This window comes from Siniperca chuatsi, linkage group LG7 (genome assembly GCF_020085105.1).
Source record: "Siniperca chuatsi isolate FFG_IHB_CAS linkage group LG7, ASM2008510v1, whole genome shotgun sequence".
In the NCBI taxonomy this organism is placed as follows: Eukaryota; Metazoa; Chordata; class Actinopteri; order Centrarchiformes; family Sinipercidae; genus Siniperca; species Siniperca chuatsi.
Window position 1 is genome coordinate 18,778,115 of NC_058048.1, and position 121,224 is coordinate 18,899,338.

Sequence of the window (121,224 nt, forward strand, 5' to 3'; positions counted from 1 at the left end):
CCTAAAAGCTACATCTACAGATTTATTACCACTCAGGGAAAAGAGAAAGAGGCCTTTGTGTGTCAGCTAAAGAGAGCGTGAGGCTGCCTTCACTGTTTACCTGCCCACCTGTCTGGTGCAAAGACAGAGCAAAAGACCTACCTGTAAATGCAGCAATCAATTTTGTGAGAAATGGCATACAAGGGAGTGATGAACTATCTTATTTAAATTATCATGAGTTACCAGACATAAAAGATATCTTGTTAAGGGCTTTGGTGTCTGGTTTTGCCTTCAATCTCTGAGTTTAATCGTATGTTTGGAGCATTTCGTGGCTTCCTCCGCTCTGCCTTTCATCTCCTCTCCTCACTCGGCAGCAGACTGCAAACTTCAGTGTTAGTAGCTACTGTTGCTAATAAATACAGAGGGCCTTCAGCCTTTATCCAGACGAAGACTCTCAGGAGAACTGCACAAAAACAAATGGCATTTTTCAATGATGAAAACTCACATGATGAAAAACTACAGCTTAGACACTGACCTAGTCTACACTGAGTGCAAATAAATTGTGTTAGGAACCAGTTCAACGGGTGCACCGGCTTTATACTTTACTTGAAAGTCAGGCTGCAGAGATATGTATTGGGAACTGCTCTGTGACAGCTTGTGAGTCCCGTCCTGTCCTCCTCGTGTCGGGAGGATGTTGAGAGGTTGAACAGAATCACATCCAATCTGTCCAAGGACGACCTGCTGGGAAGGTCCCCACTTAATTTGTCTTCCCGTTGCTCTGCTATTGGCCCTTTGCCATATTTTAAAGTGAATCCGAACAGTCATAATGTCTCTCTCTCTCTCTGTGTCTCTCCTCCATCTCTCACTGTCGGTACATAGGGGAGAAAGCAAATGGTGCAAAGGACAAAGCTGGTTGCTTTCAAATTTGGCAATGAGGACATTGACAACGACAGAGTCACCAGTCATTGCATTAAAGCAAAAAGAAACTGGGAAAGTATGTTGAAAAAAACATGTGGCTGAGGGCACTTCCAGTGTGATATTTACTAAAATGTAGCATTCAGCAAGGGGGGGGGTCTTCTTCTTCTGTCCATTCTGCTCCATTCATGTGTGCCACTGGCAATTTAAATCCTTGTTTGGTGCAGTAAAAATTTGTTAAAATGTCCTGACAACTGCTGTAGGGACCTTTACAAACACATGTGTTAATACATAGTGTAACACATCAGATAGAAGACATTGTATCTTAAATCGATCAAAGTTTCATATAAAATATCACACTTGAATTAACAATCTGTGTATGTTCTCCAATCAGAAATGTGTGTTTTATGCTTCTTTATGCACTAACCTTTACTGAATAACACCAAACCCTTCTGTCCATTCAATTAAACCATTTAATCAGTGGTTTGACAAAACAACTCAATGTCAACTTACTAGCTTTTTCTGGGGCTTTCAGCCGTATCACATGGTCTTCATCAGCAGATTGCTCAGTTGTCATGGGGATGGACTGATTCAAATGCAAGCTTAGTAGCTGAAAAGCGTGATATGCACTATGGACATGCTAAAAATGTTATGAATGAAACAGCTACTGAGCTCGCACCAAGCTAGAAGACTAAGTAATTCAGGATTATTTTTTCAAACTACTGTATTTCCAAGATGAAGAAAGAACTTTGATGCTTAGTTTTATCAGTGTTTTACCTCTAAAATGAGATATCACCACAGAAGTCACACAAAACAAATACTGGTATAAAAACATGGGCTACCAAGTGTGGGTTACTAGTCATGGTGAGTTGCCTTTGAGACCTTGAAACGTGAATAATTCCCATTTATCTCTGTCTCTTTCTGAGTGCGCTGTAATGAAACACTTCATACTGAGTTGTACACAGAGGTAGAAGATGAGTCATCCCCCCCCAAGCAGTTAGTTAGTAAGCACATCAGGCACTCGGGAGACACAGTCCAGCACCTAATCATAAACGAAAGGATCATGACACCACTAAGTGTGGTTTTATAAGTGCTCCATCACTGAGAGTAAGTCATTTGAATAAGACAAACTGCAACAGGCTATGGGGTTAAATCTGAAGTCTGTGATGCCACCTGCTGTTCATGTTTTTCAGCACAATTAAATTATGAGATGAAAAACAATAATTGGAAAAGATGACATGTTTTATAGCAAAGTACTTAATTGCCATTGTTTAAAATAATATATGTTTTATAAGCAGCATGCCCAAATACATGTGTTTCTCAAGGGTTGTGGTGAAAAGTAACTAAGTACATTTAATCAAGTACTGTGCTTAAGTACAAATTTGAGGTACTTGTACTTTACTTATTTCCATTTCATGTTACTTTATACTTCTACTCCACTACATTTATCTGACAGCTTTAACTACAAATTACTGTAGGATTGTAAGATTTTACATAAAACATTATTTGTCATCATTTTTGTTTATAAACTATAATGCATTTTTGTAGATTAAACCCCAAAATGGTATAAAAAGTAGTTAAAATGAGCTCCACTTCAACCAACAATTGTAAAATGCATCAGTAATAATAATCCATTAATATACTGTAATAGTATAACACTCACAGGAGCCATTTTATTTTGCATTATGAGCACTTTTACTTGTTACTTTATGTACATTTTGCCAATAATACTTACTTTAGTGACATTTTCAATGCAGGACTTTTACTTGTAATGGAGTATTTTTATACTGCAGTATTGCTGATTTTACTTAAGTAAAGAATCTGATTACTTCCTCCATCACTGCTCAAAGGAGTGTTAGAGAGCATAAACAAATATTTTATTAAGGTGTTTACACAGTGAGGGCGGTAGAGTTCAGGAGTAAATATTAAAGTACAGTACACTTTTCTCCAGAGGTAGACACCATTAGTAAAGAAGATATGCTCACTGTAAGCTACGTCAAATAGACATGTGACCCACACTGTGCATGCAAAATACTTTCAGACCAGAAAATGACTTTTTACTAATATAGTCACTATGTTATATTTTAGATTTGAATTACTGTGCTCATGTTAGTCCAATAGTTTTCTTTTCTTCACACATATATTATACTTCAGTAAACAATTAGAAAATATTCATTAAGTATCAAACGTAAAAGTGCTCAGCACAGAGCCCCTCTAGTTTTATATTAAAATTTCATATTTTATCATTTGATTAGTATTACTGATTATTACTAATGCAGTAACATGTAAACAACATTTTAATGTGGTAGCTGGTTGAGAGTGAGCTACTACTTTACATTCTGTTTACACAGCTTTTGCTTGTAAAATCTTAATCTGCAAAGTAACTACTTACTATAGCTGTCAAATAAATGTAGAAGTATGTAAATGTAAAAAATACAATATTTGCCTCTGACATGTAGCGGAGTGGAAGTAGCATAAAATGGAAATACTCAAGTACCTCAAAACTGTAATTAAGTGGAATACTTGATGTTCTCAGTTACATATCACCACTACCTATTATACATACAAATTTTTGCTCAAATTGTAAAAAAAATGTATCCCACATCAGTTACAATTTTGTAACTGATGTGGGATACATACTGATGTATAATCTGTCCTTGATTGATTGGGAGGTTGCACTGTCAAAATCTCATTCTCTCTTCGCTTTGCCTTCACTCAGTCTGCACTTGCCGTGTCACTCAGTACAATGTATGTGAGAGATATTAAACAGTCTATAACGTTGTCAAACGTAGGTGATCAGGGTAACGCCATGCAGCAGAGGAGCCAGGTGTCAGCAATCAACAAATGACTGACTCATATAAAAGCTGTAATCTGTGTTTCAGTGTGAAGCTGCTGAAGGAAGTGCAGAATACTGGTGAGTGGCCATTCATTTTTGCTGTGGTTCTACCTCAAGAGGAATGAGTTCATTTGTTAAATTGTCCGTTATAAGATGGTGTTGGTGCTCATGTTTAAACATATTCCACGAGGCTGCTCTTAAAACCATTTAACCTTATGTCCCCAGAGTCTGTAGTGTACTGTAATCTGGACTAATTTTTTCACCTATTTCTTTTAAATCAGACTAAAGATATCTGGCTGTGGGAAGAAAAGTGTGCCCAAACCCCAATCTTCAATGTCCTGGTCTTCCAGAGCAGGGGTCACTTTCCCAGTGGGCCACATCCACAGGCTGCTAAAAGGCAACTACGCTGCAGTGTACCTCCATCTTAGAGTACCTCACAGCTGAGCACCTGGAGCTGGCAGGAAACGCCAGCCATGACAACAAGAAGCAACGCATCTCTGCTCGCCACATCTTATTGGCAGTGAAAAATGAAGAGCTCAACAAACTGCTGGCAGGGGTCACGATCTCAGAGGGTGGTGTCATCCCAAACTTCCAGGCAAGCCTTCTCCCCAAGAAGACCGTTATGCTAAAGACGTTCAGTCTCAAGAGTTTTAATTATGAATGTACAAGTTTTGCAAAATGTCATATTATTAAAGTTGTGTTTGGGTTTTTTTGGGGGGGGTGCTTGTCTTATTACTTGAAACCTGAGCAAGGCACTGGAAGCAATCAGGGGAAACTGCTTTACTTCTAGGGACCCACATGTGTTTTGGTGGCAGCTAGAAAGAGCTGGGCACATTTCTCTGAATGCTGAGGAAATGTGCTTAATTTCCTACTTCCTGTGACCAAGGAAACTCCATGTTTTTTTTTTTGTCAGTTCAGTTTTCTTTGCATGTTCCTCAAAACTCAAGTCTTTTACTGTAAGACACTGGTCTTCTGACGGAGTCGGCTCTCCAAAAGAGGTACAAGTCTTCAGAAAATAAGCCAAAGAAGGTAACACTGATGCTATTTACTTAGTGGTTGTCCCTAAAAAATTTTTGCTCAAATCTTGAATGTAGCCCAAAATGTTACCCAGGGTAAAGTGATTTCATAGCAACACATTTTGTTGGCATTAAGGAATGATGGGGATCTTACATGGCTGGAGGGTTGTGTTCAAACCAACACTCTCCATGGTGTTGAAAGACAACACAGCAAAAGACCTTAATTGCAGCGCATTGGTAAGGCTCATGATTTTGTTGGGAGGAAGTCTGCCAAACATTACTTCTCACAAAGAAGAAAACAGCCCAAAATGACAGTGCAGCCAGAAGTGCTAGATAATGGTAAGGTATCCGTGTCCCTTTAATGCAGCAGATGTCTTTGTAGCTTAATTTACATTTTGAATTGTATGGTAGTAATTGAATTATGACTGGTCCATAGATGGTTATCTAACTTCTTGCTGACAGCACATGAATCGCAATTATAATGACGGCATGTTTCCAATTATCTTTAGAAATCTGTAGGAAAGGTCAGCAAAAAGTTTACCCGAATCCCCAAACTGAAGGGTTGCCCATGTTTGAATTAAGATATTGGTTTTAATGAAACTGTCTCAAAGAAAGATCTTCTTACAGTAGATGTGTTTGCATATAATACTCACCATATAGTAATTCCAAAAGTATTCGACCTCTCCTGTGATATTTCTCATGTGCTACAAATGCTCCATTCAGTAGATATTTAAGTCAAATATGTAATATTTGAGTCTTTAACATCCTGATTTCAAAACAAATTGTATACAGCATGCCAACAGGTGCAACCACTGTATTGTACAAATCTGTAGGTCAAGCTTATTTTTCACTACAGCTTTGCAGATAAGCAAGAGCATCGGAGGTTCTAACTTGACAATCATGCAATTTAAAAACTGGTAGGTCTAACTGGCCAGTGAAAGAGACACTCACTGAAAGTGTCCAGTAGTGCACAAATTCATGGCTGAGGGGACTGCAGCACACCCTAAAATCAGTCATAATCGCTGGTTGAATGCGCAGCAGTAGATCCACATATCCTCGTCTCCTGTATGAAATGCGCATCCAGGTGCTGTCTCACTCCCTCTTCCTTTCTTTGCAGTTTTCATGCATTAGTTCAGTGTTCCTGTAGTTGCTTCGACATACAGTCGGTGATCTTCATGTTTGCTGTTGTGAAACACTCTAAAATTGTTATATACAGACCCCTCAGATCAGAAAATCAAATGCTGTTAAAAGTTCCACAGTCCAGGCTCAAAACCACAGGGGATCATGCTTTTACTGTTTTAGCTCCAACGCTGTGGAACAAACTTCCCCTCAACATCAGATCAGCTGAGTCAGTACAGACCTGCACAGACTGGCATTTGTATAATATTTTTACACCTATTCAAATGTTTTAATTTTGTTATATATTGTTTTGCCATTCTATGTTTAACTATTTGCACATTTTAATGCTGTTTTTAGTATTTTGTTTTATCTGTATGGTATTGTATTTTGTGAAGCACCTTGAAACTCTGGTTTGAAAGTCGGTATAGAAATAAAGTTTATTATTATTAGATATAAATTATCCTGGCCATTCAAATGAATGCAAAAACCATGAACGTTGCACAGCATTTTGTATGATGTCATTAAATAGACTGAGTTTCTCTCAGCACCCCAAATTATTTCAAAATTTAGAACAGCTGCCTCCCAACTAAAGGGTCCAGGGTTCAAACCCCACTCCAACCCCGCTACTTGGAGATGGTTGACTGGTGACTGAGGCTATCTGATGCACATTTGAAGCAGTGTCTTTCCACTAAAGTAAGCACTCTCAAATTTCCTTGAAGAAAAATTGTCTTAACTAAACAAATGTACAATGATCAGACATCATAACTGGAATAAAAGGCAGAAATAATAATAATAATAATAATAGACGGTGTAGTCCCTCATTCGTCCAGGAGTGTTCTATCTTAGAAAAGGCTCCCATCCGGAAGTCATTCTCAATTGAGAAACGTCTTGATTCTGAATACAGTGTCCAGATGACTACGACTGAAACCTTTTCTACAATAATAATAATAGATATGAAATGAAATAAAAATAAAATGCTTTATGTAACGTTTGGCAGTAAGATTCCCGAGTGTTCAGACATTACTGACCTCTCTTTCTTTTTTTTTAAATGGTTACTGTTTTCAAGGAATCTTTGTAATTAGATAACCCAAACAGGAGGAAAAAAACATTTGTTTGTCAGCCCATTAAAATCTGGGTTTAAACAACTTTTGATTTATGTGTGTGTAGAATTTGTACAACAATATCATCAAATCGATTTTATATTTTGGAGTGGAAGGATTACAATCAAAGTATGCAACACTGGCTTTAATTAACTTCATGCTGTAACCTAAATATTCCTCTACACCTTTAAAATATGGCCCCCTCTTTTTTCTGCAACCTACTGTAACACTGCGTCTGTTGAACGCACGACTGTGGGTAACGACGTGATGACGTAAGACGTGTGAACAACAAACAGTTGCTGGACTTCAACAAGCTAGTGAATGGTAACGCTTGACAAAAACAGGTCTAACGTACTTCTCCCGGATAGGGAGATACCTACGAGACCTGTACGGTCGGAATATCTTTATAATTAAGACTATTAGTAGCGGCAGGTAGCTTCGGCACGGCTCCTTAGCGCTAACGTTAGCCACCGAAACATGCTCATTTCTCGGAGTGTGACGCCTGTATTTTTTCTGGCTGCCGCTGGTCGAGGGTTGTGATGCGAGCCGAGTCGCAGCACGACAGAGGGTGAGACAAGCGCTACAGCCGGAAAATATTTTTCTTGACACAAAAGAATGGACTTTGTCGGGGAGAAACACACGGGCTCACATAAAGAAGCAGACATGCGACCGTACACGGGCCTGGACGTCATTGTTGGGCAACGACTTTAGCAAACTAGCTAACATTAGCTCGCTTAAATTCATGCAAATGAATCGGTTTGGTGTCGGGCAGTAAGCTGACTTTGCTAGCGTAATGGAGGCACCCTGAGTGACTTGTTCATTTCAATTGACTGTCCTGGTGCTCTTAAATACTGTTGGCAATGTGCTGACGACCAGTGAGTCTTTCGTCGGTTCCCATTTGGAGCAATAGGACACGGTTGGCAGAAATTATTAAGTGGTGGTTGCCTGCCTGTGTGATAGTTGAGCAAAGTTGCCTAGTTTGGCATATAAACAATTACTGAAACAGTATCTATTTCACACAGGCATCACATATTTCTTGTATTGATATTTGTATGAAATTGCACTTTAATTAGCTCATTTTTAAGGATGCGCCAAAGTCACCTGTGATTTGAGGTTTGTGAAAACTATAATTAACTCACCCCTAGTACAACAAACAAGTCAGAATACATTTTCTGATTGCACTTGAATATAATTTGGTAAAATAAAGGTCCAGGATAGGTGCACATCTACGTATATCGTTGTGAGACAAAGGCCAGAGACAGGCTTATCCATGTCATTTGGTTCCTAGTTACTGTTTAACTCTAGGCTGTCTGGCACAGTTAAAGACTGAGTTTCACTGGAAATGAAAACATGAATATCGAAGAGCAGTGTCTAGATTTGTGCAATGTCAAAACAAAAAGCAATGTAGACGATGATCGCAACACTACCAACAACACAGAAGGGGTCACCCCCAGGATCTCTGAACTGATGACGGACAGTAACACAGAAAAACAAAACATTGTTCCCACTGAAGCCTCCGAAACATACCTGATGCCTCAGCTAACTGAAAATCTTCAGGCAGCCGAGGAGGATAACCACCAGGCACAAGACACACTGGAAATTGATGAGGTCAATGGAAATAGAAAGTGCAGTGTCCAAGACACCCCTGCAGTAGTGACTCCCACTGACTTGATCTTCTCTAATGATGAGCAGCACAAGGACAATATTGGGGTGGAGGAAATGAAGGAACTTAAGCATGTAAAGTGTGTTGTGGAAGAAGAGGATGATGGTGGGGACATGGACATAGGTGTGGATCTGAGTCTCGATGAGAGTGGGGTGTTGGAGGCTGAATCGATAAACATCAGACCATTCTCAGACAATACTTTAGCCTCAGAGTCCACATCTCAGGATGTCCCAGCTGGCAACACGGCAGATAGCCCGTCAGATGTAAGCCAGATAAGCAGCACAGAAGCTTCTGCCACAGACCAGGCTGGACTGTACCCCTCGGTGGAGGAGGGGGACGAGAAACACAAACCAAGTGGCAAAAAGGTGACGTTTCCCTCAGATGAGGATATTGTCTCTGGAGCAGTGGAGCCCAAGGACCCCTGGAGACATGGTAATACTCTGTGTTTGGTTCTGCATGTCTGTATGTGTGAATGAATTTCTATTTATTCTACTTGTCTATTGTGCCTGTATGAACATGTCAGTTCAACATGGTTTGCCAGGATTTATTCTCATAGGATTTTTTACTGCATTTTTCTCAAGCTCCATATCCTAAAAAGCTGTTCATTCTGTTCAGATTGGGTTTTTGACCTGCCATATAGGCTATATAATGTGTAGTCGGTAAAAATGTGATTGGAGTGGATGGATATTGTCACTGATACATGAGTGGTGGGGCTTTGAGGGGTGTCTTTGAGAAGAATGTTCTTTTGTGTCTTTCTTCAAAGCTCGTCATCTCTTGTGCCCCCTGGCCCTATTACAAACAGAACTTCTTTTCGTAGCTTAAATGGTTAAATAACTAACGTAATAGCTTAGTCTGACATTTTTTCCAACAGCCAAAGTACACCTATGTATCTAAATATAGGCCTAGGCCTGTGCTGTATGCCATATTGTGAGTGGATCCCAGCACTCCTTGAGGTGTGCCATTTTACCACAGTAAGTTCCTGTTTGTTCAGTGAAAACACATCCAAAGGAAGCTCACGCAGGATATGGCACTGCCTTTTCTGTGTTGATACAAGGAACCCAATCTTTAAAGTTGCAACAAAATGAGAAGTTTCACTTTTAAATTCAATCTTCCATGTAATAATATGCATATGTTTTACAATAAATGCTATATATTTAAGATTAGATCAAACGTTTTCATTTTAAATTTAGCACTACAGCAGCACAGACAATAGCCCAGAGGGATAGATAGGAACAGGATTCAGATAAAGTAGAGAAATTATATACATATGTATACAACTAAATCCAAGTTAGAAATCAATGTACATTATGTCACTCTAAACCAGTGGGCATGAATGTAATGTATGTGCAAAACCAATAGTGTTTTCTGCCAATCCAAATCAAATGACATAGTAGATCAAGTATGTTTGGAATTTGTTTTTATATAGTATGCATGCAAAATTAATGTAATCAAGCATAATGTGAAAAATAACAAATATAATATCGACAATTTATTTAGTACGCATTTTTCTTTTTTCTAATATTTTTGGATTAAATTCATCTTAATTGGACCAATACATTGAAATGCAGTTTTAATTTTAAAAATGCCATGACTAATAGCTTTTCAATAATATTTCATTTTTATTTATTGGTCATTGTGCACCAAATAAAAAAATTGTAGGAATGTCCCAATTACTTTTTTTTTGTACCCAGTCCTGATGTGAGTCTAATAATATTGATTATTTGCCGTTACCAGGTCATTTGTTTTTTATTATATATCGTTTGTGTTTTTGCAGTCTAGTTCCTCTTGAGCGGAGTTATACTCCTTAGTTTCATGTTTAATTCTTTTTTTGGAATAACTGGCAAGTCATGTGTGATATGACCATGACTCACACGCTCCTTCATCTGGTGTGGACAATGGACATCATCTAATAAACAGACCTACAGTCATGGTGGGACAACTGGTGTTTGCTCACAGTACTGTGACGGCAGTCGACATAGTTACATAGTTGACTGCAGTTGAGAAGATGCCAAATTTGTGTTTATATGGACTATATACCACCAGCCTTACAGTCTCAGTGTCTTTGTGACCTGTGTGGTTTTAAGGGTAAGCCGGTGAGAGTCCTGTTTTTTTCCTGGTGTATAAAACCAAAAATGTAGGCCAGGCCAAGGCAAGGGTCAGTGATGCGAGATGTCCAGATGGGGGAGGGGGAGTAGAAAGAAGCACAAAAGCATCAAGGTTAATATGCATGAACAATACTGCCTCATGTTCAGCCGAATATAAATTGTTCTATTAACACACCTGCAATTGGTCAGACAGCCACTCAGAAAGACATCCCATTTATCCTCTTACATTTAGGTACATGAAACTGTAAATTATACCCACTTAAAATAATTTACATGTTTCTAGCATCCATGCCCCTTGCAGCTTGCCACATAACACTGTTGCTTTTCTAAATGTTACTCTATCTGTGTACAGCGCACATGCCAAGCAGCCAGTCTGATAGTAATTTGGACATGAAATATCTTTAGCCAAACTCCACGGGGGCAAAGTCCAACCCAAGATTTCTGGGACCTCATGAAACACATGGCACTGGGAACAGTCAAGTATCTAGATGACTGTAGTGAGGGCTCGGATTATTTATCACAGCACATTTATCATGTAGTTTATTTAAGTTCCAAAGGTCCAACTGATTGTGCCGTTGAGATAGAGGTAAACAGACAGTTGATGGCGGTGAAGTTAATCACATGATACAGAATGTTTTGTTTTTAATGTAGGCCAAGATTGAACACTGTGGTACATTTGCCAGAACATTTTTCAGTCCAATGGATTGGACAAATACAATCATTTTAATTCCAAAAACTCAGTCTCTCAAAATTTTATAGAAGTAGTTTATTTCAGTCCAAATATGGTCGTAATGAGATCAGATTGAAGTAATTTTGTTTATCATTTTTATGTTTTGAAACATTTTAGTACATGCCTACGTTCTTCATTCTCATTGTTTGGTGAATTGTTTTAGCTTGCTTCCAGACCATTGAATTTTCAGCAGTTCAAGTAGTTCTGGGTTTCCTGGGTTTTAAAAACAACCGAGCCAGCTTTCTAGGTGAAAGGGGACGTCATAATCCTGTACCAGAGCCAGGACAAATGGCCTCTAAAATGGCGACAAGCGTGGATGAGATTGACAAGCTACACAGGTTGTTGTAAGTCGACTTAAAAAATAGCTTTTAAATCAGCATATTTCTTTGATCGACATGGCAAACATGAACTACTCCTAGCAACCAGTACTGCAGCGTCTGTATCGACTGAAAATGACGTAGATGAGACACATCCATCAGGATCCCCTTTTATAGGGCATTCAGACCGTAAACAGCCCTGTGTTAAATGCAGAGGGCTGCGTTGGTGGGGGCATGTTGTTTAGGTACTGGTGAAATATGAAATCTGATCCAGAAGGAAAGTAACAGATTCATGCGTTTAAAAGTCTATCAGGTGCCAAAACGCTGGACGACGGTTTGTAATTCTGACAAACAGGATTTTACAACTCTGGAAACATTATGGCAGCAACTATTTTTCATCACGACAATTGCGAGGTAAACAGTAGAAATACTCTATTCACGTCACTGGGAATTTTCTGCTGTATGTTATGGAAAAAGCTAAACATCCCTGGTGATCTGGAAGTGTTACTGTTTTGAAGACTCAGTCTGCTACCTGATTACTTTAAATATATCTACTTTTTATCAGGCTAATTCAGGTAATTAGCAGCTTGTATGTGACTGCACATGCAAGTTAAATGTTAATAAGTTGGAAGAACATGTAGTCACCTACTTTAAATAATTTAATAACATCTTTCCTTTTTGCAACTAGGAAAACCTGATAATTACGCTATGCTTGAGGTGTAATAAATAATTGCTCCTTTGCATCTGAGTTACGCGTCATATATGTGTGTTAAATTTCAAAATTACTTCTGCATGCGTGCGTCTGAGGCAAAGTCCAGGAAATGAAATGTATCTGAATCTCCACTCCAAGGCTCTTCATGTTTCATTATGAGCACTGTTCCACAATAGATCCATGATCCATCCAGACCCTTTATCTGTCGATCTAGTGTCAGGTTCTCTGGGTCTCTGTCTTATGTCATCTGCCAGAAGCATAACAGTCTGAGCTCACAGAGCCTGCAGCTTCATCCATGCACAGTATGAGTTACTGCTGTAAGAGCAGAGGGAAGAATTTGTTAGATCGATACTGAATGTTCGCAAAGCAACATATATCTGGTTTAATTGCTGTCACCAAATGAGCTTCTGAACAGGAGTTAACTTAATTGAGTCTAGAAAGCTGCCATTCACAATAGACCCCTGGGGTTCAGGAGGGAACAGAGTTGGGGGAACAATAGCAGCCAGCTTGGGTATCATATTTCCATTTCTTCCATGGCACTCTCATTCTTCCAGAATTGACGTCGTCCAGTTTCCCGGTATCAGCTAGCATACAATGTGTGAGGCTATAATTTACACATAAAAGACAAAGTAGTGCTTCTGGGAACTACCTTTTGTAATAGTGTACTACGAGTTTAATTTTGTCGAAATACCCTTAAACAGCATAAGGTAAGTAGTAACATATGTCAGTGTTATTTTGTTCAGAGTTAGATGATAATGCGCCCAACCCCCCCCCCCCTTCCTTCTCCCTGTCGAGACTTGAGGGACGCTTTTTCTTTCCCTCCAGGCCTGGGCAAATACTACATCATATCCTGAGATTCCTGAACTTCCCAACATGCTGTGTTGCTTCCCCTGCTCCCTTTGCTTCTCCTCCCCTATTTCTCCTCCTCCCTGGCTGGCCAATTCAGTCTGAGTGCAGCTCAGGCTTATATCAGCAAAGCATGTCATTACAAAAGCACCAGATCATACTGGAAGCATGTGCTAAGTCATTTATTTTAGCAGACTTATCAGTCAGTCACTGCAAACACTCTTAAAAGCAGAGAGATTGTTTTTTGTTAAGTCATGATGCAAGATAGTTTTTTTTATAGCAACCATAGAAAATAACAGCAGTACTACAACGTTATTGTAATACAACTTTGTGTACGAATAAGTTACAGCATACTACTTGCAGTGCAGACACTTCCTTCACATTAATGACTGTTTATCCTGCAAGCGACCAAACTCTTTGGCCTATTTGCAGCTCCGTCTCATGTCATCAGACCCAAGGCCCACTTGGCACCAGGTTGTTAGAGGCTCTGTGACCCATGAAATGTTATGTGTGGTGGCTGTGGACCAAGTTACATACTGATAAGCAAAGCTTTCGGCATACAGAATGGACAAAGGCTTTGAAAACCTAGACGTTGGTTCAGTTTGCGCTACAGGCAGAGCAGTACTGGATTTTCTGAGCCAATAGAGAAAGAAACAAATAACTTTTTTGAAGTCATCTGACCAAAAAATAGCATGTAAGTGTTGGCAGTGTTTTTATATCCTCCGACGCACCTGTCTTTTACATTTAGGTGTGCAAAGATACTTTTTCATCCTATTGGGAACAACATGGCTGCAAATATTTGAGTGTTAATTCAACTGAGTTAACGTTGTCAAATGTCAGCTGATGATGCTAGCTCTCATATAGGTGTCATTAACACCCCATTTTCCATGAAAACATGAGAAGAAATAAAGCGAGTTCACACTATCACTGAGGCAAAGAACGTAGGGAAATAGAAAACACTGAAGGATAACAAGAGACATAAACAAGGCAAAAGTCTGTAATGAAAGTAAAACATTTATTTATCATTCTCCATGTTATTCCTATGAGTATTCTTTATCTCTGGTCAGTGTTATTTTTGTAATATTTATGATAGTTTTAGAGCTGATAATTTAAAATGAAATGAAAACCATTGTGAAATCAAGGCTTAGCTGCAGAGCTATTAAATTATCAAGAACATCATACAGCATCAACGCTCCGGACTGCGACCATTTAGTGGCATTTTGTGGCCGTTTTTGGAGACAGTGCTACTTAATGTCATTACTAGGAGCTGGGAACTTGTTTTTGTTTTGCATTGTTTTTTAAAATCATGTAAAACACCAGGAGGGAAGCAGAATTGGTGTGTGTGTTCATTGGGTACCTATGTCCGGCCCGTAAGTGCTCTTGCTTGGGCCTTTGGTGACAATGAGAAGAACTATCGATTTATTTTTCAAAAGAAAAGATCATTCAGACCCTCCCACAGTTGCTCTGTGGGCCGCTTGAGCAGCTCATCATACAAAAGCGAGAGTGAAAGCATCACGTCGTGGTTAGCTGGCTATTTAGCTATATCGGGTGCCTTTTGTTGAAACATGTTCAACTTTTTTATAAAAGCGCTCGTCAATGTCACTTTTCGTGAACCGACTAATCACAGCCTGGATGGGGCGGGACATTATAAAAACGTTGACGTGCTACAGTAAACTTTCAAAATGTTCAACTCGTTAAGCAAGAATGGTTTATAATAATTAGAGACTAACCACCAATGTGAACCAATTTTCTTGCACAAGGATTTAATGAAGGAACAAAACCTACAAAAATAATAAATGTTGGTTGTGTATTTTTTAAACTGCTGTTGTCCAACACGAATCAATACTAGTGGTACGCTTTATAGTATACTTTTATATGAAATTATAATGAATATACTAACATTATACTATTTATTTAATGTAATAACATTATACTAATACACAAATTTATACTAGTTACGTATCCAGTTTATGGATAGTGCATCTGCAGTGGACAGTAGATTTAGCCAGAGCCAGAATGCCAGTGCCATTGTGCAGATATGTGCTTCTAACCAGCCACCTTCCCCTTGTTATATTTTACATCTATTTGACTTAGTTATTGTTATATTATTATTGTTGAGTAATCTTGTGTGGCGTGGGTTGTGTGGGTGGTGGTGTATTGCCAGGTTATATTTATTACCAAAGCATTTATCAGTAATACAGTTAGATGGAAAAAATATGAATTGTGTTGTGTTGCATGTCGATTTAAGTGGTGCTCCTAAAATTTTCAATACTAGATGAAACTAGATGAAAAAGTTAGTCTGGAGCCCTGAGCATACCTAAATTCAGTTTGATTTACTAACTTTAATATCCTTAAAGTGTGTACGTAAGTGTGCAGTCTTATCTATGACAGTATAAATACTTGATCAGAACTTGGTATTCAAACCAAGTAAAACTTGATTGGTACATCCCTAATTATCAATAGACTGGGCACCAGCATATCTGCTCAGCTGTCAAAGAGCTACTCAGGTGTTGCAAAGTATTGTAAACATTGGCGTATGCAAGATGAACTATATAATGATGACACTGCTTCCACATTGCAGTTTCTCTGTGTTGGGATATTTATTTTCCATTCAACAATAGATGCTGATGCCAAGATGTCTGAGATACCTGCTGATAATATCAGCCCTCTGGGCTAGCTCTAGTTTGAACATTCATCTGTTATGCATTTCTGCCTGTCTATGCTACACATGCGCCTTTGTTTGTCTCACAAATATGAGAAACAATTGTCTGTCGGTGTTTGTTTTGTGATAAACCCTGTACTTTAACCTTGTGTCTGTCTGCACTGTAGCCCTAAAACATGGTCATTTTTTAGCAAAAAAAGTGGGGATTGATAGTAAATGGCAGAATAGACATAGAACATACCAGTCTCAGCCAGTCTCAGCATGTCTGTCCTCCTCAAACAGGAATTCGTTGCTCTCTTATCACTCTTGAGGAGGCTGGAAGTGACACATCGCACAAAGTGCCCCCTCATTTAAATATAGAGACAGCTTTCTCTCTCTAAGACGCAGGACTGGTTTAAAATGGCTGCTCTGTTTTTTTGTTTTTTGTTTTTTTTAACCATCATATTTCATCATACCAAGAGAGAGGCTACTGTTGATGCACAGTTATGTCTTACACCGCAAAAGGCATGAAGTCAACATGGACATGTTGTGATAATATATACTGTCCACCTGTAGTTGCTGTGTCTGCAGTAATATGCAAACAGACCTAAAATGCTGGATGTCCTATGTTGTGTGAGTGCAATGACGTGAAGGCCAGTTGAGGACTGGTGTGTGGGATGTGTGTGTTTTGTAGGAAGCCTGGGGGTTGCATGTGTAATTTTGTCAGATTCTGCCTCAGTCCCCCGAGTGCTCTCTGTTAATTATTGATCTGCACACAGCTACTTAAGCCACATCATTAGAAGCCATCAAATTTACTTTGTTTACTTTTGACCCACTGCCCTTGTGCAGATCTGTGCTGGTACAGTATGATTTAGGTTATGTAAATAGGTTTAGGTTGTAGTTTAAACCTTTGGGCTCATCTGTTTTTAAGCAGAAGACAGCTCCCTTTTAAAACTTTTCTCCCAGTGTTTACTAACTGCTGCCGTCCTGTCATCCTGACTGGTAGAAGCACACAGCAGCAGCGGCACAGTCCCTGCCTTTCTGCCCCACCTCTGACCAGCAAGGCAGCCAGCTGTCATGTGTGAATGACGCTGCTGTCACCATCCACAGCACAGCAGTGTGAAATGGCAGGGAACGGGACTGGAGACTGGGAGAGGGGGGCTATTTTGAACACTGGCACTTTCGTGTTAAGTAGGAGCTGGCAACACTTATGTGTTCCACCTCCAACACGCTCACATCTATCTCTGGACATTTGCCCGAAGGCTTGACATGTTATTTCATACATTGCTTTTGTCATGTGAAAACTCTGTCACTTCAAAATATTAGTGATTTTCATGCTTTTGCTTTAGACTATGTCCACACTAAGCCAGCTAAATTTCAAATTGCTGTTTATGTGTGAAAATGACATGCGTCCATGCCAGTGTTTTCAGGTAGATGCCCATCCACAGTGAAATACATCCCCTCTGCTTCCTCCTGCTCTCTGTGATCACCTGTACTGAGTTTAAATACTGCTCAACTGCTGTCTTTGGTGCTGTGTTAAATTGTATTGGGTTATACCGACGTGTTTCTATTTTTTTGTCCTTCTCAGTTATATCAGTGAGGGTAGGCTAAATAACAAGAGACATCTGTATAATACAGTTAAACAGCACCACAAACCTCCAAAATGATTAGAAAGTTGATTCAACAAAAACTGAACATCATAGCCTTCATGAAGGGAGGATTTATTGCAGGACTGTTGTATTAGACTGCATTAGTTTTAGCTAGGTGTACCTAATAAACTGGTAACTGATGTCATTGTTCTCCTAAATTCAGTTTTCCCCTTCCAAGCTAAAACACCCAGCCTGTGTTTTCAGATTTATCCACTCAGGAGACCATGTTCAAAAATCACCATTTTTGGGTGTGTAAAACACACTTATAGTGTGGACTTGGGGCCAAAACAGAGAGGAAAATTTAGCTGATGGAGTATGAATGCACTCTTAGTTAAGCTCTTTATTAAGTTAAGTTCAGTTTTTGTCACATGCACAATGAAGCAGTCATTTAAAATAAAATTCTTGTTCTAAGGCTCATACAAAAATATACAAAAGAAAATCACACAAGTAAATGAGAAAAATCTAAGACAAGACAAATAGTGCAAAAGTTAAAATATAGGGGGGGGAAATATAATATATATAAAACAGAATATTTTAATTGGTGTGGTGAGTCCAGGTCAGGTCCTTGCTGATGTGAACACAGAGGAACCTGAAGCTGCTGACTCTGTAGTCCCACTGATGGAGAAGGGGCCGTGTTCTTCCCTCTGTCGCTTCCTGTAGGCCGCAAACTGCTCCTTTGTTTTGTTGACGTTAAGATGGAGGTTGTTGTCCTGGCACCAAGCTGTCAGGGCTCTGACCTCCTCTCTGTAGATGGGCAGGGGTCCTGGGCCTTTTGTACCTCCTCAGCCAGGGAGTTGCTCTCAAAGCGTGCATAGAAGATGTTCAGCTCATCAGCCCATGTTCAGCCCATAGTTGAAGGGCTACATGGTTTGAATTTTCTCAATTCTTGGCCTTATGAAACCTTTTTGAAACCCTGTAGAAGATGAATTGAGCTGATAATGAATGTCAAACTAATAAATAAGCATAACTTGACATTTTATATATGCAAGATTTTCATCTGACAGCAACAATATGCAAGTGGTACAATACCTAAACTCCAAACCACCCTTCATATCAGTCAATATGTTGCCCAATCACTGGAAGACTGCTGAAGTTGTTGGCCATCAGCTGAAACACAGTTGGTCACCTGGCCTCCACATCTTGCGGAGTGCTCTGTGTCCAATCTTCTCTATTGGAGCACCTTTTTTCAGCTGCTGGCTGGGAATAATTTCCTCTTGAAGTATGTAACCTGTCAACACTGGTTTCTCTGTCTTTGCCTTTCATTAAAGACATTCTAACCTGATAAATTATGTTTGAATGAGCAATTCAAGGTGGCTTCCTATCATTTAAGTATTTCCCTCCTGTCAGTGTGCTAATCCTTCCAGAGGATTGGTTGTCAGTTGTTGTAGGGTAGTATTAGCTGCTACATAACAATTTGTCCAAGTATAAACTAGGTCAGTCAACAGGCTGACTACCTTTTCCAACCACAGTCCTCTCTCTTAGTTTGTTGTTATGTAACTTAACATTATTCTGTGCTGAAGCCCCTGCTGTCCCTGCAGCTCCAGATGTGTGCAAACAGCAGGTCAGGTGTTTATCTGCAGTAGCTTGACTGAAGCTGATACAGTGTTCATCACATTCCCAGTCACTGCCAAAGTTTTTCTTAAGCTCTCCACATACAGAGTATGCTGTCTCGTTTTTTTCTAGTGAAACCAGAGTGTGCAAACCAGTCAAACAAATTTAAGACATTATGCACGTCGTACATTTTCAATGGAATCTTCTCTTTGTGCCAAGTCTCTGTCGTCTGTCTGTCTGTCCCTGCAAATAGTGTTGCGTCTTCCTCTGCACACATGCAAACACGTGTCTTTGCTTGTTTCTTCCTCATTATTGGAGTGAGGGGAGAAAGCACACCTGTAGACTGTGCACTTTGTTTTCATGTCAGCTAAGAATAAGAGTGAGTGATGAAGGTACAAAGATGGCAAGGCCGGGGAGGATAAACAGACTTTGACATACAGAAATTGGGTCAGACTTCACTTGAAAGTCTTCTTGACAATGCAGTTAACCTTACTCTCTACTTATCCTTGATTCTGTGCAGTAAACAGCATCTCTGAAATGATCATTTGTTCTACAAATGTATAGCAAGAGCTGGCATTGGATGATTTTGTGCTAAGATGATGGTTGTCTACATTTATTCAGCATCTCCATATGACAGCAGCTTCTGAGTAGGTGAGGCGCTAGCTCTTTTTCAGCACCTTGGAAGCTAAGAATCACATGTTTTTACAGGACCTAAAGGTTTGGCTTCAGCATCAAGTGCTTTCAAAGACTTCATAAGAAAATAGTTAGAGCCGTTACATGTTTCTTTTTAGATGTTTCTCATCTGTAATCCGATAGTCATGCTGCTTTTTGCAGAAACTGGCCAGGTTATACACACACTAGGAAATGCCACAACTTGTGTGCTACCTATACATGCAATATTTTATTTTTGGTAGCCTGTTTATGCTGCTTTATTATGCAATGAATGGCTTCTTACCCTACCTCCAAATGTAGCCTTTCTGAAAAAGTGATCCACATCTCATTCAGCCTTTTTATGGTGATGGCAACAGTTTAGCGAGCATTCATACGCGAGTCCACTCCTCTGTCCCAGTAAGACTAGCACAAACTGGGTCTGGTACTAAAGCCCACGCTCACACTGTGGGCACTCTGTGGGTCGATCTGTTCTGACCTTTTGTGGGCGGTGGTAGAGGCTTTGACTGCAACAGTGTTATGATGTTGTGCAGCTACAAAGGAGAAGTCTTGTACTTATATGGCAAGAGGCTTGTTAGGTAACGTTAAATGATCAATCAAAAATAATAATATAATAATAATAATAATAATAGCATTTAAGTAGGTAGTGTTATTGAAAGTAGTTGAAAATAAACAGCTTAATGAAATCAGTTCACAGTTGTTTTAATTGTCTTTTACATTCGTCAAGTATATGTGAATTTGTTTCATGAAAACAAATCATTTGGTAAACAAAAGAATCACAGAAATGGGATAGGACTTGTGTCTATTAGTAGTTCAGGCAAATGTCGTTTGTAGTTACTGCTCTGATGCCTGCCTGCAATTGTTAAAGTAAAATGACGTGTTAACCTTGACCTCACCTTGTACTTTATTGCTCCAGTCCAATTAAAGTGTGGAGTAGCAGGTTTAGCTGACTGAACATCTGCTCACATTCAATGCCTTACTGTAAAAACAAAACAAAAAAGACATTCTTTAGAAATCTTTGACATAGTCTACTGTAAATACAGCTCTCTCTTCTCAAGTCATTACTAGTCATTGTATGTGCCTGTACTTGCCGGTTGCTCAGATTAAGTAATTGATTCATAATTTATGGCAGGTATACCTCCCATGTTGCCTGCTGTTTTTCCTCGCCCCAAGATACCAATCCAACTGGCTGTGTACTGTAGCACAGATGCAACAGAGCCATTATTTGTTAGGATAGACTGGAAACAGACAGAGTTTATTGAAGAACTTAGTAAAGGTAAATCTGTTTTCCTTATATATTTGTTATATTCATGATGCATACCCCAACAAACTAGATTATACCTCATTTCCAGATCTCCTGTCGTGACAGGACCACCTACAGTAGATTTTATTGCATTGATTTCCTTTTGACTACCTTCAACTCCATTTAAATCATGAGGGGAAGTGTGTGAGGGTTAGAAATTATGAAAACACTTTAGAGAGCAAGAGTTTTCGTATGATATTGATCAGTTTAATTCACTTGTTTGCACATAAACAGCATTTTTGAATCATTTCAGGACAGTATTATTTTGACATGTTAGTTAGGTGACTATAATGCAGCCCGCTGTTGATAACATTGTTCAAAATGTTTGCTCCACTAAAGGCTAAATCTGCACCAGCAAGATAGTGGTCAAAAGCGTAGCTCATCATCATTCTTAACCATAAAGTCCACAGTGCTCAATTTACCTCTGTTGATCTGAGTCAGCAAGCTAGATGCTGTTGTAGCAGCGGCCTGCTTTTTTTTTTTTTTTTCGCTTACAAGCTCAGCGATGGCAGCAGCAAGTGATTTAGTGTTGTTGCACAGTGGATGGTGGCCAACAACAATAACAAGGAGAAACGGGGTGTGCTGCCTGTTTGTGTCATTTAGCAGATTCACTGAGTCAACGCAGAGATGGACTCTCTTTGGTCTCTTTCTCCTCTCCTGTCACTTACACGCCTCAAATCTTAATCAAAGGTGTTTTTAAAAGCAGCTGCCCTTCCCTTTATGCTTCCTTTCTTCAGTACAACATGAAAAGCAGGTTTTGTCTATCAAAGGGATGGTATGGGTAAATTTAGGATGGTGCAGTGCAACAAAGGAAATTGTGTGCCTGACTGCTTAACTTGGATTTATGAAATAATATTTGAAAAGTTGTTGAGCTTGGAAAGTGTGAGGAATTGAACTCTGAACCACCCTGGGCTGCCTGACTTCTCTTGGCATGGGTGTGCGTTTTAGTGTGTGACACTGTATTCAGACCCTCCTAAACTGGTTGGCAGCGATGTATTCAGTGAGCAGTGGTTCATCTTGGTAGCTAAATGTCTTTTCAGAGGAAGATGTGGATTAATGATTTTTGTTTTTGCACAGTGTGATTTTGCCCTTTTTTTGACTGTGCATATCATCACCTCTCTTTTTTCCTCTTAACATGGTTTTCAAAGATGTGGTTTGGTGTAGTCGTTTCCCCTCCCTCTCTCCCCCTTCTGCGTACCTCCTCAGCGCCACTCCCTCCGTACATGTACCAGCAGCACTGAAGGGAGTGCAATAAAACAAAGACACAGCAAGCAGAAATACAGTCAGCAGCTGTAACTCAGCTCTTAATGATCCTGCAGGGCTGAAGCTCACATATCTGACCTCTATTTAACACCAAGCATTTTAGTCCTGAGTAGCTCTCTTACTGGTTACCTTTTTTTCTTTGTGTCTATATCACCATTTCCTACTTTACATTTCCTACACATATTAATAATTTATTTTTTGTTGAGGTGTTCAAGCTAAGCTTCCTTACACTGCTCTCTTTGCATTTGAGTACAGTAATGATATATTATTTTTCATTAAAACAAATAGAACGATGTTCCTTTTTTTAATGCAGTTCCAGTCTCACTCACCTCCCCTTCTCTTTCTCTAATTAATTAGCTATGTGTGAAAATACTGTGTAGTAAGCATGGGACCCTCCCTACTTCCACCCCCAAACCCCACCTTTCCCTCAGGAAGTGTTTACACACACGCTTGCTCCATAGCGACTCTACACAATAACACTTTTCCAAGGACACCGTGTTCACTGGAACTCACACTGTACAAATTTACAAGACTCTCACACACTGGTAGCAGAGGCATTTAGGTTAAAACCACAGTTATGTGTTCAGAATATTTTTTGTAGATAAAGCACAAATGTAAATTCAAATTAATTGAGTGGCACTAAATTACAACAGATTTTCAGGATATAATAACTGCATTAGCTACCGACAAAACCCTGGAAGCTGAAGCTGGCATGAATGTTGGAGAGCCTCACCTTGAAACCACCACAGCAAGTTATTAACATGCATTTTTGATTAAAGGACCTTACAACATGGATGCCGTATAAAAAGAAATGCAGAACTTTAAGAAAAAGTTATATATCCTCTCCAAAAGAAACCCATCACAATTTTGGCAAAACAGGGAAACTTATTTAAAAATGTTAAAAATGCCACCGCTTTGCTTGACCAAAGTATCTGTACAGGCCTCGACCCTAATGTGCCTACTTTTCAACACAAAGCTAAAATGTCTCTGTCTTCATTTCTTTTTTAGTCTAATTAATTAATTAATTCTAATTAAAAGTAAGAACATGTAATGTAATTGATGTAAAGAACCAATCTTACACAGACCTAGCAGGAGTATGTGGGTTTGCATGGACTGTTGGTGTGACTGATGTGAAGACTTGAAGGTAATGAAAGACTGTCCTCGTACAAACATGGACTCTGTTCTGTTTTTAACAGCAGTGCTATGCTGCAAGTGGTTGCTGGCTACATTGCAGCAGTAATTAGTGTTTAGAAATTTGTTAAGGGCACATGGGTTGGATAGGAGTGATCCACAAAGATCCAGGGTTCGATTCCCGGTAGCAAAACCACTGGCTTGGTGATGTGGTCAACAAATAAAATTGGCCGTGTTCTAGGGTCCGAAATTAACACCCGCCAAATGCGGGTAGATTTTCCGTTTGGCGAGTAAATCTCGGAAGATTAACTGCCACACTGGTGGGTTAATATTTGTACCAAAATAGTCATGTAATAACAAACTATGCATTACATAGGGAACTGAGCATTTTTATTTGAGGGGGGGGGGGTCCCCAAAAAGAATAGAAACAATTTTAAACAAATTGTTAAATATTTCAGTTTAAAAATGAATAACTTGCCATTGTTATACTATCATAGCCAGCAGCAAATTGTCTCTACCTCACCAACAAGCATTTTTAATCTCTCATAAAGTGAAATTTTGCTTCTTCTTTTCTGTTCTTTAACATGTCTAAGCATATCCTCATCTAACCTTTTAGTAGTGTGAGTTTATATGTATGTGCACATTCAGTATGTACCAGGACCTGCTGCAAAATCGACTGGTTTCCGTTTGAGTGGCTGTTTGGGTCTCAAAACAAGTGAAAGATGTGTTTTGGCCGTTCTCATTGTATTCATGTGGCACTCACTCACTTTTTCATTTAGTCTCTCACACACACACCATTACCTCAGGCTCCCCGCAGTCTCTTGTAGTATTTTCAGCCATGGTTTGACGTTTGTACATTTCATTGAGACAGTGAATAACACAGTTGGTCAGACATGCATGGCTGCTCATGCAGGTTTTGAACAGACTCTTTTGTCCCACCGGCAGGTTATTCATTGTGACCTGTGCTTGTACAAACATATAGACATACAAATTCAACCATCCAAATCTACATGCTGCTGGAGCGGCTACACTCCAGACCAGTAACGTCCTATACCTCGTCACTATTAGCAGGTAAACACATGAATCAGAATCAGAAATACTTTACCATCTCAAAATCTGTGTAGTACATGTTGTTCACTTCCAGGGCAATACTGAAACTATTTGTATAAAAAGACAAAGGATTTATTATTATTTTTACATTTTAGTAATGCTGGTTAGTCCAGTCTGTTCTGTCACTACCTTTTATAGCTGGGTGGGCGATGAACTTGAGAATGGGAGTTAAACTGATGGGGGGACACTGTGGGAGACAAAGGGGAGAAGAGATGGAGGCGACTGAAAAGTGAAGCGGACAAATTCTCACCTTGGCTAGAGAAAACAAAATGCTGACTGCAGCACAAAGTTAGATTCACACACACGCACACATACCAGCCCCATGTGTTAGTACAGTACTGTTTGTACAGTAGGAGCATAGGTACAGTTTCTGTCTGTCTCAGCATGCACTGCTTACTCTGAATGTATTTATCTGTCTGTATACACTACCTGTACACAAAGTCTAAAATAAGTCAAATGCAAATCTGGCTGGTCGAATGCAAATCATCATGTCTGCACACATGCACTATTTATCTTTTTTCTTAGTTTCTCTCATTATTTCTCTTTCTTTGCCCGAGTGCCTCTCTTCATCTCTCAGCAGTCTCTCAGCCAGAACAGTGGGTTTGAATGTTGTCCAGTCATCTGACTGGAGTTAGCCCCCGGCCACAGTCTGGGATGGCAGCGGCGGCTGACCAGCACACACCACAAAGAACAATACCTCCTTTTTTCTGACTTAAGTAGGGGAGCCCTTAAAGGGGTTACAATTTCTGATCCTCTCTGTCAAGAAAGTGCTCCTCAAGGCAGACACACAAACGGGTCATATACAAAGAGATAAGTGTGGACATCAATATGTTGATCATTTGCAAGAATCATGTAGGGATATCCTTGGCTGATATGCAGGATCATCAGGGCAGATCTGGCTAAAGGGCAGATCTGGCTAAAGATTCAGATGCTTTGTTTTCTTTGCAAATTGTGGCTGTTAGTAAATTGCCAGGTGAGCTGCAGAGCACGCAAAATAAATAAGCATCAGTTAACCTAATGATATGACAAGTACGCCAGCAAGCGATGTGAGCAGAGCCACTTTAGATTAAAAACATTTAGCATGTATTTCAGGGTCATATTGCAACTGTGGTGTATTTGAACTTCAGTGTTGCTGGGGATGAAGAAAGGCTGTGTAAGTCCTGTCCCAACCTTCCTTGGAAACTATCAAAAGAAAGCTGTCATACATAGTTAATAATTGAATTACTAGCTTTGATGCATGTAAGTGTGCGCTGTGCAGCTGTATTATGTAGAAAGAAAAATAAATACAAATATAATAAATAAAAATCATCAACAGATATCAGACCGTATTAAAGGATGTGGGGGCATGATCGGGTCATAGTTGGTGTAATTTTTTCACCCAGTCTGATTATTTTGTGTGTGTGTGTGTGTGTGTGTAGGCTTGTGTGTTTACTTCCTAGAGAGTGACAGATGTGCTCAAAGAAACGAAGCAATAAAAGCATTTCTGATCCTTTTTAATTTTCTGTGTTTTTCAGCTCAGAATGTGACGGTGGAGGAGATCATCTCTTCCTACAAACAGGCCTGTCAGAAACTCAACTGTAAACCCATACCCAAAGTGCTCAAACAGATACAGGTGAGGTTCAACTTAAGACAAACACAGATGAACAGACATATCACACAGACACTCACACACAGTGTTGCAGCTGGCCTAATACTGACGACATACACTCAGTTGCCAGTTTATCAGGTACACCTAGCTAAACCTAATGCAGTCTAATACAACAGTCCTGCAATAAATCCTACCTTTTTGTTGAAACTGTTTTAGAGAGGTGTTGACTGACCTTCATGGTCATTTGGAGGCTGCTGTTGAATTGTATTGCATTATGCTGACAGGTGTTTCTATTATTTTGCTCACCCCATTTTTTCCCCCAATGATGCTAAATAACAGAAACACCTGTCAGTATAATGCAATACAGTTTAACAGCAGCACAAACTGCAGTCTCCAAAATTATCAATGGCATCATAACCTTCATGAAGGGAGGATTTATTGCAGGATTATTGTATTAGATTGCATTAATTTTAGCTAGGTGTACCTAATAAACTGGCAACTGCATGTCATTGTTCTCCTAAAATTCAGTTTTCCCCTTCCAAGTTAAAACATCCAGCCTGTGTTTTCAGATTTATCCGCTCTGGAGACCATGTTCAAAAAGCAAAATGTTTGGGTGTGTAAAACACAGACTTATAGTGTGGACTTGGGGCCAAAACAGAGAGGAAAAGATACATTATCAAATTTAGCTGATGGAGCATGAATGCACTCTTAGTTAAGTTCTTTATTTGCGTGTAGTCTCTCTAGATTTTTGTCTTTTTTTCTCTCTTGCATAGTTTTGGCTCTAGAATTTTCATTGAAGTGATAAAAACAATGTCAGAGAAAAGGTGATGAATGAGAAGTGCCATTTCTACTTGAAATTATGTTATTTGCCACCTCTAGTGGAACGTCATAATCCCCTCTTAAATCTCTTGGCAGAGTGGAAAGCCATCACAACCCCAGCCTACTTAGCTCTTGCTTTTTACCCCTTTTTCACCGGAATTTGATGTGGTGAATTCCCCTGTACCGCAGTCCTTGTCACGGCAAACACTGCTGTCATGAAGCTGCCAGCGGCTGCTTTTTGATGGCAAAAGCTTTATCAGGAGAGCATAATGTGCTCAAACGTTTGTGCTAACCCTGCAGGTCCCCCTGCAGATACCCCAACAAACCGCAAGTGCAGTCACAAGGACATGATCCCTCACCAGTTTCCAACCCAAAAGACAAGCAAATGGTGTTTTTTGGAACATGCGATAAAGCTGAAGGTTGAACCCGGGTTTTTGTAATGATGTGCGACCTCCTGTAAAACAATGCACATTAGCGTCAATAAATTCCTCTGTTAATCCTACATTCACAATGGATATGTTGAATCTGTACAATTTTGTTAATAGATTAATTGATTTAAGTCAGTTTTTTTTTTTGCAAAAATTCACTGGTTCTAGCTCGTCAAATGTCTTATATCATATGTTATATGGGTTTTGGACTGGTGGTCAGAAAGACAAGCAATTTGAAGCCATCAACTTGGGCTTTAGAAAATTGATGGACATTTTCTGACGTTGTAAAGACAAACCATCTGCAAATGAATCGATAATCTAAATTTCATTGATTGATCTGATTGTTAGTTGTAGCCTTGGCATATAACAATCTTTATTTGGTCTTATCACATTACAATATTGATAAAATAATTCTCTAAAGGGGCGATCACACAGAGACGCACCGCTACAAGCGCAGCCGCTTCAAAACGCCAAAACAGCTGATATGCCTGTGGAGCGGGGCTGCGTGCGCCCCTGCTCCACTGTCCAACAGTTAGCCATTTACTGGCATTATACTCATCAGAGAGATTCACCTGGCTGCTCAAGCAATAGGAAGAAAGTTGTGTAGTATAAAGTATGTGTGTAACTGTGTGTAAAGTTGAGTATATTTTAACTTTTATGCGTGTCTAAAAACCGCTTGAAAAACACTGCGCAAGAGAGGTGCGCACGTAGGAAAACAATGTTTTTTCTAGCGGCGCATCTCTGTGTGATCGCCCCTTAAATAGTCAGTGGAAGAATGTGTTTTATCGTCACCAAAAGATGGAGTTTGGAATCTACTGCCAAACATGCCTATGAGACACAGGGGAGTGAACCTTGTTGACCCTTCAATGATAAATGCACATGAGAGCCGGAGATGTTACAACCCAGCTCTCTCAGGGAAAGGGAAGCAACATAAAATACCAAATATTTTGGTAAAGTAGTAAAAGTGGTAAAAGTTATTTATTGCATGGATGAGTCTTAAGCAATTTAGGTTTACCAATAACAAAAAATGAGGCGAACTACAAAGGGAAGGGGTTGATTGGAGAGCTTGACTGGGCAACCAGGAAGTACGATGGGCATCGTCTCAGCATTGGGACCAATCTCACACGGGGGACCACACATTCTACTTTACATACGTGCAAAACACTGATTAGGGTTAGTCACGTGGGGTGGGCGCCAGCCAAGGCCATAACAAGAGCGTGGGAGTGTAGATGCTATGCAAGTTCAAAACCGCTGGGGTATGAATAACTACATATATCACAAGGCTATACAACATATATAATAGCCAGGAGCTGGACAAGCTGGCTGGGAACAGTTAGGAAGTCCTGGTAGCTCCACCTAAAAGTTCTTTGTAATTGTGGAGGTTCCTTTTCGTGAGGTTGAACAAAATTTAGTTCCAAGAATTACATCCTAAACCTGTTCTTTTGGTGGTGAAAACACTTCAAACGCCTGTTTATGTGGTTTGAGGGCACGGCACGGTGCACCATGGCATGCCTCTGGACAAGTGCTATGATGGTATCCAGCAGAGGTGGGCCTTTTTCCTTATTCAACAAGAGTGCCTGTTACTCCCAACAGGCAGACGAGTGTTTCGTGTCTTTTTTTTTTCTTTTCTGCCTTCTCTTGTGGGTTAGCCAGCACAGTCATGTGTCCCATAATCTCTCTGCATAAGCAGTTCTTCAAATCCAGTGGGGGAAGCCTCAGGGCTGTTTTTATATTTCTGCCGACCTTGTGAATTGGTTCACGCTGTGCTTGATCTGTGCTTGCGATTGTTAACATGTTCAAATTTTTCCTTAGGTGGGAGTTGTTACTACTAAATGTGAGACGCGGTTTTGTTACAGAGAACAGAAAAAGTAGATGATGTATGAATGAATGGGCCGAGACAACAAAGAGGCTTTTTGACCCCTTGCTCAAGCAGATGTAAATTACTGTCCACTTATCACCCAGTCTTAATGATGCTGGAAACCTGATACTAGAGGATGGTACATGTATAGCAGATATAGCAGAGGCCTTTTTGCAGCATTTTCATGAAGCAGCTGGAGCAGGTTTCTGGTTTCTTGTTTCTTTGTGGCCTGAGGGAGACGGTGGTGTTTGTCCTGTCTCTAAACAATAAAACTGACCATGTAATTGTCAGTTTTTAGCATAGACTGAAACTCGACTGAACTCCTTGGTATACTGTCCTAGAGTTAAAATGACTGATGGTAATATGGTAATGCATAATAAAGCAATATGTTTCATGTGAATGTGTCAAATGAAATAGCCTGTTAAAATGAGAGCCTCTGTCTAATAGACATAGAATCTCTTTTGTTTCGGTAAATAAAGGTACTGATTCTTACTAAACTGTGTGTGTTCAAACATATGACAGCCTGTTTCTTGTCCCATCACCAAACCAATTCCCCTCTAGTCAAACTGACAGGACGGAGGAGTTGGCAGTGCTAGCCTTTGCAGCAGGGACACATTAGCACTTTCTCCTGTTTGTTCTGTCACACAGTCACTGCAGCACACACTCATAAACCTTTAACTGGGCCTCTCCACTGGAGCTTTGCACATTCGTACCTGCAGGTGTGTGTCTCCATGTGTGAGTTATGAAGAGCCCCAGATGGAAACACATTTATGATTCGAGAGAATCTGTAAAGAAATCCCCACACGCCTGGTCAGCTGAGAGAAAGGAGTTTGGTTAACTCCACTACTTGTGGAAATGCACATCTCTGTGCTAAGCTGCTGCTGTGAGCTTTATTTATTCCTACAGTCTGGGTACATTTCCACTGGGAGTTGTCTGACCTTGGATTTCTGGTCATCACAGAGGTGTCCCACCATCTCCCCTCCTTTCCTCCCTTATATACTGCTTTTTTTGTGATTGCTCATGTTTGCAATGTCTGGCCTCTTTCCATCCCTCCCTAGCTCTGTAGTCTTTTGGTCCACTACCGCCCCCTCTCATTTCTGCTTAGTCATCCTTGCAGTAACCAGCCACATGAACAAGCCAGTCAGACCAAATGGCTGACCAGTGAGAGGGGCGTTTGCAAGAGGCGCTCAGTCTTTTACTGTTTTTTCCTCTTTCACTCTAAATGCTTTCTTTATTAAGTCCAACTGCACTGTACACGTGGCGGTTTGCCAGGGGCCCTACAGGTTATGTACATTTCTGGCCAGTTGTTTTGTGTGTCTTTGTGTTTATAAGGGTCACTATGTAGCAGCTGCATGTTGAATGCCTGCTCTGCAATAAATCCTACAAGAGTCTTGAGCCCTGGACACTTGGTAGTCTTGTGTCACATTTCTGCTGCCGCAATTCCCTCAGGGACAAGTAGTTTCCCTAGTATGCAATGTCTCGCACGCCACCAGGGTGCACACTTAAATTCTCAGAATATGCAGAAAGTGTAAAAGACAAAAGTCCAAAAGGAATAGTCACAAGAGAGCTGCTGCAACAGGCTGTCTACCGCTCAGCACCTGGAAGTAATAAAGACTTGGAAACATCTATGTGCTGCACAGACACCTACTTCTATTATGCCATTTAAGCACAGACATGTTATCAGTCTCATTAGGGATGCCATTCAAAGGTCATGTAGAATCGATAGAAACGTTTGGTCTCAACTTGAACCGAAGCATCTGCAGATTAATTCCATACCTGATATGTTATGATCCAGTACAGACACCATATGAGATGAATAAATCCCCATTTTTGTTATTTTTGCCACCATCATGACTGAAAGGAAGCCTGCTGTATGTCGCTTCTATGCATCTGCGCAGTCGCCATATTGGAGAGGTCAAGATCCGCTTTTGGCCAGACCATCTCATTTAGGCAGGAGTTGAAGTTTTAACTTGGTCTTTCAGGTCCCCTGAAGGACCCATTTTTATGGACCATGCATGTTGGAAGATCCAGTTGATGAATTTGGACTTACCTATAAGGTCCATTAACAGCAGGTCACAAGAAGGTTTTGTGGAGGTTTTCTCCACCTGTCCTTTTCTGTATGACACCCAGATGTCATATTTCTTTATTGACTTCAGGCAGAAAGTCTAGTAAAACACACGAATGACAACAGTGAAATGGACTGTACTTGTATAGTAAATGAACTGTACTTGTATAGTAAATGCACTGTACACTGTACTACATATCACATTCACCCATATTCATACATTGATGGTAGATGCTAACTGCTCATCAGTCCAAAGAAACTAACTAATCATTCACACACTCACACACCGAAGGCACAGCCCTCAGGAGCAAATTGGGGTTCAGTGTCTTGCCCACACTTTGATATGGGCTGCCCCTGTGCAGTGCAAATATATAACGTAGAGGCACAGTATGGCAAGAGTCACCACAGAATTTAATGAACAAGATCAGAAAGAATCAGTAGTTCGATGTAGTCCACCCACAACACACACACCCATACCACCACACTGTGCGTCATGCACTATTTTGGGTCTTCGCAGCTCTGTCAGAGAGGTATTTACACTGATAGTCATTCTCACTGACAGGTGTCCAAGTTAATTGTAGGTGAAGATTGTCTTGCTGTTAAATTGCCCAAAATGTGTGTCTGTTTGTGATTACATATTCAACACCCTCTGGATGCTGAAGAACATGAAGAACAAGAGTTTTTGAATTAAACCATATTTCACAAAACACTGAGAAAATAGTGTAGAAATGTTTTATTTGTGATTTTTCATATTATGCTAAAGTGAATGGTTCAGTTGGTTTCGCAGTTGAATTATCTTTATAACTACTGCAGTTAGTTATTTAGTGTCACAGTGTTTCCTGCTGTTTGTATTATGACAATACAGCTTTTAAGATGTGGCATTTGTCAAATAACTTCATCATGTTTTTGGAGTCATGCAGTAGGCCATAACCCTCAGTACAACTAAACCATCATTGGCATGTTCAGACACACAAATGATGGCAGTGTGGCGCGAGGGCAGAGGTTATGGAGTTCATGCTGAATGGGCCAGGCCGTCAACTAGAGAGAGGGATTTGCTGGTACATAGTTTCGAGGGCAGCACTCTATGTTTTTGTGTTTCTGTGGGTGGTTGGGTGTTTTACCAGGGCAAGAGGTTAAATATTTTTCCATCTTTTGATCCGTGATGCTGTGGTGTTCGACTACATCGCAGGATAGATGGCATGGTTAAGTGGTCAACACACACAGACAGCTGTACATGCTCAGGTTTAAAGAATCAAGTGGCACGTAAAATGAGCTCACTGTTTGAATGGTCAAGGCACATTAAGCTGCATGTCCATGGGCCTTGGTAAGCCCGCTTTAATGATTCTGAGCTACACCAAGTCCTGAACACATGTCCTGGGACAGCCACACATCTAAAAAAGCTAAACTGATGGCTCAACACGTGTGTTCTCCCTATTTTTCAATTTACCGAATGCTTTAAGCCGTATGGGAGCTGTGTTATTGGTGATGCAAACCAAATATTTCCTGCTGCTGCTTCAGTTTTTCCACTAGCGAACCAAGGGGATGCTCTTATTTTGAAGCAGTTATAGGAAATGCAATGCATTTGGTGCAAAGTTAGCAGAGCTTCATTGGCGGTGCACTTAACAGATATGGACATAGGAGAGGAATAGTACAAGTAGAAACAGCCACAGTGAGCTGTTAGATGAAAAGCTGCAGACAACAGGCTCTACAATGGTCGCCAAGGAAAACCTATGTCTTATACCTTGCTGTGCTGTCCTGTGGAAAACCATTTGCACAGCAAGAATGCCAGCAAGGCTTGAATGGTCACAGTTACTCATGGCTTGCCACAAGTTTCTGCCCTCGAACAACAAACTTGGAAAACGGCATCAGGAATGGCAGAGCTCTTCATTATCTAATACTGTGTTCAATATCAAAGTTGCCATCATTGGGACCCACTCAGTATTCACATTCAGTACTTCCCAAAACTTACCAATGGTACCAGAACTCAAAGGCACAGGTTTACCTAAATTTACACAAGATCTGTGTTTTATATCCAGTACTAATGTATTGAATTGCCTCCTATGTGATTTGAAAGTTTCAACATGTGAAAAGCAAAGTTTGCCTCTGTTGGGGAATGCACAAACTCAACTCTTACACTGCTTCTTTTTGTTTCTGTAGGAACTGAAAGACCTGACACAGCGAAATGAATGCTTAGATCTAAAAGGTAAGCACCGAAACAACAGCCTGACAGTCATAGTCAACACTAAATATAACTTGTGGGAATGCTTTTTTAGAAATTTTATCAACTTTAATTCATGCAACCACATATAATGCGCTGCTGCAGAATGGTTAATTGACCAGACATGGGTGTATGTCTTTAGGTGAGAAGCTGGACTACAAAGCATGCGAGTCTCTGGAAGAGATTTTGAAGAGGGTCCAGTTTAAAGTGATAGACCTGGAGCAGACCAACCTGGATGAAGATGTAAGAAGATCCTGCCTTTAAAATCTGTCTCTCATTCCCATCCTTCATTTCTCGGTTACTTCCATCTTTCATCCATAATTCATGCCTGTCTCTCTTTCTCACATCGTTCACCCTCTTTCACTGTCGCTTTCTGACTGGAGTAATACTCTCATCCTCTTTTTCACTCTTACTGCACTGCCAGGATGTGGAGTGTTTGTCATCGGTTTTCTGATTACTCCAGATGTCCACTTGTGTAAACACCATTAGGGACGTTTGGGGCTGCAGACACGCACAGATAGAGACAGTACTGCAGTCTGGAGCAGAGGGACACAGACCCTGACCACTTCCTGTCACACAGGGCTCTAAATATACTGTACAGTACGTTGTCACACGCAGACACAAGCTCTACTTTTAGCCAGAGTCACACAAGATACTTTTCTTTAGGGTAGGAAGGGTCACTTTAATTACTGCTCATTATTTTATTCCTGTCTGGCAAAGCTGTGTCAGTGCTTTCACCCTTTAACTGCAGAATTAATTTAGGCCCAAATCTCCTGTTTTCAGCACACTTGTAGATGGTGTGATAATTTTAGTCCTGTCTTCAGAGACACATGGACTTGGGGATATTTGGCCTTCTGCCATGCTACTTCCAGACTGTCAGTTAAGTGTGTAGTTTTTATTTTATTCTTCCATGAAAGTGAATATGAATTAAAGGTAACTTGTGGAGTTTTTGACCACTAGTAGCACAGCGGAGCAATATCTTTAAGAGTCTGTGCCTGCAAACTGATGACAGGATACACACTGCAGATGGTTTTATACTGTTCCACTGATCGACAAATGGTGGCGTTAACGTTTCAAAAAAATGTGTAGCAATTCATCAACAAAGGCAAGGAAGAAGACTGCCAGCAAGTAAACATGTAAGCAATATAGGTTTTGCAAATGTTTTATTTAGAAGGAAATGCCTTCAGCATATTTATTAGGCCTCCAAGACATACACAGGGTATTTTGGTGAAAAACAGTGAAGTTAAACATAGCCTAAAAACTCCACAGGGTACCTTTAACATTGAAACATATGAGACCAAACCCACATAAACTCCATCTTGAGAGCTAATAAAACTGAAGTTTAACAAAAACCTGAGCCATAATTACCAACAACCAAATTTGATCATATGATTTAGCAGGCAACAACAGTGTCTCAGTGGAAAGCACTATTATAAAGCACAAGGAATTCAATAACTGGCCCCAGACCTTTTTGTGTAGAAGCTGTGTCTTCTTGTGTTTTGTGAGGTTTTCTTTTGTTTACTCTGAGTTTTTCCCACTTTCTAAATTGCTAAAAATCCACCCAACAAGTTGAAAGGTCACATAACTCCGTCTCTTCCTGCTAGCTTAAACAAGCCCAGCAAAAGTTACAAGTAGTAACGGTAGCTAGCAAGTCTTCCCTCGCAAAAAGTGATTTAGAAATGAATGATGTCTGTTCATCGCATTGCTTCCCTTGACCTGGGACGTGCCCATTGACAAATCTGCCAGACCCGCCTAACAAATTTGCATATTTAGAGAACCAATTACAATGCGGGCACAATCGAGATAACGAGAACGCGATTTAATAAAAGGTATAAATGCAAAGACCCATGAATCAGATGTCATTTTCCAGATAACGTATCCTGACGTATCCTAACGTATGACAGATCACAGGTGTAAATGGGGCCAGAAGGTGTGTTAGCCCTGAGATGGACTGGCGTTCTGTTTAGGGTCCAGCCCCATAAGATGGCAGATACAAATACGTCACCACGTCTAGCTGAACTCGTAAATTTCACTCTTGAGTGGAACAAATTTTACCCAGTTGCATCCAGGAACATTTTATTGTGTAAATTTACTTCACCTGCAAACCAATCAGACATAATACACAACATGAATAGGAGTGTCACCTGACAATAGCAACTCTGATTTGGTTTCATAGTGTAACAATGGATTATGTTTCAGGAGGCATTACAAAAATAAGCAGTAGCAAGTAAAGATTACAATGTTTCATAACCATTAATATGAGGGAATTCACAGGCCTCCTTAATCCCACATGAATTATCCACTGAAATCACACACAGTGCTGGAAAACACAAACACTCCCCTAAAAGGGATAAAGTCATTGTATATAAACATTAAATATTGTTATACATGAAGAGAGGCCATGCAGGTTTTCTTATTTATACACAAAGCAAAATGCAAGCAGTTACATTCATGAACAATATTGGACATATACTTTTTATAACAAATCTTTGTTTTAGAAAACACACACACACCAGAGCTTCACATAATCCAAACAAATGCAGTGTGACTTATGCACATTTCTCACCCAACATGTAGCACTGTCCCGGAAATGTTATTGAGGTAGCTGAATGAGTCAGTGAGTCACTGAGTCACCAGAGAATAGCATTTTGGTCTGAGACAAGCCTTGGGCTTAGAAGAAATGAGATGCTGAAAGCAGAAAATATTGAGGAAGTATTAGGAGAGAATGGAGGAAGGTGGGATAAAAAGGGAAGTGACAAAATGGGTTCGTCTTTGAAGTAGGAGTGAGAGACATACAGTAGATGGTTTGATTTGCCAGAGTCTCATATCTGCAGTAGTGGTGTCTTGTTGGGAGTGATTTGGTAAGATGAAAGGAGAAAAAATAGTTTTTGGAGAGATGTTTTAAGAAGCGTGGGGAGGAACAGGCATGTGGAGCATTAACACAGGCTGGCTTTTATTGGACTGAATGTGACTCATCTTCCCCCACCCTGTAGATAAACACACTTGTGTATACTCAGTAATGTCTCCCAGTATGCACATACACACAAAAGGGAAAAAGGTTATGAGACGCTATGCAACAGCCCGTCTGATTTTGTTACGTCTCATCAGCCTCAGTAGAGGATAAACTCATACACTCATACTCCCATTTTAATCTGCTAGTCACATCCTGCAATTGGCTGCACATAAGGAAATTCATCACTGGATCGTTGATTTTGGTGGTTTTAAGTTTGCTTTTAATTGCTGCTGAGTGAAAGACATGAGGAACGCAGAATCCACACATGAGAGCTAAAGACCCAGTAGCTAATTTTCCTGTTAAAACATGCTAATAACTTGTTATGTAATGAAAACAAATGGGGTGGAATGCAGAAAAGCTAAATAACCAGCCAAATTTCATCAACACCTTTACATAGTATGTGAGTGATAGATGAACGAGATGCACCCCCACAGCACCACCACAACCAAAATGAGATGAAAACACTCTGATCACATGAATGCACTTTGGCCTTGTACTGCATCCCTGACATTTCACTTCAGTCCTGCATCTGCTCCTCACCAAACAGGGTTTCATGCCCTACGACTGAATATAGCTGTATTGACTAGTCAATTAACTGATTACTTGTTCAACATAAAAGTAATCAGCTACTGTTACTATACTCGATTAACCTTTGATTTTTCAAGCAAAAATGCCAAACCCCTGATGGTTTCAGATTCTTAAATGGGTCTATATTATATCATTGTAAACTGAATATTTTGGGGTTTCGACTGTTGATCAGACATAATTAAATTTTAGGACGTCTACTTGGGCTCTGGGAAATCGTGAAGGGCATTTTTTGCGATTTTCTTATTTTATAGAATAAACTATGACTTGGTTAATTGTGAAAATAATCTGCAGATTAATTTATAATGGCAATAATCTAGAGCTGCAACGACTAGTCAATCAACTGAAACTTTGTCGACAACTACTTTGATAATTAAATAAACGTTTTAGTCATGTTTTAAGCAAAAATGCCAAACATTTGCTTGTTCCAGCTTCGCAAATGTGAGGATTTGAAGCTTTTCTGTCATACAAGAAAGCAAACTGAATATCTTTGGATTTTGGACTGTTGATCTGACAAAACAAGGCATTCAAAGACCTCACCATGGGCTCTAAGAAATTATAACCGTATTTTCAACTATTTTCTAACCATCGATTCGATAATTGAGTAATCGAGTCAAATGCAGCTCTACAATAATCTTTAGTTGCAACCCTTCTCAAAAATAAACTTCATTCAGTATTATATCTAGAAGATAGGAGCGGTTACACTCACACGGTTCATTTTCACATGTTTATTTTAATGTTCACTTATGTTTTTATTTGCAACTGTAGACAGTAGCCCAGACGTGTCTCTTCACCCACAGCTGAGGCCCTCATGGAAACACCTCTGCAGGTCTCACCTATCCTGAGGGACTGTTACCATGGCACCTACAGCTGCTCCAGACTGTATCTTATAACATCTCTTTCTCCTGTTCGCTCGCTCTCTCTCTCTCTCTCTCTCTCTCTCTCTCTCTCTCTCTCTCTCTCTCTCTCTCTCTCTCTCTCTCTCTCTGTGTGCTTCTCAGGGTGCATCAGCTCTGTTTGACATGATTGAGTACTATGAGTCGGCCACACATCTCAACATCTCCTTCAACAAGCACATCGGCACGCGGGGATGGCAGGCCGCAGCTCACATGTTGAAAAAGGTGAGAGATCGTTCTCCCCTACAGTGGATAACATTGTCTGCAGAGGAAAAAATAGGAAAGGATTTGATTTGTTTATTGATCAACAAAACACACCAATCCAAGGAACAACATGTTAAAGTGAGAAACACTTTTTTCCCCCCAAAATGGTTCCAAGATATTAAAAGACACACACAAAACATTTAACATAAAATGAAACAATCTTAAATCTTAAGTCTTAAATACAAAACCACATCACTGCAAACTAAACCATAAAAAACAGATGTATAGCTCAATACCAAATGCATAACATAAATAAGACCTGACCTCTACATTCAAGGTTCAAGGTCAAGTCACTCCATGTGCAATGCTCAGTATACAGGGGGTGCTACGGTATACACAATAAGAACAGATACAATAAAAAACAAAACTTTACAAAGACAGTAAAGTGCAATGAATGAAAGTGCCGTCACACATTTAAGGATGTTTCATTAAAAACAGTAAAATATTCTAATGGATAAAAATGTTCATAAAAAAATAATAAAAATAAATGCAACAATAAAAAGAGCTTACATAGAAATGGCAACAGGAATAGTGCCATTAACAGCATACAATTCTAAAAGTCTCTTTTGTTTTCATCAACTTGATGTTTGATAGATGGCTGTTCCTTAGTGCAGCACCAGTATAAATAATAATATTAAAGAGACTACAGGTTGAATTCTGGCAGAATAAACAGGTTGATGGCAGTGACAAGAGAAAGATGTTCTTTCCTCAGAGAGGGCAGGGAAGATGAACAATAAAAGCAACCATTTCTAAAATAAAAACATTGTGTGATGGACGACACTGGTCTGAGTGTGTTTGTTGCCTTCAGTGAGAAAGCTCTTGAGACTGACCAAACTGTGTGCAATGTTTCATGCATTTTGTTTGGCCAGAAAAGAGGGTGTTTGTTCTCAGATATTACTGGCTTAAAGTCTTCTCTTCTACTTCTGTAATTGTAGCTTCGTGCCCAGGGGAGAAGATCGATCTTTCCACTGTTCTTTATCTCTGGCTGAACTTGTGTCGTGCAGCACTGCTGATTTCTGTCAACACTCGGATATAAGCCTTTGCCCTTTGACATCAGTCATCACTTATTACTGTTAAGAATGCAAATGGGTTGCCGGGCAAACATATTAATATATCACCTTTCAAGCAATATATGTGAGAAAATACATGGATACGAACAGCTGCTGGTTAGTTTTAACAGGGTTTTGGGGGGGTTTTTTTGTCAAACAAAACGTGCAGGAACTGTTGATTGTGTGTCAGGAATAGGGAGGGTAAAACCACTCGACAAAAAATTTCATACAGGTCTTTTTTGTATCATTCTATACTGTATAATAGTTTAAGGTGTAAGAGGACGTGTGAGATAATACAGGCAAAAAACATATCCTAAACCAAATGTTGTAAATTAACAATTAATGAAAAGACGGTGTAGTCCCTCATTCGTCCAGGAGTGTTCTATTGTAGAAAAGGTTTCAGTCGTAGTCATCTGGACACTGTTTTCAGAATCAAGACGTTTCGGCTCCCATCCGGAAGTCATTCTCAATTGTGAAAAAATTGGACGGGAACTGGAAATTTAAGCTACTCTGAGTTACATAAGCCCTGCCCTCAGGAAGGAATCTGCCAGAGTATCTGTTAATAGCTATTTTCACCTGAAACTGACCTAATAGTTTCAAGATGGCCCAGTAATCAGTAATCAGGCCTATTGTTTTCTGGCTGCATCTACTTCATCACTGTTAAGTGCCTGATTAGCATGTGATAGGCGTGACCAAGGTGATAATACACTCTGATAGACTTTGGGCAGATTAAATCTCAGACCACCATTTCTGTTCAAAGAGGGGTTCTCTTTCTTCACAAAAATGGCTTCCTTGACACCCCGTTCAAACCAACTCTTCTCTCTACTAAGAATCTTCACCTCGCTGTCTTCAAATGTGTGGTTTGTAGCTTTTAGATGCAAATGCACGGCGACAATAGGCCTGATTACTGATTAAACTATTAGGTCAGTTTCAGGTGAAACTAGCTATTAACAGATACTCAGGCAGATTCCTTCCTGAGGGCAGGGCTTATGTAACACAGAGTAGCTTAAATTTCCAGTTCCCGTCCAATTTTTTCACAATTGAGAATGACTTCCGGATGGGAGCCGAAACGTCTTGATTCTGAAAACCGTGTCCAGATGACTACGACTGAAACCTTTTCTACGATAATGAAAAATCAATCAATTTCATTTGTATATTAGGTTATTAGATTGTGGAGTTTGTGGATATTTTGGCTTGGCTGAAGTACACTGCCTGTCCTGTATATCACAGTGAACAACACTAATCTGTTTGCCAAGCCACAAATTACTTTGCAGTCTTTATTATTAATATTGTGGTCTCTTTATTTGTTTTCTAAGATCTGGTTCGTTACTTACTCTCCTAGATGGAAAAATATAAAATTCTTAATCACAGTTACTAATCATACATTAACTGTGTTTACAAATTTTATGAGCACCACAGTCGTACTGTAATCACAACTATGACTGTGTGAGAAGCTCATTTGTCATCTGATCAGTGTTTGTAATAAAAGGCAATCCTCTGTCTACAAGCATCAAGTGTCTGATGATTAATGAAGAACTGCCTGCAGTCACCATGCATTATATTCCAGTTTGTAGATTGTTTGTGTCATAGCTTGTCAATAAAACATTGTGGTGGCTTACTTCAGCAAAGCTCAATAGATCTCTCCTTGAATCCCTGAGGTGAGGCTTTGGATTAAGCAGATGAAAACCAATATTGAAGTGACTCTATGTGAGCGACAATGTGCGTACACGTCATCTTTGTCATTCACATTTGCCCATTTGAGGATAATGTTATATGTATGGAGTCTGATGAAGCTCTCAACTATAATCACAGGTACCGAGAGGTTACTGGATTAGGAATAAAGATCAGATAAAGGTATCTAACAAGAGGATAGAGGATACAGAGGGTGAAACTTGTGTGTTAGTCATTTACTTGCGTACTTACTCACAGAAAGTCCACAAGACAAAGTCATCTCGTACTCCCCAGCCATAATTGTGTTATTTTATTGCCCTTAAGAACCACACAAAGATTGTTTTCATGCCAATAGCGAGGACATTATTTCACACACTGATCTGATTTCTGATTTTGGTATGTGCACTTTTATCCAAGCATACCTAATTAATTGTATCTCTGTTTTCGTTTCCGCCTCAGACGAGCTCTTTGCAGTACCTCGATGCACGTAACACTCCCCTGCTGGACCATTCGGCTCCCTTTGTAGCACGAGCGCTCAGGATCAGTGGCAGCCTGGCAATCCTCCACCTGGAGAACGCTGGCCTGTCTGGCAGACCGCTCATGTTATTGGGTAAGATGGGCAGAGCACCAGGGGGTGACAGGAGAGGATGTACAAGGGGAAGAGGAGGGGTTTCTCTTTACAACTGCGCCTTCAGTGTCAGAGAATCCTAATCCCTGAATTTAGTCCTCTATTCGTGACATTTTGTTTTTCATCTTTCACCCATATCTCCCTCTTCTTCCCTTTTATCATTTATTTTTCTGGACAGCTACGGCTCTGAAGATGAATATGAACCTGCGGGAGTTGTACCTGGCAGATAACAAACTCAATGGCCTGCAGGACTCGGCCCAACTTGGCAACTTGCTCAAGTTCAACTACAACATTCAGATCCTGGACCTGCGCAACAACCACATCCTAGACTCTGGTACACAGCAGTGAGCACTAACACATGAAGTAGTATAACTGTTTTATAGTCTTTTGTGTTTTCTGAAGGTGGAACTGCTTTGTTAAAAAGATTTATTTATTGTGCATAAACCTCAACACCTTTTCACAATCTCAGATAAAATGAGATTTTATTGATCCTTGTGGAAAAATTAGGTCATCACAGCAAAAGTAATACAAAATAAAGCAATAAAAGTAATAGAATAAAATATAAGCAATGCACATATTGTGCAAAGGTACATTAAATACTCGTTTAATTGTCTGCATATGGGCATGGGTACATACAAAAAGTATTGTGGCATGCTGGCTAGTACAAACCAGTAAAGCAACTGGGACCTAATCTCATGACAGGCTTGTCAATCCCAGCATTAGTATGTTGGATAATTTGGTTTAATTAAAATTCAGATTACTGTTCAGGCTGGGAAGCAAACAAAAGTTAGTAAAAGTATCACATTTTGCCCTATTTGTTTAGTTTTATGACAGATTATTTTGTTGATATCATTCAGCTCTCACACTCTAAATATCCCTGCCTGAGAACCAAACAGATCGTTTTAAACTGAATTTTATGTCTCCATTCATCCAAATATATAAAATAACACTTTCCACCATTTACAGTAAATAAGGTTCTCTTGCTGCTAGGACAGCTTAGAAAATGCTTTCTGTAATACAAAGTGAAGATAAGATAATAGACAATCTAAACAGAGCCCCTCAAATTAGACATTTTATTTTAATTCACATGATGTTTTGTTAAAAGTGTTTACAGTTTTAAGTTAAATACAGATGTACTAACTCTGTCTGTGTTGGTGTCTGTCTCTGTTTGTCGTCACAGGTCTGGCCTACGTGTGTGAAGGACTAAAAGAGCAGAGGAAAGGCCTTGTCACTCTGGTGCTATGGAACAACCAGCTCACACACAATGGCATGGGCTACCTCGCTGCTGCACTGGTACACACACTCACACACACACATACACCAGTCTGCACACACACTTATCAGAGGTTTTATGAGGAAAACACTGGCTGCTTCTGTGTGTGTGTGTGTGTGTGTGTGTGTGTGTGTGTGTGTGTGTGTGTGTGTGTGTGTGTGTGTGTGTGTGTGTGTGTGTAACAGGAGAATTAAATTTTCTCCTCATTACTCTATCGGAGAAGTGATCAAAATAGAGCTCTGCTGTTTGTTTTACCTTAATTTCTCCACATATCTGTTCATGTTCGGCAGCTGAACCTCAGCTTACTTCCACATGTACGCATTTTACTGTAGATCAGTTTCTCCTACATCTAGTAAATCGTTGTTGTTGTTTTTGTTTGTTTTTTTAAGGACGTAGTTTACTGATGAAAAAAGTCACCTTTGCTGAAATAATGACAGGTAGTAATCCAACCATTCTGCAATCTGCCCAGTCACCACCAGCAGCATGCATTCACACCTGTAGCTACTGGTTTGTTTCACACTTAACAGTCCAGAGCTGCTGAGGATTATCTCCTCAAGAAAAGATGTGCCTGAACATAAACATTACACAGGCAGCATTTTAACCTCATTACTGTCTGAGGGATCTTGTTTAAAACAAATAAGATTAAGAACTTTGCATTTATTGTATTGTTGTTAGATGAATAATGATTCATATTTGCATTTTACTAGAGAACCGCTACCTGATTTCCTTGTGTAAACTTGAGAATGACAGGTGTGTAGGTGAGAGATTAATGTGCTGTGTAGATAGGTGTTATGACGTCTGATATGAGTGGTATTTCTACGTAAGCTCCTCATTAATACACCTGACATTTTGTGCAGTCATATCTCCCTCAGTGAACAGATGTCAGCTCGAGACTCGAACCATTTCTCTCAGTTCATCTTGGTTTAATTTCGCAGCAGTCTGCTATAGATAATTCATTACTAAAGTCATTGGGCTCATGTCTGTTGTCGAGTGATAGCGCTGTTATCTTCACACTCATTGTTCCCTTGTTGTTTTAGTACACTGCTGAGTCATTAATGCCTCAGCCTTGTCAGAGAAAGAGAAACTTTTTTCAAATGTTCAAATGTTTTGTTGCGGTATTGTCGTATTAATAGAATCTCAGATTATTTTACAGTCATGGCCTAAATAACATTAATGACTTATTAATGACTATAATGCTGCAACTGCAGCGTGTCTTTTGTTCACATTATTCCCAGTTTATCGAGGCTGTTTTAAGATAAGATTAATTTTGCTGACTCAATGTAATGACTACAAAAACAAACTTAAAACTTGTTAACCCAGAATTTAGCTGCATATTTCATTTTAATCATATTATATTTCACAAACAAGGGTTGCCTTTAAATATAGAAACTGTAGTGTGTTACGATTTAACAACAAAATTTGCCTTTTTGTTATATATCACTAACATACAGCTGTTAATAAATTGTTCACTGATGCTTATGTTTGTGTATAAACAGTTACTGGTACTTTTTACTGCTTCAGTCCATCCATATGTGTCTGTATAGTTCATCTAATGTGTCATTTACGCTCGAAGCAGTAGCCAAATCTGTACAAACCCTTATTACAGTGACAGCTTATACAGATGAAAATAAATCCTTTTATATAGAGGGTAGGAGGTATTTCAAGCCGCAAGGTAATCTAATTTAATTTGTGTATCTTAGCAGTAAAATGGATGTAAAAAATTATCATCAAGACTTTGAGTGAAGTGATCAGGGAAAGCTTTGAAGATTTTACTAAACCAAAAGTATTAAATCTGAGATCTATCGACAGATGAATCCCTTTAACCTCTCATGTGTTGTGAATTATGGAGAATTTTATGGAATATAAAACACTGCATTTTTAAACTCTTTCAAGAAATCTGTCTGATTGTGTTTTTACTGAGGCTTGTGAGATGTTGCAAAAATGGCCTAAAACCCATATTCATACTGATAAAGAAAATCCCATGACTGTCCTGGCTGCTGATTCATAACCCTGGAGATAACCACAGTGTACTTGATTGCCACAATGCAATGAGATGGTAAACATTGGGCATTTAACAGTAACCAGTATAAAGAGAAAACTGTGCACTGACTATAATATATATTTAATAGAGGAGAGAGGAGATTTCTTAGTGAAATAGTGAAAAAGATGTATTTTAGTACTCAAACCATCAGCAGCACAGCTCTGCCACTCACTGGGGGGTTAAAATAGGCTGTCAAGATGTTAGCAGTAGCTAACAGGAAGGTCTTATTAATCAGCTCATTAAGTAGTAAACTGCGGCCTGCAAGGAAATACAGTCTATTCCAGAGTGGCTCTCAGTAATGTCAAAACTCTCTACAGTTAAGAATCAGATGCACCAAAAATCCCAAATACATAATAATAATAATAATAATAATAATAAGCTACTACACTAAACACATTCTGTAGTTGTCAGAAAGATAAAATATACATGGAATATTTTACAATCTATTGAAATGACTGGAGCATCTGATAATACGCAGGTTTCATGAACACCATGGAACACATTGTGGACATTTTATACTTAACTTTAGTATAATCTTAGATAATCTACTAAAGCATATTCAAGTTTCCCTTGACAAACACCAGCTGTTAAAACTTAAGCTTCTTCTAAACAATGTGGTTTTATAACTGCACACTCCCATCGCTAAAAAAACACTCAATTGTTTTATATCACTGTTCACATTCTCAAAGCATTCTCCTCTGTTGTTCCTCTCCCTCCCTCAGCCATGCACCCAGAGTCTGGAGACTCTGAACCTCGGCCATAACTCGGTGGGTAACGAAGGGGTCCACAAGCTGAAAGACGGACTGATTGGCAACCGCTCTGTGCTCAGACTGGGCCTCGCTTCTACCAAACTGTCCTGCGAAGGTGGGAACTAGTGCCCATGTGCCTCTGCTTCAGTTTTTATGGAGAATTTTTTTGCTGTCTTGCATGTTTTGACTTCTGTTTCTTTGTGTCATCTGTGCTATAGGAGCTGTGGCTGTAGCTGAATTCATCGCTGAGAGCCCCAGACTGCTGCGTCTCGACCTTCGAGAGAATGAGATCAAGACCGGTGGACTGATGGCTCTGTCGCTTGCCCTGAAAGTCAACACCTCTCTGCTGCGTCTCGACCTTGACCGGGAGCCCAAGAAAGAAACTGTGAGCATGGGGACAAGGCATGAGGAAGGGGATAGAGGAGATGAGAGCAGAATATAGTCGAGAACTGACGTGGACATTTATCCTACACTGGGTGTCTGCATAACGTTGGCATGTATTTTCTTATTGTCATCAAACCCCATAAAAAGACTAAAACCTACAATGAATTGATCCTACTAACTATTGTCTGTGTAGCCAAAGCCTGAAATATCTTATTCCTCTGTGCCATAGAGCTCCATTATTGACCATAAATTGTTAAAAACACAGTGCACCACACTGTTGCACTCGAGGAAATGTTCCTTAAAGAGTAACTAAACCCCCGAACCAATGTATTCAGCTGAAAACCAGTGTATATGGGTATTTAGTAGTATTGTTGATGGATTCAGGTCCAAATCTTGACATTTTAGTGCAACGTATTTGAATTCTACATATTGTGTTATACATATGTTTAGCGACTGCCCTCTACAGGTTGAAACCTGGCTTTTGCAATTGAATTTTGCTATTGGCTGATCTGGAAGCAGGTGACATATATGGAGGCAGCTTTCGTCACCAAGCACTACGTAACGTCTCACGTTTCCTTGTAGGTCTATCCAATTGTGCCCCTCCCAGCGCTGCCCTTGTTGATACTTTTTTTTATGTTCTAGAGGCATTTTTTGAATTTCTAGGGTAGATTTACTTCAGCCAAAACTGTGGGGTTTACTTGCTCTTTAATTTCACTGAACATGGACCCTATAGTTTAGTTTGAGTCAGTCCCAAATACACCATCCTGCTGCTGTAAATACTCAGTTTTACTTTTTTAAGATTTATGACTTCAGTAGGAACACATGGTCTACAGACAGGGTAGAGAAGTCAGAAAGTATTGAGAGCTGGACTAATGTAACTTTGGTTTTGGTCTTTTCATTGGATTTGTTGACAATAACTACAATACAGAATAACACCAGCCTCTTTTTTTATAATTTTTCCGGGGAATTTTATGCCTTTTAGTACATAGCTGACAGTGGAGACATGACAGGAAATTAGGGGAGAGAGAGATAGCACCATGGCGCCCCATCCTTAGATTTTTAAAGAAAAAAAGCTTTTTTGAAAGAAAGACAATATTACTGACTAAAAGCTCAAAAGAGATTGAAAGAATTGCTTTGATTTAGTTTTGTTTTATTCTGGTATTCTTGTGGTGTTTGTTGCGTGTTTGAAACAATTTTTTTGCCTCTCAGGTGAAGAGCTTCATTGAGACCCAGCGTGCCCTGCTGGCTGAAATCCAGAATGGCTGCAAGAGGAACTTCATCCTTGCTAAGGAAAAGGAGGAAACAGATGAGAAGATGAGGCAGTCGGCATCCATGGCTGAAATCGCCACAGAGGACGGGACCAGAGAAGAAGAAGAGGAGGAACCAGCAACAGAGGAGAAAGGGAACAAAGGCAGCAAAGAGGAAGTGGAAGAAGGTGAAACAAAAGGAAATGAAGGACAGACAAGCAGCCAGTCAGGAGCGAGCTCTGAGACGAGCGTTCCTCAAATGATCCTGGAGTCGGACTCAGACACTGAGGATGAAGAAGAGGAGGTGGTAACGAAGTCCTCTTCCACGTCAAACTCCTCCACTCGCTTAAACCAGACTGCTCCTCAAACCCAGACAGGGGTTGCAGAGCCCCTCCTCAGTGCCTCACGTACGTCGTCCTCCCCGTCTGCCTCACCTGCTGGCTGTCCGAGTGTCATTTCCGGCATCACCGTCACAGAAGCCACAGCTCCTCCCGGCACCCCTCCATCTCCTGGTCGCTGTATATCTGTTTCTAGTCCAGGGAGGGGTCATAAGATCTTCATGGTAACTCGGGTGGAGAGCCCTCCTGAGCAGCAGCAGCTACATCTCCAGATAAACGCACCCGCAGCTCCCAGCCAGGCTAAAGAGGCTTCAAAGAAGCATGTAGACATGAACACACCCACAACACAGCAGACGCAGCCGCCACCCTCATCACCAACACCTACACAAACACTGCAGGAGGACATGAAGGAGAGCTCACCTGCTGCATCAACAGACTGTAAACTGACAGAGCAGAGTCCTGTAGCACACGTCAAGTCCGCACCAAATATTACTCAGACCCACGCAGTAGAGCCACAGTCTACAAGTCACTCCACAGAAGATGTGACAGCTAGCACTTTAGACCCAGAAGTGACAGATCCAAGTCAACAAGCATCAAGCCTGCCTTCAGATTCCTCATCAGTGCAGGCTGTAGCATTTCAGCTCACTGGGGAGGTAAAGGATAGCACTGAAAGCCCACAACATGAGCCAACTTGTGTAGAAGGAGAGGAGGAGGACGGTCTTATAGAAGATGAGGGACAGGTGATGTCCCTTGATAGCACAGAAGGAGAGTGTACACAGTTAGACAAACTGAGTCAAACCAATACTAGTATCCCTGCAGCAGAAACGCAGCAGAAGCCGTTAACATCTGATCTTAAACTGGTGCAGAATGACCTAGCATCTGCGTCTGGGGAGACCCAGTCACTGAACCAAACAGAGGAAGAAGAGGAGGAGTCACTTCCACCACAGGAGAAGCAGGACGCACCGGCCGACTTGTCAGAAAATGAAAAGCCCAGTTTAACAGAGAAATATTACAGCCAGCAAAGCCAAGAGGAACCACGTCCAAAGCAGCAAACAGAGGTGGATGAACAGGAAGTAGAGGTAGGGTCTGACTCCCCAGTCGAAGTGGAGGATTCACCAGATGACAGCTCTGCAGACGAGGACGAGTGTTTTGCAGAGACTCCGCAGGAGGCGGTAGTCGGTTCAGCTCTGCCCAACGGCCTGAAGCCCGAGTTCTCCCTCCATCTTCTCGACGCTGAAAGTCCCAAGCCTGGCAGCTGTGTGATGGAGCATGGTGAGTCACTGTAATCACTGATCTATGAATAATGTGCAGATGGTTTTGGGTGTGAAAATCCTGTTTGGTGATGTGTGTCATGTGTCACTTGTGTAGTGAGTGTCAGCTGTGGACAAGACCTGGAGGAGCTGCTGCTAGAAGCCAGTTTGGAGACGGGGAGAGAAGCACCATGAGGCTGTGAGGGAAAACATTTATCTATATATGTGTACAATAGAAAATCACAAGTAGTCATAGATTCATCATCATACTGTTGACGTACTGTAAAGTTTCCATGAAACGGGGACTTCAACTTTCAGAATTTACTTCTTCAAAAGCACTTTAGTAGGTCTGAATATAAAACTCCAGCAAATAAAACCTCATTTCAACAATGAAAATCTCTTTTTCCCTCCTGTAATTAAACTGTCTTTCCTTCCTTGAACAATGTCCCATGGGTTTTGGAGTTCACAAGAATCACTCACTGTGTTTGGTCCTGACGTCCTTACCAGGAAAAACTTCTCATTAAGGAAGTAGAAATATAATTTTATGTATCATTTAAAGGAAAACTACTTTTGAAGCTCTGGCCATCTGTTCTATCTGTTATGATAACATTGTACTCACCAGTGTAAATGCTGGGAACTTGAAACACAACGACAATGCTAAAAATGGGTCCAACAGGGAGAGAAAACAAAGGTAGAAACTAACTATTACCCAACCTGTCCATAAACTGCGGCCCGTTGACCTGCCCTAATTGCTGTAGTTTTTCTGTGCAATGAGTGATTATTAGCAACATTGCAGCTGCGCTCACTTTTGGTTTTACTTCCAATTAAAGTGGTAGCCAATCTGAGTCGTTTAGAGCCTGTCTGATCAGCATTTTTTACCTTTAGTGACTGTTTTCTGCTAACTTGAATGCACAACTGCATGAACACATCTAATATAGACACTGACAGAGGACTGCAAGTGCTGCTGCTCTACTGACATGCTGCTGCAGTGTAGACAAGGTGTAAGGCTGGCAGTATCCCCAGAATGAAATAGTTTTGCAGGTATTTGCGCAGCCACAATGGCATTTTAATGTGCTCAGTTTGAGCAAAAGGGTTTTACCTTCAAGATTTTATAAATCTAAAGAGGTGTGTTAAAGTGTCAGTTAAAACATCAACCAGTCACCCAAAGTGGCTTTTATCTCAAAAATGGTGGTCAAGCATGAGTTATAACATACAGTATGTGGCTTATCTCTGCTACATTCAGGAATAATTTATTTCCTCTCTTCTACTTCCACAGAGACTGTGAGGACGGGAGAAAACAGCACTCAGATAGTTTGTCTGACTCTACTACATGACTGGTTATCCTACAAGGTTTTTGTCATTTCTTTGAATTTACCACCAACACGACCTTTTCCATAATGGACAGAAGACCCGGTGTTACAGTTGAAGCTCTATACAAGAAAATACAAGAAAATTATGGAAAGCCACAAAAAGGACAAAATCTACTTCTCAAGCTTGACTGTGATAAATAAGAAATGCTCTACATCCACACTACATCAACCACTGAATCACACATACATATGCACATTGAGTATGAGGAAGAAGGGGGGAAATGAGAAATAAAATCACCCTGTTATCACTATATTTTGTCAATCTGAAATCTATAAACAAGCAGCCGCCTGCGAGTGAGAAAGAAGAGAGACAAGGGTCGAAGGAGGGAGGATAAAACACTAACCAAAGAAAGAACACAGACCTTTCTCACAGCCCTACTTTCTCCCTTGTGTAGATTTCCACTGTAGTTTGGGAAATAACTAATAATTCATGTTTTTTGTCACAACACACACACACAGACATAACGGTGATAACGAGAAAAGTGCGGTTGATGGCACAGTTGGAAGACAAAATAACGGTGACGGACCGTGCTGAGAGGACCTACTGGCTTTAAACACTTGTTCTAGAGTTGGAAGTAGGTCACTGTCAAAGGCTTTTATATCCAAGGAAGCTGAAGATGATTACGCATCTGTTTAAATGTCATCGTTTTATGTCCTTGTCCTTACTCCCCACCATTCTCCCCCTTTGGAAACAAAAAACTCTAAGGGACCTCTGCCAAAGTGACCTCCCCTTGTCTGTTTTCTCATCCTCTGCTCACTTTGGCTCCTCAGGAATCAGCGTCCCCCCTCCAGTCGGTCTCCTCAGATCTGATGTGGAGTAGCTGCAACTGTCTCTCCCGCCTGCCTCCGATACAACAAAAAAAAAAAAAAAAAAACGCTTTTTGAAAGTCACAAAGTCGGAAATTTGCTCCCACCTGAAAAACCCAGAACTTACACAACATGTTGGAAAGCAAGATGTCTACTTTTGGTTGAGTTATTTACAGTAAAAAAAAATCTTTTTTCCATGACACTGTTATTGCTTTGTTCGACCGTTCATTGTTGTGTTAAACTCTTTCAAGAAAAGCAGCTCGGTCTCTGTTGTCATCTCCCCTCTCCTTCCTCCCGTCCCTCAGTCTTCCTCTGGTACTTTGTGTCATGTCACCTCTCCAGCTCATCATTCATGTTGCCTTCAAACTCACCACTTCAGATTCAGTCTTTGTGTTTTTTTGTTTGACTGCTTTGAGAAATCAGTTATTTTGTATTTATTTTATAGCTATATGAGCCTTTTCTGATTTATTTTCCCCCCTTTTTCTTCTTCACCCGCCTTCTCATTTTATCTTTTCTTTTCCATTAGGGGGTTGCTTTTAAAGATTAACCCCATTTTTTGATGTATATTTCATATTCAAACTAGAGCAAATATTTAGTTTTGTTTTTTGGGGGGAAAGGGTAATCTGTGTTGGAAGGAAAGGTAAATATGACTATGGTAGCAGTCAGGGTGCAGTAATGAAAGCAAACACAAGGAAGCAGCAAACAATAGTTCTCATATAATGTCCTTGTTGTTGTTTTAACACTACTCTACTGGGTAAAGGGTGAAGCTGTGGCCACAAGGGGGGGCAGGTGGTTATGTTTTCCTACTGTGGAGACAGAGCCAAAGGATATCTCACAACAGCATCATATACGACACGCTGCAGGCACTGATGTCTCAGTTCAAATCCAACCCCTGTCCTGAATTTTCCAGAGCAAGGCAGTAAAACTTGACATGAAATGTCAACTTCATGTATGTTCGTGAAGAGAGCTGGTTTACCCTGCTTTGAAATTTCCCCTGAAGCAGACGCAGGCAGGTATGTTGTTAGTTTTTTTTCTTTTCTTCTTAAAGGAGCAACATTCAACCCTCCTGCTCCTCCCCACCCAACAGATAGTTTGCCCCCACTGTTTGTTATGCTTTAATTTTTAGAAATTTTTAATAATTTGTTAACTTAATTGAAATGTGCTGGTAATCACAAAGATATGTATGGCGAAATTTGTTCCTCTCAAATAAATGCATGTAATGACTAATATGACTGAATGTTTCAATGAAATTGTGCAGTTTGGGACTTGAAACTCTGCAGATGAATGCATAAATAACAGGAAGAATTGTGTTCAGATCAAGTTTGGTTGGGATTTTTGGATACAGCTGGTGACTGTTTTTCAAATGTGTGATCTTTGAAACCTCTGAAATGTTTGAATTGATCACAGACCAGTTTTGCAGAGAATAGAATCAATATCACTTCTAAAAAAACAGTACTGATTAATGAGTACAATATTAAAAAGTACAGTCCCTATAAAAGTATGTTTTTTATTTTCAATTTCTGTTGTACCAAAAAACTATTACATGTGCTGCGATTCAAGTCCAATGAGATTTGAATACTTTTTACAGCCACTGTCTTTGTGTGATAGAGGGGCTATGAGTCGAAAGTGTTTAATGTTTTGTTCTAGTTAGACATCAGGCAGGTAGTTTGTGTTTGGCACTAACCAACGGCCCCTCACAGGGACCTAAAACCGACGCCTGACACTGGTTTCCACATGGGAATAAAAAGGCAGACAAATTATGTTTCTGAAGCCCAAAATGTAATTTTTCGAACATTCCTCTGTTTGTTTTGGTTTCTTGTGATTATTTTAGGTGTTTCAGGCCTTTTGGACATCATACAAATATAACTAAGACCAAGAGTCTACAGCCATGCTAGCAGCTCGGTGAGGCTGTACTTATACCGAGTTCGTTTCATATGGGATGGATGGTAGAGATGGGAAAGATGCCCATGTTGACGACTTGCGAGCTTTCACGTCATCAACACGGTTGTATGATTACAGAGTTGGTTGTATGACGATTAAAATATTGTGCATTGACAATGTAACATCATATCCATTAAATTTGACTTTAATTACATTGAACATCTTTTGCTGATGTGAGGCGTCCATATTTGTTTGGTTTTCAGGAACTTCCGTTTTATTAAGTGTCAAGATGGATATATCAGAGCTTTCTGAACAATTACTATAACTGATATGACATGATCATGGCATTTGGCACAGCAAGGTTTAAAGACTGTGAAGTGAAAAATACATTTTCCAAGATCTAATGTGTCTATGTGTTAATTGTTAATTTATCTCATAATTCCACATACATTTATCCAATCAAATGTGATTTGGCAGGATTAGATAAGCCCGCCCCTCGTATAAAACTGCATTTGACCGTTAGCTGGTGTGGGTAGCTAGCAGAGCAGTATTATAGAAAGAGATGTCAGATGGCAAAACCTTTTTTCACATTTCCAAAGAATGTCGTTGAGGTCTAATTTGGTAATTTAACCCTTGCGGAGAAAACCCACTGGAAGCAAACAAATCGCGCAACATCGCCTCGGCCACTTCCCGCTCGTCATGGTGGTTGTATCAATGCTAGTAGCTTCCTCATTAGCAAACATTGTGTAAATAAGCAACCTGCACTTTATCCTACAATTTACGTGATGTTGTACCAAGCAGCACATCGTTTTTGTTTGTATCTGTAATCTTGGAGGCCAGGGACGTAGAAAAGAGGACAATCATCGTTCCCATTACAGACATTTATAAACAGCAGGTAAAGACTGAACTTCTTGACCCACCACTGCATTGTTTTTTTGTTGTCAGTTTTTGGGGTTTTTTGGCAAAAAACTAAGTAGCCTCGTTTGCATGAAGATTAAAATGTTCAACTTTCGACCCCTCCCATTTGTCGTGTTGCTGGTTTGTTCTGCGTTGCCGGGAATCCCACATGCTAACATCACAATGATAATGTTAACATGTTGATGTTTAGCAGGTAAATTGTTTAACATGTTCGTCTTAGTTTAGTTTAGAGCGGGACATGAGTGACTGAACCACATTTCATGGCAATCCATCCAATAGTTGAGATATTTCAGTCTGGACCAAACGGCATTGCCACAGAGCCACATCGCTAGCATGGCTAAAAAACTCCATGTAAAACATTTTAAAAGCAACACCACCTCTCCAAAAAGTGTCCCCGTTTCTCTAGACCAGTGTTTCCTAGCCTGTGTTACATCTGAGGGGTCGCGAGAAGATTAACAGTATAAGAAAAACAGAAAATACATGTTTCTGCTATCCAAATTTATGTTGAAGTTCCTCTAATCTTTGTTTTGTTTCTTGTGGATAATGTGGGATAATTGTATCTGTTTCATGCCCTTAAAGTATTCCAGTAAAACAGAAAACCCCTCACACCCTTTCACGTTGCTCACGTCTCCTGTAGTGAGGGTGCGTAGAGGTGGCAGGGAGTCGAGTACAAGCCAGGGTGGGAGCTCTGCTCTGTATGTGTTGCTGAAATTCTCCTCTGAAGGAATTCCAGACTGCACTAATCCACTCCCGCCCAATAATGCTCCGACAGTACAGGGAGGGGAGTTGTGAGGCAGTCAGAAGTTATTAAAATGTGTTTTTCATTACCCTTCAACACTTACAGATGACCCCAATGAGTCAAATGTCTCTAACATATAACACAGTGTCCTTTGGCAACTGCTGCTTTAGTTTAAACAATCTTTAACCTAAATCACTGGTTCCTAACCTTTTTGTGTTATGACCCCTCAAAATGGAGCAATGTCTACCCAGGCAACCCCGTCTCCTAGCGACTACATTTATATACTACTAATTAGTTTTGTCAATTACTTTTTGAAGAGAAATTAAATTGCTGCCTGGATTACGTTCCCTGGCAACGTTTCTTCTACTATTGGAAGGCAACTTTGGTTAGGGTTAGGGAAAGATTGTTGTTTCGGTTAAATGTTGACAAAGAAGAAGAAAAAGTTGTGTCTCGTGCTTCACTGTTAACTTTTCAATAATTAACCAAAACCCTGATCTTTTCCTACCTTTGTTTTATAATTGACTTGGGACACCTTACCTTTGGTTTTAATACATTTCACTCATCATTCATTTTGTGTTCAAGATGTTTAAAAATAAATAATATAAAAGAGATCTTTGCCCTGACTATCCCCAACCCTCCCTTTCTATGCAAGTGTTTCATTTTTTATCCCAAACCCAAACCTACGCATAACATACAGTATCACCATCACAGAAAATAAAGTGACCTTTTCTTTTTTACTCTCTCTTTATAGTTAGAGTTTTGAGCAAAGGTTATTGTGAGCCGTTAAAATCATTGGTTAACCTGCAGTCAGTATTAAGCTCACACAAAACATCCATACTGCTAAAGTGTCTGTCTCATATAACAGTGAGTTTAATCATTCCTCTTACTGAATCAGGGCCTGTATTCACATACACACACAAACCTGCCATTCAGTGATTGCAGTTTGCTGCTGTTCAGTGTAGTTTTCGTAGACTTTTTGTTGAGTCTGCATTCTCTCAGTTTGGGCACAGAAACATTGTGACACTGTTGAGCGATAAAGGTCTGGGTTCTTGAAACTCCATAGTAATCATTATAGGGTTTTATTCTATTATTATATTCTTTTTTCCCATCTATGGGGTTCCTGTAAAATTGTGGTTGAAATAAAACATTTCCTGATGTTCTGTTGACTTCCTGTTTTCTGTTTTTCGTGACGCCTCAGAGAAACTCCTGAGCCGCTGTCTCTATCCACATCGGTATGAAACATGTGATTGTGCACCTCAGGGTGAAGAGTCCATCGATGTGACATTTTCTGTCTGTGAAGTTGTTTTGTTAGATCCACAGACGTCAGACAGCGAGTCACTTTAATTTCCTCAGTCTAAGGTAAGAAGAAGCTGAACTATTTGATACTGATTGATGCCTGTTCTCAGCAGGGAGTCAAACTGGACCAGTATGTTGTTTCATAAACATTAACAGGTTATAGAGTACATTGTGTTCTGGTTGATGTTTCAAAGGTTCAAAGGAATTTATTTTATTTATTTTTCACTAGATGAAAGAAGGCGACACGCTTACACCAGCAACTACTCACAATAAACACAACTGTAAGGAAGGAATTATACAAAAATATATAAAACAAAATATATAAAATACAAAATAATATTATGAAATGTTGAAAGAAACAGAAATTGCAGTTGACTAAAGCTAAAAACTAAAAAAAATAAATCAATAGAAAATGAATCTACCACAATTTTGATAATCAATTATTCGTTTCAGTCATTTTGAGGAAAAATACCATAAATTTGTTTTAACTTTGGAAATTGAAATATGACAAAAATTCTTATCACATGGATCACTTACTTGATTTTTTTCTGAAGTTTTCAGCTACATATTGTGGCCTTCATCAGCAGATAGAGTTTGTTCAGTTTTCACAGAGATGTTTTTGTATTTAATATATTTACCAGCAGTGGAGCTCAAGTTCTGTACTTATACACAATTTTTAGGTATTTACATTTGATGCTATTTTATAGTTCCAATCCACCACTATTCAGAGGAAATATAAATTTTTTTTTTTACTCCACTACATTTATTTGACATTTATAGTTACTAGTTACTGGGTAAAGGGGGGGAAATCTGTTTTTTAGGAAGCTTCAGTATTTTAATCAAAGACCCTTGCTTCATTACATCAACTTCTGTTTTAATCAACATAATGAAGCCAATTTAATGATGTTTTAAATACATCTACATGCAATAAAATGTCATATTTTGACATATTTGTAACATAACTACATGTTGGAGCAGAGGTCACCTAGTTACTGTTGCTATGCCTGGCAAGCTTTCTGTTCTTGCAGCACATAAACAGTTTACAATGATAACGGCACCAGATTAACTGCTCAAATTGAAACAATGAATCTCTGATTTCATAGCGAAGTAAAAAATAAAAAATAAACTTTAAAAAAAGCAGGCTTCTCATTTCTAGCAGAAACATCGACCATCGGCTAAAATGACAACTGTTGCTAACAGATATTATCAGCTGTAGATAGCTAACGTGAGCTAATGCTAAAACTCATTTAGACTTTTCATTGTTTCCAGCTGATTTGTTTTAAAATGAGAATCTTGTAAAAAGGGGTCTTAAGTATGTACTTGATGGTTACATATATGATGTAGCCAACAAGGCTAACTGAGGCTAACGCTACATATAGCAGGCAAAAAGTCTGCATCCTAAGACATGGAATAAAGTAGCAGCATTGTTTGTGTAATGCAGGTTACAGCTAGATAGCCCTTGCATTATAAACACAACTGTCATTAAAATGCTCTTACATAAACCTTGGATTGTTTGGAAAAGGCCAGTATACAGCAGTTCCTGATGTCTCGCTGGAGATTGAGCCAAGCCTTCAGCTATACTACCCACTGTGCTGCACCAAACAACAGATAGACAAAGTTTGCAACTAGCTGGTGAACATAGTGGAGCATTTAGCAACTAAATAGCCACATATTTCCCTCAGGAGTTTACGGAGACCAGACCAGAGCTAAAACGGAGAGCGAATATTGGACTTCTTTGCCAAAACACAGCTTCAAATAGATGCTATGTTGCTCCATGTCTGTTGGATGTGTAAATAGGCAAGTGTTTGCTAAAATGTTTGACATAGCAACTTTATAAGGTGATGATGTGCCAATGCTGTGTTTTCAGTTTGTTCCACTGCCTCCAAGTTGCCAAAATCATGGCCGCTTTAAAGCAATTCTCCAAAGACAAAGGTTTAGCCAAGCTGCCAGGTCTGTGGCCCGTCTTTCTGTTAAGGGACAGTGGCAAGTGATCAAATGCTTCCTCGCTGGGTCTTTCCTTGGGCTTAGCCGTGCCTCAGGAATGTGCCGGCATGCTGGTGGAACAGTAGGGATTTATCCGTGGTGTCAGTCCCTATCTGGCCTGTTGATTCGCAGTCCAGTGGAATGAAACAAACCCCTGCACCCCTGGCACACAAGAGCATGGGGCTGATGGGACTGCAGCATCATCTGTGGGATCATGAGCACTGAGAGGGGGGCAGAGAGGCGGCACCACCTCGACAGAGCTCGAAAGAGTTTATAAATACAGAAATAGACAAAATCGAGTTGCTTTTAAAGGAACAGTTTGATATTTGGGGAAATACGCTTCTCTTTTGCTTTCTTGCTGAGAGTTAGATGAGAAGATTGACACTTGAATGAAAGTGCTTTTTCACAAATGTCTAACTATTCCTTAAATTCCCCCTTTAAGCAGCTTCAAAGCGAGACTTTGTGACTTTTGAAAGAAGGAATAACACATTCTCCCTCCTACAAAGAGATGAATTCATAAGCAATAAAATGCACCCTTGCTCACTTCAGGGTTTAGTTGCTACACCCTTACTTGGTCTGGTATGAGCAGTAGCTTATGGTGGCTAATGTTATTAAATGTATGCATTTTAAGATTTACTATTGTCCTGTAATTGCCATTTGTGACCACAGTGGCCACTGATTGGGAAAAGTTACAAATCGCATTAAGGTTGGACAGTTCATGTTGTTTCACACTGACTTCCACATTTATGTTCTTTATCCGTTTGTTCCAGCTCTTGATTTGATTGAAGCTGTATGATGTTTACACTGGGTCTCCCCCGTGTGTGTGTAAAGATCATATAGCTCCATGTTTTTTATGGCCGCACCTTTCTGTCAAATGGAAATATTCTTGATGTCTCGTGCTTCATTTCCCCAAATGTCATGATATATTTGGTATGTTTGGAAACTTTGGTATCTCCTCTAGAATTTCAAATTAAGTCCATTTGAACAAAGTTTGACTTCACAGCATGACTTTGTATTGACAAAGAGGTGAAGGAATTCAGGGTAGCCTCAGCAACGTCACATTGTGACCTTTGGAGATGTTAACATTTGAAACTGTATTTTTTCTTCTAGCATCAGACAGATTCTGTAAATGATATAATATAAGCATTTGTCATACAGTAAGTCAACAGGGCAAATGTTCTGATGAATTTGGTCCGGAACAAGACACACTGCTTCGTTAAAGCACCAAAGTTAAAAAGCCTTTATTATACTATTATTGATCAGTATAACTGTGACTTGTGTCACTCTGATTATTCTATTGATTCTACATTAAAAGCCTGATGTTTCCAGTATATTAAGGCAAAGTGTTCTGGTTGATCTGGTTATGTAACACCAGATCTGGTATCTGTAATCCTGACAACACAATGGAGATTTAATTAGTGCAAATTAGCTTCACTTGATCTGCCCAGAGAGAGCATGAAGGGTGGGTGGGCTGTGTGTGATCGTCCGCTGAAGGTATTTTCTCCCACCAACTAGCTGAGGAGGGAATGCAAACAGGGATAACTGAGGAGAGGAGCGGACGATACCACCCACCCCCTCCCCAGCTCACATGACTGCGATTAGAGCAGAGGAGGAGTGTGGTGGGACAGAGAGAGAGGGGGAGAGATGGTGAGCACGATGAATGACATTTTTCTGATTTCGCCGCACAGATCACATCTAAGAACCCAACTTGCCTGTGGTTGCTTGCCGAGGGTCATCCGCTTTTCTGGGGTAATTAAACTTTAGACTGGAAAAAAAAAACGTAGATTGTCTACATTTGTTGCATTTGTCTTGAATTTTGATTTCCATGTGCTGCTTGTGCAAATAGTTTGTTGTGTGTTACATGTACACGCTGGTTTAATAATGACTTACAGCCAGTGGTGGAAGAAGCACTCAGATCTTTTGCTTAAGTAAAAGTAGCAATACCACAGTGTAGAAATACTCTGTTACAAGTAAACGTCATGCATTCAAAAGTACAAAAGTATTAGCATCAGAATACACTTAAAGTACCAAAAGATTATGTTTATTGAACCATTAATGTGTACATGATTTTAATGTTGCAGCTGGTGAAGATGGGGCTTATTTTTTTTCTATATATACTGCTGGGTAGCTTGTGAATTTCCCTCAGCAGATCAATAAAGTGTTATCTTGACCTATAATAATACATCATAATTTATTTGTTGATTGTATTTTGTATTATCAATCTGAATATGAAAAGTAACTAGTAACTAAACTTATCAAATAAATGTAGAGGAGTTAAAAACAACAATTTTTGCCTCTGAATTGATGCGGACTAGAAGTATAAAGTAGCTGAAAATGGAAAATATTAAATATTAAGTACCTCAAAATCGTACTGGAGTGAATGGCAATCCAGTCAGGCTCAGTCATGCTGTGGCACGCTGGTGTATTTTAAATGAATATTAAAATCAGTGGTGGAACTTAACTTAGTACATTTACTAGAGCACTGTACTTAAGTACTATTTTGAGGTACTTGTACTTAAGTGTTGTCACTTTATGCAGCATTATACTTCTACTCCACTAAATTTCAGAGGGAAAGATTATACTTTTTTCTTGACTACATTTATCTGACAGCTGTAGTTTGCAGATGAACATTTTACACATTAAGCATATGATCAATGTAAAAAGTATCATTTTTATAGATTAAACTACCAGCAGCATGAATGCACCATAACTAGGTATCTAATCAGCTGGCAGCACAATGGTATGTGTGAACTGTGTGAACTGTGTGGGCTGATGCCGATAACATCCTGACCTTGAGTGTAACAGATGCAGCTGCAACATCCAGTGTTGCTCTGGTGTCTACGCAAAGTGTCTGTATCTTCTGTAACTTTGGAAACGTTAGGATCAGAAGTAGTAACCAGTTCATTTTAGTTGGGGGGGGGGGATAACACACACAACAGTTTACAGTAGACACAGAATTAAATGTTAGAAGCATATCACAATTCTTTGCAACCTTTAATAAATATTTTTAAACAACTTTCAAACTGTGCAGGGGCCGATCTACCGGGGTGGCATGGGGTGGCAGGTGCCACCCCTAAAACTTCCTTGACACCCCAACTGCCACCCCAGTTTTGGACAATCTAATTCAAAAATACATATATGGATAGTTGTGGCTGAAATTTACAAGAGTGAAACTCTGATGTCCAAGTGCAAGTGAATGCAGAAAGAGATGAGGCTCCTAGGTTCTTACGTCTCCTCCCAACAGGAGCTGTTCACACCTGCAGCTACCAACATCTCTGAAGCTGCTCATTCTGCAGACAAACGTCCAAATTTCAGATCAGTCAAGTGCAACATACAAAAGCACCCAGTTTAAAAAGTACCAAACAAAAAGCCACAATTCAGTCAGCAATGCAGTGACAGTTCATTCAAAGCTTAGTACCTGAGAGTTTACACTACATTTTAAAATTGAAGCTCAGAGAAAAAGAGTTTTGCCGTTTAATCCAAATTACTGGATAAACACTGGACATCTTGCATCGTTGGCAACACTAAATGTGTGGCTTCACAGAGTGTAAGCGACACAGTCGGTGGACATCGTCTTTATATGTAGGTCTCTACCTAGGAGCCACTTTGAACCCTTAAAGAAAGCTTGCATTGACATAATTACTTATCACTTTGAATCTTATTTCAGAAATCGGTTGGGAAACTTTTAAGGGCATAACCCTAACCCCAATTTAACGATCTGTTATGGCCACATTTTAGGCTAAGTGACGAGCTTATGTTAAATAAAACATGTATTTGGAAAAATGTCTGAAGATTTGGAAATAAAACAGTTTATTGATTTCTAATGCCACCTTTAGATATTTCTATTAAAAGCTTTATTCTTGTGCCACAATAATCTAATGTTTTGAGTTAAAATATCCTCATTTTCCAAGAAAATATTGATATATGTGATTGTTTGAGATTAAATCGGCATATATATATTTGGCCACCCCTTAAAGTCTCCATGGCACCCTCTTGCCACCCTTGCCCTCTTGACAAATTGGACTTTTGTGGCCAATACCAATATTGATGTTTAAGTGTTTAAATATTTTTAATACAAACACATAACATAAACAAAATTTTAAGAAGAATAAATGTTTTTGATAAGGATCCCTTAAATTATGAACTGTAACCAAAATATGTTCTGAGAGTGACATTTTCCAGTTGAAAAATAAACTTGTCAGTGCTCTCTGGTGGGAAAACTGTGTAGTGGAGACACAGTTTTTGAATTACCTCAAACAAACTTTGGAGTTCCTCTACTACACTCTTGTGATTTATCATCAGTCATGTAGTCTGATACCGATTTCTCAGTCAAGTTCTAATTAACTATAATAACTATTCTAGCGGGCCCCTTATACTCTCAGTTGCAGGTATGAGGGTGCTTCACTGGTGCATGCTGGGAGTGACCATCCTGCTGGTGGTGTGCGAGGTCACCATCAGTCAGCTGTGCAAGTCACTCATCACCCTGGTGGATGGTTTCCACACGCTCTTCATCCTCATGCGCATGGCTCTTCCTCCTCCAACTGCAAGCATAATAAAACCTCCGCTCTCCTCTTTGGACTCTGCGTCTCCTCCACATGCTTCCTCCTCATCAGCAGCACTTCCTTCCACCTTGCCTACAGAGTCATCCATCGAACCTCTACCTGGCACCCAGACCGCCACTGATGGGCCAACCATCCCAGATCAGCCTCCCACTCCTCAACCTCACCTTGAAGCAGTCTCACTGGTTAACTCTCATCAACTCTTCTCCCCAAAAACCTCTCCCGCAGCTCTCGACTGCGGTCTGTCCTACACCACCAGCAGGATTCAGGCTGTGGGGACTTTCATTTCCGCTCTCGTCCTGGCCTGTCTGTGTCTCTCGCACATAATGGAAATCATCAGCTTTTCCCTGGAGCCACACCCAGTACAGCGCCCCCTGCTCCTTGTGGTGGTCGGAGCGGTCAGTCTGCTCCATAAGATGCTGGTGCTCTGGCTGAACTGGGATCAGCTGCAGGATGAGAGGGCCGGCAGGCGGCCTGAGACCAAAACACACCTTGAAGTGAACCACAAAGGTAACATTACCTGCAGATTAAATGTTCACTTTGAGAGCTGATGCACAAATATACAGTATAACAATATGTGGTATCATTTATAATATGGCATCTTTATTCTTTAAGTTGTAACTAATAGCTTTATTAATGGCTAATAAATCACTTATAACTTTAGATCAGTTATGAGCGACCGTTTTTATCTACAGTTGGAGGAAATGAACAGGGCAGGTTATCTGACAGCAAAAGTCTTTATAGCTGTACTGAATGGCCTCAAATAAATTGTACATTTGGGGATAGTGGTGCTCACTTTCAGTCTTTCCTGAAAGCATTCGTGGTGTTGCACTTGCTTGTTAACACGAAAACTGATGGAAGTAGTTGTGCAAAAAATTGTTTTAAAAGAGAGCTTGAGAGAGCAAATCTGCTCATTTCCTTACCTCCGCACAGCTGCTTGTTGGATTGATGCAGCCCTACCAACTGCAACATCGGAAAAGTGTGGGAGGAGAGCATACTGAGTCACTTATGCACCCCAATCATTAAAGTCAGTGAGGTCACATGAAACCTGCACATTCACAGCTTTGAAGCTACACAACAAACTGCAAACTGAGCTGTTTGACCTTTTGGAAAACACTTTTTCTGCAGAGAGTTGGATGAGAAGATTGATACCTTGTCCATATTGAGCACCCGGTTAGCTTAGCTTAGCATAAAAACTGGAGATGGGGAAACAGCTAGCAGGGCTCTGTCCAAAGATAACAAAATCTGCTTACCAGAACCTGTAAAGATCAGTAAATAACATATTATATCTTGTTTGTCCATTCAAAAACCAAGTGTAAAAACAACAATTTGTCAGCTGTTTCCCCTTGTTTCCGGTCTTGATGCTAAGCTAAGCTAACAGGATGCTAGCTGTAGCTTCATATTTACCATACAGACATGTATTGATCCTAACACGTGATTTTCACAACTGGAATCTGGACAAGTGACATCCAGTTTCAGCTGGTTGACAATAGAAATCTGATCAGTCTAACCTGAGATACAATAGTTGGTTATTTAATGTGTGAGCTCCAGACTTTTCACTGTATGTAAGGATTTTAAAGTCTAATGTGGAATTTGTAGCAGCTTACAATGATGCTGTACTTTAAAGAGAGTTTAAATTAGTCAGTGTGAAAGCACCTACTCATAATGGCATTATGTAATAATAATCTTTTACTACAGAAGAATCACTGTGCATGTCCAGGTGATGATATTGCTCTGACAGATTTCACTTTAAAGTAGCTGCCAAGTGTATATCCAGCTGTAAGGAACATCAAACAGTGTCCGTGTTTGTTTTTCATTCCTCTGTTCGCCTCCCACAGTGTTGGCTGAAGAGGAAACCAAAGGCCAGGCCGAGTCGGGGCGAGTCCTGGATGACGTTAGCCGAGTCCAGTCTGCTGTGGACAACTCGCTCCACAATGGGGCGCTTGTCCTCTGTAACCCGGGAACCTCCAGCGTCCCTGACACTGACCCTCAAACCCCACAACAACAGCCAGAGGTCCACCTGCACGCAGCAGCTCCACAGGACAGCAGGAACTGTGAAGTAGCGAGCGGTGTTGCAGATTTGAGTCATTCAGAAGACATTACAGAGCTTTCTAAAGACAAAACTTGCATGGGACATCTTGGTAAGAGAGTTTAGCTCCTTAGACTTAGTCACCTGTCTCAAAAAATAACATCAAAAATAATGTTTGAATTCCGTGCATATGTGTTTCTTTCTTATATATATTTGGTTTTCATACGTGACCAAATGAAATTGCCTGTTTGTTATGGGTTAGGTGTGTTTTTGTAGGTGAAATTACATTTTTACATGCAACAAATATTGTTTGCATAAAAGATGTTGATGTTGAAAAAAGAAGAACGATGAACTTCACTGTCCGGATTTGAAATAAGTGAAGTCACAGGAAGGATGATGTTATTTTAATACTATGGTTTATCAACGCTCAGTGATTGTTGTTAAAAAGTTTTTTTTAAATAACTAAGGTTTTGTTTAACATATTTGAAGAGTTTCTGTCAGTTATAACGCATACAGTAACTGTGGAACACATTTGCCATATTGCAATATGTAAATATCAGTTTGAAAAATATATTCTCTAGTATATCAAAGCACAGTGTGAAAAAGTTTGACTCAACTCAGCCTGTTTCCAGAAAACAGCCACAAGTTATTAAGGAAAATGTGATGTTTTTTCCTGTCTTTTTGTTTCATTTCCTATCTGTTTTTCTCTTTATGGGCCAAAAGTACATGTACTGTAGCTCTGATCACAAAAAAAGGTCTTGAAACAATCACATTTTACTATTTTCTCCTCCTTCAGACAGTCAAAATGCGTCTAATACCTCCCCAGTCTGCAAATCATCACATCACATTGAGAGTCCTGTACCAAGCAGCCAGGGGCCAGTCCGTCCCCTGTTGTTAGTCCCTGTCATTCAGGGCCTTTGTACCTCTCTTCTGGCTCTGACCAACAACCTGGTGATGCTGCTGATCGGCCCACAGTGCCTGCACAGCTCTGGGGCCTGTGGCTTCCTGGTTTACCTGGATCCTGGTCTCTCCCTGCTGGCTGTGATTACACTGATTGCCACAGCTACGCCACAGGTCAGACTATGTGTTCATGTCATGCCATTCAGTTGCTTTCAAGCATTTAGCCCTTATCAAGACCAAATTAAGAGTTCAACCCACTAATTACAAACAACTTATAAAGGATCAGTTCAAGAAGATTTGAGAAATGATTTATTTATGTTGCTCATATTTGCTGCAGCTGTATCCAAACCTGTACTGACTGTTGCCGTTGTTTCACTGGTACATGTCTCCAGGTGCACAGGTTTGGACTGCTGCTGCTACAGGCCACACCTCCACACATTTGTGTGTCTGATCTTGGACGGAGGATTGCGAGTGTCCCTGGGGTGCAGGCTGTGCACGACCTCCACGTCTGGCAGTTAACTGAATCTTTCATAGTGGCCTCTGTCCATGTACACTGCCACGCTGGGTTTCCAGCACACAGGTGAAGTGGAGAAGTTGGACTTTTGTAGTGGTGGTTCCAACTGTTTATACTATTTCTGTCGTGCCCACCTTCAGAAGCTGAAAAAAGTAAATGCGCCCCCACCACACGTGAACAGATTGAATCAATCAATAACAATATTGGGGGAGCAACCAATAAAAAAGGAGCCAAGTTGAATTCGATTGACAGAAATGATTCAGGTCAGCACGATAGCATCAGCAAATTCTTGTTTTTTTTTATTTCCCTACATAAATCATATTCATTCAACTTAGTTCCACTCCATATTTTTCTCCTGGTCATCCACGCCCGCCCTCGCAGTGGCTCTGTGAGAACCACTGGCTTATACCATAGCCACTGAGAACTCTCAGTTCTGATTGGCTGGAAGGTGTTGATTAACTTTTAGTAACCTGACAGTATAACCAGACACCTATGACGTACGTGTTAGTTTGCAGTTCTGAATTAATGTGCCAGTATTAAACTGTAGACAGCAACAGTGAGGCTCAACGTTAAAACTCATGGAGTTCGGCTAATTTGTGGTAAGTATTGGTTTATATAGTTTGATTGAGTTCATGCTTGGGATGAGATACAGCAAAAGTATCATCCAATCATCCGTTACGTATCTGTATCCTCTTGGTGTCTATATCCTCTTTGCGGGGTTGGAGTCAGTCCCAGCCCACACTGGGCGACAGGTGTGCTCCTCCCTGGACAGGTCACCAGTCTATCACACAGCTGACACAAACAGACAGATCATCACTAACATTCAGTTTTTAGATTATAGGTGGCCTTGTTATCACGAATATGTTTTTGCCCACATAAAAACTGTATTAATGCAGAATCATTTCACATATGTCCAGGTGTGCTGATCTGATGTCAGGGGTCACTAAGGTGCTGCAGAGCGTGGGAGTGAGCTGCTGCACCGTTCAGCCAGAGTTTGCTTCCTGCTCTGGGTGCTCTGCAGGCAGTGGGGGTGGTGACGCCTCCCCTGTCGTCCACAGAGAGGACCCCTCCCTGCCTCCTCTCCTGGCCTGCAGCCTCGCCTGTGGAAAGGCCTGCGCTGGGAATATGTGCTGCACTCCCCTAGGAGAGGAGCTCAGGAGCCTGCTGGCACCACCAGCTGGGGAAACAAAGGAAGAGCCTCAGACACTGGTCATCGAGAACACCTTCCTCTGACTGTCAGTTTTAACCAAAGAATTACGCTGGGGGGGAAAATTAATTATCTGTTATCCATGTACCGATGTAAAGGTAAAGATAGTGGGGGAAAATTAACAGATTTGAAAGTGTAATCTCTCTCAAAACACCGCCTGTGCATTATATATGTAAATGTTCTGTTAGTTTTACGACATTAACACAGTGCTGCACGATACAAGATTTTTACGCAATATCGAGTGAAATTCAGTGAAAATGGAGGCATTTTTTTCTTGCGTGGCTTAATTTGTGCCTGGAACCTCTGTATTCTCTGTCATGTATGTATTGAAATAAAACAAATAATATAAAAAGATAAAATAAGTGTCTCTTTTCATTTTAAGATAAAATCACATGTATTGATCCCAGGCAGCGAAACTGAAGCAGCAAAAGGAAGTAGAAGAACAAATGCATAGAGATGAGTGACATTGTGAGCATCTACTATACACAAAATGAAACATCCAGTAATAATATAACATTGGCGGTGGCCATTCTGCACAATGAGTACTTTTACTTTCAATACTTTTATTTACTTGATACATTTAAGACATGTATTTGACAGTTATAGTTACTAGTTCCTGTGCATACTAAGATTTTTCATACAAAACATTTATATTATCTTATAAAATATGATGTATTGTTATAGATTTAACTACCCAATAGTATATAAAGTAGTTACAATTTGCTCCACTTCGAACAGCCACATTAACATACTGCTAACATGTTAATGCATCTATAATAATCCAATAATAGTAAATATTTGATAATACAACACTGAAAGGGACCGTTTTGCATGAGAAGTACTTTTAAGCACATTTTGTTGCTAATACTTCTATACTTTTACTTAAATAAATCATTTGAATACTACTTCCCCCACTGTATCTAGCAAGTACAACATATATTGAGACAAAATAGTCACAAATAAAATGAGGAAATAAGGAAGTTGAAATAAATTAAATAACAAATTTGCAGTTTCACAAACATTGCACCTGAAGGACTGTAAAGTGTCTTGTGTCTGCAGATAGCAGCATAAAATACAGTTGTTGCACTTGTAGCAGCAAAATTGTGACGCTGTGCGAGTGAAGCAGATTACACAGATGGCTTTTTCATGGCGGACATTTGGATATGTCACTGCAGGAAAAGCACAGGTGTAACTAAAGATAGTAGTGACGTCTCAGCATGCACAATGACTGGCACACCTAAATGGAATGCATCCAATATTAATCCAATATTAATATCATCAGTTACACATGTGCCTTTCCTGCTATGAAATGCCAAAACGGATTTCTATATGTGTTTAATTGTAATCCTGAACTTATCGCTTACCTGTGATGACGCCGTGTGTCTCCACCTTTTTATTTTCAGACAGCCAATCACAATGCGTCAGCTTTTCATAACGCAGCACAGATCAGAATACGTTTCTCTTTTATTGTGTTTATTTGACATAAATATGCTTTAGGGCATCCAGCATGTGACTGTACTTTGTGTACACGAGCTCTGTGTCATAAAAGCAAAGTAACGGCGGGCTTTGTGGTGACACCATGACTGAGACAGATCTCGCTGTTATGAGGTATATATCTGTGTGACTGACTCGACTTAAGTGCCCGGATGAGCCTCGGTGGTCCGGGGTGCAGGCTTCAAACTTGTAGCTGCTTAACGGCAGAGTGGTTCAATTCCACCTTTCGGGCGACGCAGTGCTAAATGATGTACTAGCTAGCCGTTGATTAGCTCAGTAAGTGATCCGTGTGTGGTTTTATCGATATCTACAGTGACGATACAATCAGAACTTGTTGATTAATTTTAGTCATAGCTGTAATGGATCAACATAACGTAACGTAGCACATTTTAACACCAAACAGTCGTGTTTGATTTTCACTTTTTGCAACCGTTAAGCTTTTCTGATTACGTCACGAGCCCACTTCCTGTCAAGCTTTGTCCTCGCATTTCACAATAAAAGTCCAAATTATTAAAAGGAAAAGTGTCACATTTTTTCTTCACAGTTGTTCTTCATCAACGTACATTTACTCAAGTACTGTACTTTAGTAAAATTTATTAGGTCTTCATAAACACACTGACATGAGAAATATATGTTGTCATTGTTGTATGAATGAAGACGTTTGTCCCTTTGGCCTTTATATCTTTATTTTAAATAGGCTATTGTTGTTTTTTATATTTCTATGCATATCCTAGTTGAAAATCAATTAAATAAAAGTGGAGCTTATTTTGATTTATTTTAATCAAGCCAAGCATGACATAGAATGTAATTTTGAACAACTTTTAACACATAACTTACTGTGAACATGAAAATAAATCTAGTTAAAATGAATGTAATAATATGGTTATATTTTTGTGAGAGAATTGAAAACGTTTTATTCTGCTAGTCACAGCAGTGATGAAAATTGAAAATACATGAAAGGAATGATAAAAAAATGTTGTAAAAATTAAAACGACAAAAATGTATTCATGATATACTGTAAACACATGTTCAATCTACAACAAGTGTGATTACTTTGCATGTTACTGAATTGACTGACAGTCTGCGAAAGCCAATAATCTGCGAGAATTTCCTGTCCTGCCATCCAATCATCTTCCTCGTCGGTGAAGGCGGCCCGGTCAATGCGGAAACCAGCCTGTGTAACTGGGGATGCGTGATGTCCTTGCCTGCATGATTTTGGGATAACGTGGGTTAAAATCTCACCCTGTATTTGGTGGAGGTCACTGTTTTCTTATTACCCGGTAAGACAGACTTCTGAACTTATCCACGACGGTATATTAGACTCGTAGAGGCCTCGTTTCGTCAAGTAAACCGATGTGTAGCTAACTGTTGTTGGCCTGCGCCCGTCAGCGTCCTGCTAACGTTACGAAAGTGTTTGCATCTCTTTAAATTGATAAATAAATGTATTAGTTAAAATATATAGTCATTACCACGCAACCAGCGGTCAGAAACTCATAACCTTCAGCTAATTGATTTAGTTTAAAAGTAATCCCACAATTTAGCAGCCACTAAATTATTTCAGAGAATTTGTTTAGAAGGTTTTAATTAATCTAATTTTAACTAGAAAATGCAGCAATTAACTAACGGTATCGATTAATTCATCAATTGTTTATTAGTTTTTTTAAGATACATTGACAGATACCCAAACACAAGTTACCAGAGTCCAGTGTCATAATATTTATAATGTGCTGAAACAGTTAAAAAAAAGTAATCACAACGCTGAAATACCAACTTTCTTAGTATTTATGTAAACATTTCCTGCATGTGGAATAAAAATGGAAGAGCTCTTTCACTTGCAGAAAATGTTTAAATGAAAACAAAGATGTTTTAAGTTGGTTAAGAGCTGAGTTTTGTTGTTGTTTGTTTCATCCTGACATTTTCCTTCTTCTGTCTTCCAGATTTGACTTTAAAAGACGGTCCGTTATGCCTCTTCATAAATACCCCCCCAAAATCTGGGATGCCCTGAAACTGAAGCATGGCATCTACGCTCGTCTCCCTAAACACTACCTCAAGTCCCTCGAGCAGAAAGAACCCACCCCTGTCCATTGGAGGCCCCTGGGAGTCCAGTACCGAGCCAACCCAACAACAGGGCAGAAGGAGCGGGTGCAGGATGTCCCGATCCCCATCTACTACCCTCCACAGTCCCAGAACGGCCTGTGGGCAGGAGAGGGCTGGATATCAGGCTTCAGATACGCCAACAATGACAAAGTGAGTCTCCAGGAAGATGATTTTCTTTCTTTATTTCTACTACAGTGTGTTGACATGACTTGATTATACCATAATGCACACAGTTTAAGCTTCCAGCTGCTGTAGATTTATAACTCTCTCCTCGTCACGGTAAAAAGCCTTCAGTAAAGCAGAACTGTCATGAAAATCTAGTTTGGTCTTAGTGGGAATTCAAATCAAAGTTATGTTTGCAGTCAAATAAGCAACTGTTGCTAATGCTGGCTTTTTTGTAAGTGTGAATCGCAGGTCCTACAATATCAAATTATTACAATACTTTAGCTAAAATATGATATTGTGATATTATGATATGTTGCAATTTAAATTTTTGAGTGCAAACTCTGTCTCTAAACCTTCTCAGAATATTTTTATCCATTAAGAATTTATCCACAAAAATGTATTACAAGGTTTAACTCTGTTCATCACACTTTATTGGAGTAAAATAGATTGTACAGCATTAAAAGCGTTGTGCAGCTTCACTGAATTCAAATATGAAGACCAAAGTGTGTTTTTGAGAAAGCTCATTGCATATTTAAAATATTTATTGTTGATACAATATTGCCAAGCAAAATATAACATCATGTTGTTATTGGTCTCTTTCCCTGAACTCCACTTTGAGGTATTTACAGATGGTAACATGGCACCAAAGCCCAGACAAAGACATCTAAAGACATGTAGATCCTTCTGACATGTTCTGTGTTCTTAAAATAGTCCATAAAAGTACTTTTTGTTGACACATGTAGCTCTAGACATCATACTTCAGTTTATCTGTCTCCTGTTTTTATTGATTTCTGAATTGTCTCTTTCCGTAGATGTCGACTCGTCTGAGGAAGACCTGGAAACCACAGGTGTTCAAGCGAGAGTTGTACAGCGAGATCCTCGACCACAAGTTCACCGTCACAGTCACAGCGCGCACCCTGGACCTCATCGACGCTGCTTACGGATTCGACTTTTATATTCTGAACGTAAGAGAATGCTACCTCTGTGTGACAAAATTACATTTCCCATAGGGCTTTTTATATGACTGTAATCATCCAACTCCTATCAGACATCAAAGGAAGACCTGAACTCCAAGCTGGGGATGGACCTGAAGAGGGCCATGTTGCTTCGCCTGGCACGCAAAAACACAGAGCTTTACCCCAACGACCCTGTCAAGAGAGAGAAGGTCTACAGCAAATACAAGGTAGGTGGGATGTGTTTACTGAGCGATCCTGAATGTGTTGGGAATGAGTGATTTCTGGCATAATGTTTTCCAGCTACTGTACAAAAGAAGGAGTTGTGCTAAAAACCAAATTACATGTTTCTCTTTTCTGCTTCCTTCTGTCTGAGCAGCAGTTTGAGATCCCAGAGGAGGAGGCAGAATGGTTGGGTCTGAGCCTGGACGAGGCCGTGGAAAAACAGAGGCAGCTGGAGCACAAGGTAACAAAGTCCTCAAACACGGCTGCCTGACGCGCACCTCATTCAGCACTTTATACAGAAATTATAAATAGGAAACCTAATGAATAGGAAACACAGAGTGCAGATATCTTTTTGATGGGAAAGACATTCATTACAAATCAGATAGATTTCACCAATAGCCAAATCACAGACCCCTGAGAGATGTTTTGCATTGTAATGCAACAACATGTACAGTCTGTGGATAGTTTGTCCCGTGGGTTCGGACTCTGTTTTGTTCTTGTCTCCCAGGAGCCCGAGCCTCTGTTTAAGGCCTGCGTGGACAAGCTGGTGGAGGAGCTGCACGTCCAAAAACTCTCCGAACCACACCTCATAGAGAAGAAGTGACGGCCTGAACCGTCTGTGCGGGACCAGAAGCAGCTTTTCAGACTGAGAAATTAAGTAGGTTGAACTGTCAAGCTTCTCCAGATGGTGGTGGGAGTCGTCTAGTTTCTGTTTCTGAAACATTTTTAGCGCTGATTGTCACACTCGGGAGAACTTGCTGCAGTTTCAACTTGTTTTTCCATCTGGGAGCGACACAAAAGTGGAAGTGACACAAATGACGAGGTCATGTTGGAGTGATGCTTATTTATTTCCCCTTGCATTTAAGAGCCATGCATAAGACATTTTAGGAATTAAGGGAAAAGCCTTCATCATTGTAAATACTCCCCGACCAGCTGTGATATAAGGCCCTTGTATAGGACATCTAAAAAATAAAAGATTTCCTTTTTTTCCCTTAAACCTCGTTTCTGCTCATCTGTTCTCCAATAATTATTAAATCAACTCTTATTATATAATTCACTGATTCACTGCATGATTTTAGGTGAGATGACACCTGTCTTGTAAGCAAAAGCAAGTCAAAAGAATAGTTCCACATTTTGGGTAATACTTTTATTTGCTTTCTTGCTGAGAGCTAGTTGAGAAGATCAATACCACTCTCTGTCTGTATGGTAAATATAAAGCTGGAGCTAGCAGATGGTTAGCTTAGCTTAGCACAAAGACTGGAAACAGGAGGGAAACAGCTAGCCTGGCTCTGTCCAACGGGAACAAAATCTACCTACCAACACCTCTAAAGCTCGCTAATGAACACGTTATATCTTGTTTGTTTAAACCGTACAGAAACAGTGTAAAAATGACAATTAGACGTTTTATGCTGGACTATTTCTTAGTAACTTCCTGGAGTCTTGTTTCCAGTCTTAATGCTAAGCTTACCATCCCATGGCTGTAGCTACATTTAACAGACAAAACATTTAATTTTCATTTCCTTTTATTTAAGGAAAACACGCATTAATTGACATATCTGTAAAAGTACCAGTGTTAGCCAGCTAATTTTAAACTGCAGTCCTTTTTAGCAAGATGTTCTAAAACCAATAAAGTGACATGTTAAAGATACGAACATAAGACAAAAAGACCCTGAAAAGACAAAAAAAATCAGCATGTTTAAGGAAGTAGCAGAACATAGATGCAATAATATATCGTTAACGTCCACTGTTCTGTATATGTAGCTGTGCAAAGCAATATGAGGCTGCGGAGCGTAAATGAGCAAACTATTGATAACCACATTTTGCACTGCAGCAATAAGCAATAACACAGATACAATTTTAAGAACCAATAGTATTAAATTTTATTAAAATGTTAATAGAAATACTTTGAAAGTTAATATCATACAAAAGTGTTAGCTATGCAGCACAAAGACACATAAGACACAGTTGTAAAAGTATTAATACTACATTGTTAATAAAATACTAGTAAATATGCCCATACATATCCATGCCTTGCAAAGCAGACCACCAGGCCATATACACATTGACAAGTTAGCAAAATAATAATGTGTGAAGGTGTTTCTTATTTCAGTTGGTAGGGATTCTCATTTACAGTGGTGGGAAGTAACTAAGTACATTAACTCAAGTACTGTACTTAATTTCTCCATTTTATGCTACTTTATAGTTCTACTTCAGAGGAAAATATTGTACTTGTTACTTCCCTACATTTATCTAACAACTGTAGTTATTACTTTACAATTTAAAAGTTAACACGCATACAGTCTTTGCTATGAACACTTGATGGTTACACTGACCAGCTACATCAACATTAAAATGCTGTTTATATGTTAACACATCATCAATAGTAATCACACACATTATATGTAGTAACATAACTCAGACAGGAGTCTTTCAACTGCATCACTGGTGGAACAAAACGCAACAAGTGCCCTCTTGGATGCCCCTGTGGCAGAGAAAGAAAACACGATAAAGAAGATTAATCCGTCACTGTGCTGCATAATGAATACTTTTTACTTTTGATACTTATAGTTAATTTTGCTAACAATATTTATGTACTTTTAATTAAGATTTTGAATGCAATATTTTGACTTGTAATGAAGTACTTTTACATTGTGCTATTGGTACTGTTCATCAGCTATGTCGAACCGTTTCTTAATGCCTCTAAAGTACAAGCTGAATATGTGTTTTACTACCTTTGAGAGGATGTACTGTAAACCCGGGACATGTTATGTATGTGTTTCCCCAATAGATGGCACCACAATGCTTTTAAATGAGTCGCCATTTAATAGTGTGAGAGATTATGACTTGTTTGAATTATGGAGCCTAATTTTTTTTTATTAAAATCACGTTACAACTGAAGACCTCCAGACACTAATCAAGCCCATCCATTAAACCATATAATGCCACAGTTAAATGCGTTATAGCTCCCAGAACTGTGAAAATACAGTGTTTTCTCAGCATTTCCTTGTTAGAGATGATGTTACAGTACTGCCATCAAAACAAACAGTGTCATAATAAACCACACATCTGCCCACGAAGACAGCTCTAATGCAGCTAAGGTCCTTATATGGTGCTCGAGTTGACCAATGGAAAAAAAGACGAAGGAGCTTATGAAAACATAAAAACCGCCGTTTCTCGCCTGGTTTCGCTTTCAACACTTCTATCTGTGTCAGTTTTATTTGGTGTTGTGTAGCTTTGTGGTTGCAGCATGCTATTATGGTAGTATGGGGAGTCCCACCTGGTGTGGGGACTCCCGTGGGTGTTGCAACCTCGGAACAGAGGGAAAAAAAAGATACCTGGCACCTGTAAACAGAAAGATTCACTCCTTATATAGATACAACCGCAGTCTGGAAATTACCCTTTAGAATAGTGTATATGGTTAGCAAATCATCCATATTAACAACAACAAACTCTGAAACTGACACACACCAAGTGCCAAATTTGGTGATTTTTCTCTGCTGGCAGAACATCTGGCTGGTTCATCTTCATTCCCATGAGCGAAACTAAAAGTTAGTGATGTTTGACTTTCATTTAAAATCAGGCCACGTAGAGTAATCGGTGACCATGCATGAGCTGCCTGTATCATATTTTTCCAACTAATCATTTGTCAACAACTTCCATCTGTGGAGAGGTGACATCGATCACTGCTGCAGCTAGTTTTGACCAGCCTGTGATTCACAGATCATTTCTCTGTCATCCCTGTTTGTCTCTACTTGTGTAAATATTTATTATGGTAGGTGCCTCCTCCCTTTCCAGTCCACCTTTGGCCAAATATGGATTTGGTTTAGGACCAAATACCTGCAAAACTAGTGACATTCCCATCAGCCTCAGTTGTATTTTGTGTTTAGTACTGACCAGCAAATGTTAGTTATGCTAATATGGTGTGTGTGTATGTATGTATATGTATATGTATGTGTGTATATATATATATATATATATATATACACACACATACTTCAAAATTCATGCCCATTGTGTCTCATGCGGAGATGGAAATGATCATTCACATTTTTATCTCATCCCGTCTTGACTATTATAACTCCCTCTTCACCTGCCTCATCAAAGCATGCCTGGATCTGTTATAAGGCGTCCGAAATGTTGCTGTTGAGCTTTTGACCAGGTCCTCCAAAAGGTCTCATGTGAAGACCAATTTAGATTTCTCTTCAAGGTTCAGTGTCCAAAGTTGTTGTGATCACTTATAGATTACTTATTAGATTAGATGGTCAGGCACCTGCTTACATTAGAGATCTACTGCAGCCCAAAATTACCAGCAGGGTTTGTTGGTTGTTCCTCGATCCAGGCTTAAAACTAAAGGAGTCTGTGTTTTTGAAGTTGTGGCTGCTAAACTTTCCTCTTTGGATTTAAGATCTGTGGACACCTTTAAAAAGCTCACCTGTTTAGACTTTCCTTTGTGTAATTTTCTATTTTAATTTATTTCTATTATATGGTGTTTTTATTCTTCCTAAGTCTGTTTTTGTGTCAGTTGCCTTGTTTCTTTTTGTGAATCACTTAATTATGTTCTGCTCTTGAAAGGCGCTATATAAATAAAGTTACTTACTTGTCATTTTGAGCATGTTAGCATTTAGCTAATTACAGTACAGCTTCACAGAGTCTCTCAGCGTTCAGACTCTGTTTCTAAAAACTCCCAAATCCAACTCATTGGTGGCACTTGTTAACCCTCCTGCAGCAACTAACTAATCTGTCTTCAGTTTCTTGATTTGGTTTTAGAAAGGTCCTCAGAAAGTATTAAAGTTATTAATTTGAGTTTTTTATCTGCAGGCACCTTGTTAACTGTGGTCGTGTTTGCCTATTGTGTAGATCTGGAGAGATTTATTGTATTTGTGAGGATAATTCACAAACAGGGACAACAGAATATTTCCTGTAATTGTTGTCTTCCTTTAATAATAAAGGACAGTAGGGCTGCGCAATATATACATTTGTTAACCGTCGGAGATTCTGCAGTACCCTTCAAACCATAGTACCTCTACTTTTAGTATGTCTGCTTTATGCCAATATTGGATTTTTACATGATTTTTGCACAAAGGTGATGAAGTACTTTGATTTGTCAGCTATTAAATTTGCTTGTCTTATTTTCTCCCAAAAAAGTCAATTGATTTCCAGGAAACCAAATATATATCAATATCACAGTATAAAATGACACATACCATGATGAAAATGTTATCCATGTCATCACCTTCTCCTACAGGACAGCATGGTGCCAGTTACTTTCCGCCACTGTAAATAATAGGCTAAGTACATTTACTCAAGTAGTATTTTGAGGTACTTTATTATTTTCATTTTATGCTACTTTGTACTTCTACTCCACTACAATTCACAGGCAAATATTGTACTTTTTACTCCTCTACATATACTTGACTACTTTAGTTACTTGTCACTTTGCAGATTCAGATTAATAATACAAAACATAATAAACAAATAAATTATTATGTATTCTTATAGGTTAAGATAAGACTATTGATCCCCGAGAGTAAATTCATTGCCACCCAGCAGGATATAAAGTAATTAAAATTAGCCTCATCTTTACCAGCTGCAACAAAGTGATGAACACATGACTGCATCAATAATTATTAACCAATAACATACATTATTCTGAAATTGGCCATTCTGCATAATGAGTACTTTTACGTTTGATACTTTAAGTCCATTTTGAAAACTTGTTTTTGTAAAATTTTGAATGTAAGACTTTTACACTGCATTTCTACACTGTGGTCTTGCTACTTTTACTTTAGTGAAAGATCTAAAAGAGTACTTCTTCCACCACTGATTGTTTAGCAAAATGTGTGTGATAAACAGTCGTGATGACCTGACAGAGTGGGTGTGCCTCCAGTCAAAGCACAGTGTGACTTCATCCGAGTGATGTAAATGAAAGTTAAACCTCCCCTTCCTGAGGGCAAACCGTACAAGCCCCCTGATTAAATCTCTCTGTATCATCATTTCTGGATTTGATTGTTTCCACCACACATGACTCATCCTGTGTGCTCAGTATTCCCCAGAGTCTCCACAAACCAACAGACACCTCTGCAAATCACAAACCGTAAAGTTGAGGTTCATGCCTACAGTCTGAAACTGATATCTTATTACACTGAGAAACATTTCATAGCCTGATATAATAACAGGAATACTGGAAGGAAGTCTGTTTTACCTCATAAGATTAATTTTAATGAGATTAATTAACGCATATATGCAGTAACCACTCACCAAAGTGAAAGTCTCAGGTGCATATGTATCTTCTCTGAATTTGGGCTTTGAGAAGAGAATTACTCCCTCACCTGTTTTGTCTTCCTGCCTAATCCTATACTATACTTTATTATACTACTACTACTACTAATAATAATAATAATAATAATAATATTATATCTCATTGTGAGCTATATTGCTGTACTGTACATTGTCATACTATATCTACATTTCATTTTATCTTCTTATACTATACTTTATATCCCATACTATAATAATACAGAAAATTATTTTATTATATTATTAATATTCTGGTGTACACTCTTATAGTATAGACGGTATCATGTTACTCTTATGTATACTACAATCTGCCGACTTTGCTGCTACTAATCACACCACTACATCACTTTGCTTGAGACGGTATTGCACTCATCAGTTCGTGTACAACACTAGTTGTGGGTACTGTATGCGTACTGCTGTTGCCTGTAAGTTTGAGTTTAATTGCTCTTGCATAGTTTTTATTTTATATACTTAGATTTTATATATTTTATTTTAAGTTTCTCTATTCATCTGTACTTATATCTGTCTTTGTGCTGCTGTAACACCTGAATTTCCCCTCTGGTGTTATCTAATTCAGGGTCATGATGTTGCTGCAGCCTTTGGACAGTTGTCCAGTCTAATATAGGGTGAGCACAGATCATGTCTGGGCTTTTCAAGAACACATATACAGTGCCTGAATTATTTAAGTGACTTGTGCTAGGACAGACAACCTCCATGTGACCATTTTGTGCCTGTAATTTTTACAGTACAGAGTCTTCTCATGAGCAGTCTCAAGGAAATAATCCTTTTTAATAATGAAGACATGGGTCAAGTTCACAGTTGCCTTTGATCACAATTATCAATCTCATGGCAAACTCATGTGATTTCCAAGGAGTTGTTACGCTCTTAAACACTGTTTTACTGCAGATTATAAATTTTGCTTTACCGCAGGGGTTTCAAAGTCTGAGACTGCGGGCCTTGCCTCAGACAAAGTTTGGAAAAAGGTGTCCCCTCACCCCCTTAGTTTACTTGCTTAGTTTCAATCAATTCCTAGCTGCCTATGGGATCATGATTATGTTATGTTTTGATCCCATAGACACTCAACAACTGAGCCAAGATAAGCCTAATAATGCTGTTTGACTTAACTTCAGACAAAAAGGTCTGTTCTACGGCATTTATTAGTTTCTGAATCCAAAAAAATTCCCCACAACTATTGTATCTCTTTAACCAAATCACACACATTTAGGCTATTCTATGTGATCTCCTTTTGATAACTAATGTAATAACTAATGGAATATTTTTTTTACTTCCATTCACTGAGCCTGAAACAGTTTGCAGCCTCTCACTTTGAAATTTGAACTTTAAAGGAATAGTTTGACATTTTGTGAAATACGCTTATTGATACCACCCTCATGTTTGACTGGAAACAAGGGGAAACAGCTACCCTGGCTCTGTCCGAAGGTAACAAAATCCACCTGCCTGCACCTCTAAATCTCACTGATTAACACATTGTGTCGTTTGATCCATACAAGTGAAAAAACGATACGGTCATGTGCCAAATAATTTCTTGGCCGCCCGCAGTAAGTGGTAGGTAGATCTTGTTACCTTTGGAAAGAGCCAAGCTAGCTGTTCCCCCCTGTGTCTTTATGCTAAGCTAAGCATTGGCTGACTGCATCTTCATATTTACTGAACAGACAGGAGTGTTATCAATCTTCTCATCTAGCTCTCAGCAAGAAAGCACATTTCCCAAAATGTCGAACTCTTCCTTTAAAATTTTGTGGGTACCACTGTCCCTGCTAAAATCTCTGAGCAAAACTAATCTTTTATACAAATAAACCTGAAAGAAAATCCTGAAGTATGCTAATATTTCCTGTAATGCTAGCCGTTAATGCTGCAGCTGAATTCAATAAAAATACACACTTGATATGTCTTTATTAAACCTAGACTTTACTGCCATTAGCAGAAAGGATGACCATTCGTTAAAACTGATAGTGTGGACATGTCTGGACGAGTCCTAGCTTGAGAATATGGTGGTACCATTTCACAGGAAATAAATTGCATCTCCTTGTGTACACTAGATAAAAGGCCTTGGAAACCAGCCCAGTGTGGAGTTTCCCAGTGGCTGTAAGCCATGTGTTCACTTCAAGTCAACAGTGATGGGCAGAGCCAGAAAAGGTAACACCTGCTCAAACCAACACACTCTTAACAGCAGCAAATGAGGTAACCAGGTGAACAGATGGATGACTGAGAATGTTGAAACTACATAGCTGTCACCATTGTTTACTGCTCAATAAAAACAGGTTTGTGGATGTGAGAGTGAACAAAATGAAGTGAGGATTGCTAGAGCTGAAACAATTAGTCCACTAATTGACAGAAAATGAATTTGCAGCAATTGTGCTTATTGTTAAATGTGACGATTTGCTACTTTTTTCTGTTTTATATCATTTTAAGTTGTGTATCTTTGGTTTTTGGACAAAATCACTTTGAAGACATTACCTTGGACTGTTTTTTCACAGTTTTCTGATACTGTATAGATGAAACAATTAAACAGACACCGAAAAAAAATAACGTTAATCTTTGCCAAATAAATCTATCTAGTAGACACTCTTTGATCAGCTACTTTGACAGAAGTCCAGCAGAAAAGCAACCGGTGTATCTGTGAAGGCAAATGGCGGACTCCGCCACTAACAAAGAAAACCACTATAGAAAGGAAATTCTAGAATATAAAGACATTGAATAGCCATTGCCAAAGAAATACAGACCATAAATAGTATCAAAACTGGGTTTGATTTAAGGATTATAACTTTAAGAAAACATGCTCAAAATTTGCACACAAACTTTAATTTGGTTGTTGACAAAAGAAACATTTGACATTTCGAAATGAAGGTTAGATAATAGTGTTAATTTCCCAATCTGTCTCAATCTATGAAAATTTACAAGGCGTTACAAGTTTCCCAATAAGCATGTGGCCTTACAAAATACTCAGCAGAGACCACACAAAGTGAAAGGAGAAATAGAGAATTTTTCAGCCTGGATTACTGTAAAAGATGACAGCCAAGTTTTGGGAATAAAAAGGCTTTGTTGCTTGTGTAAGGTTAAGACACTGTGACTAAACGGACCAGTTGCCTGATAACTTGCGAATAACTTAAGAAACTTTTCATGTCAACTTTCCTTTCTAATTACCTGGACAAACAAGTCATTCAAGATTGTCTTGTGACATTGCTGACATTTAAAGCTCCGATGTGAAAAGCATAAAAACAACTACTTGTTGCCAAGATTAATTGTTTTTATAAGTGAGTGAGCAAGTTAGGAATGTGTGTAGGCAGGCAGCTAAAGAAAGGTCGCATTCAAAAGTGTCTTCCCTTTTTGTCACTGCTCCTTTTGACACATATATGAACAAATCATCACAAAAGCAGTAGTCAGTTTCAGAGGAAGTAACAACACGACAAAAATAACACAGACTGACATTTTATTTTGTCTTTTCTGAAATATTGACACTACAGTGAGGGGGTGGAGTTGGACTCGTGACAAGCAGCGAGTGGAAATTTGAATGCTTAACACGAGAGTGAAACTACAGAACAAAGGGAACTGACACAGACAGCAATGAATACGAGGACTGTTTCTATTGCATTTAAGTCGATTAAATATTAAACAAGCCAGCCGGTCGCATCAAACAGAGCAATGACAGACAATAACAATGTAAATAACAGATCTAAAACTATTCTACTTGAGACTTTTTGTGTTTTAAAACTAAAATCCTTTCACAACGCTGACAACTTCTAGTAGGAAATCAGGTCGTTAACCACAAAATTACACTGAAGCAAACAAAAACAGACCTTACACAAACATTACATGACAGGTATTCAGTCTTACCTCATCAACAATTTACTTTCTATGCAATTTATGGACGGGTTTCTACTGTTCAAGTTAAATATATTCAACAGTTCTCTTTTTAAGCTCCACGCTGAATCACCTTCCTCTGACCTTAAGCCTGAAGACTGATGCTAGCAGCATGTATGGGAAAATATGTAGGAATGTTAACCTGCTCCTGGTTGCTAAAGCCTTGACCAGCAAGGCATTCAGACAAAGATATGGAGTTAGTGAGGGGGCAACAGTGCTGCTGAGTTGTGAAACCAAATGAGTCTACAAACACCTTACACAGTGTAAGCAGGTGGAGCAAAGGAGGCGTTTTGCTTCATCTTGGATATTTGGGACAGCATAATCTTGTTTGGGTCTAAATACAGAAGGGTTACGAGAAACGTTCAACATTTTGGGACATACACTTATTTGCTTTCTTGCCAAATATGAAGCTGAAGCTACCAGCTAGTTAGCTTAGCACAAATACCGGAAACAGCTAGCCTGGCTCTGTCCAAAGGTAACAAAATCTGGCTACCAGCACCTCTAAAGCTCACTAATTAACACATTATATCGTGTTTGTTTCATTGTACAAAAACCAAAATGTAAAAATTGCCAAGTTATGGTTTTCTGGGGGGTTATGTGCTGGCTATTTCTTGACTTCCTGGAGTCTCAAAATGACATCAGGACTCCAGGATGTCACTGCACCGGGACAAGAAATCACCTGGTAGGAGGATTTTGTCACCACTGAACAGAGCCAGGCTATCTGCTTCCAGTCTTTGTGCTAAGCTAAGCAGCTGCTGGCTCCAGCTTCATATTTACCATGCAGACATATGAGAGGTATCAGTCTTCTCATCTAACTGTATAAGCGAATTTCCCAAAATGTCTAAGTGCTTTTAAAGTGGACAGAGAGGGTGTGTAAGAGTGCTACATGATCATAACTATCCCGTCCTCATAGCTCCTCTTCTGTCTTCACCTGAACCATGTCAGAGGGGCCTTCCTGAACCTCTGACTGCGGAGTCTGGCTCTCATTGACGAGCATGTTGAACTGCAAGTCGCTGTAATGGGAAAAGTCTTGAGCGTACGAGCCAAAGTTCTGGTTAAAGTTCATATCCGTGTTGGCAAACGTAGAATTGGCGTTGGGCCCCTGCTCAAAGCCAGAGAGCATGGACGGCTCAATCATTTCCCATAATGCAGGCATTTCTAGCAATTGATTAAGGATGGCCGTCGCATCGTTGCCATTGCTGGAGTCCTGGGGCTCGTAACACATTTCCTCTAAAGCAGAAACCACAGGCTGGGCAGGACAAAGCCTCTCATCTGGAGACATCATGTTTAGAGGCTGCGGGAAGTGGAGGGGCTGCTCTGCTGCAGGTGCACTTTCTGCTGCAGGAGAGAAAAGGATTGTGTTACAAAGAAAATAAAAACCTGTTAGAAATATGATGAAAGGTTATTAGGTAGAGAACGTTCTACTTGGATCAGGACACATGATTCTTGCTGTTTGAACCTTGCTATTATTTAAATCTCACAAAAAACCTAGCTAAAACTAAAACAGTCTGATAGAACAACCCTACAAGGAATCCAATCCTGTCCACCCTTTTTATCAATGATGGTAGGCTAAATAACACCTCTCTGTACAATGCAATACAGTTTAGCACCACAAACTTCATCCTCCAAAATGACCATAAAATTGACTCAACACCAACAAAAACTGAACATCATACCCTTCAAGAAGGGAGGATTTATTGCGGGCTGTTGTATTAGACTGCATTAGTTTTAGCTTGGTGTACTTAATAAACTGGCAACTGAGTGTAGATGTACCTCACTGTACAGTTAAAATAGCTTGTGACCGGGGACATTGTAACAGGTACCCACACTTTCATTAATGCATTGCACCTTTTTTGTATTTTTATTCTACTTCAGTATGTGTGTACAAATATTTGATTTTACTTTGTAATGTGTATGACGTGTATACTACATGCCGAGTGTCACATTAACTGTGACAGTCTATGACTACGTTATTCATATTTCTATGTATTCCAGCAGCCTGTTTTGGCAAATGTCATGTTATCATCTAGTTACGGTCTACTCATCATCATGTGACATTTTATCATATGATGATGAGTAGACAGTGAATTGTAATATTCCTGAAAATAACCCTGTCTCTCTATTCATCCTTGAACAGAGACAGGGGTTATAGTCTACCCTTGTCTTTCTAAATCTACCCTCACTTCTCATTTACTTCAAAACCCAAATTTGTTGCAGGGCATTATGGATCATTCTTAAAACCCTGTTGTAATAAAGTGTGTTGAAAAGCAATCCGTTTTTCTCTACTCAACTCAGTACATGTGGGTTTATAACAGCAAAACTGTCCACACTTACATTATTTACCAGAGGAAAGAAAATTACTCCTAATAGGCCGTTTTCACAGCAGACATTTTGACTCGCTACTGTAGGAAAAGCACAAGTGTTACTAGTAACATTAACAATGGTTCTGTTCCATTTAGGTTTCCCAGTAAGTCATGCCAGTGAGTGAGCATGCACAATAGGCCTTTTTCACAAAAAACAACAGGTGTAAATAATAAAATCACTGATGGCTGAATTTAGCTGCTTCAGTTTCAGGGTCCTGGTATTGTGCACGCTGGCTCACACTCACGACTTACTGGCAGACACTGTATGGATAAAGCCCGATTTTAGCCCCAACTCATTTTAAAATCAGATGAATTTCTGCAAGATTGGCTGTCTTTTGATGTGCAGTTTGTGATCTCAGATACTGATTGCATGATGAATCCTGTGAAATAATGCCTGACTAATTGCCTGAATGATCAATGATCTGGCTCACAGACAACTGGATGGAAATCTGGCAGGTCAGAAATTTTGGTCGGCTGTCTTGCAGTTTGAGCAGTTCCACAGTCCGATTTTCCACCTGGCCCACCTTACTTTCCATTTGGTTTGAATCAACTTTACTGGAATTGTCAATGGATAAAACCGACCTGGGGTTCTGTGCTTACGTTCAATTTGAGCATAAAAGTCGTAGGTTGTGGCCTTGCAGAAAGATTAAGATTAAAATGTGTAGTGTGACTAAACACAACGTATAAGATTAATAAAAACGCACAGTGTCTGCCCAGCTTTAATAAAACAGAGCCATCATTAATGTTATTAACACCTGTGCCTTTCCTGCCATGACAAGTCAAAATGTCTTCTGTGAAAAAGGCAAATACAGACAAGCAGTCTGACAGACGAAGGCTACTTGTGTCTGAATCAGTTTACCTCCTAACTGCCTCTGTATAACCAAATCAAAAGAAAGACATGAAAGGACGACGTTCAAGCCTCACCTGTCACACAAGGTTTCTCTCTGAAGCTGATGTCTGACTTTATCTTTATCTTCCGCTTCACCTCATATGGATCTGAGGACAGAAAAACTTTAATTAACTTGCCGTTGCTGTGTCTGGTTTAAAATGTAAGTAGATTTCATCCATTTAAGCTGGTAACTGCCATCAATAACCCTACAGACCAGACAGCTCAGTGCTGTACAGTCCTGACTGACCTGGGTTGTGTGGCAGGTACGTGAAGGTAACAGGCTCGCTCTCCATCTGGTCTGAGAGGCGACGCAGAGCGACGCTGACTTCAACCTCCTCTGTGATGTTCTGGTCCTGGTAGGGTGGAGTCTTAAAAACAATGGCGATCTGCCGGTGCACGTCTGTCTGGGCAAACTCCCCCCTCGCCTTCCACGACCCTCGCCTGAAGATGATCTCTATGTCATCTGTGGATCAGTGACAACACACAGAGCCATGTTAATCAAGAGAAATGAGAAAACTACCTGAGAATTATTGCCAAAACTGAGAATATAGGATTATTTTTTTATTTTTGAATGACAAGTCCAAGTGCTGTCCTGTGTGCCTGCTATTTATATCTTCTATTATCATGATCATACTAAGTGTTATGTGTCTACCTTAGCTCTCAAAAGACGACCCTGTTCAACAATGACTTACTATAACTGGATATGTGCAGTAAAACTACTCTGAGATTAATCAAAAGTCAACAAAAACTGAACATCAACAATAAGCTAAGCCTAAAAAAACAGCCCACACATTACATCACAGAACTATGCCTTGTTTTGTATCAACAGTACCTTGCTTTAATAGTTAACTAAAGTTTGGGAGCTTAGAGAGGATGAGTCACATCATCATCATACTCTAAATGTCTGCCGTTTGGTGTGGTATGTATCTGACCCAGCAGAGGATGTTTTATACACTTAACTCCTGTAGTGAAAACTGAGCTTGTCCCATGTACTCGACTGCGTGAGGCCTAATCTTGTACAAAATACAGATACAGAGGGTGGACATGTGCAACAGAATGGACACAAATAAAACTCAGATGACTGAAAGTGTTCCTCTTACCTTTCTGCACTTTGTCACACAACATGTAGATCTCAGTCTTGCCGGTGCAGGAACCTCTGTCCAGGTTCAAACAGCTGATCTTCAGCTGTGATGTAGTCGTGGCCTCTGAGAAAAAACAAAAACAAACAATGCGTGAGAATCCGAAAATACAGATTTTTGGTGCAGTTGGTTATGCTGTGGTCAAGAGTCACAAGTGTGTGTTTGGAGATGTCTTACTCTTGTCATAGATGGGGTTGGACACCACTGGGCTGAGACAGTCTTTTCTGCCGTCCTCCCATTCGAGCTCACACTGAAAACACAGACGCACAGCGTTCATGTCCATGTCTTCAATGCCCTTTGAGTGACCAGCTGAGGGATGAAAAGATACAAAAAAAAAAAAAATCAATCATGAAGTCTGTTTCGAGGAGTCACAATGAATTTTAACAGTGAGGAAAGAAAAACTGCATCATCCTTTATATTTAAATATATGGATGTGTAGAAAGATGACAATACTAACTAAGTTCTGATGAGGTGTGTGTGTGTGTGTGTTAGGATCCATCTTACTTTGAAAGGGGTCGATATTTTGGCTTCTCCTCTTCTGAAGTGAAACGTCCAGCTCTTTCCTCCTCACACACTGGATACCAAGGTTAGCAAAGCTGCAAGAGTCCAGAAGGGAAGAAGAAAAAACAGTTTGTATTGTACATTTTGTAAGGACGTTTTATATTTTCAGTGGGGGAATGAAGAAAAGGATAACTGGTGAAAAGCATGAAAGATGTTATGATGTTGTATGAGTCTTAGGAAAAGAAAAAATGCATTTAATAAAAAGTTATGTGTTGGGGGAAGAGATGAATGAGATGGAGTGGCACCTGTGACGTCGGCTGCTGTGAGGATTGAGCGTGACCACGCAGATTCCTGAACCATTTGGACAGTCTTTACCCACGAGGCAGTGGGGGTGAGGCCGGTGTGGGAGGTCTTTGGTCACCAAGGACGCGGTGACTGTGACCCTCTTTAAGTTATCAATGGGACCTTGAATCTGAAAGGGAGAACAGGACAGGAAGATGAAATAGGAAGATGACAGAAAAATACAAGGCAGCAGTAAACACATCGTCCCCCGCAGCTGATGTAGGTAGAACAAATATCTTGTTTCCATCTGAAATGATGGCACCCTCATTGGCAAATCTTGAAAAAATGACTATGCAATATTGCGATAAAAATCTAAAATCTAATCTAGGACACGTTGAAAAACAAAAAGCAATTACACACAGAGAACATGACATGCTAAGTGATTTACTGTTATTCAGGAAGTGTTGCCACATGGTGATATAATAATTTCTAATGCACAGAACAAAAGGAGGGGAGCCATCAAATTCAGAAAAGTGAGAACATTTTAACTAAATATAAATGTATGCCGCAGATGCTGCCTGAGGAACAGAGCAAAGCTGTTGCAATTCAGCTGCTAATCCAAGCCTTTTTCTCTCTCTCTCTTTTTTTTTTTTTTTTTTTTTTTTTAAAATTGTTCATGCTGCATTTGTGCATATATTTAGCATATTAAATGTTCCCCTCCTTTTTTCTGTGTTATCACTGACCCTTTTAGGAAACTTTCCCCCCCCACTGTTTCCAATTGATAATCATTTCCCCAAGATTATTAAAAAATATGATCACCAGTGCCTGAATTACTTAAATAACTTTAACTTAAATAACAAAATTTCTTTTCCACAAATTGCAGAGATCCACTTAGTTCTCACTCTTGAAATCCCCACGCGCCTCAAGTGTCGTCCTCATTGTGTGATGGGTTTTGTATAGGTTGAAGATGAATGTGTAGGAGTGTTTATTAGTATGCAGGCAGGGGATGAACCGCCCGTCTTTGACCACACTTGAGCTGGGATTTGTGGGGACTTTCTAATTCACTCTAACAACCCACATCCTTCTAGCTACACCCGTCTTCACAGGGTACACAACAAACGAAATCAACAGTGGTTAAAACCTCTCCAACTGTCTCAGAGAGCTAGTAAACTCCCTTTAAGGTCCAAAACAAAAAACTAATTTAACAGTAATGTGTTAACCTCTATCGCAGGCTGAGTCTTGCTGGTTTCAGTGCTGGACGTTCCCAAGATGCTGCCAGCCGAGCGTCCCTCACACTCATAGCGAAATCTCATGCCTCTCTCTTTGGGCTCCTCCACCACCACCAGTTTGGGCTTCTCCAGAATCCGCTCCAGCATCTCGGTGTCACCTCCCCGGTTCTGAGAGGAAATGCCGCCGCAGCTCCTTGAGGCCAGCAAACACGAGGAGCTTCGACCTCGCCGAGAGGAACCAGCTCCCCGGGAAGGATGAGCCATCTCTCTGGAAGTGAACGGCTGCTGCAGGGGCTGAAGGAAGTTGCAGGTTGGCTGTGGTGAGGGGGAAAAAAACAACACAACCTTATTAACAAGATTATTTTACCTTTATTTACCTTTACCAGGTAAGCCCCAGGTAAGGTTGGAAGCCTCTTTTGCAACCGAGACCCGGCCAAGATGGCAGCATAAAAAGACGCAGACAAAACAATACAAAAGATGAAGGCCAAGAACAGGAACAATTAAGAATGGAGTCAGCAGATATATGTCATGTGATCTCAGATAATGATTGCATGATGAATCCTGTGAAATACATTTGCAGAGATAAGATGGTAAATTGTCAGGAATGGCTTTAAAATTGTGACTTTAAAGCTTCTAAAGAGAAACTTGTGTCTGAAATAAAAACCAAACTTCAGTTTCTGTTTCTTAACAAGGTTTTCAACATGTTGCTTAAGAGAAAGACATTCATGTAGCAACTTCTATTGTCTTCTCCTGAGCTGTAACAATATCCACAATGTCTAAAGACACTGGTGGAAAATTTAATTATCTGCAACTTTATATTTATACTCCACTCCATTTGTCTTACATTTACAGATTAAAAAAAGCTTATTTAACTACTGGTTCCCAACCTTTTTGGATGGTGACCCCAGCATCTAGATGGGGTACCATGTCATGTTTCAGATGTCTATGGGTTGTTAGCAGAGAGACATTTCCCCTCTAAACATCTCTTTGAGGCCCAAAGAGGTACATTGATCTGATATTTCACAAAAAAAGAAAAAAAAGAGAGAAAAGTTAAAATTAATCATCTCATGACCCCTCAGATTTATCTTGTGACCCATTGGAGGGGCCCGATCCTCATGTTGGGAACCACTGGACTAAACTACCAAACTGTATATCAAGTAGTTAAAACTAGCTCCACCTCGACCAGCTACAACAGTAAAGCGGTACTTCTTACACATTGATGTATCAGTATTAACAATCTAATAATGTAACATATAATCATAGATCAGTCACAAGGGCCATTGTTCTAAAGAACTAGTATGTTTACTTTTGATACTTTAAGTACATTTCCCTGATAATACCTACATACTTTTACTTAAGTAGAATTTTAAATGCATGACTTAACTTGTGATTGAGTTTTTTTACATTCTTGTATTAGTACTTTTACGTAAGATCTGAGTACTGCTAATGTCTACAGGCTTCCCCGTAGCATTAAAACAACATTAACGTACAATCAGAGAAAAACAAAAGTCACAGGCATGTTTTTAAAAGTATAAAAGAGAGAACCAGATGTCTGTCATCCATTATAGCAGATGACACTATAGGTGAAGCATTCTGCAGTAAAACCAAACAGCAGAAATGAGTCACTGCATGTTTTCCCTTTATGCAAGTGCTATCAGTGCATCGAGTTAACCATGTGCTCATTCGACTCCTCCTCTTGCAGTTTAATGTCTTATTTCTGTGTTTCACCACAGACCACCACCACCAAGCTCTTTCCGTTCCCACTCAGACTTCTTGTTGAACATATCTCTCTCTCAGTGCTCCTTTTACTTTTTCTATCTGCTCACGCTCACCTATCTTCACTCAATCAATCAATCTTCAATCAATTTCTTCCCAGTTAGGCCTCTAAATGGCTTCAATGTGATGCAAAAGAAAGAAAAAGTATCACAAACAAAAATGTAAACTTCACAAAACACACTTAAGTTTTAGTCCATCTGAAGGATAAGTTTAACGACAGATGAATAATCAAACCTGCAGAGAACAAAGAAGTAAAGAAGTTGACCCCTTTGTCCCTTGTGTAGCGGTTAATCAGGCTGAGAGCTCATTAAACCGTTGCTGCTGGGTGATGCCTCTGCATGAGATCATGTTTCACAATATCCTGTTGAGCCACAGATGTCTGTCTGTGTGTGTGTGCGTCTGCGAGCGTGTTAGCCTGGGCATACCCGTTAGCCTTCAAACACTAGAGCAAAAACAAAAGGCTGGCAGAACAGGAAGTAGGAAGTCAGCTCAACCTGACGTAGATTAACCAATTGGAGAAGCGGCGCGAGGCGAAGAATGTGACCTTTCACCCTCGGTGGGTTTGGCTAGTAAACAGAAAAGGACGGGCAAACTGAAAGTAGGAGTCAGATTACAGTTCTTCCAACCACTCCTCCTCCTCCCCCTTCCTTTCTCTCAGCCTCCTCCCACAGAAGAGCATGCTGAGGAGGTGTGTCAGCCTCTATCGCAGAGTTTTTAAGAAACTGTAATTTCACACAGAAACTCCCAAATTTAGCAATCTGACATGCAGGTCATTTTCTAATAAAGAGTTTCAGCATTTTTCGTTTGCCCTACATTATCACCTGCCTGTGCAGGCTACAGCGTCACTACAGTCTTATCAGATTACAGCACTTCAGATCTCTGTACTGTCTGTAAACCATGTGCTTTACAGTAAGAGCCTCACCGACCTGCCTGGCTGCCTAACTACTGCTCTGTACAACAACAACAAAAGACCCAACCATCTGCAGGCTACACATGTACTCCACTGCAGTTTCTCCCACCAACATTTAATCCCTAAAAACACCTCTTCACTAAAGCTGTTGTCGCCTCTTTTTACTTCCTAACAGAGAAGAAACCTGACTGAAGCTTCCTCTTGTTTAGTTTAATATTAACAAGCCTTCAATAGCAACATGAAGGCAATAAGGACAAAATAAGTGCCTCACTGAGTCACACTGATATGTAAAGATGTAAAGTTTGTGTCTGCATGGATCATCCATCCATCCATCCATTTTCTACCGCTTGGTCCCCGTTAGGGGGTCGCGGGTGACTGGAGCCTATCCCAGTGACTTCGGGCCTTAGGCAGGGCACACCCTGGACAGTGGCCAACTCGTCGCAGGGCGAACACAGACACAGACAAGGACAGACAACCATTCACTCACACATTCATTCAATACGGGCAATTTAGAGTTATCAATTAACCTACACATGCATGTCTTTGGACGGTGGGAGGAAGCCGGAGAACCCGGAGAGAACCCACGGTAACACGGGGAGGACATGCAGACTCCACCCAGAGAGATTGTGTGATGTTGGTCCGGTCCGGGAATCGAACCCACGAACCCACGATCTCCTTATTGGGAGGCAGGACTGCATGGATCAATATTTTTGTAATGAGTGTATGTAGTCCAAGGCTGCAACAAATTATTATTTTCATCATTAGTCATTAATTTTCTGACGATCGACTAATGGATCTGTTTTGGCATTGATGTAGTCTAACTGATAAAGACAATTAGGTCAGGTGGCACAGAGTAAAATGCTACAGTTTCCTTAAATCTTTAAAACGACCTTTGTATTCAGTCTTGAGATTAAAGCTAAAATATGCAGCTTTTCTAACACTATATATACACAATAATAATTTAGAAAAGGACCTATCTATCTATCCATCCCACACCTGAAGGACACACCTTCATGCTTGCCCTCATTCTGGGAAATGTAGGAAACCGTTAACTGAGATCACACCAGATAGACCAAAACAACATAAATGACTACACTGGAACAAATACATCACACTGTAAGAGCACACCCAGTGATGTTTTTGACCCCACTCACCTGATTTGCAGTGCCTCTCGCCACCAGCACGGGCTGAGATGGCGGCGAGGAGCTCTGTCGGAGGCTCCTGTGGTTCTGGCAGCGGAGGTTAGCAGGAGGAGAAGGAGGTCCAGGGAGGGAGGCACCCGACTGCTCACCGTCCTCTCGGATGATTTCTTGAATGAGATCTGTAAAAAATAAATAAAAATACTGATGATACAGATAGTGTTGGATGTAAGTTTTTGCTCCTTTCAGTCTGCAACTAAGATGAAATCATCTTAAAAAGGATATAAAATGTGAAAACCTCCAGAATAAATAAAGAGCTGTGCCGACAATATAAAGCAGACAAGGTGTGGAATATATATGATCTCTACAGGTTATATTTATTTCCCACACTGTTTTATAGCGGTTACACTAACATCATAAAAACTTTATACATTTTTATGAAGGATAACATTAATCCTCCAGGTAAAGAGGCACCATCTTACACAGAAAATCCTATATATTTTATTAATGTGACTTATATTGAAGCTGCCATATAATAACTACACTGATCATGAAACAAGATGCATCAGGATCTGGGTGGGTTACCGCCTCAGCTAAACCCTTTCCCTGTGTTTTTGCATTTTATGCATTCTGTTTTTATGTTTATGTAACTATATTAGATGTGTGTTATGCTCAGTGTTACAGCTTTGCATAACAAGACTTTGTCTTTCTGTTTGTGAAAGGAGTATTGTTGCTATGGTTACCAGCAGTTAAATATACAGTGCACTGATTTATACCTGTGGTTGAGGTCGACTGTGTCTGACACTTTCCAACAAAACAGAAACTAGAGTTTCCTGTAGCCAGGTGTACAAAATATTAACAAAGTAAACACAGCAAAAGGATTAGTCTAACCTATTAGACAGAAAATTAATGAGCAATTTTAAGACAAAATGTGAAACAAAAATAATCACTGGTTCCAGCTTCATGAATTTTCGCATGTTTTCTTTGTCTTCTGTGAACTCGATATCTCTAGGTTTTGAACTGCAACCGCAATAAAGTCCAGCAATTTCAAAACATGTTTTTGGGAATTGTAATGTTTCACTAATTTCTAACATTTAATAGAAAATTAAGTGAGAAAATAATAGGCAGATTAATGAACAATAATAATAATAAATAAATTGCAGTCTTAAATAAACTACATATATTTAATATGAATACATGGTATGCTTAATAACGCTGTTTTTTTTTTTTAAATGTTGTTATTTTTAGACTTTAGTTTCGTTTATTTGTTGTCTGAAATGTCTGGTTAGGTGGCCCTGGGGTTCAAAACTAGAGGCTTCGTGAGAAACATCAAAATACAAGATGAGGAAGCAGAAATAACAACAGTATGCTACTACTTCTTCTGCATGAGGTCGCCTCAGGTCACACTGTGCAATAACGACTTACATCCCACACACACAAGCATGACTTCGTGCCTGTTGGCGCAAAAAAAAAAAAAAAAAAAAGTAAAGCCCGTACTCACCGATGTCTAACACCCCTCGCTCTGCATGACAAACAGAGAGCAAAGTGTCAGTGTACACAGAATAAATATAAAAACACAGCTGTGTGATTGTAAATGTTAAACCTATACAAAGCAGAGAGCAGAGAGCCGGGTAGGAGTGCTCAGATCCCGGGGATGGGTGTTGGCTCCTCTGCTCGGACAAATCACATGTCTAGTGATGATGTCAGCTCTCTCTCTCTCTCTCTCTCACACACACACACACACACACACACACACACATTAAGGTTAACACTTAAAACCTACCAGAGGTACCGTTTAAGATGTCCATGTCTTTCATCGCATGTGAGGAGTCCTCAAAAGACTCAACACTCCGCCGCGGTGCCCTTGAACTCTTTCCAAACCGGATATTTTCAGGTATCAGTCTTCTCTTCTGGGTCAAAACGTGTCTCTCTCTCTTTAAAACAGCTCAAATAAAGACTCGTCAGACTAGAAACCAGCTCACCTGTGAAAAGGTGTTAAACCGACGGGAAGCCATGTGTCGAATAATGTCAGAAGAGCTCTTCGCCTCAGTTTTGTGTTTCCGCAGCAGCCTGGCTCTGATTGGCTGGTTAAGGCTGTGGAAATCCCCTCAACGTAACGTCACGGGAAATCCCCCCTGGACAGCAGGTACCTCACTGCAGCCTTGTTAAGCTGAACGTAATAGTTCACTAATTTGAATATTAAGCATCTTGAGCCCAACTTTCCATTAAGTAATCGTTCTGTGTTTTTACCCTGCGTCATTTCATGCACACACAAAAAAATAATAATTTGCAAATATTTAAATAAGCCTCCATCCCATCAAACACCACTTATTTATGAACAAACCCAAGCTAGTCAAAGCCGTTTTTTCCCCACAGCTAGAGATTTTGTTTTAGATTTGTATCATGGTTGCATCATGCCGCTATCCTGCTGCAGCTCCTACTTCCGACAAACTGAGGGAGAAGCGGGAATCCCTAATTCTATCACGAATAATTACAGCTGTCAAACTGCATCAATAATCTCTCTGCACGTTTAGTAACTACCCTTACAAACAGTGCATGTTCCAGTATCTTTCTACCATCAACTTTTTACTCTTTGCTCAAGTTATGAGGCGCAACAGTGACACCTGCTGGTTAGACAGAGGACAGCCGATTTAAAGGAAACTATAAGCGAAAGCTGAGGTGTTTAGAGGAAACAGTGACTCAAAATAAATAAATAAATAAATAAATAAATAAATGCTGCAGTGGTGTTACAGATAAAGCAACAACTGTGAGAAAAATATGGAGTCACAGTGTAGTTGGACAGCTTAGAAGATCCTGAAGATAATTAGTGTTTCCCAACCAGGGAGGTGGTTCACAAGACAGGAAAACAAGAAGAAAAACATTTCAGCTAAACATTTTTAAAAATCCTCTTTAGGACTCTAAAAGCTATTACAAGTCGACACTGCTTTGCTATTGAGGTTCGGGAACCAGTGTGTTAGATGCTGCATCAGGCTTGGGTCAGGATTAGGGGATCAGAGTGTTTCTGCAGAAGCATCTGTCACATCTCCTGCACATCAGCTGTCACATGCATGCCGACAGTGACAAACACCGCAGTCTGGCCATTCAGGAGGTATGAAACCAAGCTACTCAGCCCAGTCTGAGAATTAAAAGGACTGTTACAACAAAGTATCTAACTACCAAGTCTGATTTCCAAAAAAGGGTTAGCAGAAGGTAAAAAAAATGATTTCTTACATTACATACATGTACTGTAGCTAGTATTTTGTGCCAGCATTACACCAACTTGCTTGTCTTTCCACACATACACTTGAAAGAGGTGTTGGCCTGTCGAATTAACAAAGTTTGAATTTACCTTAACTATTTTCATAATTAATGAATCGTTTAAATCACTTGTCTAAGCAAAAATACCAAACATTTTCTGGTTTTAGTGTGTTAAAATTAAGAGAAGCAAAAAATACTCTAATTCATTTCTTTATAAATTGAATCTCTTGAGTTTTGACCTTTTTGGGGGACAAAAAAAAAGCAATTTTAAGTCACTACCTTTGGCTCAGGAAAAATGGTGATGGCCATTATTCAGTTTCCTGTCAAAACAAAAATGATTCATCAGGGAAAATAATTGGTAGAACCATCAAAGAAATTTGTCATTAGTTTCAATCTATAACTCAAGCCTTGAGGGTGAAAGAGTACAAAGCAAACCACATAATAATGTGCATGCTGTATTACTACACAACTGAACTGCATTTCCTGTAACATCAATAGAAATGACTAATGTTAAAAGAGTTCACATGAATTTCACGTGAAAAGTGAGTGAAGAGTTTCATACAAAAATATTGTTCTTGAACCCAGAGCGGTAACTAAAAACTAAGAGTAACATCAAAAAAGCTTTGCATAGACATTTTAAATCACACTTAAGTTTTACTATAAACATGAATGCATCAAAATTTAATATGTACCAACATGGGATCCTCTTTGTTTCAGGGTTTACAGCACTCAAAATTAAAACAAGAGACACTGTAATTCTTCCAGCACACACCTGACTGTCTCCACTGTGTCTGTCAAGGTGATCTGGTTTGGAGCGTGAACATGAAACTATCTGAAAACCAGACGTCTGGCTGAGGGGGAAAAAATTAGACTTGCAAATTAGCTTTCTGCTAGACAGTTTTGACATTGGTATTATTAACATGACAAGCTGAGATTCTGTACAGTTGGAGAACATACAAAAGAACGCTTCAGTGACTGAAAAACAAAAATTAAGTCATTGACAATATTAATATATCTATATTAATACCAACAAGGCTGTTATTTTTTTATGTTCAATTTTAGAACATTAACCATTTGTTTAAAACTGAGGGTAGTAGTCACTGTCTTGTGGGTAGTATCCTGTAGGGTCATCCATCTTGTCTCCAGTCACCACCTCTCTTTTTTTAAACCTCTGTCGTGACTCAGGATCTTTCCACTACTCACCAGTTTCCAGGCAATCCGAAACACAGTGCTCACATGGAATGAAAAGAAAAATTCACAAGGAATCTACACAAAGAACAAAAGCTGCACTTGGCCTCTTTCTTCCCTGTATATATATTATATATATTTTTAAAAAAAGTAGTATAACTGCAACTCGTTCCCCTCCCAACCTCCTACTCCAAGATATTGTTACCCTCTGAGAAATCATACAGAATACAGTACATCACGTTTTGTTTTACTTCACTTGAACTGCAAAACGAGAGGGCGGGGAACAGAAATAAGAATTTACCAAGTCTACACTGAATATGATTCTCTGTGGATCCACACAGAAATCAGAGGGAACAGTTGAACTGCATTTTTTTTTGTAGTGGCGTCCATGACAGCTAAACGACAAACTCCCCTCCCTGCCTAATTTCCACAAGTCCTCTTCGTCCCAGCAGTGAGGGCCAGGGAGGCAGATAAAGGCGTGGTCTTGCTTAATCGTTCTTCTTCTCCCCCTCTGGTTTGTCTGTGATGGCGATGGGAGCGTCTGACGCAGTGTCTGCCGCTGCTGTGTTGTTCTGGGACGGGTCTACTCCGCTGGTGCCAAACTCGTTGACCCGGTTGGGATCGACCCGATAGATCCAGCGCTGGTAAAGGTAGATGAAGAACACCACATCTACAGGAGAAAACAAACACGTTTTCAAATGCAATATTCCCTTAATAACAATTTGCCATCAAGTACAAACCTAGTTATAGTGGTTAAATGTAGTCTTTATATCCAAATCAAACTTTTAGCTTGGTAATTGTGTTAAAATGTGTGTAATGCTAATGACGAAGCTGCACTAATGCTGCGTTCACATCATATGGGATGGATGGTAGAGCATTCACATCATTGGACAACTCCAGACGGTTGTGTGATTGTGAGGGTTAAAATTACCATGTATTGACAATTTAGCACTATATCCATTTAATTTGGGTTTAAATGCCTTGAATGACTTTCGCTGAGGTAAGGCATCCATGTTTGTTTGGTTTTCAAGCAATTCTGTTTTATTATGTGCCAAGTTGGATATATCAGAGCTTTCAGAAAGATTAAGAGCTTCCCAGTCGTGATTACAAGAAGGAAACTAGTAATCAGTAACTCTGATATGGCATGAATGCAGCATGAAGCTAGTTAAGATAACTAGCAGCAGCCATTCAATGAAACCTTCTTCTAAACTCTTAACTGTGGAAGCAGTGTTGTTGTGCATCTAGTACATGACAAGTCAAGACCCAACGACATTGCAATTCAATGGCAGACTCTCGCATTCAATGTACTGATGAGTTGAGAAAAGTGAAACCCAGAAACCCAACATGTCATTTACTCTTTGTAAGACTGGCCTTTCATTAAAGTGTCACTTTCCACCAGCGCATCATCAAGAATGAGTAAAAGAAACATTTACAACTGCTTGTAAGGGGGTCACATAATTGCCTGTGAGCCTATGTGAGCTGAAAATTCAAAACCTAGTGTAACTGATTTCAAGCCATAGAAATAAAAAAATCATATGGGTCAAATCCTTTAGATCTTCTGGTTCAAGCAAATTACTCCACACAGTTGTATTTAGTGCCAACATCTATGAATCTAGGTTGGTTAAATATAATGTGATCAGCACTGTAACTCTAAAATAGTCCTTCATAAACTATCTGGTAGGGCATTATGGAAATAAGTGAGCTCTTGTGAGTCGACACTAGGTGGAGTTGGAGGATTAATTATAACAGATGCGGTGACAGACGTCTAAAGGCTGATCGTGATTTTGACAGTTGCTCTGTGGTTACAGGGAATCAAAACACAATGCCATGAGTGACAATGGTTCTACATTTCCTCTGGTGTCGGTGTGCCAAAGTCAAAACAGAAGGGCCAGAAAGGAAGACAGCCTCTCCTTCCAACAAACAACAATGCTGTCTGGATTAACTGCCCGCCTACTTTAGCTGCCACCATGCTGAGCAATGATTCAAACCTGAAACCACCTCCAGAAAAAACACTGCTCATCTGAGCTCACCTTCACCAAGCTACAAACTGAAAATGGCTCCTCTTAAATATTGGCAGAGGAAGTTAAACTTGAACCCTGATCCTGGTAAATAGCAACATCTAGATCAGGGAAGACATACCATCTCTGAGGCATCCTATCCTGTACATCATGGGCATCTTGATGACGAAGGCAAACAGGTCATCAATGAAGGTATTGAGAGCCTTGTAGGTGAGCATCCTCCATGGGAGGTGGGCCACAGACTTCATTTTGTAGTTGATGAATAGCTGTGGCGTCATTGTAATGAAACCTACAAACCAGAAACAAAGAGAGAAAAGGACGGCACCTGTTAGGTAATATAAACAATTTTACACCAGAGGCAGTAAGGTCTATTAATATACAGCACATTAGCAGAGGCTACTGGGAATTGGATATGCAACCATGATGCAAGTATAAAAACATTAGCTGCATGTACATCCACTTAAAGACAGGATAATTAAGAGAGACAATACTAATCAGCCTCATCTCTGGTCTTTAAAAATAGATTTACAGAAACAGGAACAAAACCTGTTGGGCTCAATGTGTCAGCAGAGAGTAAAAAATAAATAAATCAATAAGAGTTCCAGGGAGAGTTAAGATTATACAATAAAAATAATTTTAACTAAAACTGTATATTAAGTTATAATCATAACAAAGCAATCATAACAAAAGACACAAATAAGTGTCTGTGTATGCTGCTTCAGCTAAAATGATTGTCCATGTTAATAAAATCTGTTCGGACACAACTTATTTGTGTATTAAACAACAATTTTCTTAAGTCACATGTTTTACTTTTACTCCTGTACAATCTCAATGACATCGATAGCCATCTGCAGTCATTTCTTGTAAACTTCAATATTTTGTGGATTTACTGTGCTTTTACGATGCTAAAATTTTCTGGATCTGTTGAAAGTTTCCATTACAGTCATGATTTGGATTCCTGGCCAATAGGTGCGTCTTTTTGTGGCTTAAACAAAAGATCAAATATTATAAATTTATAGGTATTTACATAGTGGATACAAGCGATGAGCACTGTGTAGATTCAGCATGCACATGTGTGTTCCCTGCATCAATTCTTGTACATTAGCTAATTCATGAGCAGTTACATTGCACAAATATAAATATAAAAAGATTATTTCTAAAAAGATAAATGCCTCTCCTCTTCCAAGATTTTCTCCTTTTTCATATAGTTACCCTATAATTATTTAGTTTTACTCTTAGAAGATGTTACAGTACATGAAGTCCTATTTATGTGCCATCAGCCTATGTATACAGTTTCAACACCTGACATTCAATATAAACATTCTTCTAAAACAAAAACGGACACACAAGATTAAATGATAAGTAGTTGAGTACATAAATGATTCAGACAAACTTACCAAAGGTTAACAAGAAGCCATAGAGCATGCTGAGTACCCATGAGTACCAGCCTTTGTGCTCTACGTACAATAAACTGTAGACCGCATAGCAGCCAAACAGAGGGTAGAGCAGCCACGACAAGTACTTGAAGGCCATCTGTTCAGCGTAGAGAGAGAAAAGGAATTTTCAGATACAGTAATAATAAAGTGACATATAAAATATTACTTATTGGTTTATATTAATATTACTTATTGTCTGTCATCGGTTACAAAATATAAACGTTCTCTAAATGTTTGTTGTTTTTTTTAACCCTATGTGGTTGGTGTTAAACATGGCTGCAGTTGAAGGTTGAGGTTATTGGTTTAACTTACATCGTCGTAGATTTTGGTTGAAGACTGCACATATGTTGACTTGTCTGTGAATACCAATCTTGGGAGTACCCCTGCGATTTTGTTCTCTCTGTCAAACTAGAGAAAGACAAAAATAGGTGGTAGAAATGCAAAATGTAATGTACAGATACAAGAGGTTAGTATTTGGATTAACAAAAAGGGAAGGAAAGAAAAGTTGGAAAAACATGTTATCATAAATGTTATTGTTAGGCTTCAAGGTCTCTTCTAAAGCCAGTAATGTGTCCACAGGAGTTTAACATTGTGCACAAACAAACAAGTGTTGTTCTGACTTACTTTGACGTCCATGACCTTGGTGATTTTCCACAGGTCAATGAGAAGACCGATGAAGACGCTGACCTGCACCACAAAGTTTGTTTCGTTGTCCAGTATGTACAGCAGCACCACCAGAGACTGAAAAACTCCAAATATGATGGAGCGCACAGACAGGCCCTCTAGAGACTGTCTGCTATTCCAGAACTGGATATCTGAGGAGGAGATCGTGGTGAGTTGAAGCTGAGGGGTAGACAGATGTGTGCAAACTATTCTTTAGTTGTTAAAAACAGACCGGCTGTTGTGACCTTACCGTTCTTAAAGGCAAGAAACTCAAAGATGCTGTGCACAATGGAGACGACAATGGTGAGTCCCAGCAGGTACGGGTTGGTTTCCAAGAGGGCCACCTGTACAAAGACAGTGTTTGTTTGTTTGTTTTAAAATCTAAAGTTAAGGAGGTAACACAATTTAAATTTTTATGTTCAATCAGAAAGCCCACACAGTAGTTTTTATATATAATTAAAAGTACAACTGTCCAGGTATTTGGTGGTAGCTACAATACTATTCCACTAATACCATGCCAACCGAAAACATGGTGTCCCAATACTGCAAGGTTTTATTATTTTATTGTAAGACAATCAAATATCACACCACATACCATGAACTGAAGAGCAGTACTTTAACTACTTTTTTCACTGCTTTCAGTGTCAGTGACACTTTTATGGACAGCTGAGATGTAAGTAAAGATGTAGTGCACAGTATTTCATACAGTTCATGGCATTTCAGACAAAGATAATCTGCTAGAAAGCAGAACTGCTCAAGAGTTAACATGTCTGTTGTAAAGATACACCTCCCTAATAGTAACTTCAGTTTTTTTATCTGTGTGAATAAAGACCAACAGAAATCAAGTTGCTAAGTAAACCCAATGATCCATAAATGTGATAAATGGTGATACAGCATGCTGATCATGTTTTATTATATATTAGCCAATCAGTTATTTCTCCAGTGTATCATGATATAAAGAGTACAGTCTAGACCTGCTCTATAGGAAAAGTGCAATGAGATAACTTCTGTTATGAATTGGCACTATATAAATAAAATTTAATTATGCAGATGAGAGCCATTATTACTGGAACTCATCTTGAAGGAACCCAAAAGCAAATCTGCATCAAAGAACCAAGGATACTTCCATCTCATCACATCTAATACAATTATCTTTTCTTTTAGTTTTCTGTCTCTGTGACCCTTGACCTCTTACCTTGACAGAGTCTTGGTCTTCATCAGATTGCTCGTAAGTGTCTTCAGGTAGGAAGTTCCATGGTGAACGTGCATTTTGGGCAGCATACAGCTGCCAACGCCACAAGGACAGCGGGCAGTAGGAGAGGCGCAGCGGGAGTGCTGTCAGTGTCTCGTTGATGGGATAGTAGTCCTTCTGAAGGTTCCAGTAGTCATTGAAGTACACAATGGGATAGTAGTCGCCACTTACTGCATCAAACTTAACATCTAGGGGTAGACAGGGTAGAAGAGTGGAAATATCAAAGATGGTCTGCCACACAAAAAATGTCTAAGAAAACATGATTCATTATCTGGGATATTAAACAACTGTTGTAGTTGGGACCTTTTAAAATGTACATCATTAAGCAGTAAATGACGAAGAGGAGAGTGGGAGGAACATACGTTGGTCTAGAGGAGGGGGAACAGAGCCTTTGACCCAAGCAGTGTGGTCATCTACCATGTTGATGGTGAGGTTGGGGTGCCAATGAGAGATAATCTCTACTGGGCCGTGGCTCTCTGCCCGCTGTGAGGAAATACATTTGATTAGACATGTCAGTGATGAGCTTTTTAAATTTGTAAAATTAATTTAGGTTGTTTGCGCATAGCATTTTCCACAATTAGCTACAATAGGTGTTTCTGTAAGATTGATTTAGAACTCAATGCCATAAGATGTGGGTAACAGACCGTTTTGTAATCAAAAAAGTCATTACTTAAAATCTTTCTTGTGGGGTATGTTTCCCAGCAGTGAGTAGTCACTTTAATTAAATGTGTGAAGACAAAACTGGTAGCCTAGGTGAAAAATCCTGCACCAGAAAATCAATTTAAATCAAGGAAACGTTAGTGCTCGATCAAAAGTCTACATCAGAAATCCAAACTGTAATATAAAAATAAAATTGGCAAATTGCAAACAAGTTCTACAGCTTTCAAGGCACAACTTGAAATACTACCATGATGTTATACACAGTTGGCGCAGTCCAGAGGCCATGAAGCACATCTCCATTCATAATACAGAGTGTACTATAGCCTGACCAATACTGGATTTCTGAGGCCGATACAGATATTGATATTTTAAAATAGTTTTAAAATCTGATTGCCTCCTTCTCCTCTCTTGCACTCAGGCTTCTCTGTGCTGGACCATCGGCCATCCTGGGACCTCTCTCTCTCTCTCCTGGCTGTTGGTGCCTCATCCAGTCGTTGATCTGGATCTTCATCCCCAGGAGATTCAGCTTCTCCCCTTCTTTCCCTCACTCCCTCGTTTGCATGTTATCATGACTCTCTCTCCCTCTGTATGAATGGTGTTGTCCTCTTCTGTGTTTGTGTGGCCTGTCCTCTTTCCAGGTCTCCATGGTGGACAGGAGGTGGGATGGCTAAGATCCTACTTAGTGGGCGACACCTGAAGCTGCTCAATTGTCCTCCTGGATCCATACTCTTCACTGCTGTTTTACAATCTATATTTTGTCATCATAATTCTATATAATATGATTTTTCTGTTGTGAATTCATTCTGTAAACATGAGATCTAGCACATGTCTGTCTGTCCTGGGAGAGGGATTCCTCCTCTGTTGCTCTTCCTGAGGTTTCTTCCATTTTTTTCCCTGTTAAAAAGGTATTTTTAGGGGAGTTTTTCCTCATTCGAATTGAGGGTCTATTTCTAAATAACCTCAAACCTAGTTTGGCATTTCTGTACTCCAATTTTCTTGTTACTTATCAGTCAACATATACACCAAAACAGAGATATCTGCTATAAGCTAATATGGGTCTGGCCAATTTATCAGTCTAGCTCTACATTGTACAAAATAATAAAAGTAAAACAAAAAAATATCAACCTTGATCATTTCGGGATCTGCTTCTGTCTCTCCTGTTAGGAGATTCTTGGTCTTCAGAAACTTTCTTCGCTTGAATTTATTCAGCACTGAAAGAGTAAACAATAAAAGGTTAATACATAGAAATTATCACATATATTATGCTATTATTAGAACTTTTGTTTAAAGTTTACAATCTGTGTGTTTTCCACATGTGCTTACTTCGTGTTGAATGAACTGTTGCCAGTCTCCGATACTGCCCCTTGCGTTTGGGGTCTGGGTGGAATCCACTTTTGGTGAAGTAGACATGCATGTAAAGGGAACCATTCTGCTGCACTGTCTGCAAGTATACACCAAGCAGGGGGAAGTATTAGAGTTTCAGACAAATACACATCTTCATTACAAATTTGTCAAGTTCATTAATAACTTGTCTTTCCAGCCCTTCACCAACATGTACCTCATTTCCTAGACTAATACCCGTTTCTTCTCACCATCAATCTACTGTCTGTCACATCTCTCTCCCTGCTCCCCTGCCACGTCTCTCTCCTCTCACATTGCACCTCCCCTCCATCCTCAGACATCCCCACCTCTGGTATGTCCATCTCCTTATAGTGCTCGTAACAGCCATCCCCGTTTTCCCCCGTGGCCCAGTCGCCGTAGACCAGGTCCCTGTGGAACCAGAACAGGGCGTCTGTGTTGTTGAAGTCGGTGAACACCTCCTCCTGGGACACGTACACATACAGGTCCTACAGGCATAATGGGAAAATAAAGGTGTTTATGATATTAGAGTCAGAGAGCGCGCAAGTTAGTCTGAAAGGGAGAGATAACACTGGTTGAAATACTTGAGAGGCTCAGAGGGGTGTTTCAGAATAAACCGCTTCAATTCAATTAAAAAATGCTGAATACATTTTTTTTTTTTTTTAAACAGCTGAACATGCAGATAAGGCAATGGACAGAGGGGACAGGTGTAATACCATGAGGGTGTCCTTGGGGAAGAGGTTCCTGCTGGGTACTCTGGGTGCCCCGGCCGGCGTGCTGGGGTCAGGAGTGGACGGCCCTCGACGAAACCAGCTACTGATCGCCCAGATTATGAAGATTCTGAAAGAATCGAAGGAAAAGAAGATTTAGTAAATAAGGAATTAAAGTCACAGATGAGAGGAAAAAACAGATAAAGAAAAGGAACAAAAATATAAAAAAGGAGATTAGTTGGGGTGAAGAATTGGATTAATACTTAAATTGTTTGAAAATGGACAAATACTGGATACATTAGCATAAAAAACAGTGACAAAGTATTTCCTTTTGACCTTGTATCTTGAGATCGGAAGAGCTGCTACAGGAGAGTGAAAACACAAGGAGGCTAATCTGATTTAACTGTATCCAGTCAAACTACATTACATTCAGACTTTAAGAGAGATGCATCATAAATCGGTGATGGGTCTAAAGATATAAACCTAGAAGTGAAAGAAGAACACAGTACTCAGTGGCAAACAAAGAAAATATTGTGAAATATTCAAAAATATCAAGAACTGACATAACTTCCAACCCTTCCTTTGTGTGCTTGTGGTTTAGTTCAATGTATACTTCCCTCTTTGGTTGGTATGGGTTAAACTGACATACAAATAATGCATTTCCTGTCTGATATAGTTAAATTTATAATGAACGATTCTTTGTTACACATGTTTTTGTTAAGTTATAGGCCAGTGGCTTGGTGTAGTGTAGAACATGCATCATGGTCACAAAAACTTTGCACATCCACTTTGGACTGAGGAATGCCAAACCAAGATCTTGTCTAAAGAGTTCAAAATGATCTAAATCAAGTGAATTTTCATCTGTTTTTAATCAAAAACTGTGTCCTGCACAGCCAAAGCGACTACCTTCTCTACCGTATGGAAGACATTAAAAACAATTCAATCACAGCCAAGCAAACCGACCACAACAAAATTGTGCAACTCACAGATTCATTTATTCACACTTGGACTGCAATCAAATTAGGGCTGAAACCTCGAGTAACGCAATCACTAAAAATCATTAATGCTAATTATTTGCTTCGTTTAATCCATATAATTACATACAGTGTACTGTGTTTCACATGGATGATTGTTACTGTTGCACAAAGCGCTGACGCTGTGTGTGATCAGAGAAGGTTCAGAGCGTCTTTGGTGTGATTTGACAGCGCAGATTATAGACAGGCCAGAGGAAGTGACAGAAAGCGTCCACGAAAACTCTGTACAGTGTCTATTGTAAAACTGAGCTAGCCTAACACAATAGCACGATGTCTATGCTTCAGCATCTCAGCAGAAAGCATAATATTACAGTCTCTGCATCCAGTCCACAGAGCGGACCCGACACGAGGTATATGAAGGCTAGTAAAGACTGTAGGTTATGTTAATTATGGCTATGTGTAATGCCTAATTAACAACGTAAATTAATACGGTGGCTAGTTATGATGTCCCTAAGTTAGCTAGGTTTTGTTCAAGATATTAACCACAGAAAATAAAATGCTGCGGCCAATTTGTGAAAGCCTGAGCTTCATTCATGTTATTATTTGTATCGCTCCTTTAAGCTGCAATTTGCACAGAAAAAGATTAAGGAACAGATTTTAAAAAGGCCAGATTTGGGTACAATGACAGATGGAGAGGCAACACAGACTAAACTCTGCAATTTGGAGCAGAGTGAACTTTGTAAGAGTGAGGTGAACTTCAGCTGAGCTGCGACTCTGCACTCTATTTCCCTTTAATTTGCCACTTTGATATGTATTTGTGACACCACCGTAATATATTACATCATGTAGTCTGTTACTTTGATACTTTGGGTGTAATAATTAAGCTTTTATCTGTGGGCTGGCTCTCCGCTTGTACAGAGAGCACGAGCCTGCCAGATTAAAAGACAAAAAGAAAAACTCACCTGAAGAGGACTCCTTTAATGACCTGCCATGCATTAGGTGCTTGTTGCTGCTGTTGTTGCTGCTGAGGATCCTGTGCATTTTCAGCTGTCTGCACAGTCTGGTCATCTGTTGTTGCAGCAGTTCCATTGCTGCTCACCTATAACCAGACAGACACACAGTCAGTGTAGCCACAGGAAGTCACAATGATGGTGCGTCAATGTCCTCATGTAATGAAGTACGTCTTCAAAACAGCTTCACTGGCAGTAAAAAAGGAACCACTCATGTACTCCGAGTAAGTTGTAGCCACTGTACTTTACTGAAAACCCAAAGTGGTGCTATAATGATACAGTATAATCTATACAGGACTGATTCACCCTCAATTTCCAGTCGAAACAGAGAGTCTATAATACATCTTTAAGGATTGAAGGTGCAGATAAGGTGACAAAAATACAATTCATCCCAGACATAATTGATTAACTACCCAATGACCTTTGCATTTTAAGCAGTTTATTAAAATAAATTTCACACTTGTCACTCCATGATGTGCTAAAGGGAGGTAAATACTTTTGTTTCCACAAAATAATGACAGGAAATTTGCAATGAAATGTATGCTTGGCAAATAATTGCCAGATTAGAAAATTAATTGGCAGCAATTTTAATATTTGTTTAAGTCACATATCAAGCAAAAAAGAAAAAAACACTCTCACATCAGCTTCTCAAATATATGCACTTGCTTGTTTTTCTCTGTTTATACAATTGTAAATTGAATACATTTTGGTTTAGGCTGTTCTGGTCAGACAAAACAAGTTATTTGAAGACATAATATAAGGCTCTAGAAAACGGAGAAAGGCCTTTTTTCTATTTTCTGACATTTTATAGTAAATGTTTAAACGAAAAAATGTTCAATGGATTCACTGATGAAACGAAAACTGCTGTTGCAGCCCTACAATTAATTATAAGACATCTAAAGATGACATAAATGTCGTGCAAAGTAGGGGCACCCAAGATGAGACTAATCTAAACCTAGATTAATCAATCTGTCGAAACCGATATTGACAGGCTACCATTTAATTTAACTATCATGATCTAAACAGAGCCTTAGCATAGTTTAAATGACTCTTCTGAGGTCAAAATCATGTGAGTATCAGCATGCAAATTTGCATATTAAAGATCAGTAAAATCTGTCATTAGTTTGCTTCAGCGTGGCGATGTAGCCCCCCACCCCTCCAGCAAGGCCACATTCTATTCAAGTGACAATACACAAGCCAAGTCATGAGACTCATTCACTATCTAAACATCTAATCTCCCCCATTGTCATTGTCACCAACACAAGGGAGACAAGGGAGGTTGGCCTCTAGAAACAAACAACACTTGAGGGTAAAAAATGTTCTCCGCCTAGCAGGTTCTTATAATTTATTAGGGTGTCAAGAAGGCCTAGAAATGAGTGAATAGTGAAAATGTTGAGGTTTGGGATAAGCCACTGGTTTAGCACGATCATAAACAGAACATTTCAAGGCCATGAAGTGGCTCAAAATAGAGCTTTTTTATCCTCGCTGCCATGTCCTGTTGTGTTAAAATAGATGCAATTCTATTATCAGAGACATGGATCTCTGTCTCCTGGAGGAATCAAGGTACCGGTAATAACCGTTACACAAACGGATCACCAATATGCTCACCAACAGAAACAGGTTATCCGTTCCAGCTCAAGATAATAATTTACAATTTACACACTCTGAACAAGGATTAACATGTAACCACCTATTCAGGGTGCAGAGTAAATGCGCCACACTGGAATGCCACTGCATGTGTGCAAAAGTTCAGATAACTCAGTCGTTGACAGAAGTGGAGAGTGCTCTGGTAATGTTTACTACACAGGGTGACAGTGTCTCCTACAGGAGGAAGCAAGGTAATATGCAATATCAAGCATATAAATAAGGATAGAAAAGGCATATCTGTCAAATGTGTGTCAATTACTAATGGCTAAAAATGCTTTCCATCTGTGCTACAATGCTTAATTGTTGGCATTAAAGATGGTCTTTAGTAGTAGTACAAGGAAAATTCAAATGGCTGTTATTTTAGACATCAAAACGCTGACTTCATCATATGTGTTGTGCTGGGTCCAGTAGTTACACCTGTACTCAGCAGAAAACTAAATCAAAATGAGAAAATGAAAAGCACCTCTGGTTATATCTGGCTACTAGCCACTTAGTGTTTCCCCTAGATTAATACCAGAGAAATGTCTCAACTGATTCACCAGCAGTCGGCTTTGAGAGCAACATAACTGCCTTATCTAAAAACTAATAGCTTGACAGAGCAATTTTATTACAAAAGAGACACGAAGTACACATTGCACCCTTGCCTTAGTTTCTACCACTTGTGTATTACAATTAGATTTGACACACAGAGCTAGATATCTGGTATTCTGGAAGATACGTAAAAAGAAAATTTGTTTAACAACATTTAAACCACTGTTTTGGGGATATTTCCAGAATCCTAGAAAGATACTTCTAACTGTATGGCTAAAGAAATACTCTGTTCCCTGAACAACACAGATTTGTCACCTGTTTCTCAACTTACAACATTTTGTTTGATTTTTTTAACCCAGATGGTTGTCAGAGACTTTGAGGAATCTGGAAATCTGAAAATTCAAAACAGTGGTGAATGCTGTTTAACGACCTTCTGGGTTTTTCTGTCAAGGATTTAGTTGCTTTATCTATGCTTAGCTCTATGGCTTCAATGTGATAATACATGAAAAGATGTAAAGTGGGGCTAATACCACCCTAGATTTAAAACTTAAACCATAAAAAGGAACCAAAAGAAAGCAAAACTAAAGTTGTGAAACAATCCACTGATCAAACATTAGTCGAATGACAAAAACTAACATTACTGGTTAACTGTATTGGTCTATAATGGAGTAAAGATACCAGATATTTGCAGCTTTACAGTCTGCTTGTTTTATCATATCTATGTTTTATATCATTAGAAATGTTTTGGATTGAGCACAAGAGAGACCAATGGTTTGCCTTTAGAGAGTGATGATTCACTTTGACCTCTGGTAACTTGTGATATGCATTTGTCACTCAGGAAATAATTAGTAATTGGCTAGATACCACCCTAATTACCTCCGAAAGAGGCTTTTATAACAATTTAAGAGAGCATTTTCCAGGGTTAAGCTAAATTTGACGATGGCTACACCTGACTCATCTAACCTGTCAGTGTTAACAAGATGCTAAACCTTTGTCGTGAGGCTTACAAAATGTACGTCGAGCTTAAAGTTGACTGTAAATAAAAATGCAGGCGAAACGACTTAACAGTAGGCAAGGACTGTGTGTGAGCTGCTTGAGACTGGCCTGGCTGGTCGAGCCAAGCTGCGTTGTTCAGGTTCAGGCCTTGTGATAGCTAACTGACACACTGCCGCAGTCAGCTGCCTCACACTAACTCACTTAGAGTCAACTAATAATCTTGTCACTTTTATGTAAATGTAGGTCTTCGGATGAGATTTGACCGTTAACACCGCTCTCACTCCGTACATCTGCTCGCTAACGGTCAGGATTTCTCAACACATCGTTAACGGCAGGAGGGGGTTGTTTTAAACCCAACCGGCACTAACAACGTCACTGGGGCTCGTGTACGTTAACGGCCCCACACTCAGCGCTCAAAACAAACAAAACGGTCCCCTTCCCCTGGACGTGAAAGTAAACAGGGTAAAAAAAGTGTCATTCATTTTACCTCGCCGTTGCTCACGATAGCTTTAGTTGCTTCGCTCTCCTGCGTCGCCATCTTTCCTTGTCTCTATCACGCACACACGACACCACACCACACTGAGCTGGCTGGGAAACTGCGCTCCGCCTCGCGAGAGGTCAGTTGTAGCGTCATTGTAGTGACGTGTATCTACAGGGGTGTGATGGATGAAACGTGAGGCTGATAAATATTGTAAGCTGCTTTTTGCGACAAGGCTGATGAAATGGCATGAAACACTATGCCTAGTCATGCATCTTCGGACTCGTGACTTAATAAAATGAAAGCTTTATAAAAACTAAAAATGGAACCTGTGCTAATTAAATAGCTATAACAATCTTTTAACTGATCTGTCAACTTTTGTATTCACTAAACCAAATGAGCAATCCATAAGACTTTCTAGTATGAAGTCGTCAATATCATATTTGCAGTAAAGAAAAATAACATTTACTCACGTACTAATTTTGAAGTAATTGTACATTACTTGTGTATTTTCCATTTTATGCTGCTAGGAAATGCAAGTATGCTGCATTTCAGAGGCAATACTGCATGCGTACTTTTACTTTTGATATTTGAAGTACACTTTGCTGATACTTCTGTCATGAATATTCTGCATACTGTATAAGTACATTCACTATAGTGCCCTGTCATGTTGTTTTTATGCAATGAGTCCAGGTAGTGTGGGGGCTTTTTTCCCCTAAGGCACTCAAACTTGTTAAATATTCAGTGTAAAGAAGTTAGTTTCAGACAGAGAGTAAGTGGTCCATGTTATGTTACATGTACAGACAAATCATCTAACAAGCTCCTGTACTGGCAAATCATTTTTATTATTATGCATTATTACCCTTTGGCACACCAGCACCTTAGAGATGAACAGAGTTTTTTAAAAAAGGAAAAGAGAACAACATTACATTTCTGCAGGTGTAGTAATGACATTTCATTAAAAATAAACCACAAAAATAATTAATTTACATTCTTTTGTAAACTTTAGAGGATGAAAAAAAGACATCTTAACAGTTTTGGACCGGTAACATAAAACAAAGCATAAATAAGGCATATCATTCATTTGAAATGCACATTTTCAAAAGCTAAGTGTTGTGGTGATTATAATGGAGAGAGAGGCAGTTAACTGGAGAGTGACCAGTGTAGCTGTTCACTGTTATGCTGATTCAGAGACTAAACACAAGATGATGTACTATACCATGTAGATACAAACACATAAATCAAAGTTTTACAGTTTCTGCTGTTCCTACTTTAATGGCCAACCTGGTATCAATGGTATCTAATCAAAAATATACATCTAATGGTACATTGTAAATCTCATAGATACATTTTATACTTCCGCTGCAGATAGGAAACATGAAAAGGTATGTTTCAGAATTTAACATCTCCATTAAATAACTTATTACTTAAGCCAACCACCTGAACAAAAACAGTCTCTACTATAGGGTGAATGTACATGTACAGAAAGGGGTAAATCAGATTGTACTTCAACTGCGTGAAATTCAATGTGTCCTGCTTATATGAAACTGCAGAAATAATAAAATATACAGGGATTTAAAAAAAATGCCTATTAGGTACGACTTGAAATTGAATGTTACTTTTAACTTTTAGTACAATTTAAAACCAGTTCAGATTGAGTTCTCTGAGACAAATCTAAGGACTTCAAATACGAATCGGCATCCAATTCAACAATTTCTGAGGATGTATGCTTTTCACTGGCCATTTTCCAGTATACAGTCTCCATGTTTATCAGATTTATTCTTGGATTTCATCATCCATTTGTATACAGGAGAGGTTAGTTTAAAGAAAGTAGATACATTTAATTCAACAGATCAAGTTATAAAAATATAGTAAAATTGAACCTTATCTTTTCAAATTTTAAACCTGAAACATTTTTTATTTCAGTGGTTCAATATCAGCAGGACACATTCAAGTGCAGACGTTTTAATATTTTTAACAAGAGGAATTCAGTCACACAAAGGAGAAATTACATTTTAAATCCACTTTGAACCATAAAAATGGGACTGGTTTACATACTACATACAAACACAAAATTAAATTTAACGAAATTAAAGTTGTTTGGAAAACAAATATCTACCTTTGCATACTTTCACTATTATTTTAGGCATTGTACACTTATGTAGACAGCAATAACTACAAATGTAGCAAATAGAAACAACAGTTTTCGCTCAAAAAGGTGAGGACGATGCCCCTGATTCAAAATACAACTAACAGCTGTGTTGCACTACGGACTATTGAGGCTACTGTCGGTGAGGATTTATTGTTCTTTCCTCAGCTGTGAATTTCTTGTCTGTCAATTGGGAGTGAAATATGGTGGAATGAGTTTGACCATTAAGCACAGATTTTAATCGATGACTGAAAAACGTTTCTCCAGTTTATCTCTATGTGATGTCATGTTAGTGAGGAATACAAAGTACAATGCCACTTTTTACTTTAGTGTAAAAGACTTTTAGGAGGGATTTTTCCTTCAACAGACAGTTGTCCAATCCTTGGACCACTCTCAGCAATTTAGTCTTCAAAAAAAAAAAATGCTACGACAGTAGTATACAGTCCTCTTTGTACAAACTGATATAAACTAAATGAGGAGAAATGAAGTTGTCATCTAAACTGCCAATAAAAACTTCTAGATTACATAGAAGACTACCATTTTGAGAAGGCTTGGGAACAACAAGTACTACTACAGCAAGCAAATTAAATAGAGGTGAGTGAAGTGAAGGACTACATATTAACCTTCATTATGCTGCCTTACATGCAACAAAACCCCCTCTACTTTATCAACCATAGTTGGTGTGAGCTCCTCTTGTGATTATCCTGTATTATCATATCCAGCACACTAGGAGATGTCCTACTTGACATTCATCTCTATCAGGTTGCACTGGCGTTAGTGAAAGAGAACTTGAACTTAAAAGACCTTTAGACACACCACTCTTTGGATCATGCCTTCCAGAGAAGCAAAACAAAAACAAAAATTTAATTTGTTACATGACTTTCCGTCATCTCTGGTTGGTGAATGGATAACAGCTTGAGGTTGATGCTCAAATTTCAGGGCAGAGAACGCTTGACCCCGTTGTTACATTACAGTCCTACATCTCATCTAAACCGTAATCCTCCTCAGGAAAGTCTCCCACAGTCACACTCAGGGGCTTCACAAATCCACCATATTTGTTCCCACATTCAAAGTATTGCTTCCCTTCAACACTGTGGAGACACAATTAAAAATAAAAAAAGACAGGGTCAAATGCAAAAATCAAGATCAACATAATGAACACTGTGCATAGCTAAAATAAATAAATAAAAAGATAGTGCTCTTACGTTCCATTGTGCTTTCCCAGGGGCTCATCGTACTTCACACCCACCCAGTGGCCTGGCTTGAAATCTGTTGTACCTGCAACGAATGTTACAACATTGTTCTTCACACAAGATACTCCTACTCTTATTTTTGTTTGCTTAGTCATGATCCTAAATTCTCAGTTTTCACTAACTGCTGAAACTGACAATAACATTCGAAATTTTTATTTATTGACTAGTTATAAGTGTGATGACATTTTTCACCATTGTTCTGTGTTTTCTACGGTTTTCATTAAAGGTGGGGTATGTGATTCTAATCCAATACGCGTCTTTTTGTCAAATTCATGGTATATATCCTCACGGTCCGCTAACTGTCCGTTCTGTGTGTGCGCTGAATAAAACTCCAGTGTTTGTACATAGCCCTGGCTCTGTAAATGGGAAACAAACAAAGTGGCTCGGACCGAACCACACAACACTATTCCAACCATGATTTGTGTGTCAGTTAACGTTAAATGACTTGCCCACGGACATTCAGCTTACTTTCTAGTTTGCCAAGATATGCTGTTGTTGCGTGATGTTAGCTATAGTAGCAGGAGAGTTGTGAGTATCGCTGTCTGCTGTGCTGGCTCTGGGAAACCGTCTTGTCCTCTCTGGCGGTTAGCTTCACAGCAGAAACTGTTTGCTAACCCAAAACCTAGCTAACGTTAGGTATATTACTTGCTGCGTCGTCGTTCGCTCTATATATCTTTTTTTCCAGAATCGCATACCCCACCTTTAACACCACAACAGTCTCCAAATGAAACACAAAACAAAACACACCAGCACAAGAAACACTTCAGCAACCTATTAAGCAGTTACTTTTGGTCTCAAAAGGCTCTATTTGAGAGAAAATCCTCAGTCGCACAGGATTTAAACCAGTGTCCTAAAGAAAGTAAAGCTTTATCCACACTTACCAACATACATGACTGTGGCAAGCTTTGTGGGTTGCCCAGGGACCTGCACTTTGCATCGGTTGCCAACAGAAATGGTATCAGCAGCAGCCTTCTGTTCCGCCTCCCGAGCAGCAAGCTCAGCTTTCTTCTTGGCCATTTCATCCTCATTGAAGTGACCGACACGATGTTTCTTCATGAATGACCTTGCTGTATCTGAAGGAAAGACAGTTGAAATTGTACTAAACACAGACTGTGAATGCAGCAGAACATCTCATAAAAATGAATCTTTCTAAATAATAACAAGCAATAATAAGCTCAGGCATTGTGTGATCGAGGTATTGTAATTTGACTGCAACTAACAATCAATATTCATGACTGATTGCCTTACCAATTATTGTCTGGATCCACTGATTGATAGTCAATGGTTAATTTTCAGTGGATTGACTTAATTTTCAACCAATTAATTCAGTTACAATCTTCAATATTGTATTTATTGTGTAGCTAGAATGTTATCCTTTGCTGCTGCAATAACCTCATTTGGTCATAAAACTGGAAAATATATCTTATTTATTATTTAAAAGCAGAGAAAAAAAAGTTTAGGCTATGAGAATTACAAATTGGAGAGAAGCTAAAGTATGTCTGTACCTGTTCTCTTCTCATAAGCACCATCTGAAAGTTCAAACTTCTCCACTTTGGAAACATCAGTGAACTCGCCCATCTGACCTCCACTTCTATCAATAACCTGTGATTCAAGATGGGACACAGACACTTTAAAAAAAAAAAAAAAAAAAAAAGACCACACCATTAGTTATGCTATAATAAAAGTGCTTCTAAACCAAGCGGCTACATACGTGTATTCTGCAGTCATCATCCACATGATAGGAACCCAGCAAAGCTTCATTGTCATCCATTTTCTGCAGGAACTTGTCAGAAACACTGAACAACTCCAGGTCCATGCAGGAGGCAGTTGCGCCCACAACCATCTCCAACTTACCCTAATTACAATACAAACAAAATAGTACACGTCAATAATACAATTACATTTTTAGACATTGTTGTTGTCTCTGATAACACGAGGAAGACAGAAATTGAACAATCATCACAATGTAAAGTGTATTGTGCAGGTTAACCTAACAGAAGAGCCAATTTGTGCATTTTTTGATGTGTATAATGTATGGTAAACTGAGACTCACCTTTAGTTCTGCTATAGTAATCCCTCTATTAAACCTGCGCTGCACCTCAAAGGAGGAGATGGTGCTGGTTAGGCGCACATTCACAGTGGGATTGGTAACTACTGTGATTCCGCCGTCCATTATACCGACTGTATTGGCACACCTAATGGTCAAATGCTGAAAATAATAGACAACCAATGTGACATATTAACCACCGGGACAGAAACTGATACAGTATCTCACAGTTACAAACAAATATTGTAAATAGTTAATTTCCAGATGTCCTGTAACAGGATTTCAAATATAATAATACCTTATAGTAAGTAAACTTTAGCTGAATATTTTTTCTTTCAATGCAATTTCGATAAAAGTCTATTTAGACCTGCTAACGTTACGTTCACTCCTATATCGTAGTCAGTTGTTTCTCTTTTACCGTTAATAACTCAACGATACTTACTCTCACATTGTTGTGACGATACTAGTACGTTCTAGTATTTAAATTAATGGTTGTGTTTACCTAGATAACCATCTTTCTCTCTCATGTTTACACACTTTATCAACTATTATCATTGAAGTTTCATTTTACATTGTCTCATTTTAGCTAGCTAGTTTAGATTAGCTAGCCACAGACTGCGTCAACGCTAACGTTAGCTGTTCGGGTAGTTAGCAGGAGCGGATACACTGAGGACGCTCGGCTAGACGGCAAGTTTACCATAATTACTTACAAATACGTATATTTTCTGGTGATGTTACGCTCGAAGAAGACCACTCGACACAGTATCCACTTTTCAAGGCAGAGGTATGGCAGCAAGATGCTTCAATGCGTTGCTTCGCCACGCCAAAAACTCACGTGACCACCCCACCGAACCACCCCGTTACGTCACACTCGTCAGAGAGGCGTCGCGCTGGTTTTGAATCTATGTTTTCAAAACGCGATGATGTTGTCAATCTGCCTCAGTATTTTAACACATAGCTTTATACCTAAACGTGATCCGTTTTAATAATGCGAGCTTTATTTATTCAACAAAATACCAATAATAAAAGCCGTAACTATCTCATCATGGTCTCCATCCATACAAATTCACTACCAACGGTTTGGCCAGCAGATGTCGCCATTTTTGTTGTATCGAAAAGTAAACAATTTTCAACACCATTCCTTCATAGTAAGTCAGTGCTTCAGAAAGCTTCCACCGTCACTAGTTATCCTAAGTTTCCTTCGATAGTGTTTAAAAAACTTTGTGAAAAACTACCGGTTGTTTTTTTTTTATCACCATGGGTGCTTGTGACACGACGTCACATCAATTCACGCTCATTAAGGATGAATTACGTTCCTGCTACGCCGCCCAGCTCTGGAACGTTCTACCAGCGGGCTGCGGCACCGCCTACCTACCAGAAGATTGACACGATCGAAAACCAATCATCAGACAGGAGTGAAACAACCACACAGTGGCGCTATCCTCCAGCCTAAATAATGAAGACTGAACAAACTTTCTTTATATGAGAAATATTTTAAACATGATGCATTCAGCCAGGCATTTATTGTTATTGTTTGAAAGTAAACGACTTTGCAATAAGAAAATATAGGCCTGTATTACATATTACTACAGGTTTGACCCGATAAGTAGCTTGATCTCCAGCCTTAAAGAAATGTCAGGCTCTATAATGACCAGAAATGCGACACCATGTTTGGGTCCAATTCTAACAAAGGTCCATTATAGTTTTGTATGTTGAGTAAATCTGGACTATAATAGCTGATTTTACACATGACATTAATACCCAGAATAAAGTATATTGTGTGTTATGGATATGAAATCATATTGCTGCATTTTTTGTGAGGCAAGGCAAGTTTATTTGTATAGCACATTTCAACAACAAGGCAATTCAAAGTGCTTTACATAAAACATAAAAGCAACATAGGGCAATTTAAAAAGACATTTAAATACTATTAAAAGAGTTAAATAGAAAATAAAAACAAGATAATAAATAATAATATATCTTTATTTATATAGCACTTATCAAAACAAAGTTACAAAGTGCTTCACATAGCAAGCAAATAACACATAAAACAAATAAATAAAACACAGTAGTAATAGAATAAAAATATTAAAACAGATAAAGATAAAAAAGGAGAGTAAAAGTTACAGTCCTGTGTTAGAAATGAATCATTATTTGATTTAATAAAAGCTGTGGCAAACAGAAAAGTCTTCAGTCTTGATTTAAAAGAACTGAGAGTTGCAGCAGACCTGCAGTTTTCTGGGAGTTTGTTCCAGATATATGGTGCATAAAAACTAAACGCTGCTTCTCCATGTTTAGTTTTTAAGCAGACCTGTCCCAGACGACCTGAGAGGTCTGGACGGTTCATAACGTAGCAGAAGATCAGAAATGTACTTTGGCCCTAAACCTTTCAGTGCTTTATAAACCAACAGCAGTATTTTGAAATCAGTTATTTGACAGACAGGAAGCCAGTGTAAAGACCTCAGAACTGGAGTGATGTGATCCATTTTCTTGGTCTTAGTGGGGACTCGAGCCGCAGATCAATCAGCTGCAGCTGTCTGAACAATTTTTTAGGGAGACCTGTAAAGACACCGTTACAGTAGTCGAGTCAACTGAAGATAAATGCATGGACAAGTTTTTCCAAATCCTGCTGAGACATAAGTCCTTTAATCCTAGATATATTCTTAAGGTGATAGTAGGCTGACTTTGTAATTGTCTCAATGTGGCTGTTGAAATTCAGATCTGACTCCAGGACTACACCAAGATTTCTGTCTTGGTTTGTGGTTTTTAACATTACTGACTGAAGCTGAGCGCTGACTTTTAATTGTTCTTCTTTGGCTCCAAAAACAATTACTTCAGTTTTATCTTTGTTTAAATTAAGATAATTCTGGTAGTATTTTGTTGTTTTCCATAATCTGAGCCAGTGGGAGCATGTGGATGTTAAATAGAAGATGCCCCAGAATAGAGCCTAGGGGTACTCCACATGTAATCTTCATCTGCTCAGATGTGTAATTACCTATAGACACAAGGTAGTCCCTGTCACGTAGGATTCAAACCAGTTTAATGCTGTGGCAGAAAGTCCCACCCAGTTTTCCAGTCGGTTTAGTAATATGTTGTGGTAAACCATGTCGAAAGCAGCACTGAGATCCAGCAATACCAAGACTGAAATACCGCCACTGTCTGTGTTTAAGTGGATGTGACTGAAGTGTGCTGTGGTGTGCTTGAAAACCTGACTGGAAGACATCAAAAAAGTTTAATGTCAAGAAGCTGTTCAGCTGTTAAGAAAGTGAGGATCATTTGTAAATTCCCTGAAAAATTTCTTATTTTGTCCAGCTGCAGTTTGATAGAAAATTTTAGATATTAGGAAATGATCTCCCTGCCAAATCATGGACATGTTACAGTGAGTCAAAGTATTCCTCCAGCACAGATAAGAAACTAGAGCATGTATGGGCAGAAAAGCAAAGATCAAAGAAAGCGGAGAGCTACAACCAAACCCCAGGCAGGAAGGGGGGCTGAGACAAGCCCACAGTCCCACAGGGAAGATTTACATTCCTACGATTGTTGATGGAGATGGAGGTCTGCAAACCTGCCTGGCCTCATTCACACCTCTTCTGCAGGTCACGCTCACATATATATCTTATATCATTAGGAACATGATAATGTCTGTGTCTGACACACAGTTTCTCATTAATGTCTGAGGTTCAGGTTAATGCCTGTGCATATAATGTAAGCTTTCGGCTTTTATTATTATAACAGAGAGCAAAAAACTAGGTAAGTGATTTATTTTCTGAACTTGTCCTGAGACCTTTACCTGATATACAGAAAGCATCACAGTTTTGGTTTCATATATTCAATGCAGAGACGTTGACACGGGCATTGACACCCTGAAGTAGTCTAAATTGACGTTCTCTCCTTTTAACAAGCATCATGCACATCTGATGCAAAAATCCAAACAATAAGCATGTCACAAATGCAAATAAAACCTGCTGTGTTAGTGTAGACTTAATTTGCATTAGGAAACCACCTCAGACACACCAAACCATGGGATCTGGCTGGAAAACTGAACTAACACTGCCTTACAAAGGCCTTATTTGTACATTCAAATTCTCCCAGGGGTGTAATGTTAATACTATGGCATGGTATGAAGTTTGGACAGTTTTTACAGTCTAAATTAACCGTCTAAGACACACCAGCACCAGCAAACCTCTTTTACATGCTATTGGATGAACAGGACCTGTCAGAGCGCACTTTCTGAACTGTAGCATGTATTTTACAGGAATCTAGACATTTGCCATTAAAAAGAACCATAGTTATTCCTAATCATAAAGAAAATGTCTGTCTGGCTGCCTGTAGAATCCTTCAGGGGTACCATTAAAAATAAATAAAAGTAGGATAAGATTATCATAAAGTCACTACTGCCACAAATCTGAAAATCAGTTTCATTAGTATAGATATGAGCACTGTAGTAGGATTGAAAAAAGTTAGTCAATTAAGTAATTAGCTGATTGATATAAAATGAATCTGCGACCATTTACTTTATCAGATAATTGTTAAAGTCATTTTCTTAAACTAATATTAACTCATATTTGGATTCTTAGTCTGATAAACAAACAATTTGAATATGTCACCTTGGATGTGTATTTTTCATGAATTGACATCATTATATAGACAAAACGATAGATCAATTAATCAGGAAAATAATCAGCAGATTAATCGATGGGGAAATTAATTGTCGGTTGCATACTGAGCCCACTGAACAGTGACCAGTATCTTAGTCCCTTTGAAGTACTTGTATTTTACTTGAGTATTTACATTTTCTGCTACTTTGTACTTCTACTGCACTACATTTCAGAGGGAAACATTGTACATTTTATTCCATTACATTCATCTGACAGCTGTAGCTACTTGTTACTTTACAGATTAAGATTTTACATACAAAACATGTCATCTTAGAAATATGATGCATTGTTTTAGATTAAACTACCCAACAGTATATAAAGTAGCCACTATTAGCTTCACATCCACCAGCTGCAACATTAAAAGGCTGCCTACACAG

At 39.4% G+C, this 121,224-nt stretch overlaps 6 protein-coding genes and 1 non-coding gene across 16 annotated transcripts; 4 read left to right on the top strand and 3 right to left on the bottom strand.

Moving 5' to 3' along the window:
- The first annotated feature begins 7,198 nt into the window (after positions 1-7,198).
- On the top strand, positions 7,199-53,296 carry ppp1r37 (protein phosphatase 1, regulatory subunit 37). The gene is made up of 13 exons (XM_044204027.1): positions 7,199-9,060; positions 26,170-26,267; positions 33,571-33,616; positions 33,774-33,874; positions 38,231-38,350; positions 41,569-41,719; positions 41,916-42,071; positions 42,918-43,030; positions 45,774-45,915; positions 46,019-46,185; positions 47,394-49,041; positions 49,138-49,218; positions 50,296-53,296. The coding sequence occupies exons 1-12, from the start codon at positions 8,316-8,318 to the stop codon at positions 49,212-49,214; spliced, it is 3,564 nt and encodes a 1,187-aa protein (XP_044059962.1). The 5' UTR covers positions 7,199-8,315; the 3' UTR covers positions 49,215-49,218; positions 50,296-53,296.
- Positions 53,297-55,963: 2,667 nt separating this feature from the next.
- On the top strand, positions 55,964-67,581 carry LOC122879641 (zinc transporter 1). Of its 2 annotated transcripts, XM_044204028.1 has the most exons (7): positions 56,075-56,093; positions 59,702-59,762; positions 62,396-63,082; positions 64,411-64,713; positions 65,398-65,675; positions 65,894-66,081; positions 66,933-67,581. In XM_044204028.1, exons 3-7 carry the CDS (start codon positions 62,404-62,406, stop codon positions 67,246-67,248), a joined length of 1,764 nt encoding a protein of 587 aa, XP_044059963.1. In that variant the 5' UTR covers positions 56,075-56,093; positions 59,702-59,762; positions 62,396-62,403; the 3' UTR covers positions 67,249-67,581. The 2 variants fall into 2 exon arrangements, with proteins under 2 accessions (XP_044059964.1, XP_044059963.1); XM_044204029.1 differs by lacking the exon at positions 59,702-59,762 and having other exon boundaries at positions 55,964-56,093.
- Positions 67,582-68,862: 1,281 nt separating this feature from the next.
- On the top strand, positions 68,863-68,949 carry trnastop-uca. Its single transcript has one exon. It is a non-coding gene; the product is annotated as a tRNA-Sec (tRNA).
- An 889-nt stretch (positions 68,950-69,838) lies between these two features.
- Positions 69,839-73,153, top strand: mrpl28 (mitochondrial ribosomal protein L28). The gene is made up of 6 exons (XM_044204031.1): positions 69,839-69,996; positions 70,654-70,963; positions 71,791-71,943; positions 72,027-72,161; positions 72,311-72,397; positions 72,665-73,153. The coding sequence occupies exons 2-6, from the start codon at positions 70,679-70,681 to the stop codon at positions 72,758-72,760; spliced, it is 756 nt and encodes a 251-aa protein (XP_044059966.1). The 5' UTR covers positions 69,839-69,996; positions 70,654-70,678; the 3' UTR covers positions 72,761-73,153.
- An 8,731-nt stretch (positions 73,154-81,884) lies between these two features.
- Positions 81,885-96,310, bottom strand: relb (v-rel avian reticuloendotheliosis viral oncogene homolog B). Of its 8 annotated transcripts, none has more exons than XM_044204039.1 (12): positions 94,353-96,310; positions 94,062-94,082; positions 92,576-92,742; positions 89,623-89,747; positions 88,727-89,050; positions 87,530-87,696; positions 87,228-87,319; positions 86,901-87,032; positions 86,685-86,789; positions 85,832-86,047; positions 85,620-85,691; positions 81,885-83,670 (listed from the first exon to the last, which is right to left on the bottom strand). In XM_044204039.1, exons 4-12 carry the CDS (start codon positions 89,644-89,646, stop codon positions 83,240-83,242), a joined length of 1,563 nt encoding a protein of 520 aa, XP_044059974.1. In that variant the 5' UTR covers positions 89,647-89,747; positions 92,576-92,742; positions 94,062-94,082; positions 94,353-96,310; the 3' UTR covers positions 81,885-83,239. The 8 variants fall into 8 exon arrangements, with proteins under 8 accessions (XP_044059974.1, XP_044059977.1, XP_044059976.1 ...); XM_044204042.1 differs by lacking the exon at positions 89,623-89,747 and adding an exon at positions 84,667-84,734 and having other exon boundaries at positions 81,885-83,667; positions 94,344-96,310; XM_044204041.1 differs by lacking the exon at positions 89,623-89,747 and adding an exon at positions 84,667-84,734 and having other exon boundaries at positions 94,344-96,310.
- Positions 96,311-96,448: 138 nt separating this feature from the next.
- clptm1 (CLPTM1 regulator of GABA type A receptor forward trafficking) lies at positions 96,449-110,905 on the bottom strand. 2 transcript variants are annotated; one of them, XM_044204034.1, is made up of 14 exons: positions 110,750-110,905; positions 107,041-107,177; positions 105,111-105,234; positions 104,724-104,882; positions 104,359-104,476; positions 104,161-104,246; positions 102,738-102,858; positions 102,319-102,563; positions 101,374-101,467; positions 101,085-101,275; positions 100,773-100,868; positions 100,422-100,557; positions 99,146-99,313; positions 96,449-97,676 (listed from the first exon to the last, which is right to left on the bottom strand). In XM_044204034.1, exons 1-14 carry the CDS (start codon positions 110,798-110,800, stop codon positions 97,495-97,497), a joined length of 1,908 nt encoding a protein of 635 aa, XP_044059969.1. In that variant the 5' UTR covers positions 110,801-110,905; the 3' UTR covers positions 96,449-97,494. The 2 variants fall into 2 exon arrangements, with proteins under 2 accessions (XP_044059969.1, XP_044059967.1); XM_044204032.1 differs by having other exon boundaries at positions 104,628-104,882.
- A 661-nt stretch (positions 110,906-111,566) lies between these two features.
- tbcb (tubulin folding cofactor B) lies at positions 111,567-117,057 on the bottom strand. The gene is made up of 7 exons (XM_044204043.1): positions 116,900-117,057; positions 116,196-116,351; positions 115,854-115,997; positions 115,648-115,744; positions 115,024-115,215; positions 114,095-114,167; positions 111,567-113,980 (listed from the first exon to the last, which is right to left on the bottom strand). Exons 2-7 carry the CDS (start codon positions 116,313-116,315, stop codon positions 113,866-113,868), a joined length of 741 nt encoding a protein of 246 aa, XP_044059978.1. The 5' UTR covers positions 116,316-116,351; positions 116,900-117,057; the 3' UTR covers positions 111,567-113,865.
- Between the last annotated feature and the right edge of the window lie 4,167 nt (positions 117,058-121,224).

Excerpts from the sequence above, each read along its gene's own strand:
- ppp1r37 (XM_044204027.1), top strand. The coding sequence starts at position 8,316 with ATGAATATCGAAGAGCAGTGTCTAGATTTGTGCAATGTCAAAACAAAA. Across the intron at positions 9,061-26,169 it reads CAAGGACCCCTGGAGACATG|CTCAGAATGTGACGGTGGAG; the intron begins GTAATACTCTGT and ends TGTGTTTTTCAG. Across the intron at positions 42,072-42,917 it reads CAACCACATCCTAGACTCTG|GTCTGGCCTACGTGTGTGAA; the intron begins GTACACAGCAGT and ends TTGTCGTCACAG.
- LOC122879641 (XM_044204029.1), top strand. The coding sequence starts at position 62,404 with ATGAGGGTGCTTCACTGGTGCATGCTGGGAGTGACCATCCTGCTGGTG. Across the intron at positions 63,083-64,410 it reads CCTTGAAGTGAACCACAAAG|TGTTGGCTGAAGAGGAAACC; the intron begins GTAACATTACCT and ends CGCCTCCCACAG. Across the intron at positions 66,082-66,932 it reads GCTGGGTTTCCAGCACACAG|GTGTGCTGATCTGATGTCAG; the intron begins GTGAAGTGGAGA and ends ACATATGTCCAG.
- mrpl28 (XM_044204031.1), top strand. The coding sequence starts at position 70,679 with ATGCCTCTTCATAAATACCCCCCCAAAATCTGGGATGCCCTGAAACTG. Across the intron at positions 72,162-72,310 it reads AGGTCTACAGCAAATACAAG|CAGTTTGAGATCCCAGAGGA; the intron begins GTAGGTGGGATG and ends CTGTCTGAGCAG. Across the intron at positions 72,398-72,664 it reads AGAGGCAGCTGGAGCACAAG|GAGCCCGAGCCTCTGTTTAA; the intron begins GTAACAAAGTCC and ends CTTGTCTCCCAG.
- relb (XM_044204035.1), bottom strand. The coding sequence starts at position 94,377 with ATGAAAGACATGGACATCTTAAACGGTACCTCTG. Across the intron at positions 87,697-88,726 it reads AGACTCAGCCTGCGATAGAG|ATTCAAGGTCCCATTGATAA; the intron begins GTTAACACATTA and ends TCTCCCTTTCAG. Across the intron at positions 87,320-87,529 it reads CACAGCAGCCGACGTCACAG|CTTTGCTAACCTTGGTATCC; the intron begins GTGCCACTCCAT and ends GGACTCTTGCAG.
- clptm1 (XM_044204032.1), bottom strand. The coding sequence starts at position 110,800 with ATGGCGACGCAGGAGAGCGAAGCAACTAAAGCTATCGTGAGCAACGGC. Across the intron at positions 104,883-105,110 it reads TCCCCAAGGACACCCTCATG|GACCTGTATGTGTACGTGTC; the intron begins GTATTACACCTG and ends TTATGCCTGTAG. Across the intron at positions 100,869-101,084 it reads CCAAGGTCATGGACGTCAAA|TTTGACAGAGAGAACAAAAT; the intron begins GTAAGTCAGAAC and ends GTCTTTCTCTAG.
- tbcb (XM_044204043.1), bottom strand. The coding sequence starts at position 116,315 with ATGGACGGCGGAATCACAGTAGTTACCAATCCCACTGTGAATGTGCGC. Across the intron at positions 115,216-115,647 it reads TGCTTATGAGAAGAGAACAG|ATACAGCAAGGTCATTCATG; the intron begins GTACAGACATAC and ends TCTTTCCTTCAG. Across the intron at positions 113,981-114,094 it reads CTGGGAAAGCACAATGGAAC|TGTTGAAGGGAAGCAATACT; the intron begins GTAAGAGCACTA and ends GTGTCTCCACAG.